The sequence below is a fragment of the Lytechinus variegatus genome, chromosome 13 (genome assembly GCF_018143015.1).
Source record: "Lytechinus variegatus isolate NC3 chromosome 13, Lvar_3.0, whole genome shotgun sequence".
In the NCBI taxonomy this organism is placed as follows: domain Eukaryota; kingdom Metazoa; phylum Echinodermata; class Echinoidea; order Temnopleuroida; family Toxopneustidae; genus Lytechinus; species Lytechinus variegatus.
The window spans coordinates 27,920,087-28,040,263 of record NC_054752.1 but is presented as its reverse complement, the minus strand read 5'-3'; the positions used below and the strand labels follow the sequence as shown (position 1 = coordinate 28,040,263).

The 120,177-nt window shown below is 36.3% G+C and overlaps 2 protein-coding genes across 3 annotated transcripts; both read left to right on the top strand.

Moving 5' to 3' along the window:
* Positions 1-34,642: 34,642 nt before the first annotated feature.
* LOC121426548 (protein FAM117B-like) lies at positions 34,643-53,334 on the top strand. 2 transcript variants are annotated; one of them, XM_041622894.1, is made up of 6 exons: positions 34,643-34,843; positions 40,874-41,131; positions 43,508-43,681; positions 47,101-47,314; positions 49,312-49,444; positions 50,713-53,334. In XM_041622894.1, exons 1-6 carry the CDS (start codon positions 34,658-34,660, stop codon positions 50,954-50,956), a joined length of 1,209 nt encoding a protein of 402 aa, XP_041478828.1. In that variant the 5' UTR covers positions 34,643-34,657; the 3' UTR covers positions 50,957-53,334. The 2 variants fall into 2 exon arrangements, with proteins under 2 accessions (XP_041478828.1, XP_041478827.1); XM_041622893.1 differs by having other exon boundaries at positions 43,505-43,681.
* Positions 53,335-63,754: 10,420 nt separating this feature from the next.
* Positions 63,755-112,609, top strand: LOC121426512 (rho-related GTP-binding protein RhoA-B-like). The gene is made up of 5 exons (XM_041622845.1): positions 63,755-64,123; positions 65,249-65,339; positions 95,402-95,511; positions 104,832-104,966; positions 110,700-112,609. The coding sequence occupies exons 1-5, from the start codon at positions 63,932-63,934 to the stop codon at positions 110,976-110,978; spliced, it is 807 nt and encodes a 268-aa protein (XP_041478779.1). The 5' UTR covers positions 63,755-63,931; the 3' UTR covers positions 110,979-112,609.
* The last annotated feature ends 7,568 nt before the right edge of the window (positions 112,610-120,177 follow it).

Below are 120,177 nucleotides of genomic sequence, written 5' to 3'. Positions count from 1 at the left end.
ATTCACACAGAAAGTAAACCTGCAATGGGTGTGTTCAAATTTGGTGTTGACCTTTTGGTGTTGGTGTTGGGTGTAGGACATGTTTTATTACATGAACACAGCACCAAACTGAAACCAAAGCTGGCCTAATAGTATGTCAATAGATAGGATATTGAGGAGCTGTTGATAATGTGATTTGGATGATGGTATTTCTTTGAAATACATAATGTTCTCATCTGCATAGTATGTCACCCCACAGAGATTATACATATATTTGCAACATATTTTTAATGAAGTGCTTGTGTAAATTTCTTGTGGTGTGAATGAGCTATTTTGCCACTCCACCGAACCCATTAGAAAGTAGCCTTTAAGCAAATGATGCCTGGCCTTATGTATTTTTGACGGGCAGCCAATTTATTACCTTGCATTTCATTTGTAATAGTGCATTAGGGCGTGTGGCCACAATCGTGTGCTGCGGCGGTAGTTCCCTTTTGTTTCCCTTTCATTTGGAGAATGATGTATTGTTCCACCAAAACCCTCACTTGACAAGTATAATGAAATAAAAGAAAAAAAATACAAACAACAAACACTTGGTTTCAATATTCATGAAAAAAACAGGGGCCTTGATATGGTTTGATATCTGATGTGGTAATCGATGCCGTAGGCCACATGACACAAACCTTAGCAATCGATCGTATAGGCCTTGTTGATTGTGCTCTATGATCGATGCAATCAGTGTGTTGTGCTATGGACCCCAATTCATATTTTTGCCATGACAGTTGTACTTCGAATTTGACAGAGCCTACATGTATAACATTTTGTTGCTCAGCGATCGTTCATGTACTGTAGGCCCTAAATCGCGTAATGCAAGCGAGACTGCCAGAGGCGTTCTATTTGTTTAATAGAGCTTTTCTCTTATGACAAAAATGCTAATCAGATTTGGTAAGCAAAATTATTCCTGGATGTATTACCTGTAGATCTAATAATAAAAAATCATTTTTATTTAGAGTGGAAACTGATATGATAATTTTTTTAATAAAGTTTAATGTGTATTTCTTAAACTTCCAGTGCAAAAAGGCATGTAAATTTTCACCAAGCTCATTGGAGAATTTATTTAATTTCTATTTATTGCATGTACGTATATACCTATAATATAAAACTAGGGAGACAGAGCACATCTTTTGTTTTAACTAGAGTCTACACCTGTATAATATCATCATCATGCAGTGACGGATCCAGGTAGGAGCACATCAGGCCCATTCCCTGTCCCCCCCCCCCACCATTTGAGATCCATAGAAAATACATGTATATCTTAGGGGAATATGTTGGACTTATATGCAATTTAGGACCTTTTGAGGAGGGGGGGGGTGTCAAATTTGATTGGGATGGGGGACCTTTCTATATTTTCTTTTAACTTGTCATGCTTTCCATTGCAATTGAAGTAGGAGTGAAGACATTTCTCGGGGGTGGTTTGGGGTGTTGTTCATTTTTTTTCTTTAAAAATGCCCCCACTCCTTGGAAAATCCTGGATATGCCCCTGTCATCATGTAATATGCATAATAATTGCCGTTAAATAATAACTTGTTTATCATGCTCAATCAGGAGAAAGGTCAAACTAAGCATCTATTTTAGTATTAAATTGACAGAGTGATTACTGTTTACCTGGGATGTAAAGTGGGTTATGTAATCAGATGATTCCGTGTCAGAATGGATTATTATCACAATTAGTGGGCAATAACAACCTCCTTGTCAGGTCATGATTGTAAACAAAATCATCAACATGAAAAAAAAAGCTGGTCATTCATTTTTTTGATGCTGTAAAAAGATTGGATGAAATACCTACATGTAACAACTTTAATATTGCTTTGGTCATCATCAAGGTTTGTACGAATCCCCCCCCCCAAAAAAAAAAATGCACAATGAAAACAAATGTTCAGCCTGTTTTAATCTTTGAGGTGCCATACTATTAATGCTGTTTGCAGATAACTTGCAATGTTTTTTTATGATATAACATGATCAGTTTTTATTTTATTACAGATTTACCTGTTAAATATTTATTTCTTCCCCCTTCCTCCCTCCCCCGGAAAAATGGAAATGTAGATGAAGACATCACATGTAGCATAGGAATTTAATGCGACAATTATTTAGGCAGTGGCTAGCCTATAGGCCTACTAAGAGCTTTATTGATTTTGTGTCGTCTTTTCTTTTTGGTTTCCTGATCTACTGTAAACAGAGTAAGAGAAGGGAAAGAGAGGGTACTAGAAAAAGAGATTTAAAAAAAGATAGAAAACAACAAATAACCTAAATGGAGGAAGTTGTGCAGTAACACTTGTTGCCTTGAGTTCTATGCAACCTTTATTTTTGCTGACCTATAAATTTGATACTTCACCACAATTTCTAAAGCCTTGGGCAGAGCCTATATGTAGACCTGTCGATTTTTTTTTGTGCAGAGTGGAAGGGGAGGAATATTCATTTTGACGAAGTTTGCTATTTTGCAGCCGCTGTGAATTTTTTTCACCGTCTCATTTGCCATTTTAAAACCATTTTTCTTGATACCCCTTTCATAAACCCAATTGCTATGAATTAGGCGGCTAATAGCAGCATAATTTGGTCGTAAAATTGGAGGAGGACAAGAGTTATCCGCATTACTCTGATGCTGCTATTTTCCGCATAATAGCGGCATCGGGATAAGATTTTGAGTTTATGAACGCATTTCAATATAATGCGGATAATTCCCATGGTGCGGTCACAAGGTCACCCTTTTCCAACACAACCGCATCGGAGGGGGCGTGTCCAGTTGTCATGGCGATTATCCGCCTTTTTCAGGCGGCTAATTGGAGGATAGGTTTATGAAAAGTTTATGAGTCTCCCGAGGATCTGCTGCAAACAGTACTAAAAAAATGTTTCATTATTCTACATCCAACAGGATATGTACATGTATGTTTTTGCTGCATTATTGCTTACATACCAAATACTAGCCCTAAAGAATTAGTCCCCAGAATCCTGCAATTACCTAAATTTTGGAAAAAAAAGTCCCTTGAATGGGGATTTCCAGGACTCACTTTTTAGTTTCCGATGCTCTTTTGAGCATTTTGGGGACTATATCGCCCCAGTCCCTTGTAATTTTTTCCCTGCTACCTGATGCAGTCCAATCATTTCCAGGGTGTCATGCAACAGATTTCAGGAGTTCCTCTTAACCCTAATGATGGCTGATACATAGAGATGGAGAGCTTGGGGAGTCGATAAGAGAGGGAGAAGAGATGGGAATGTGAGGTTGCACTTTTGAGATGCCCCCAGACGTGTCCAGTAAACCTAATAACAGTCCTTGGATAGTGCAACCTCCCCTCATCTCAGGATTCCGAATGGATCCTTATCCATCACCTCAAATCATCACCAAATGTCTTCTGCTTGACTGGTTGGGATGACTTCAAATGTCTATTAATTTTAGAATGGCCCTTCCACTAAAAGGAATTTTTCATACTTTTTTGAGTAAAGGAAGTCAATTATCAATTCCAATTTGTGTTTCCAAGACAAGATCGATTTTGATAGCTCACTGACATTGATGTGACTGTGGACATTTATGTACGTTAAATCAGGTTTGATAGTGAACTGGTAAATGTCACAGTCACACCAGTGATGTTGATGACATGCCTTTGGTTGGAATGGAGTCGGTTTCATTGGTGTGACTGCAGCATCAGTTGGCACCGGTCCAGGGAATTGAGTGTGAACAGGGTCCTTGGTTCTATTTCTCTATAGCTTATTTCATCAGTGGGAACCGGTCCAGGGAAGTGAGTGTGAACAGTTTTTTGGTTCTATTTTTTTGGAGCTTATCTCATCAGTGGGAACCGGTCCAGGAAAGTGAGTGTGAATAGGGTGTTCGGTTCTAGTTCTCTATAGCTTATCTCATCAGTGGGACCCAGTCCAGGAAAATGAGTGTGAATAGGGTGTTCGGTTCTAGTTCTCTATAGCTTATCTCATCAGTGGGACCCAGTCCAGGAAAATGAGTGTGAATAGGGTCTTCGGTTCTATTTCTCCAGAGCTTATCTCCTGTCAGTCCCAGATGAAACTAGTGGATTTTGTACCAGGTCATTCCTAGTGAAACCCTCCTAGAAATATGGCCGAGCTTCTCAACTTTCCTTTTGTGCAACTGCCTGATTTTGGGAGCTCTGCTTTTTTATTTTTTTTTACAGGTCTATACTGTCTGTCACAGAATCATTAGACAATATTTTTTGTACATTGGATTGGGGTTTATTTTGTGTTATGTGTAATATATTTTTTAATGTTAAAATTTACATGTACAGTATTAGTGAGCATAGAGAGTGATCCCCCACCACAATTTTTTTTTTTGGGGGGGGAGATACATCACCCTACATGTAACAATTGAAACTGTCCAGATGGTAATACTTGATCAAAAAAATTCTCCCTTTTGTTCAGAGGAAGGGGGGACTCTATCCTCAAATTCCCCCATGTGTTGCCAACATCAGTTTTCCTTTTTATCATGAATTTTGGTTTACACAGTAGGGTTAATATGTGTGTACATGTATGTCTATTTTGGACATTGTTCAGTCTAGAGATTGACCATGGGAGGCGTTTTTACAGAAACCATAAAATCAAATATGGATGTTGCATTGCGAAGACATGTGGTCTGAATTCAACTTGCTTAGTGACAGTTTCAATTGAATCTTTTTCAGGTTTTTGTTGATTTTGTGACATGGTTCAGACCGAGATCATTAGAAATCCATAATCGGGCATTTCATGGTATACAGATACACATAAATATGATGTAGGACTACTTGTGAAGTATGAAGTCAAGCAAACTGGGCCTCATTACATGAAGCTAAACAATTGATCATGGGGCCGTTTCCTACAATTGATTGCATTGATTATTGTGTATGATCAATTATAAAAAATCATCTCTACGATCGATCACACGGTCCCTGTGTGTATGTGACGGAGGTGTGAAAGGGGCATCATCATTCAGCAAGGGTGTGCCTGACTGACACCATACATCATTCCCCATTCTGAGAGGGTTAGAATAGAACCTTGAACTTCTTTCACTAACAAACATGTTGACTTGGCCGTCCATACCAAATACACATGCCCTGACATAACACCTTGGGGGCTTTCAGACAAGTGTTTTGAGGCACAGGCTGACAGAAATGTTGGTATTTTGTTTGTGTGAAGGCTCCCACGCTGTATCAGGGGGTGTTATTAGTCTGCTGGGCAAACCCTTCACTCGAAATAAGGGTCTGAATGTGCAGCCTACTCATGCCTTGTGTACAAGTACTGAAGGCTCTCTTGGAACTGCAAGCTTTGTATGTGCTAGTCTATGCGTGGAGGCACACTTGTTGATCAAAGTTCCAATGAGGGTCTGTGTCTGTAGACTAGGGTGTTATGGTGTAGTGGTTCAGAACTTCTGACTCCCTTTGAAACAGACGGGTCATGGGTTCATGTTTCACTGTTGGAAGAGATTAAGAAAGGAGCTGCAACCTTCTGGGTATATTGGGGGTAGTGTGCTATAGTGTTATTCACTTGGTCTTCAAGAAATTTGTCTTTAGATAGTCCAAGACCAGTGTGCCATTTTAAACTTGGTCCAATTGATGGTTTACATACATGTAAATTTGGTCTATTTTAATGCACAGTAGATTGATTTTCCAATATGTACTTTATTTACTTTGTCAAATTAGCATTTGGTTCATAAACACTATTTGCGTATACACGAAATGAGATCTAACTCTGCAAAATTATGGCAGTTTTCAGGGGCTACTTTTCACAGCTTGTTGCCTATTAAAGGACAAGTCCACCCCAACAAAAACTTGATTTGAATAAAAAAAAATCAACAAGCATAAAACTGAAAATTTTATCAAAATCGGATGTAAAATTATGGCATTTTAAATTTTCGGATGTAAAGTTATGGCATTTTAAATTTTCGCTTATTTTCAACAAAATAGTTATATGAACGAACCAGATACATCTAAATGAGAGAGTTGATGACATCACTCACTCACTATTTCTTTTGTATTTTATTATATGAAATATGAAATATTTTTATTTTCTCGTCATTGTCATGTGAAATGAAGTTTCATTCCTCCCTGAACACGTGGAATTCCATTATTGTAACATTTTGTGCTTCAGGCAAGGAGGTCCTAATAGTCAAATTCGTAAAAATTGAAATATTGTATAATTCAAACAATAAAAAACAAAAGAAAAAGTAAGTGACATCATCAACTCTCTCATTTGGATGTAACTGGCTCGTTCATATATTATTTTTTTTAAAATAAGTGAAATTTTGAAATGTCACAACTTTATTTTACATCCGATTTTGATGAAATTTTCAGCATTATGCTTGTCTTATTTTTCTCTATTGATTCAAATCAACATTTTCCTGAGGTGGACTTGACCTTTAAATTTGCAACATTAAAGCTTTAACATTGCAATGAACGGGAATATTCCATTGCTCCTTCTTTTGAGTTTCCATGGATTTTAAAAATAATTTTGTGGCATCACCCCCCCCCCTTCCCTGTGTATTCCCCCCTGGGTAATTGTGGGCGCGTCGTGGTCTGGTGGTTCTGACTCTCGCCTTTCAAACAGAGGGTCGTGGGTTCGAATCCTAGCCATGGCGTGTTTTCCTTCAGCAAGAATTTTATCCACACTGTGCTGCACTCGACCCAGGTGAGGTAAATGGGTACCCGGCAGGATTATTTCCTTGAATGCACCAAGCGCCTTTAGCAGCTGGAGCTAATGTACAGCGGGGGTGATATATAGTGTGCCACTGAATAGGCAACTAGATAGATCGGCGCCTCATAAATGCTATACAGTGCGTCCCAGAATAAACGAATTCGAGATTTAGTGATCATTTATCATAACTTAATCATAAAAAGAATAGACAAATGACCTACCAATTTAAAGCTTAGAATCTCCTCTTTCATCTGATATTACTTAGGTTATTTCTTATTCACGCATGAGTGAGCAAAAACAATTTGAAGAAAGGATACCAAAAACTCATTTGGCGGGGGTATCTGGGTTTCAAAAAGAAAACCACATTTCTGAAAAGTTCAATATCTGATCTTTAATTTGGTACCAAAATTACAGAAAATGGTCAAGAAATAAAAAAGTTCTGGTCATTTGAAATAAGACTTGTATTTCCATAATTTCATGAGATAAACGTGTTTATACCGGTTTCCCACAGAAGCTTTCGCATGGTGAACAAAAGATTTAATGCATGGCTGATCGTCAACAAAACAGAGTGTCGAGAGAGTTTGAAAGCCAGCCTGGAGAACCTCTTCATTTTATGAAATTATTGAAATTCAAGCCTTATTTCAAATGACCAGAACTTTGTTATTTCGTGACCATTTTCTGTAATTTAGGTATCAAATTAAAGAGGAGATATTGAACTTTTCAAAAATGTGGTTTTCTTTTTGAAACCCAGATACCCCCCGCCAAATGAGTTTTTGATATCCTTTCTTCAAATTGCATTTGCTCACTCATGCGTGAATGAGAAATAATCTAAGTAATATCAGATGAAAGAGGAGATTCTAAGCTTTAAATTGGTAGGTCATTTGTCTATTTTATTTATGATTAAGTAATGATAAATGATCGCTAAATCTCGGTTTCGTTTTTTCTGGGACGCACTGTATATTATTAATTGTGGAGACACTGGTTGTAGAACTATTATAAGCCAGTTCGTAGTTCCTTTCTGCGCATGATCAAAAGATTCTACGCATGATCAGAAGAAGGTCATTTGCACTAAAGTGACATGGTGCTTTAAAATCTAATGAGATAAGCACCAACTCTGATGTCTTGATTATTCATATATTCTTTTGAATTGTCGTTTTTATTTACATCCATAAAAAACAACAATGCTTCCACGAACGACTAGTATTTCACAGTTTGTCAAGTACATTGTGCAACATGCTAAGATATGCATTCAAAGTAGGAATGCAACAAATACCTTCATTAAGTGTTCATTGGTGTGCTATTCTGGTCACCTGGTCTATTCAATTCCTTCATCCTGCTATGTAAGGCAAGCTTACGTAATATCTTGCTTTGAAATCTGCCTATCATGATGAAAGAAATGAAAGGTCATTTGACCAAAATTGCCCATGAAGTAATTACGAACTGGTCTATTAGACCATGTGGGATTAGACCACATGGAAAGTTGGCAAAGTGGGTGTAGACCAAATGGCAATTTATCCTGTTGGCAAGCTTTTCTGCTCTGCCAAGACACCAGGAAAAAAACAATCAACATGGGTTCACCATTAAATAAATCACCATCCTGTTTTGATTTCTAAATCACTGTTATGCCTCTTTGAAAACTAGAAAAGCTTTCTCTTAATTATCATGAAATTACGTCCTGTTTTCATGACAAGTTGGGTATGCATGGCTAACTTCCTATTTTAATGATAGTTGAAAAATTGTATCGGTGTAATGGGATGTTTTTGTGCAAAAGTCTGTAAGCCCTATGATTATTGGAGTATTAAAAGGGTTTGGGTTCACTATAGATGTTTAAAGAAAAAAAGAAATGCTTGAAACTTATAATTATAAAACAGTATAAAAAGAAATAAGTGGAAAATCTGGAAATATGGTTTGTTGAAAAGATCCATGTGATCTCAGATACATGTATTCTCATGTTTTTCTGATGCCTTTTTGGAAAGTAATTCAAACAATGACATTGTCATATTACTCTGTCAATTCATATGAAGACAAATACAACAGCTTTCTCACTATTACTTGTATTACTTCATTTGTGGGGGGGGGGGTGTTGTGTTTTTAGTTTTATGTTTTTTGATACATGTGAGTGAGTTTCTAAAAATAACCCCCTCATGAATTCAATCTTTTATTTTACTCCTAATAGGCCCCTATACATTTTCAATATACTAAATTTATGGGAGCTACAAAATGTATTTTTTGTGAATCTTTTTTGTGTTTGATTTTGAGTAAATCCTGCATTATAGCTCCTGCATTTTTTTTTTTGCTCTCATCAGGACTTCTTTATGAATTTTTGAATAAAATACACAACTGCAATATTTCCATAATGCTTATGCCACTTTGTACATTTTAATGAGCACCTGTCAGCTACATGTAGCATCTTTCATCCGTGATTTTAGTACTCTTTTTTAGCCATAATTGCTGATTCATGTTGCTTTTTGTAATAATGCAGGTACAAATAAAACAGCAGGCATACATGTATCCTATATTATGTGTGTAATGTATGGGTGTGTCTGTTTATGGTTTTGTTACATGTGAACGGGTCATTATACCTTGCTATAGCGCCGAAATATCAAGGTATAATGACCCGTTCACATGTATATCTAGGTTGTCTCCATGACCCCCATTAGTGTGAATTTTGATGTTGAGATAAATTGGTTGTATTAACGGCCTGCAAGATAAACTACACACACACATGGATTTACTCTGTCAACTTGCCATTTTGACTGTGAGCTAGTCTTCTTCCAGCTTTATAATTGGTTGTATTTTAGGCCTGAAGATAAACTACACACACATGGATTTGCCCTGTCAACTTGCCATTTTGATGGTGAGCTGGCTTTCTTCCAGCCTTAAAGTTAATATAGAGGGCACCTTTTATAGTCTTTAGGCTGGAAGGTAAACTACACACATATGTGTGAATTTTTTTTTTTTGTACATGTAGCACTCTGTCAACTTGTAGTCTGTAGGACGTAGGCCGGGGGGGGGGGGGGGGCACCCGACCAAAAAAATGGTGGGGGTGTGCCGTGGGCGATACAAAAACAGGGGCCTTGGAGCGGGCTTATTGTAAAAAAGGAGGGTCCTCAGAACGGGCTTCGGAACTACAAATGTTTGTGAAAACGGGGGTCCTTGGAACAGATCACCAGCGTGTGAGCGTGTATGCATTCCTATGGAACGGTCATGCGTGCATGATGCAGCTAGCGCGGTCTCCGCCGGGGAGCTCCGCGATTCCTGCTCAAGTGAGGCATGGATGCATTATGGTCTGACGCCGTGAATGAATAATCTCGAGTGCGTCTGCACCTACAAATTAGCTTGATAGTTCGTAAAATAGCGTGCTATTTTGCAAATAATCCCAAGTTGACCTGGGATTTCAATCTCGAGATTAATCCAGCGAACTATCGCAATAATTGCGTCACCATTGCAAATGATCTCGAGATTGTTCAGATCGGGATTATTTGCTGGATCAGAAATAGCACGCTAATTTGAAAACACGGGATGGTGCAGACGGCCCTAATGACACTGATTTTTTTCATGTCAGCTTTTTAATACCATTTTAATGGTGAGCTAGTCTTCTGCCAGCCTCGACGCTGTAGAAAAGCTGGCGCTCTTCTTGATATTCTCATTCTTTTACAGGTGAGTTTGCTTGTAATTATATTTTTATCGTTTTCATGTTTCAAAAGCACTCCATAGTTATACACTATTTTGCCCATCAGAAATTTAAAAAATTAAGAAAAAAAGACTGTACATACAAGATACCATCTTCATCCATTGTGCCACATGTCCGAGAAACTTGGGGTAGGGCTCCTTGGAGAATGTATACTGTTATGAAATTAAATAATTTCCTATTGGATAAAATCTCTTCACTACAAAAAAAACTATGGATCATGATTTCAAATTTTGGGGGAGAATTTGTCCGATGCCATTGCATATATTTTTTTCTCCCGCTGCTCACTCAAGTTGTTTTCCTTTCATTGAGTCCATAATTAACCTATATTTTATAATATTATTAGGGTAATAGGGAATATAAAATCAGGATGAAGCCAAAAATTCTAGCTCTTTTACAATTTTTACTGCAATATGCCGGGAGGGGGGGGGGCAAATAATCCTGTGCTCTTTCTTTTTACTTTCTTGGTCATCTTTAATCAGTAATTTACCCATCTGTACTGTTTACGCTTAGGTGCCAATTTACAATTACAATTTTGTTATGAAATGGAAGTAAAGCTAATTAATTTTCTCGTTGGGATTATGTGTATTATAAAGGGTATTGCCCATAAGGTTTTTATGCTAGTCTGAAAACGCATTATGACTGAGTCTCTTTATCCATTGAAAGCAATATATTCATGTTGAGCGCTGCAAGTAGTTCCTTGCTAAACTTTGCAATGTATCCTTGGCCATTGAAAATTAATGAGATAGGCAACATCAATACTGATATTCGTTATAATAATAACATTATCATATTTGTTGCATTGAAGAGTGCAAAAGTTCAGATCATGTGTATGAGACAATGCAGCTCCATTGACGCTTCCAGTTTCACAAACATTTCTGATGGATTATACTGAATTTGTCAATAACATGCCTGGAAAGATCCAGGATTGGAAACCAGGGGGGGGATTCAGCAACTTAAAATGACAAAAGGAACGGTTATCACCACTTACCACAACATTTTCCCCCTTACAAATTTTGCCGACAATTGCAGCAGCAAAAAAAAAAGGTCCTCTGACCTCAAAAAGGGCTGGGGCATGCTCCTTCCTCCACCCCCCCCCCCACGAGATCCGATCCTTGCCTGGTATTACTTGTATACAGCCTATGAAATGTTTAAAGTGAATTTATTAAATGAAAATAATTTACATGGTGGAGGATTTTTATGCACTCTTATGTTTCTTGCTCACTGCCCCATGAAATTCTGTATTTATTATGTTCATGCATGTAAGAGAACAATTTGCCTTGTCAAATTTACATGATCCAAATTTTTCACACTGCTCACATAATCCTTCATTCATTTTTACTTCTTGATGCAATACAGTTATCCATATCTTAAAAATTGGTATATTCCTGGTGCTTACATATATTAAGAATCCCAAATACGTGTATGCTACATGAACATTGTACTGTAATTTTCATTGGAACATACAGTGTATATGGTAAATTTTAATACTGGCACTCTTGTTTTAGTTTGAAATGGATTAAAATTTGGGGGCTCTTATGGAGCCCCCCCCCCGCATGTGATTTTTTGCTTGCTTTCTGAACAGTTCAGTGTTATGTCACTTGTGTGAATGGGTCCAATGCCCAGCTTCATAGTCACAGCATGGTTAAGAGACATCATCAATCAAAAGCAGAATACTCGTACCCCTGGGCAAAAAAAAAATGCACATCTCTGGTGAAGATGGTTCGCTTTAATATTCCTGGATGCTGATATTCCATACCTCCACACTGGATGCCCAGGCAGGTCATTCCAATTATGATTTTTTTTTAACAGCCTTACATGTATTTCATCGCCTTTTTACCTCCTCAAATTGGCAACACATCTGTTGATACTGCATGCATATTTCTTTTGAAATGTCATCTATTAGAAATGAATACAAAATGATAGAAAATGCCTTAACACGTTGAAAAATATATGAAGTTGTTGGCATAAACACCGATTTTAGAGGGTTCTTTTCAGAACAGTTTTCTATTGTCTTTCCCAAAACTTCATAGGGTGGGAGGACTGGGAGACCTACCCTCTCAGCCTAAATTTTTTCTCTTGAATTTTATGTATTAAAAATAATTCAAATAAAAAGGCATACAGATTGATAGAGAAGGTCTTAATGTGCTAAAAATGTGTTCACTTGTATGCTAGTAGATCTAGTTTTACAATTTAGGGGCATTCGACTGTTTATAACCAATTGAAAGATACAGTATGAATTAGCGGCAAATGAAAAACAATAAATGCGCTTGTACTGGAGGAATGAGTCATCACTTTCAGTTTTGAAGTACATTTTGCAATAAAACTTGAAATTCAATTATTAATTCAATCATACTCAAGAAAGCAGATTAATCATCATCTCACTTAACTTTGTATGATGATCTTGTTTAAAGTGGTGTTTTGATGTTGATATGTTTACATGGTTGTGTTCAAGTGCCCATTTTCATCTTTGAATTACAGATGATTCCATTAAGGATGTTCTTTGAAACATTCAAGGGGTGTCCCGTTGATTGTTAAGATTGTTAAAAAATGCTGCACTAATGTGAAACATTGATATATTGGAAACATTGGATTTTTAACATTTGTGGTGATTCAAGTGATTCTAGCATCACTTGATTGCGCCCCATTTTTTTTCGGGGGGGGGGGGGTGGGAGGGGGGGTAAGGTTGTGAAGATTCTAAAATAAATCCTGCAACTGTTTCAGTATTATACATGAAACTAATTTGCAGGGTAAATATTTCTCACTGATACCGATACATGAGTTTTCGTACCCCCCCCCCCACATCCTCATTCCTGTCTTTGTGTTATATGCATAAATTTCTACTACATGTATTTCAATCTGCAGCCCTTCATTTTTACCCACTCCCCCCCCCCCCCCTCCCTCCCTCTCTCTCCTCTTGTTATCTGTGACAGTGATGGTGGCTTTTTGTCACGGAAGCAGCAGAACAAATTTCATCCTTGCAGCAACCCTTACCGCATCCTATCCGCATACTGATCAGCCGCCGTGTTCCCTATGGAGGGACCATGCACGAGTAATGCACAGGAAAAAATAGCTCCACGAAAACCGATGTTGTGCGAGGCTCCAGGCCACTCCAGTTTTATCATATCAGATTTTATTTTTCTCTGCTTGCGAGATGAATTTGAGAGACTAATGGGGAAGCGTCAACCGGGGGCTCGGTGCTTCATGGCTGTAATTATCTCAGGAGCCATGAGAAAAGAACAATAATTGATTTCTTAAACAGAAGAGGGCCCTTTCTTACCAGGAGTTGTGATTGATCTAGTCAGAGCTAGTGCATCGACGTACAGCATACATGGCATAAGGTCCTTTGAAAAATTCAAATTATTCTCTTTGATGTTTTTTTTTTTACTTTACCACATGTATATTGACCAATCAGCATACTTTGTTTGTTTTCACATAGGTAATGTACATGTACAGTACATGTACAGTGTACTTCTAGGTTCAAGATTTTTTTTTACATCTGAGATTGATTGTAACTTTTTTGTGATACAGGCCCATGCGAGGGGTACAAGGGGGGCTCAAAATGAAGTGTGCCTAGTTTGGAGCCTGGGAAATCATACACGCATTTCTGATTGTCATCATGTACGATATGATGCGTGTGTTGTGGATGACATTGACAATGCTTTTATATGCAGCTTTAATAGCATGGCTTCTCTCCTAATGACCATGAACACTAGCTGATGATACAAATATTCTCTGTTTGAATGTCAATAAAAGGTTTTTTATTCATATTTTTTATTTCTGCATCCGTTTTCTTTCTGTTTTTTCTTTCTATCTCATATTTTGTGAAGTTGCATGGCTGTGCGTACATTTGTAAACTTACAAAGTGCATAACTTAATGATGAAATAAGGCAGAGCTTATTTCTCTTTATCCCTCATCTAATTTTTTTTTTTGCCTTCTTTTGAATTTGAATCATCTTTCCTTCTCAATCCAGCTCTATTCTAATCAATTTTCTATCTTTCTCCTTAATATCTCGTCACCATTTTTCATCTTTATCTATTTCCTGTAAAAGCACAGGTTCTTTTTTTTTATTATTTAGAGTCAATCCCCAGTTCACTCCAAATTCCTGACCATCATGCATTTGGGGGAAAAGGCCTAATCCACTCAAAATGGGGAGTGAGATGAGTTTACCCAAATAGAATGACAGCTTGAAATGCCATGTTCATACATGTTGAGATACACGTTTATACTCCAAAAAAAAAATGAGGTTGTCAAGCTTAAAGATAAATTCCAGTTTTGGTAACGATCTCAAAATGACTTTTGACAGAATCTAATATAATGACCACCCAAGTGTCTGTTTGTATGAATAAAAAATATGTGCCTAAGGATTCTGGAAGAAATTGTTGAGAAATAAGCAAAATAAGCACGGATTTGGTCACTTCCGTCAGGTCTTTATTCCAGCAATATTAATACACTGTCCCACGTGTGCCTATCTGTGTTGGTGATCTCCACTGTGAACATTTTTCTGCGTAGATTTCAAGATTTCACAAAGTTCAGTTTATGTAACTGTACCAGATCTAAATCCTCGATGATATTCTGACAATTAATAAGCCTGGTTTTACAGACTTTCGCATGAAATCAGTGTTTACTGCAACTACTGGCATTTCTCTTTAAAGGGGGAATGGACTGATCAACACTCTGATCTCTCATTGACTTTGTGTTAAAGCTAAAATATACCGTTCAAATATACCTTTTTGAGATTCTGAACATATTCTGTGCATAGTTGGTTGAATAATTGGTGATTAGCCGTACGTGTACACACCCTTTACGTATATATTCACCCTGAATTCAGGGGGGGGGATTACATGGGCTTCAGGCAATTTCACCCCCCCCCCCCCCCGAAGGCTCAAAAGAGCCCTGAAAACTTAAAATGAGCCCTGGAAAATCCAATCTCAATGTTCAACCTTTATTATCCAATGTTGCAGAGGAAGTTGTGGAAAGTAGTCTGCACTGAATTACACATGTACAGTACTCAATTACGATGATTTCAAAGTATCAGTTCGACTTTTAGACCCACAAACGATGTTAATAATACAGGATGAACACTACTTTTCTGCTCTCTATGTTGTATCATCCTACTTGGGTGTGATACTGTACAGAAACCTGTCTGGCTTGATGTTTCTTGTTAGCCAGTCATGCATCTTTATACATGCATCCACGGAATCGGACCAGACTTCGATGGAAGTTTAATGAAATTTGATGGCTGGATTTAGACATTTTATTGGGTCCGTGTGTCTGTGTCATCCGTTCTCATCAATTCATCAAATTATACGCATAACTTTAACCCAGTCCGCTTTATGCCCCATTTGCATTTGCTCTACGATAACTTTAGGGTGCGGCGATGGTACAATTTTTGTACAGATGAATGATCATTGTACGATCTACAATTTTTTTTATTAAAGCAGAGTTATTCAATAATTTTAAATTCGTATCCCTTAATAAGCATGTTGTTGGAGCATTGTGCCTATTATATATTCTACTGACATTGTACGATGAGTGTAGGGGCTGGTACACTATCTGTGCCATTTTCATATGGCCTCTGTTTAGCTTTGTCTTCTACCCTTGTGCCCCACACATGAAATAATCTAAAAAATGATTATTAGAGCATTGCGGAGAAGATACTAATGCATTGCAAAGTGGCACGTGTGTGACCTGCTGTACATCAGAATTTTGCTTTCCCAAACAAGAAAATGTAGCCACTGGTATGTCCAGAATGTACGTACAAACATTGTGCGAAAGATAGTTTGTTTCTGATTCTTTAGAAATTACCAGTTAGTTCACATCAGCATCAGATATACCATTTACACAATACATGAACATGTGCTGTTTCTTTCAGACATAATATTCATAGCACTTGTGACGTTGACACCACACCAGATGTACATACAGTAAACACCATTCATACTGTTTACACCAGATATACTATTAACACCAGTTATGCTGTTTTATATAGACAAAAACTTTTTTAACCAGATACTGTTCACACTAGGTATACTATAGGCCCTACTAAAGCATGTACATCAGACAAACCTGTACGCTTTTGCACCATACATACCTGTGTATACGATTGCATTCAAATAATTTTGAGTGTTGAAGAGGTTATAATTTCATAATTTGTACTGGCACATGTCTGATTGTAAAGAGCTACCCATTAGTAGAGGAGATATCTTCCCAGCATGCAATCACTCAATGCGAGGATCTCTCCTTTCCTGCCCATCGGTCTTACGTAATGCCGGAGTCCGTACCCAACTTCAAAAGAACTGACCGCACTATTCCAAGGAGACCCTGTGAGATGATGACACCTCTCTCAATCCCATGGTATCCCGGGGCAGTGATACCTCTACGTGCAGACGTCTTCTGAACAGACACGACTGGATAATTATTGTCAAGTCCTGATCTCTTCAAGAAGTCACCTTGACATCCTCAAGGGATTAGCAAATGGGATGGAAGATCCTTGATCTTTTTTTTTATATATATAGATGAACTCTCTAATGTCCTTTATATCAAGGAGGTATTGAAATGTAGAGCAGGCCAGAAATTTTCTAAAATTCTGGTTCAAATTTATCCAATTCCTCTTGTTTCAGCATAGGTTGTTTTGTTAATACCCAAAAGTCCTCAATGATTTCAGCTGCTGCAGCTGCACTGTACATGGCCAACGGCCTTCAATTTAATGGTACCTCCAATATAGGCCTAGATGTTCCTTTTTCTAGTTTTCACGTTTATTGCCATTCTCGGTCCTTTGTAACAATTTTAAACTACAGTTTTATGCCATTGGGATAATTGAAACCTTACTGTTCTCCCCAGACGTTTTTTTTTATTTGCTTGGCTTTTAAGTATTTATTATTTCCTTCTAGATTTCCTTGATGTTTTTTATCCAAGCTATTGACTTCATGTGAAGGTACACGTACTGTGTGTTTTTAACAAGTTTTTTTGTTGTTGAGAATTCTATTGCCTTTTTTGCTTCAACAAGGCATTCACTCTGACTGGGTCACCATCCTTCTTGTCCCAGATAGACAATTGGATGCATTCCCCTTTCAAACAAAATCAACAGTGGACTGTCATCCAGGAAAGTACAGCTGGAGGTTACGCTCTAGCTTTCAAAGAGGAATGAGATGTATTTTGGATGAATCGTGATGGAGCAGTAGTACTGTAGACCATTACGAGTTGTAGTACTCGCTTGGACAGCGTTGACCTCATCATATAACTTCGGCAAGCTATCCAGGCCAAAGGTTCAAGAAGGTCAATTGAATTGGGTCAAGAGAACTTCCAGCACTTGCTATTTATGCTTTTGAATATTCATAGGTGAATGGTGCCTAGTCTGTGGGTGCAGGTCCTGATTTCAGGCTTTCGTTATAATTGATTTTGATTTACCTTGAGTGCAGAGCCGGAAAATTTCATTGGTCTATGACCAGGCCCAGTCTGTCACTCTGTTGATGAAGAAACTTTAAAAACGACAACCATTCACATTGCATGTGTCTCTGTGCAGTGGCATAGTGAGGTAGAAACTGCACTTCGACCAAGTGCTGAAAATCTTGAAATCACTCCATTTTCAACACCCCATGTAGACCTGGGCATTGTTATGATGCTTATTCTTTTCTTTATTTTACATCAGATTATTCTATCTGTACAAGTTTTGTTTTTGTTTTGTTTTGCATTTTCCACACTCCCCTTCAGTTGCCCCCCCCTGTCCGGCACTTACCACATTACGTTGGCCCTGCCCCCTACCCTACCCCTCCCCCCATGCCCAGGCTGCGACCATCTTCATTTCACCTCTCTGCACCAACCAATAAAGAATGATGAGGATGCGTGGATACTTGTTTTCATGCATGGAAGCCATCGAGCCTTGGAGATGATGATAAACATCCCATTGCTGCATTCTGTTCTCATTCCAGCTTTACGACCCTTTCACACCCGCCTAGTAATAAAAAATTATCTGGTATTTTCCAATCAGAAATTCAGAGGTGATGATTTGATTTCAATTCATGTGTCTCCATTGCAGGTCAGAGAATATTAGGCTGGTGTTCAAGAAATAAAACTTAATGGGGACCTGGGACGATTTTTCCCCTGAAATGCTCGAAAGAGCCCTGGATGGAAACTTAAAAAGATAGCCCTGGAAAATTCCCAATCATTGCAATGTTCAAGCATGTTAATAGCTCTATGGTTCAAGCTTATTCAATGTTGCAGATTTTGGTAGTAATTTGTGAAAAGTAGCCCTTTGAAATTAATAATAGATTTTGCGCCTGATAGTGTTCCATAAAGCAGATCATAAAGTTGAGCATGACTTAATAACGCATGACTGGAACATATTCTTAGCTGCTACATGTAAGTCAGGTACGGTACGTATTGATATATCATGTAACGAAAAAGGGTTACAAGTCATGTGTAAAGTTATGTTGCATTGCTTACAAACAGATTCATGGAATGTCCTGGTATTTGCTAATAAATAAAATCATAGTATATTCCTCCCTCAAAAATTAGGCCTTACCCCAAATCACAAAACATTTTGCAGGAATTTCTGCAAGTTTTTCACTAGTCTGCTATGCAGACTCTGCATGGCTCGTGAGGTGGGAACTCGCGCTGCTGCTGGTTTGCGAAGCCTAGCGCCTGAAAAGGCGAGCGCAGCGAGCCATTTCCACATCTGCAGCCCCAGTAGACCTAGTCTGCTATGCAGACTCCTTGAATCAGCTGTGATACACACACTGCAGAAGTTTTCACAGTATTTGATTTTGCTTTTGATACTTCTTGTGTCCTGCTCATATCTACATCTGATTCAGGCTGGTGTGAACAGAGGAAATGATTACTACTCCAGGTATTTTGAGGTTTGCATACATCATCTGCAAGTAGGTTTGTGATTGAGCAAGTGTGAAACCTGTGTACATGTAAATGGTAGTATGCATGTACTTATGATCCAGGCCAACATTTATTTTGGTAATTTTCACAACTTATTGTCTAAATCTGCAATATTGGATAAGCCTGAAGATTGAGATAAATGGGGATATTATCCAGGGCTCTCTTATTTAGTTTCCAGGGCTCTTTTACAGCATTTCAGGGGCTTAAATCTAATAAATCGCCCTCAAACCAACTGCAATTTTTTTTCATTGATTGAATGCAGCCTGAATTAACATTTTCGCGTTGTTCTATACCATGAAAGTATACCCCTTTTGGTCATTTGAACTCTTCTTCCATTGCAGTGACCAGAACGTCAATCCATGATCAGGCCAATATTTTCCTATGGTTATTATCCATGTAATCTACTACCCTGTCGAGGTCATCCAGGCATTCTAATTTCTGTCATTAGATCATCCTTCATCAGCCTGAATTTGAACAATCTTGAGATTCTAGATTGATTAGCTCTCTGCAAGATTAATTTTGAGGTTGAAGAAACAGGCCCATATTTTGAACGTGGGGTTTAAAGTCAAACTCTGGTTGAAAATGCAAAGCTATATTAATAGGCTGATTGTGACAAAATCGCTAACAGTACAGGATCAATTGACGTTTCAGCTCATAAATATGTCATATCATCTATAATAGACAAATGTCTGGGAATAATAACTGAATTATTGTTTTGTTTTTGGCTGCTGTACATGGTGAAAGAGCACGGTGAATATATATAAGCACACAATGTTAACAGAATTTTTGTATGTTTTGCTTAGAAGCTGTCACATGACAGATACCAAATTAAACAGACATCTGTGCTGATCAGGCAATCAAAAACCAAGGTATTAAAAGTTGACATGTCTTGCCTGGGGCCCGTTGCAGAAAGAGTTGCAATCGATCGCAACTCTAAAAATCATGCGTAACTTGATTTTCAACCAATCAACAGCGCGCATTTGGGACTTACGATTGATTTTTTTATTTGCGTTTAAACGCAACTCTTTCTGCAACGGAGGCCAGATGTCATAATGCCTGCCATGCAGTTCATTGAATAACATGATTTTTCACAAAAGCCTATAAAGTTGTCTGGTTCTCATTGTTGCTTGACCCACTACATAAGCTGCTAATAATGTCTTCATTATAATTTTCCAGACTTTTATATTCAAAACACTGTGTTGTGGGTTTGAATCCCAGTCATGGCACGATTTTCTTCAGCAAGAAATGATCCACATTTTGCCTCACTCAATCCAGGTTAGGTAAATGGGTACCAGGCAGGATGAATTCTTTTCTACACAAAGTGCCTTTAACAGCTGGAGCTACAAATGATCGATTAAATGCTGGGTTAATAATGCGCGCCATTCAACAATCAACTAGATAGTCTACACTTCATAAATGCTAGATATTATAATACAAATTATCTGTCAGAGTGAATTTGAGTTTGTTGTAAATTCATGATATACCAGATGAGAAATATTGTGCTGCCTTACATGTAGGCCTATATATTTTTGAAAGGTCTGGCTGGTGGAAACAGGACCTTTCAATACCTGCCCAGGGATGGATTCATTCAAAATTCCATTTTCTAAGTGAGTGCTTTGTGCTTGATATTCCATGGGATCTCTCATTTGCAACTGCTAATGAGGAAAGTAATTCTGCTTTTAAAGGGATTACAGGATTAAACTGATCATTGAACGGTGTTAAATTTGACTTCCAATTGTGATGTGAGGAGAAAGGCATTTTTGGTCTGTAGCAATAGGGTTTGCATGATTGAAAGGTGTACTTGTTTACAGACATCTGTAAATGTCAGTTTCGTAACAAGAAATTTGACTGGTATTAATGGCTCTTATACATTTGGTCTATGATTATCATAGCATGCATGGAGGTATTGGAGGATGATCATACCCTTTTAGTGTCGTACTATGATTGGATGATTTTAGCATGGATTTTCAATCCCCAAGGATCTACAATATTGTTTTGTTAGTTTATCCCTGAACATATCGTAGCGACATCATATGATCTTGATGCAGAAATGACACATTCTCCTCTCTGTTATCATATAATTGGGCGCGTCGTGGTCTAGTGGTTCTGACTCTCGTCTTTCAAACAGAGGGTCGTGGGTTCGAATGCCAAACCACGACGTGTTTTACTTCAGCAAGAAATTTATTCACACTGTGCTGCACTCGACCCAGGTGAGGTGAATGGGTACCGGCAGGATTACTTCCTCGGATGCACTGAGTGCCGGTGATGATAGCTTGAGGTATTAAATCCGGGGTAATATTAAATAGCAAGCGCTTTGTATCCTCAGGCAAAAATCGCTATATAAATAAAGCTTTTGTTATTATTATTATAATTATATGCAATCCTCTCTGTATTGCTTTGTATTTGCTCCATGATGCATACATGTAGCACATAAAAATGCATGATGGCAAATTAAAACATATTGCACAGTCCCTTGCCACCTACATATACATTACATATATTTTTCAGCTGGATAAGATTTTTTTATTTGTGAACTGACACTGGTTAAAAGTGTGGTTAACCCAGGATTAACTGAAACCATTGCTATTAGAACACCATGTCATACACTCACTGATTCCAAACTCTTCTTTATTGCAGTGATAGGTATGCCTACATTTTAATGGAAAACTTGTTTTTAATACTCCAGTTTATTGCATCAGGATGTTTGTAAACCATTTTTTATGAGTGTCCATATATAATGGTACTAGAGGATTAAACAATTCCCTCTGCTTAATCTGAACTTGGGAGAAAGCTAGGCCAAGGAGCTTCAAACACCTCCTTGGGTAGGCTTTAACATAGCAAACTGACCAGTGTCATTAATCAGCTATGTTCACATGGCATGGTCAGCATCACCAGACATGATGTTTTCAGTGGACTGGGAGTGCAAGACTTTCCCACTGTCACACCCTACCTTAAAGAAATAAATGATATAAAAAATTGAAAATCTATACCCTAAAAAAAGAAATCAAAACAAAATATTACGGTAATACATGTAGTGATAAATGAAATAAAAACAATGAAAAAATCACAAATTGGTACTATTAATTGTTTTTTAACAAGAGAAATGGTGTTGAGAAATTGAGGACATATCTGTAATATTTTAGCATCTGACAACTTGGTTGATCTCAAAAGTTTCCTTGGTTCTACTTTTTATTGGCCGAGAATCACAAGTATTTGACTGCTCCTGGTAACTTTAAGGATAATGGCATCTTGTTAGTGCTGAAACTTCTATTAAACCATGGACCTACCACACGGACCAATGATGAAACTGTCATGTGAACATCACTCTTGATTTATCTGACCCAATTCACAGCAACCCATCTGACAGATTTATAACTGCAATCAAGCCTCCATGCCTACTCCATTTCCAAACTCTTTGCACATACCCTACCCTTCAAGACGGCATGCTGCCGTTTCCACGGAAATCTGTATTCCTTTGTCAACAAAATACTTGTTCTAAACGGGATAGGGCAACCTCTCCTACCCATCTTCAATCTTTTAGGAAAGGGTCTCAAATTGGTGAACTCTCATGAATTAAAATAGTCTATCAATTTGATGAGTTTGATCAAACTGACTGTTGGAGAAGCCTAGCAGAGTGTATCTATATACATTCTCTTTTGGTTTTCAATAATTTGTTATGAGTAGCTGTTCTGTGGATTATAACAGTGAGTTATTTCTTGGCGTCAGCTGGCCTGAATGCGTGGTAGACCCCCCCACCCTCCTCCCAACACTTAAGAGGGCTTTTTACACTAGGTGGTTTCAAACCGCCTCGATCACAAGAATCCTGTTAAATTACGAGAACTTTTTTAGGCTAAAAAATACTCATCAATTATTCCTGCATTCACACCGCCCTGAAACATACCCTTTCGGGATAAGTTCCCGAAGTTACGACCATGCACAGTATGGTCTGATAAGAAGGCAAGGCGCGAGATTCAAAATCACTAGCCCAGCAGCCACCCACGCCGCCACGCCCAACGACACGCTGGGCTAAAAGTTCCCGTAAATTGTTTTCACATTGCCAAAATACCTGCGACCTTGGAAAAATCCCCGCGAAAGTTCTCGTAATTTCGCCAAGTACCTACTATTTAGCGAGTATTTTTTTCGGGGAAATTACGCGTAGTTTGCTTTCACATTACCAAAATACCTGGTATTTTACCCCGATCAGAGAATACCTGGAACTGACGAACTTCGAGGCGGTCTGAAACCATCTACTGGCCAGATTGGCTTGAGGGGCAGAGTGAGGCTCTGATACCCCTTTCATAAACCCAATTATGCGGCTAATAGCAGCATAATTTGGTCGTAAAATCAGAGGAGGACCAGAGTTATGCGCATTATTTTGATGCTGCTATTATCCGCATAATAGCAGCATCGGGACCAGATTTTGACTTTATGAACGCATTGCGAAAGTAATGCGGATAATTGCCATGGAGCGGTCACAAGGTCACCCTTTTCCAACGCAACCGCATCGGAGGGGGGGGTGTGCGGTTGCCATGACGATTATCCTCCGTTTTCAGGACGGGCGCTCGTAAAAATAGTGCAGATTGTTTTTGGAGTTTATGAACGCGATTTTTATTGAATTATCCACATTACTCTTAAGCGGCTAATTGGAGGATAGGTTTATGAAAGGGGTATGAGACCCACTGAAATTAATAGACTTAAGTCTAATTTTACCTTTTTTGTAAACTTGGTTTTTAATAGCATTCGTGCCAACTACATGTATCCCCTCTTTTTGAGGGTGAGGGACAATTTACCCATATTGACCATCTGTTCTTGCAAAAAAGTATATATTTTTTTTCACTATGTGCACAATGTAGCAATGTCTTTTTTTTTAAACTCTTTCTTGGGAAGTATCAGTAGCCTCATTTTTCTTCTTCTCAAAAAAACTTTTGAGTAATTTTCATTAAAGAGATTGATTAAATGAATTTTGTACACAGAAACAATGTTTATTTGCCCCCTCCCCAATGTTTTGACACTACATACACATGTACAAGCAGATATGGTTATAGGCCTATTATAATTACTTTTTGGGGTAAAGTTTGAATTTGAAATTGTCCATGTATAAGGTTTACTTTTAGAATTTGGGCTGTGTGGCGAATCTGTTTCCTTGTTCTGTGAATACAATTGTTATTACAAATTATACTGCTGAAACTACTATTAAATATTGCTGTTATGCTCAAAACTGTAGAGTGTTTTTCTTGGCTTGCAATTCTCATATTAAACTAGGAATTAGTTTCAATGAGATTTTATAGAGCTGGGCACTTGAATGATATCCGTTACCATGGCGATACCATTACCTTTGATTAGAATATTATGCGTGCTAGGCTTCTCCAATTTCCTTTGTTATCTACTGATTTTTCGTTGCTCCATACATTTTATTTGCTCTAATTGCAGGGTGAAGCTTGTTCGTTTGATGTTTCGTACCTGAGGGTTTTCAAATTCATTTATGTTCAAACTAGGTGGTTTCAGACCGCCTCGAAGTTCGTCAGTTCCAGGTATTCTCTGATCGGGAAATTTACCCTGATCAGAAAGTACCAGGTATTTTGGTAATGTGAAAGCAAACAATGCGTAATTTCCCCGATAGAAAATACCCGCTAAATAGTAGGTACTTAGCGAAATTACGAGAACTTTCGCGGGGATTTTTCCAAGGTCGCAGGTATTTTGGCAATGTGAAAGCAATTTACTGGAACTTTAGCCCAGTGTGTCGTTTGGCATGGGCGCCGTGGGTGGCTGCTGGGCTAGTGATTTAAAAACTTGCGCCTTGCCTGCTTATCAGACCATACTGCATATGCTCGTAACTTAGGAACTTATCCTGAAAGGTATGTTTCGGGGCGGTGTGAATGCAGGAATAATTAATGGGTATTTTTTAGCCTAAAAAAGTTCTCGTAATTTAACAGGGATTCTTATGATCGAGGCGGTTTGAAACCACCTATGGTGGTTGCATTTCAGGGAATTTTTACGTCAGTCGTGAAAATACATGTCTTTTAAAACACAGGTTCTGAAAACATTGCATTTTGATAGGCAATTCCAGGGAATAATTTTCCGGTATTACAATGCATGTTATACATGATGATGTAGGTAAATGCTGCACAAAATGACTTTTGTGTCACAGGATTTTACAACAAGATTGTACAAAACATTGTGAAATATTTTCGAACAGCCTAAACTGAATTTTAAGAAGTATAATGAATCCTTGCAATCCCTGCTCAAGAGTGAGTTCTGTATTTTATCACACTGTACATAATCTTGAAGCTTTTACTGTTGGAATTGCACCAAATTTCTGCTTTTTAACATCTTTGTGTTAATTTTTAGCTTTTGTACACACTACACAGTAAAAAAAAATAGCATGCTGTTTAAGCCTGTCACTCTACGACAAGTTGTTTAAACTTTTTTAACAACTTGTTAAAAAAGTTTTAACTATAATTGTTGTAGAAATGGGCTTAAATTACAGTGTACAGTATGTCTCACAACTCGTATGTATAAGTATTTGGTATTTCATTGATTTTGTTGCCAGACATAAAAAAAGAAAATTTAGTGCCATCTCAATTGTCGAAGACAGTCATCTTTATCACCAATGCTCTCCTATTCAGCTGAAAATGCTTTTGAGTTTGAAGCAGAGAATCTAGTTTAATGTGCATGCATGTACATGATGTTATATGAGTTTATGCTTGCCTCTAAACATGTAGATTCAGTCACTCTGTCCAAATCCAGCGCCTTGAGCACATAATCAATATGGATTTGGCGCTTTAGAAATACTCTATATTATACGTAGTGATGATAAATATATGAATATGTACCTTGGGGCTTTGAATCCATTGCAGAAATTGTAATTAAATGCAACTCCAAAGAGCAAACACAGCTTGATTTAACCAATCAGTGCCGACCACACAGATAACGTTGTTAGCCTAAATACAGTGCGCTAACAGTATACATATAGCGAATAGGCATGAGTGCGATGGTGCGAGATTTCGCATGAGGTGAAAGAAAGATGCTCTATTCAACGAGGCATTAGCCGAGTTGAATAGAGCGTTTCTTTCTTTCACCGAATGCGAAATCTCGCACCATTGCACGAATAAGAATATTCGCTATTTGTGTTGTACAACGCCTCGGAATCTAGCGAAAATATGAAAAAAGAAGAGTTTTTCCCTCCAGTAATCTATGAAAAAGGAGCAAAAATATTGAAAGCGAAAAGCAAAATCCCACAAGCCGGGCCCACAAGCGCACATGATCTTGGACAGCATTGCGCATTTAGCCAGCGGGTTGTACGCGCATTGTCATCTTATTCAATGAAATCGCATTGTGACGTCACCTCCTAAAGCCGTGCAATGGTACATTTTGGATGGTACGTCTTGTGTGCAACGGTACGAATGTGTGACATTCAGCCTCCCATTTGATCGCGTACAACAAGCTAAGAAGGCGTTGTACAATAAGCCCTGTCACATCTTTTAGATTGTGAAATCAAAATATTTATTTCAATGTGTATTAATATTGTTAAACGTTGGGCATCGCTGTGACATTACCGGTTGTAACAGTGCCTCTGTTAGCGCATTGTTAGGGCTACTGACCGCACAGAAACGTTGAACATCGTTTCTGTGCGGTCAGTACAGAAGTGCACATACATGTATGGGACTTGCATTTGATTTTGTTTTTCATTTAGACATTCTCTCTCCCACTGGTTGAATATTACCTAATTTACCTGCCTTGAATAAGAACATTCACTGCTTGATTGATATCATAGATGGTTACTCTCACGCAGTGAATATTAAATTTGATTGAATTTTCCTTCTTTGTTCCCTTAAGAAACGTTAAGTGCGTCCCTTTAAACGTTAGAGGAAGCGGCATCTGTATATTGATTCTCTTGGTGTGGACGTAGGTCTCACACGTCGATGTTGGCTTGCTTGATTCCGGCATGGGTAACTGGATATTTATTCTGAACCTGCAGATGGGATTAGATGAGCGATATTGTAAGTTATGCCCTGTTCGCACTGGAAAAGTAAAGAGAAAATGGTGTTGTATTTGAATGTGTTAACAAAAAAGGGGGTCTTTTGTGGGAGTTTTCATTTGTAAAGGTGACCATAAAGAAAGAAAGAGAAGTTTGAAAAACTGTCATTCATTCAAATCAATTTTTTTTGGGGGGGGGAATTCACATTGTTGCTATGATTTTAAGGCCTGGTCACACCACCCGAGCATTGTTGGAGCGGTCGTTGAGTGGTAGGGAAAGAGGGTCAAATTTCGCTCACAAAATTGGTGAAAAAAATCGAAAACAAAAAAATCAAAATCGAAAATGGTGAACGGTAGCAAGCGGTGATGATTTTTTCTCTCCCCTCCAACCGCTCCAACAACGCTCGGGCGGTGTGACCATGTCTTAAAGGACATTTAAGGCACTTATGGCTATTGAACTTTCAAATGACTTTTTTGTATTTGAGAAATTTTAGTTGGCTAAACATAGGTTCTTGTTCTTCTGTGTACATGTACAGTAATTTTGCTTGTCTGAACAGGGTGAGATGGATGGAGAGATGTCTTGATTTGTGTTATGTCCTAGGATTGACCAGTCAGTGTCGGGATCTTATATCATTTATTATGCAGAGGGGAAAGTCGATGCGAGAATATTGTATTATTAACATCAACTGGTAAAGGGAGGTTTAAATTTTATTCACAGATGGATCCATGAGGGCTCGCATGCCTCTGGGCAATAGTACTGAATTTTACTTTTGCGAGCCCTAGCCCATGGAAAAAACGTTTTCTTACTCTTCTTTTCTTTCATTTCTACTTTACCCATATTTAACTATCCTATTTCATATTGCATTTTTTTAATTACATTGTACAATATTTGCATGTTTTTAATGGCCGAATAAATAAAATTAAAAATAATAACATGCAGGTACAGGTATTCTGCATTTTCGTTTTTTGTGTGTGTGTGATTTATACATGTATGTAGGCCTAAGCTATATTAAAGGTAAAATTTTTCCGATTGCAGATCTTCAATTATTTTTTTGGGGGGGGTGGGGAGGGACTTCAAGTGTGATTTGTATTTGTCTTTCTGAATAAAGACATGAATGATGAATCTGTTAAATGGATTTTACCTATCATGATACTAATAAGAATCACACTTTTAAACTCATCTAATTGGACATTTCAAAGTTACAGTGTACATCATATATTCAAATTGTAGGGGAAGATGAAAAATTAATACATGTAGTATCAGTATTCAAAGATGTCGCAATCCTTTTCATGATACATGTAGGAAATATGAAGAATAGAAAGCTGGTTGACGGCAAATAATTGCCCATCCTTTAATAATCTTAAGATCGTGAGTACTAAAATAGCAGAGTGGTCAACTGACAAATTGTGTGTAGCCCCATACATTCATTTATTTGTGCAGTGCAAGTGACTCTCTGTAGAAATGCTTCCATATCGTTTATCACTTTGGCATTTTCAATCATTTACACAAAAAGTCAGCAAACACCATTTTGAAGTACAATCTTTCCTTATCACTGACCAAAGTTGAATGTTTCTTCCTTCGTTAAAATTAACAATGGAATATTTTATTAAAAGGCACATGAATGGTGAATACCAATATTATCTTTGGCCAACAAAATGTTGTCAGAATGCAACCGCAGAACTTATAAAAATGTTATTTGTACCCTCAAGTGAAAGAAGGATGACTGCTTTCCTCTGATGTCCTGTTGAATTAGGAGAGTTATGCGGCGCCACCTCACAGAGCATTAAGCTTCATAAATGATCATTTGCTTTTCTTGTGTATATTTGATGCAGTTTCAGCTAGCAGCAGTATTATTAGTCTGCATTTAATGCACCAAGAGATTTCCTATCTCTCAGATGTGGAATGAGAATTTTAAAAGCAAAAAATGGCAGGCTGTTTTTTTTTTTTTTTTTTTTTTGGGGGGGGGTCCCCCTCAACATCCTTCTACTAGTCATTTTATTTTTTTTAATAGAAGTCTGCCTACATGTAGTTAGAAATTGTATTCCTTGTTTATCTTTATCCTGTTTTATTTGCTGGTAAAATTGATTTTCTTCATCAAAGTAACATGTAGGCTTTGAATATCTATTTCTACTTGTAATTTATTTGTGCTCCACATTTTGTTTTGTTGTGTGACTTGCGTCTTGCATCTTCGGAGGGGGGGAGGCAGGTCTCCTATTTAATTTCCTATTCTTACATCTGTCTTCGTCCCTGTCGATCTTTCCCTTTTCTTTCTTTGTACATGTACAGTATCTTTCCCTTCTCTTTTCTGTGCACCCCCCTTCTCTCCCTCTCTCCTGATCCTCTTCTCAATCTCTCATTCCCATCCTCTCTTCATTCCACCCCCCTTCCTTGTCCACGAACCCCCCCCCCTCCCATCTTACCCTCTTCCTGCCCCTTACTATGGCTCTTTATACATTCCTCCTCTTTTTCTTCTTTCCTCTCTGAAGTATTTCCATCTTCGGTATCCTTTATCACACTTAAATAGATAGGCACAGCTGAGTATCTTGACATTGATGTAGCTATTCTCTCTATTTCTCAATCTATATCATTACCTGCCCAGTATTCCCCCTTTGTAGCATTTAAACCTTATTTCCCAATCAGTGATAAATGGGAACGTATATTATGTGAAAATGTCATTTCTCTCTAATTCCCTGTACACTGACCTAGATCACTGTGAACTTTTCATCAAAGGAGATTAGTTTGAATACTATTCATACAATACCATCCTACCTAAAGCTTTATAGCGATTAATCGCGGGGGTTATTTTGACGATTTTTTGCATTGATTGTTGTCTATTAAAAATCAGCCATACATGTACAATTAATCCCTAAGGTTTATATTATGGGGCTCAGTTTATACTTTGTGTATAAGGCCTATATTGAATGTTAATGACCATTTAAAAAAAATCTTTTTGGACCATCTACCTTTAACCCCCCCACACACACACACATACACAGTTCATTACACTGGAATGTACATGTAATTTCTAAGTTTAACAAACCATCGCTTATCAGATTAGATACAGACACTTGTCCTTCATCTTTTAAAGCCAATTATAACAATTTCTGTGATAGTCAATTATAGGATGACCAGGGTCCCCGTCTAACTAAGAGTGACAATTGATCCGATCAATCTCAAGTATATGGAAAACCATCAGTGTCATATTTTTTTCTTTAGAAAATTTGCTCAATATCCTTTGAAAACAGAGAGAAGCATACTGAATTGTCAAATCACTGAATGTATAAATATACATCATTTCCAGAAAACATTGAACAAACATGTATTTTAGATGTTGACATCACTGGCTTTCCATAGTTGCGATTGATCAGATCAATCGTAACTTTTTGTAAGTTGGGGACCTGGTATGTTTGAGTTATATTTTCTTGTACAGAGCACATTGTACACTATACACCCAGCATATAATAACACTTTTCCAAGGCGTCCATTCTTTTTTCCTCTTCAAACTTTTCTATGAATATCTTCTTTTAAAGATACATTTTTTTACATATATTGTAAAAACATGCATGATGACTTCTTCTGGGGTCACTACGGAGGAGAAGTTATTTAGTGGGTTAGAAGGGAATACAAGATGAATTCTTGACAAGGGGCCAGATTGGCAGAGCATGTAGCTTCTTCCATGGTCCCATATGATGATACGACACGTTGTTGCCAAAATGTCATTCGATATATTGCCCTTTTTAATATTCAAAGAGTGGTCGCATATTTTCATGGGATTGGCAGTTTAGAGTGGAATGATTAGCTAATTAAACTATTATTCAGCAATAGTTTATAGACTTGACAAGAAAAAATATTGTGGAAGTGAAAAATAGATCTAGAATTTTCATTGTTCTTGATGGTGAAATTGCGGGGGTTTTAGAAATAAAAATTGCTCCAAAAGGTCTCCAAAAAGGGAATTTAGTATACCTGAGAGGTTTACACCTAAGATTAATATACCTATCCTGGCTACATACAGTGCAAAATATCCAGAAAGGATCTTGATCATTAACATATTTACCAGATACACGTATGCAAATCTGCATTTGAATCATAAGTCTAAAAAGATTTTCAGCAAACCCAATGTATTGGCATGAATGTGAACACCGAACACCCAACCAATGTAAAGTATAGTAGAGAACACAGTATGTTGTCTCGATGTTCAGACTCAACAAAGTCGATATTAACATAATCTTTTTGACAAGGGTCTGTTTTTGGAGACTAATCTGTATACCCTGGCTCAGGGGGGCTGACCTGGGAATTTAGACATGCTCAAGAAAATGGTGGAGAAGGAAGAAAGGAGAAATTTGAGAAATTAAGTAGAGCAGAAGTAATAGGGAAGGCAGGCCTGAACATTGAATATTCCAATAGCTTTGAGATGGGGAGAGATGAATAGATTGCCATCTATTCTATGATACCATCGCTTTCTTTGTTAGCCTATGTTCAGACATTGTCTCTGTTTCTGTCCAAAATCATCTAGTCTTCTTAAGATGCTAGTCAAACAGTACTGAAGCAGTATTTGTGTAGAAATGTTACATCAATGTAGGCCTGCATGTTTAAAATCTTATATCATACTCATGTATAGTGTTTAATAACAATAGAGATAGAATTCTTTTGAGGGTCACATTTTCAAAATTTGAATAATCCTTTTCGTAGCTTGTCCGAAGAACAGGCTGTGGTAAAGCTTAAGAGTAGTTGTCGAGAATGAATTCATGAAAAGAAATTTCTTATAGATACTTGTTTAGATTCTGAATCAAGAAAGAAATCTTGAACTACGCCGCATCCAACATGGATTTGAGATGCCTAGCTATGAATTCATGAATTTTTTTTCCAACAGTGCAGATGATCTCACACGCGTAAAAATGACACTAAGCCAGTATGGCATTGCTCAGATTTTTTTTTTTTGGCCACCAGTGGTAATAACCTGATTCATGTACATTTATACAGAGTATTCTAAATTTTAAGAATATTGTCTGTTCATGCATTGGCATGGAATAGGTTATGTATTCATGAGCATATTAGATAAATGATTCAAAATTGTTAATCATGCATCTAATGAAGGATAGATGATATTTGGGAATGGGATTTTGAATAAGGCAAAGTCTTGGCTCCAGACAAATTTGTTTGTTTTTAGACAGTCGATAGCTTTAAATGAAGTTATCTAAATAAATTGCTCCAAATATTATTGTAATACTGCTATGGAAGGCACTGCAGGGAGCAATTCACAAATTGCATTTGATGAATTTGTGAATTCAATTACGCTTTAATTTGATCATTCATAAAAATAGAAGGAAAATAAGACCTTTTCCTTTTGTTTTTCTGGCCAGAGGAAAAAGGGTGATCTAGGTGAGACATTGTCCAAACTGACGTCAGTGAACTGCTTTTGAGCCTCGGCTATGGCCAGGCAGTGGAGGTTGGGTTTCCAGCGAAACAGCGGGATAAAATTGTGTCCCAAAGACGCAGGCAACCTCTGCGCTGACGTCAGTTACTGCATGGCTCTCGGGCCGGATGACTGGCCGCGATAGGGAATTGTATAATGGATGTTTTGCAGCAAAGTTCAACCACTAGCCTTGTGCTAGCTGCTCTAGATAAAAGATGAACCAACTTTCTCTTTTCTTATACCATCTTTTTTTAGATTAAAAAGGTGAACAACTTTTGTCATGTTTTTGCTTCCTTCTATATATATATATATACATTTATATACATACACTTACAATATATTTGTTGTAGGGGTTCACTAAAGAGGACTTTCTTTTATAATAATTGATTTTTTATTTTCGTATTGTGCGGCAATGTTCATAACTTCTAATGGTAGAGTAAACAGCCTGGAGAACAGGGTTTGAATAATGTTTTTGTATCAAAATAATTTACAGTTTTTCTTGTACATGTATACATGTACTGATACTCCAGTCAATGGCAAATTTCATGGAGTCTGTACTAATCAGGTCTCTTTAGGGCCGTCTGCACCATCCCGAGTTTTCAAATTAGCGTGCTATTTCTGATCCAGCAAATTATCCCGATCTGAACAATCTCGAGATTATTTACAGTGGAGACGCAATTATCGCGCTAGTTCGTAGGATTAATCTCGAGATTGCAATCCCAAGTCAACTTGGGATTATTTGCAAAATAGCGCGCTATTTCACGAATTATTGCGCTAATTCGTAGGTGCAGATGCACTCAGGATTATTTATTCACGGTGTCAGACCATAATGCATCGATGCCCCGCTCGAGCAGGAATTGCTCTTCTTGCGATGGTGGAGACGGGGTTTCTTGAATCTCGAGATTAATCGCGAAGACGGCCGATCGGGCTAAAATCTCGAGATTGAGCAAACTAGGGATGGTGCAGCACCGCCTTTATAGTCTCCATTTTGAATTTTTATTATTTATTTTAGAGGCGCATTTCAAGGGATTTGTTTTTTGCTGCTCATTTGATGACCCCTCCCATCTCATTTCTCTCTCTATCTCATCCTACTATATTACATGTATGTCAAAGCGTAAATAAAAAATGTACATGTAGACTTGTATTTCAGTATCACGCATTATTTCCGTTTATTTCCTTTACCTTCCTTCTCTCCCCCATTTTGCTCCCCTCTCCATCCCCCTCTCTCCCTTCCCCTCCCCTCCCCCTTCCCCTCTGCCTCCCCCCCTTCTTCCTCTTCTCCTCTCCCATCCCTATTAAACTCTTCTGTCTCTCCCTCACCTCCCTTTCACTATTCTGAACCATCTCTCTACCTCTCTCTCTAAATATAATAATTGTCACTTTATATTCCAAGTTCCCTTCCTTGTTTTTGTACATACAAAAGCCTCCGGGTGATGCCCCATTTCTTGAAAAGCATCTTTTTCCCCTTTAATGTCACAACATCTACTTTAACAAGCATATATGACACCCACCTTCTCAGGTGAAGTCATTCAAGAGAGCTTGATATCATCTTCTCAGAACTTAAATTCAAGTAAATATTTTAACTTTTTAGGTTATTTCTGAAAGAAATGACTCAATTTTAATCTTTCAGAAATAAAGATATTACCAAATGAAAAATACATTAATAATTATAAGAACACTACATGTATATTAGAAGTAATGCATAATCATTATGGACATCTTGATAATAGTACCTCCATTTCCCCCTAAAGAATTACAATGAATACCTTGAAGGTACATTGTACTTTACACTTCATCAGAATCAGAAATCTCCTTTCACAAGTTTTGTTTTTATGCGTGTAGTACAGAGATTTGTGAAACATAGGAGAGATAGTAATGGGCATTAATTTTGCTGAGCAGTGCACTATCGCCAATGATTAAAAGAGAGATTCAAGTTTTATGTACCTTGACTACCTATTTTACATGTCATTTCCATGGTTTCGTTGAAGGCAATACCCCCCCCCCCCCCATTCAGACAGATATGCATACATGTACATTTCTACCTACACCAGAATAAATATACATGTATGTGTAAAGGTCTTAGTGCCTTGCAATGGTGCTACAACAATAATATGTTTTATTGTGTTTTTTTTTCATTTCCAGACTGATGATGTTGAAAGGAAGGGCTCTCACAAAAGGTCTTCATCGTGGGGAAGTGCAGACAATTTGAAAGAGGTAAGTTAGTTTAACATCCACTTGGTCTAATGTGTAGCAGTCGGTCTAATTAATATCTGATCTAACAGTCAGTGGCGTATAGACCAGTTCGTAGTTACTTCATGGGCAATTTTGGTCAAATGACCTTTCATTTCTTTCATCATGATAGGCAGATTTCAAAGCAAGATATTACGTAAGCTTGCCTTACATAGCAGGATGAAGAAATTGAATAGACCAGGTGACTAGAATAGCACACCAATGAACACTTAATGAAGGTATTTGTTGCATTCCTACTTTGAATGCATATCTTTAATAGCATGTTGCACAATGTACTTGACAAACTGTGAAATACCAGTCGTTCGTGGAAGCATTGTTGTTTTTTGTCGATGTAAATGAAAACGACAATTCAAAAGAATATATGAATAATCAAGACATCAAAGTTGGTGCTTATCTCATTAGATTTTAAAGCACCATGTCACTTTAGTACAAATGACCTTCTTCTGATCATGCGTAGAATCTTTTGATCATGCGCAGAAAGGAACTACGAACTGGCTTATTCTGGGCAAGGACACATCACCACATTTCAGGGAGGGGGTGCTCCAAAGTCAAAATAAGAGCAATACTAGTTTAACAAAAGATAAATAATCCTTTAATAGACAAATGAAATATACAATCAACAACAACAATAACAAAAAACTATTAAAAGAAAAACAATTATAACTGACATTCAGCACATATCTTGTTATAACACAAACTTTGAAAGGTGTAATCTTGGCTGAAAATTGATCAAATCAGACAAGGAATAACAAAGTTATGGCATTTGAGGTTTTATGTCACATCCCCACTCATTCTTATGTATTTCATTATATATGAAATTATGTTTATTCAAATCTTGTCCTCCAAGAATAAAAAAAAAAGAATTGACATCAGAATTAATGCATTACATTGCTTCAACTTATTTTATTATAAAGGAGACATATCATGTGATAACATAAGAAAAAGGAAAGTGTGCATATGACATCATTAGCCCAATGGATCAATGAATATTCATGATGATGACCATTAACTGTTGTCACAAAATATTGCTAAAATTTCAAATTTAGTATTAAATTTCCTTTATGTTATCAGGTTTTGATGAAATTTTCAGCATTTTGCTTTATGAGTTTTACTATAACAGATATTTTTAGCACGGACCATCTCTTTAACTCTTGTCCCAGCTGTTATCTCAAGTTTCCTACATTGTACATGTAAGATCAACCATTACAGATATTTAAGACTAAAATTACATGTTTATCAAATTCCTATTGGCAATAGGAAATATGGAATTTAGAGCCCTTGCGTCCTCCCAGCTCAGTGCTCAATACATTGTCATTAATCTCATGTTAGCCCATCAGTCATCCAGACACATACATTTTGAGGGAAAAACTCTACTAGGTACTCATCAAATACTGCATCTGGGTAAAGTGCAGTACAATGTGTATAAATTGTTTTATTTTTATTTCTGCGTTCACAATACATTATCAAAAATATTTACATTGTTTGTAATATACAAAATAATTCATAATGTATACAATTTAATCATAATACATAATTAGAAAAAAATAGTGTGGGCATTCACATTTTAATAATAAAAAAGGAACGTTAGCAAAATTTAATGAACGAGGGAAATTACTCATTGGCTGGGATTTGATCCATGACCCTCTGATTGCAAGTCGAGAGTCAGAACCACTAGACCATGATGATTATGTGTTTATTTGATCATTCTCTTCAACTTTGAGGTTTGAAAAGAGGTACAAGGAGTCCCATATGAACTTAATTCTCATGGAAATTGTTTGTTGTGCACCTTAAAAGTGCAGTGAAGTAGGAAGTCAGCCTTCATGTCTCATGAAAATTATCCCTGTACAAGGAATTCTAAAAGAAAGTGCCAGTATTTGTAGATTGAATGTCATAATATCTTCCTAAGTGTAAGATAAGGTTACTCTATATAATATGGTACACTTCTATCCAGCTTCTAACAATTTGATTTGTGATCATGGTTAACTTAAAGGTAAAAGAAAGAAGTCATTTTTGGAATTCTATGCTTATTTTGATATAAATTTCTCAGCAATTACACATTTCCTTCCAAGGCCATTTAGCACATACATTAAAAAAATGAATTATTGTCATTTTTTCACAACCGTAATATGACCGCTCATAATTGCAAGTCTAATATAAAACATGGTCACTGTCGCCTTTCACTCATAAACAATTGATGAACATGTCGAGACATGAATATAGGCCTACGTCTTTCCAATGTATGATATGAAACCATATTAAAACAAATATGCGATGTTATTGAATCAGAGAAATTTCTTAATGGCTACACAGGGAGGACTATGTGGGAGGTGGAGACAATTCATATCATTTCTTTGTGTCTGTTTTCCATTGGTTGTGTGAATGTGTGGGTGTCTTTTATAGGGCAGATGTATTGTACATTCATGAGTTCATGTAACCTGGGTTAAATGCAAAATCCACCCAAAAAAAACCAATGAATAAATTTCTAAGCATAATAAGCCTATGTTTGAAAAAAAAATATTTGAATTGTATGAAAAATAACAAATCATGACAAGCATTATTAAAATTATGAATTATCATGACAGTCATAATAATGCGCAGAATACAATTTGAAATACATTTGCATATATGTAACAGAAATTGTAACCTTAAAAGGTATCAGATTAAACCCCAAATATATATGTGCACGTTGCAGAGTTTTCATTCACATTCTGACAACATGCATACTTAAAGGTATTGTTTAACTTTGTGAGCAGCCGATTTAAAAAATTCTCAAACCTGAAACATGTGTACAAGTGCATGTATTAGAACTAATAAACCCAGAAAACAGCCATTATTGAGAATGAAAAGCTTAAACTACAAGGCAAACCCCGATTTTGTAAATAGGCGTCTTATAGACGCCTAAATATTACACATACATGTAAGTGTATGGGATGAAATTAAGATGGTGTTTCCGGTCACTTTATATTTCAATTTTTGAAGCACTAAATAATCATTTTCGAACGTAATTATTTCTGGGCTTCATTTTTGTAACATATCACAGACACAGGTGACAAGTGTGACCTTCTAGCTCAGATTTTTAAAAGTCAAACCAATGTTAACCAATCACTTTAATCAAGCCAAGTCATTTCATTTGTATCATGAACATACTACATGTAGCAACCTGTTGGAACCTACAGTACATGTACATGTATGCGTTTCATTGAGCATGTGTTTTGTAAGCTGCACATGTGCGAGCCCTCTCGTACATAGCAAATTACACGGGGAGTATCATATTCGTGGAATGGTTACTAAATTCATCCAAATGATGGGCGGCGAGTAAGTCAACTATCTTCCTTACTGGAGTTGAGTTTCCTACAGGACCTGTTCAGATAGCAGAAAGTTATACTGCTTTAAAGACGAGTATTTTATAAAGGATAATCAATTATTTGTTGCCTTGTTCATTTTTCCTATTCGCATCAAGTTTTGGCATCGTTAATATTTGTCTTTCAATGTATAACATTTTTTTCCTGTTGAATTCTACAGTTTGTGTACACACAAATACATGTACATGTACATAGAGTTTCAATTCATATTATGTGTTACAAACTCTTTTCTTTTCCATTTGCATACACATGACAATGGCAATTTTTGAATTTCACATGCATTGCCAATTCAGGGATTTAGTAATTATCTTAATTAAAGAGATGGTCCAGGCTGAAAATATTTATACCTAAATACATAGAGTAGAATTCACTGAGCAAAATGCCGAAAATTTCATCAAAATCGGATAACAAATAAAGTTATTGAAGTTTAAAGATGAGCAATAAGTTGTCTTGAATATTCATTAGGTGGGCTGATGTCACATCTCCACTTTCCGTCTTATGTTATTACATGAAATCATTTTTTTTTTCATTATTTCATACTTGTGTGAATAATATGTCTCCTTTATAATGAAATAAGTTGCATCAATAAATATCTAATACACTAAAAAAGTTGTCAATCCAATTTTTCTAGTTCTTGGAGGAAAAAAATTGAATAAAACCTTATTTCATATAATAAAATACGAAAGAAGAAGTGGAGATGTGACATCATCATTCCTCCTAATGAATATTCATGATAACTGTTTTGCACAAAATATTGCTAAACTTTAGAATTCAATAACTTTGTTATTTGTTATCCGATTTTGATGAAATTTTCGGCATTTTGCTCAGTAAATTCTACTCTTATTTATGAAGCTATGCACCCCCAAAATACTCAAAAGAGCCAGGGAAATTTTAAAAAGTAGCCATGGAAAATGCCTATTTGTTGCAATGCTTATAAAGCTTTAATATCCAATGTTGCATATTCAGGTCTACAAAGTTGTGAAAAGTAGCACCCCAAATAGATTTTTTTTTTGGGGGGGGCCTGTTCGGGAGTTTAAGGTTGTTTTTTTAATCAGATTATGGAGCTTTGTATGACTACATGTACATGTGGACCAATTATTCTGCCCCTGTATTATAGGCCTACACCTTTCCTTCTTTACATTTTATGCACCTTCAGATGCATGCATATTACAATATGCTCCCTCCATTTCAAAGTATTAATTATCCCCAGGGAGCTTTCTGAAAAATGGGCCCTTTACATTATTACAGTTTTAGTTCAACAAATTATTTTAAAAAATTCTCTATGGTCAACTGATTTTACATTAAGTGTTGGTGGAGTTACATTATTACATTTTTAGTTCAACAGTGGTTTGTGGTCTCTTCATTTTTCCACCAAACCCATAGGCCTATACCTCAATTTTCATAGTCTGAATGAAGGATGGTTGGGGGGGGGGTCGAGGTAGTGGGAAAAAGAAAGTGCACATCACACGTTCCTTCTGTCAGAACATATCCCAAGAACTCTTTGAGTTTCATGCGCAGCTCGAAATCTAATCTTGGTAGCATGCACTGGAAGCTGCTCTGATAATTTGATTGCTTGTCGGATAGGCATGGGAGAGTTCTTTCAGGAGGAATGAAGTGGGTAATGGGAGGGTGAGGGTGTCTCCTAGTGATGTGTCGGCCATATGTTTGAATTTTCATGCGTTTTTGGCATATTTATCCCCTTCCTTTCCATCCTAAAGGCAAGTTTAATGCTCAACTTGAGTAGTTGTGCAACAGCAAGCCATAATTTCAAACTCTTAAAAAGCAAGGTTTATTGTTACGCAAGTATCCAGTGGCCTGTTGCAGAGAAGATTTATGATCAATTTAATCAACATCAAAATGGGCTGGGGAATGGTTTCAAAAGTGGGAGGGGGCTGACCATAAAACAAATCTCAATCAAATGGTCATTTTATGTTTATGTAAATGGTTTTGGAAAAAAGTGGGGGATGCAGTCCACCTGCATGGATTCTGTGGCCCCTGCAAAATCAAATGCTTCTTGATTTTCAATCAAAAGGAAGTCCAACCTTTCTTTTTTTCTACCTTTTCAAAATGCTCAAAATGACTGTCATTTTGGTTCAATGCAAAATGTAATTTAGAATGAATAGATACAGGGAAGGGTCCTTATACAGAAGATATTGATTTTTTTTCCTGACATCACCCATGCTATTAAAATATTATTAGCCATGACATGAAAATACTACCTCCCCCCCACCAAAAACCCCCTACTACTGTATGCTAAGATGCTAAACTTGCTAACACCATCGTAATTGACAACAGCACCCTCACCTCCCCCCCCCCCAAAAAAAAAAAAATCAATTATTCAATTAAGCATAGTTGTATTTGTTGCAAACCACGTATGAAAAAGAGCAATTGTCAATTCAAAATCAGGTAATCTTCTGAACAGAAAGTTAATACATGGGACATCATACATGGAAGGGAGGATTGTTATTGTTCATGTGTGGATGCACATGCACAGAAATACCTCAGTCACATTCGCTCTATGGTGACCATACGGCGAGTCGAGAATTTAGTAGCAATAATAGCATTTAGTAGCAATTTAATTCACAAACTAAGAGTAATAAATCTTTTTTTTTTCTTTTTATCATTTGTACAGAAATACAAGCAGCAGCTAAGAAAACAAGGTAATCGCCAGTCCTCTTCCAGCACACAGCGGGCGTCGCCGGTCCACGGGAACCATTCGACCGTCGCAAACCTTCCCTCACCCGTCAGTGCTCCAAGCTCTTCGTCGTCCTCGTCGACGATCTCCATATCCAATTCCTCGTCTACTGCCTCATCACAAACTTCCATCCCCACACCACCACCATCATCATCTAGCACGACGTCGGTTTCTTCATCGTCGACCACTTTTCAGGTAGAAACTTTAAAAGTGTTTTCATCAAAACAAAGTTCTTCTCTTGCCTCCTATGTCTTATCTAATGGATTGGCCCAATCAAAAAATATTGGGCTTATTTTTGTTCTAGCTTTTTATTTTTGCTCAAAAATTCATCCAAGAAATATTCAGATATTTTTGCTAGGGGTCTTCACCAGGCTGAAGCTACGTCTAATCCCAAAAGGAACATGCCACACCCAGATACCTCTTTCATATCACAAGTCAATTTTAGGTCCAAAAATCAATTGAAATTCATGCATTTCCATTACAAATTTGAAATTAATCGATGGCCTCCTTCTTGCATCAAGACAAGTATTAATTGATTTCCTTAAGTTAGAATTGATCCATCATTCATAATTTTGTATCTGAAATTTGCAATTGATGGCAAATATTTTCTTGCAGCACCCCATAAAATTCACCAGATTTTGTCCAGAATTCATAAGTTAGAATGCTAACGTGAATGCTGTTACAAATTTTACCCAGTTTGGATTACAAGCCGATCATATAGTATGGTGTGTGACAGGCTTGACATAGCTGATTGGCTTTATATTGGACCTTTGTAGCTTCATTCAGCTAGCTAAATATTTCTTTCCTTCCATTTAAAATCAAGTATAATTTCTTACCTAGTATAATGAATACACAGAGAAGAAAGGAATATTTGTAGAATTAAAAAAAATACAAGGAAACACACGTGTATAGGAGTAGACTGTACAATGGTTTGAAATGGGTACACCATCAAAAGCATCTTTCCCTTTTAGTAGCACTGCTTAGGTAATGTATTCCATCTACATCCCACTGGGGCTTTTTGTCACAGTGTAGTCACGTGACCAGCACATGATAATGATGCCAATTTGAAGATTAAGCACTGATTCAACAAAGCATAAAATGATTGTCTCATTTACATGCAATGGGGGCTTTCGGCATCATCATCCCCTTCAAGTAGCACTGCCTAATCACTGTATTCCATCTGCATCCAGTCAGTCTGATTTTCATTTTTTGCTCTGTCCAGTCACATGACCAGCACTTCACTCACATATAAGGAGCTGGTTTGAACACGTGAGCAGGAGAGTAGGAGACTGCTTCTTACTAAGGATTCGTTCCCTTCGCGGGGTTGCGATGTACTTGATCGTCCTTTCAGAATTTTGAGGGATTTTCTTGTGCAGTGTCAAGCTAATATTCTTCCATCGTGCATTCTCATGTATATTGTTACCAGATAATCAATCTCTATTTGCAAGCACTCTCTGGAGTTACGAACAAGCGACTGACTTAAAATAATTTTTCTTACAATTCTTCTTTTATGTAACCATAACATCAAGCTAAAGTGGAGGATTTTTCAGTGAAAATGACTGATCATTTTAAATATCAGTTTTCAGATTAAAGTAATGAGTTTTAAAGTAGGAGTGGCTTTTAAAAATAAAGTATGAAATGCAAGTATCAAGTAATTACATGTATTTGCTTTATTAGTTATCTTCATTTTCTTTTTCAAAAAATATATGTATAACGTATTGATGTATCAATTCATGTACATTCAATCATAAAAGAATTTGTCATTCAAAATGAATGGCATATCATTAAATGAAATGCAAGTACATGTACCAACATGATTGTGCCCAGTATGAAATGCATTTGTTGGCTAAAATTATTGCCTATTAAATCAAGTTTACATTGAAAACGACAGCAAGAAATAAGATTAAACTTCATAACTACTGTTAGCATGTCATTTAAATATTTTTTTCGCAGTTTTAAATTTTAACTTTAATTGCACTGCATGTACATGTAATTTGATTTGTTTGAAAAAAATTATATGGGTCATTAATAAATATGATTGGCTGAAATGTACATCATAAGACCAGTCATAAACAGACAAATTTGCTATTGAATGATACTAATGACTACTTCTATTCACCGGTGGTGGTTTTGATATGATGGTTTATCAAATAACAATGATTCACATTAATTATGATCTTATAAAGCATATCATTATTACAGATCATTTCATACATCATGTTATGTTATCTACAACATCAAGGTCCAAATGCATTCTAAGGTTACTTCATGGGTGTAATTCTTTCTAACGATCTCAATGATGTATTCCCCCTCCTGTTTAATGTTTCAAAGACCAGTTTATATCAACAAACCCTCTTTCTCTTTCTATTTTGTCTCTTTAGCAGTTCTTTTTTTGGGGGGGTCAAGCACACATTACTTTCCCGCTCCACAGCCATACCTGTCCCCAACCACTTGAGCAAATTCTTCATCAAAGATCATCATGACCCCCCCCCCCCCCCCCCCCGCCTGTTGATGTCTTCAAGACTTAAAATAAATCAACAAGCCCTCTCTGTATTGTGTCTCTTTTAGCAGGTCTCTGTATCGACGAGTCTGATTGGTCAAGCGCACACACTTCCCCGCTCCACAGCCATTCCTGTTCCCAACCACTTGAGGGCGCCGCCTGTTCCCAGGATAAGGGGTAGCGTTGAGGGTCTGAACCAGGAAGTGGAGAAGCTCGTCCTCATTGGAAATGAAGAGGAAGAGCGGGTAGGTAGATTGGTGTACAGCCAATGGCCCGTATTCTGAAGTCTAGACCATGGTCTAACTCTGTGCTAAGATTATGGGAAGCCAAAAGTGTCAAAATTTGTATTAACTTGTATGTTTCTCATGTTTACTGTGCTCTATCCTGATTCATCGATGGTGAAGACAATCATCTTTTTATACTTCCTAGACAATTATGAACGATTTTAGAGCCAAATGAGCCGAAATATGATTTCTCTTCTGTTAGTGATTTATGTAGCAATTGGCTACCCATATTAAACCACAACTTTAAACCGAGTTAAAGTTAAACCCGACTTCAGAATACGGGCCACTTTGTCTACTGCCATGTGGTCTCCTGCTCGTGTGGTCTCCTGCTCGTATGGTCTAATCCCACATGGTCTAATTAATATATTCTTGAAAGAGGTTTCAATTGTACTAAATAGGTTCATTATTGCGGATTGAAATAATCGCTAGAGGGTATTCATTTGTCTCGCAATCTACTATGGTCAACAAGGAAATTCGTGATCACTCTCGCAAAAAGTGTTCACTGGCTTTCTAGGAAATTCGTGATCACTCTCGCAAAAAGTGTTCACTAGCTTACAAGTTCACGAGCTTTCGAGTGCCGCTGCAACTCTTTATCAAGTGACAAGGATTGTCCGATATCGTACTCTATTTATACTAATCTCCAAGACCGTACGCACAAGCGCGAGAACAATAGGTGGGCACTGATCCGTTGTGTGATTGGTCAGGAGTTATGCAAATTATATGCAAATACGCCGTGGGATCAGAAGGTTTTCAAGACTTGTACAGTCTTGCCATACATAGATGGCCTTTCACAACAACTTAAACGCCGATAAGAAGGTCACGGTATCCGAACGGTTTTCCGCTCGGACACCACCTTACGCAAACAGCTTGTACGCCCCAAAGACCCTATCCCTGATCACAGACGTGATGGCGTAGTATACAACATTCCTTGCCAGGGATGTGACGGGTCTTACATCGGAGAGACAGCCCGACCGATAGTTGAACGCATTTCTGAACACAAGCGCGATGTTCGGTTACAGCGAACCGACACATCCGCGGTGGCAGAACATGCTTGGGAGAAGCAACACCACCCAGATTGGGAGGGTGTACATTGCATTGCCAAAGAAAGATCAGTGCCCACCTATTGTTATCGCGCTTGTGCGTACGGTCTTGGAGATTAGTATAAATAGAGTACGATATCGGACAATCCTTGTCACTTGATAAAGAGTTGCAGCGGCACTCGAAAGCTCGTGAACTTGTAAGCTAGTGAACACTTTTTGCGAGAGTGATCACGAATTTCCTAGAAAGCCAGTGAACACTTTTTGCGAGAGTGATCACGAATTTCCTTGTTGACCATAGTAGATTGCGAGACAAACGAATACCCTCTAGGTTTCAATTGTATCATCGTTCAAAACTATGGATTATGCAGATTTCTCCTATTATCACGCTTTCCTTTTAGCACCTTTTGCCAAAAGTGTGCATTTGATTTGGATTTTTTTTTAGTGTATGCAATGAAATAAGCATAATTTTAGTAAATTAAGAGGCTTTTATAGGAGGAAATTATAATTTGTTTAACGAATTTTCGGCATTACTCCTATTTGTTTTAAGATCATTATGCTCGATCTGTAATGAAAATCATAAGATCAGTATGCTCGATCTGTATGAAAATCATAATTCATAAGTCAGAAAAAAGCAGTAGATGGCAGGTTCGAATCCCACTGGTTCCAATTTTTTCTGACTTATGAATTATGATTTTCATACAGATCGAGCATACTGATCTTATGATTTTCATTACAGATCGAGCATAATGATCTTAAAACAAATAGGAGTAATGCCGAAAATTTGTTAAACAAAGCATAATTTTGTACAAAAAGTCTGCATAGGCCATGGATTTGTACCATGGTACAATTGAAACCTCTTTTGAGAACATTTACTACACCTACTTCATCTAATATCCACTAGATAGTACCCCAATAGTATATGTCTTTTAATCAACCGTTAACGACCAAATATTTCATTCGACATAGTACAAAATAAGTATAGGAACCAAGCATTAGTCTAAATGAAAATTAGATTATGTGAGCATGAGACCAAGTGTAGTATTGACACCGAATCGATAGTAGACCAAATAAGTTTAGCCCATGTGGTATTTGACTATCTGAGAAGGAGACCATTTACTTGTGGACTAAATGAAGATAAACCAGTGGTTTTACTAGTGACATGAAATATTTGCTTAATTATCATCATAAAAGTAATAAAGTTTTATTTTAGATACTCAGGTTAGCCATTTCAGTTATGAAACTGCTCTACCAGCAGGCTCTACATAAAACATGTTAACCTTCTACAAATATACATTCACTTTTGGCATATCAGACATGTTTACAATATGTATGTACATGTGTAATGGGGTAATTCCTGAAGATATTCATAAGGGGGAGGGGGTGGACACTCAAATTATATTTTGATGGGGGTGCGCCTCACAAAACTCTGAAATGGGGGACTGAGGAACTGACTACAAGGGTGAAATATGGGGTCTTGAGAACTAATTATATACCGGGAAAAACGGTATCTGCAACGGGTTCGCGACACTGTAGGTACGGTGCACGCTAGCGCTGTGCATACGCTAGCCATGCATGGAGCAGCTGCTAGTTAGCTAGAGGGAGTTGCGAAGCCATACGTGCATCTCTCGCATGCGATGCCCACGCTTGACAATTTGGGTAGGGCTGGGGAACTGAGATGTCTCATAAGAGGGGTCTTGCGAGCAGAGCTGGGCGGATTCTGAACTGAACTTTCGTCATATTGAGTATCTAGAGAACTGAAAATTAATAATGAAAAGGGGGTCATCAAAGCGGCACGTCCCCGTACCACCAATGTATGTGAGTGCCCCCCATCCCCGGGTCCAACCCCCATTGTTCTTGATTTTTAGTAATTTTTTACTTTTCACTTCATAAACTGCCCAAGCTGTGATAATTCAATAGCATTACAACTTGTCATATGAACTAGGAACAGAGATGTTGGGAGATACATTCATGTACATGTTTATTATAGATTCATGCAATGATAAGAACCAGCATGAATAGTTTCCATGCATAAAGTACCTTTGAGCAGTTCTTTGGTCTGTTTCAAAGTGGCACTTGTGTGTATTCATTCTAATGCCTGACAGAAAATAAATAAAGACGACTTCACCCCCGAAATGCTCAAAAGAGCTCTGGAAATTTAAAAATGAACCCTCAAATCTCCATTCTTTTCAAGGTTAAAGCTTATCCAGTGTTGCAGATTAAGGCAGTCAGTTGTGAAAATTAATTGTTATTTGCCTGATGCCCAATCAGAACGATGTTGATTATCATCATCACCACTTTATTATCAGGACTCTTCTCTTTCTACAATGTATTCTTCCACAGCCGACAGTTGATCCGCTACGAGAGGGTCACCGTGCCCCGATCCCCGGGGTAGCAAACATGCAGACCCAGACGCAGGTTGAGAACCAGGAGCTTTCCGAGGGTAGCGATCAAGGCAGCCGCAATCATTCTGTCTCGCCAACATTCGTCATGGACAACTCCAGACCTTCCAGTCGCTCTTCCTCCACGGGCAACGGAGATGTCAAAGTGGATAAAGGTAAAGATCTTTTTAAAACCTTATGAAGTCTACTAGGGGCTTGTATGACCAGGGCCCGGCAACATAAATCTGAGAGATTGATCGTAGACTGGTTGTTATGATTGATCATATACAATAATCAATGCAATCAATGATAGAAATCAATCGCTAAGCTTTATGTAAAGCCCGTCTCACACTATGCGATCTGGTGCAACGCGATTTTTCAAGAAATTGCATTTTGCATTAGATATGAAAGTTCCAAGTAGTTAATTTTTTAAGTTTGGCATATTGTTAGGAAAACTAAAATCATAGTTTTACTTTGCGGCAAGCCCTATGGTCGGAGTAAAGTCCCAATCGGCTTCAAGTCGCAGCCGATGATGACGTCATTATTTGGAATTGAATTTGTTTTTATTCATTCAGGGAGGCTCTATCTGGACTGAGTTTCGATTTCAGTTATCCTACCACTATTCTGAACTCTGATCCGTAATATTTCATTAGTTGGAATATCCATATCGAATGTTATCACAATTAATTTGAAATTGGGATCGCAACAAATCAGAAAGTGCGAGGCGGTCTTCAGAGAGGCAAAGGGGTTGTTTCATAAAGTTGTTTGAAAGTTGAGCACAACTTCATCCACAAATAACACATGTTCATGTGTGCTTAGATTCCCCTACAGTTAAATTTCTTGTCAGCAAAATTTTGAAAATGTGATCTTCGTTCAAAGTCTTCATGTTTAAAAGCAATCGAATGCCAAGATTATTATTTGTCAAAATTTTATTAGGGGTAAAGAAATTCTGATACCCCTTTCTTGAAATACCAAGGAGAATATGGATTCCTCATTTAGCGCAAGAAGGTACTTGTTTCTGTTCATTTGTAAAGTTGTGCATCACTTTACCTTCATGAAATACGACCCTGGCTGCACAAAACCACCAAAAATTTTCAGAAATAAATCTTAAATCATAATTGACTCTGAAAGATTCTGAGGTTTGAAATAATGCAGATCTCATAACCATATGATCATTTGAACTCACTGTGCAAGAGGATATATCTGCATGACCATAAAAGCCAACTTGTATGATAAATAATCAACTGTTTCCCTGTTTTGGTCATCTTCATATTTGAGTTCACTAATCTACTGGATGAAGGTGACAAGAGAGGATCAGACATCAATAGAATTATCCCAGGAAGAGTCTGTAAATTACCTCCTAAGCTGGCATAATAATTAAGCACATCCTGTTCATTGTTATAGACAAGTATCAATGCATCAGCTTACCCTGAAGAAAGAGGGGATGGGGTCAAAAGGGTCTGGGATCAGCCAACAAGGACACAAAATCTTAAAGAAACTATCAGTTCAGGCTTAACTGGTGCATTTATATGTTACTGTATATGAAAAGAAAAAATAATCTATTTTAGACTTTCAGAGAAAAAAAACCCACAAAAATTACAAATGAAACACACTTTTACAATTTGTTGGTGTTGTGGTCACATGTCTCACCCTTTAATGTTTTTTAAAGATGTCTGGCTTCTAATGAAAAAAAAAAAACCCTGATATATGTCAGAAATGCCATGCTTATTTTGATTAATTTATCACCAATGACACATTTTCTACCAAAATCAGTAGGAACATATTTTTGTTTTATTCCTATACAAACACTTCGGTGGCCATTTTATTGTTTTCTGCTTGAACTCATTTTTGTTATCATTGCCCCTACTGACAAATTCTTAACTACTGATTATGCATCCAGTGCACTCTACAGAGTGGATTTGATGTATTATGTATCATATCTATTACTATTATTATTTGCCATAGGTTATAAGGGCCAACTTAATGTAAAAGGAGTAAATAAACTAAGCAACTTTGAGGCTATGTGTAATTGTCCATAATACCCATGGCCAAGAGACAAGCACAAGGTGGCACGCTTACACTTTGCACTTGTAACATCAAATCATCATTATAACACTAGAACACCACACTGGCGATTATTATTATGATTATCTCTATAATTTGCTTTTAATAGGTGAAAGTTCACCCGAGTATCACTTTGGAACCACCAAGTTCTCCTCCTCACCGAGTCACAACAAATCTTGGCAGCTAACGAGAGACCCTCCTGATGGATGCGAAAAACCACAGAAAACAAAAGAAGAAATGAGGTAGGTCACAAGGTCATGGTCGTTGGTTTATAGCGCTATCCCATCAATCTTCAATGATTTTTACCAGGGGAGTGTTACATCAACATTTTCATCCGACAAGTTGTCAGATCTGACATCTTTCTCTGATGTTGATTGGCTGAGAGGCACTGTTAATATGGTAACTGTCGGATAAAATGGGACTTGTCGGATAAAATGTCTGACAAATCCTTTCATAAAACGCCTCCCAGGCTTGTGCTGGATGGCTTTTGACCTTCCCGATTCAGCACTTGTCGTCATGCTCATAGTTTAATTCCACTTTGTGTGAGAAATAGATGTTAATTTAGATAGGCATAGTGCAATATCAAAGCGAATTACTATTATTTGGATAATCATCAGTTGTTAACATTTTGATGGTCATTACTGAGTATTTCTTTTATAGATCTGAATGTCATTTTTTTTGTCTTGTTATGATAATAATAATAGGCATTTATATAGCACCATTTATCTAGAAATATTCTATTCCGAGGTACGTTGTTATTTGTTCCCCTGCTTGAGCTACCTTTCAGCTCTCATGCATTCTAACCCCATACAATAGTTCTGACTTTTATTAAGAAATTGAAGCTTGGGGGGAGGGGGAGGGTTGTAAGGCCTTGAAAAAGAAAGGTTGGAATTCGTAAATATCATTTTTTTAATCTCTGGTCTGAATCTATGCTTTAATAATTCAGTGCTTTTGTCGCAACGATTTAAATTCACATTTCTTACAAGAGATTACAGCATTAATGACTCGGTTGTTCTGAAAAATGATCCCATTGCTTATGTAAAGTCATTTGCATACACAGCGAAGTGATCACTGACACTCCATTACAGCCATTACAAAATTGACCCAGTCACCCAATGTCAAATTTTGTTGTACTATTCACTAGGTCTTCGAAGAAATTTCACATATTCATACTCTTAAAAGAATAGCTACATTTTCACACAATATTAATAAAATATTTGTTGAAAGTGTTAATCTATGTAGTTAAGAGAGATTGTCCATAGCATGTAGAGTTGAAGTGAAGTGACTGGTAATTGAAATTGTTTCTTATACCAGTATGTATTATACTATGGGGTAGGTTTATTATACAAGCAATTAGGCTTCTTCTCACCCTTCCACATGGAAAATATCCTTCTGTAAATGACTTTGTATTTTTTGATTGTGGAAATAAATTTGAATTGAATGAGTTGAATATGCTACAAATGGAAGAAATATTGATATATGTTCTTCTCTTCCGTGTTTTATTTTGTAGTGGAATCAAGATCCCTTATGATTATAGTCACCTCGCATACTGTCCAGACAGCAAGCTCCCGTTCAAGCTTGAACAGAGCGATAGCTCGGCCTTCTGCGCCGTTCCGAACTTCCCTCAGGGTAAAGTCACCAGGGTCTCCTCCAACAGCGCCCACACCCAGACAACAGGTCCGCAGACCCAGGTACAAGCCCAGACCCAGACAGCGGATATCGGTGGTCCTGAGACCAACGGCCATGCAGAGTAACATCGTTCAGTCCTGGCCCATTCTCTTGCTAGACCAGGTCCGGAGAGCCCTAATTCTTGATCAAGACCCATGGGGGTGATGTCCTTCAGTTATCTTGAGGACATCTTTTGCTTTCTGGTGTCCTTCAAGGAAATGTTCGTGTTTCAGATGTCCCGACTTTACACCATGTACTACTGCTGGCATTTTTGTTGCAGTCCTTTGCATGCAGAGTAACATCATTTTAGTTCCAGACAATCACCTTAACACCTGATAGACCTGGCCCACTCAACAACATCTTTTGAGTTCCAGATAATACTTCTGACAGTGTCACAATCCTTCACATGCAGGGTAGCAATATTTCACTTCCTGACAACAGATTTAAGACTAGGATCAGCTGACCCACTCCTAAGTTCCAGATGTACTGGTGTATTTTTGTAGCCAAACAGTGGAAATGCCATTACAATTCTTGTTCCATTTTTAAAATACTATTGAAAGGTGTGATGTTCCACCTAGGCTGTCAAAAATTTTCAGATTTATCCCTTTTTCATGCTGGGAAAAAAGAAAACTAAAAAGAAGGTTCAGAGAATAGTATCAGTTTGTTCTTAATCTTTAAATTGCAATATCACATTAATTTATGAAATGATACAATATCCTAGTTTCCTCTGATTTTGATGAAAATTCACCCTTTTGTTTCTTCAGTCCTTCCTTTCACATTCTTGCAAATGCTTCATGCATGCCTAATAATATTTACAAGTACTGGAATTTTTCTTCCTTATTACTCTTCTTCTTAGATATTTTCCTCTTTTCTACTTCTTTTTCACTACCCTCATATATGTTCGAAAAGATCACTTATCATACCCAATAAAATGGTCAAGATGAAATCAGTTTAATACATTATAAAGGTACTTCGTAGTAATAACATAATTTGCCCCTACCATCTGCATACACTTTGTTTTGTTTGGTGTCTTGTTCAGGTTCTATGAATAAATGCTTCAATTAACCCACACTTTTTTAATAATGGGAATAAATAATGACAGAATACTTCCTAAATGATGACTATTAAGGTTCCTTGGTGCATGAGGTATAAGCCTTTAGTTTGATTTTAAAAGAATTTACAAAATTTGAAATACAAGAAGATAATTGTAGCAGTCATAATGTTACAAAAATGAAATATATTGGATTACTCGCTATGTAGCTGGGGCAGTGGTAGAGTAAAACCTAAAACTTATTGAATTTATTTATTGAATTGATGCCAAATTTTTATCATAGCTTGAAATGATGATATAAAAGATAATATTGGGGGTATGACATGTATTTTTACATCATTCTATTTATTCATCTATTTATCTTGCTATTTATCTCTTCATTCTATCGGCTTTAACATTCACAAAAGAAATGTTTCCCCATCCACGGTCTATCTTTCTGTCTCTCTCCCTCTCTCACTCTCTCTTTTGCTCTCTATCTATCTACCTACCTATCTATATATCTATCTATCTATTCATATTTCATGATACTCCCCAAAAAGGAGTCAAACAGCAAGAGTATCTAATCTGTGTTTATAGAGCACTTTATCCTTGAAGAATACTTCAAAAATGATTTCTCAGTATCCTGCAAAAAGAAAACGCTATGTCTGTTTTTCCTTAAACTAACCAGCTTTGCCATTACTTTCATTTCTGAAAAAATGGTTTTGATTATAAAATAAAACAAGGAGCCATTTGTTAGGAGGTGAGGTTATATAGTCTTGGTTATGGTGAATTAGTTAGGCTTAGAACATGCTGTTGGATTTGATGTATATATCAAAGAATATAAGACTTTGTGTATAAAATACAAGAATGCCTGGATGTGTGAAACTGCGAAAGGTTTGTTTCAGTAATTGTTTGATGAAATGATGTGAAATCGATGCTTTATGTTCATATGTTTCTAATTTTCATATATTTTTTTGTGACTTTCAATGGACCAATCATTCAGTATCCAATCGTCTTTTTTGTGTGCAAAACTGCTTCTCTTCCCCCCCTATCGTAGACATGTATTCATCCTTGATTCATAGTGTAGATTGAAAGAAATAAAACGTAGTCAACCATTCTCAATCGCTTTTAGTGTCAAAATAAGGTTTTTAAATATCTTCTTGCCAGGTGAATTTGAACTGCGTTCGCACATTTATTTGTTTGGACGCAATCCTATCTTTGTATATATTGCAATGTATGATTATTATTTTTTTTAGAGGCTGCAATAGACGGTTGCACATTTTCCTTCTCCGCACACGCTTTGCTGATTTTTGTTGGCGCAAGGAGTGATTTTAAAAATGGAGGATGGAAAATTGAGCAAAGATTTTTGTATTATTAAATGAAATTGCCTTTGGTTAAGTTAAATGTAGTATGTTTTTATTTAACTTGAAATTGTGTACTTCAAAATCCTGATTAATTATTGTCAAATTTGTGTCCATGTTTCCTAAAAATATTCACCTTTGAATCTTTACTTTACTTTTCTGTGATATCGGGATTATTCCGATTTGATAATCCTTAAATTGATATTATTGGAACGATATTCATCATTATATTTATCTCAAAGTTTGCACTTCCTGCTCATGTATAATATCCAGTGCTGATCGTTCTTGATTGAAAGTAAAGAAAAATAAATTTGCCAGAGGAGGAACTAAGCTAGACCACTTATCACATATTAAAAATGTACTACCTAGAACCTTATGAAAGTGATTAATCTTGCGTCATAAGAAATGACCATCTCTCAACCAAAAAAACTCTCGTACCTATGTTACTACTATAATAATAATATAGGATATTTATATTGCGCACATATCCACCCTGTTAGGTGCTCAAGGCGCTACTATACCCGGCTAAGCTAGGCGTTCATAGCGCACACAGCTTTCTAAAGGAATTACTTCCTACCGGTACCCATTTACCTCACCTGGGTTGAGTGCAGCACATTGTGGATCAGTTTGTTGCCGAAGGAAATTGCGCCATGGCTGGGATTCGAACCCACGACCCTCTGTTTCAAAGTCCGAAGACTAATCCACTGGGCCACAACGCTCCACTATGCGTAGCAAGGATGCCTGTAAGTGATATTTTTGTCAGTTTACTATTCTGGTTTATAGGCAACTATTACTCATACAATTCTCACTCATCTAGTCAAATTTAACAATCCAAGATTTGTAAATCCAAAAGTTGGAAATTTATCATGTTTCTCACAAAACTGTGGTCTATTTGAAAAACATTATTACACACATTGATGTTTAAATATCCATGTATTTTATAACGATCAGCGGACAGCACTGATTACTCAATGATTTTTGAAGTACAGTCTGTCAGGATCTGGCACAGATTTGAGCATTGAACCTTTTATTTGGGGAGGGGGGTATTGTGTCCCCCCACCACCAGTTAGCATGGTATCATGTATCTCTGCCCGTGCCGGCAGATGCAGGAAACACTTAGATATTTCCTCTCGTAGCAATATTGATCAGCGATTATTCATTTCTGGCGATACACAAAGTTCATATACATGCGATTTGCCCATTTCACTAAAGGGCATATGAATGTCATCAATGTAATTATTAAATTCTGTCATGTTTGTGGTAGGTTGTTCACACAAGTGAACACTGGTAGTAAACATGCCAGAAATATTTTGAACATTAAATTATGTCAATGTCGTGAACTTATTTACTTTTGGAGACATTCTTTTGTCGTGAGTATATGGTGTAAACTGGAGAATTTAAGGGTATTTTTTCCTGCTAACGTATATATACCACTTGCTTTTGATATTTATCCTTTTGTGATTAAAAAAAATGATAAAGTTATATGTGGAAATATAGTTTGGTTAGAATGTCCTTCAGTGGGGTTGTATGTTTTTCGACATTGTACAAATGATTTGTTTTTGTGGACGTGAACATAAAGAAAAAGTGTAAATGCAAATAAGTTGCGACTTGAATTTGTACTTAAGTTTTACCTTAAAGGACTCGTCACTGTACTATGATAATATGTTAGGTTTTTTTTCAGGATAATGATATGCATTCTGTTTTCCGATGGTTTCTGTACGTTGTTTATTTTGGTGCCAATTTGCAGATTGGACCTTCTTATATGAAGTGCTGTACAATGGCTTCTCAGTTTTAGTCGTTGGAGCGCTGATCACCCAGATAGTGTTGTTCGTTGCTGGGAATATTTGTGAGATATGTCTCTTGTTCCTTAAAGATAAATCAATGTGAAGTAGCATGTTGGTGATGAATTTTACTCGATATTTAAACAAATAAGAAAGAATTGATTGAAAAATATAAACATGTAAGATATGTCATTTATTTTGTGATATGATAGCATGGACTATATATAGTTGTCATGCACTAAATTGTAGTGCCTTAGACTCTGTCACAGTTTTGGAAATTTGTAGATTGCACATAGCTCACTTTCAGGTTAACATTGTCACCTTTTAATTATTATTTTTTTACTACTTGCGTAGTATACACATGTAAACAGGCAAGTACGCTTTATTGATATGTCTCTTTGATATATGAAATTTGGTATTTGTTGATAATGTTTGTTTTTGAAAAATAATGAATATGATAAAATAATGTGTTTTCCCCTTTTACCTGCTCATTCAGGCTTGGAAAAGATTTTTTTGATGTAAATATGAATAGATTTGAGCTCTATGATTCCAGCAAGCAGGGCATTGGTTGTTTATTTTTCATGTACAGGTTGCGAGTTTGCGATTCATCCATTCATTCATTCACTTCAGCTGTACATAATTCAAATTGTATGTAACTAGGTGTACATATTGTAAACAAAAACCCATCTTTCTTTTGCGAAAGCTATTTTACGCTTTTTTTTTTTTTTAGATACAAAGGTTTTGTGCAGTGTTAGAGAAGGAAAGAATGCCGTGGTATATTAACATTGTTTATCTTTTGTATATCTTCCCCATCATATTCAACGTATACTATGAAAGAAATAATGATTCTTTTTATGCAAATTAGCAATGCACCTGAGTTGAGCTTTTTTTCTGTTATGTACCAAATAGCAAGAACATAATGGGTATTCTCTTTTTGACAAGATAATTGCATTTGTTTGATTTTTCTTCTTATCTCGTTAATGACCCATGTATATTTGTACAGGATACTAGTCAAGATTATTTCTGTAATGCGTGTCGATCAATATATCAGTATTTTTTTTTAGTGTGTAGTTTTGTGTTGACCATGATTGGATGTTGATTATGTTCGTTTTTGTAATAATTGCTGTCGTTTTTATGTTTGATGTTCATTGATGAGAAACACTCATTTTTCCCCCTCTTATTCTGTGATGGTGGCACCATACGGACAGCCACTCCATCTATTAACTGTATTTGTTTTCTTAACTTAGATCCTTGATATTACATATTTATTTTTCATTTTCAGAATGGGGGGGATGTAGATGAATACTTAACCCTCTGTTCGATTTAGTTGAAACTTTTGGCTAATTATAGTGCCTAAAACTGTAATATGTTGCAACACATTAATTTGAAGGAGTCTTGAGTTGCATGTAGTGTATATTGTTATCATACAGTATATGCATTTTTTTCCAATTAAGCGGAAAACAGGTATGAAAGCGTACATTTGAAGCCTGTTTTACATGTAAAATTTGTCAGATTGAATACCGTAATATTGATTATATTTGACATTTATCAGAACATTCAGATCTGTTGAAAGTATAATGAACATATTTTTTGTTATTAATTGATTCTTTAAGAAAATTTGATATGACAGAAAATCAGTTCTAGCTTTTTTAAAATTCTTATTATTTATCCTAATTTTAGGAGGCCCTTCGTGCACTTATAGAATATAGTTATTGTATATCAGGATGGTTTATGAGAATATTCTATCCTGAGCCTTTTCTCCCATTCTGTGCTAGAGAACTGGTTTTATACCAAATGGAAAACCCCAGCAAATACTTCTTTAGACATTTCAGTCTTAACTTTTACCCATTTGTATAAGATATTCACAATCTTTCACACAACGTGCGTTTTACTTTAAATGGATTTATCTTAGATTTACAAAATTTTCATAGGGGCATTAATGAGCTTCTCTATCTGTAATTTACTGTGTGACATAACAGTACATATCTGTAAATACATAGATTTGTTCTTTAAATCAACTATTTGAACTCTCAGATATGACTCGACGATATGTAAACACATACAATACAACTAAAGCTGGTCAAAAAAGACTAACCAATGTATATAAGACCACTGACATGTTGATTACACTGAATCACATACGACCATAAGTATGTTTTCACTTCACGACGTACTAAATAGTCAGTGATGCAGGTATTGTAAAGATCTATACCTGCTGCGCTCAAACAACTCTCCTGGCAGACACTTTTCGCAACTTTGATGCGCCATCGTACAAGTGTTGTGATTGATTGTTAGTTTCAAGCAACTGACATGCCATAAGCTCTACACTTCTAAGGGCGTAGATCTGGCCAAAGCCTATTGGTGATCCTATGATCATTCAGCCGGATGTTACCATGGCAATTTCATAAGATTTTTGTCGGCATTGTGTTTGCGAAAACGGCCTATTTATACACAAAAGAAAAGAAATCATTATGTATACCTGGTCATTGTGATTCATAATTCACTTCTTTACTGTAACATACATATTTGTGTTTGTTTGTTCTCGCATTTTCCTTCCCCATTTATATAAACATGGGCCCGTATTCTGATAGCAGGTTTAAAGTTGTTTAAGTATGGATAGCCAATTGTTACATAAATCACTAACAGTAGAGATATCATATTTCACCTCATTTGGCTCTTAAATCATTCATAATGGTCTAGGAAGTATAAATAGATTATTGTCTTCACCATCGATGAATCAGGAAAGAGCACAGTAATCATAAGAAACGTTCAACTTGATAGAAAAAAATTTGATACCTTTGGCTTCCCATACTTAAACCACAACTTTTAACCTGAGTTTAAGTTAAACCTGCTATCAGAATATTTGCCATGGTGTCATTTCCGTGCTTATTGATATAATGCCTAAATACAAGTTTGAATTCCATTATAATCAAGAGTTAGATCAAAATTCAGGGATATCCCTCTGTGTTTTCAAGGTTTGTTTTTATTCATGTTTGAGTGTGTAAACTTTGGCTAGAATTATCACCATGGAGTGAAGAAAGTGCATACATCGTTTTGGGGCAAGCCGTGATCTAACGACGGGAAATAATCTCTTTAAAGCTCTTACATGAAGATGTAATGTATAAAGTGCTATCTATCTCTATTTGTTTTAAATGATATTCAAAATCTTAGTAGGCTACAATTACTTCCACTCATAATTACAGTCAATAACATGTCCATATGTCATTCTGAAAGAACCACAAACAGTTTCTTGTGTAGTGTTTTAAAAAACGACAAACATTTTTTTAGGTATTGGAATGACAACAATAAATCTATATGTAAGCAATTTGACTCTTAATACATAGTAATACATGTATGTGACAACTTGAAGATGGTAAAAACTTTCTCAGTTTCTGGAATCTCTCTGGTAATATTTCTTTTAATATCAACCAAAATTGGGTTCGTCGTAGATTTCTGAATAATCCTGCATTATATGTATATAACTGCAGGCAACGTTTCATTGAATCTCGCTTCAATAGACAACATAGTTTTCACTGAATTTTCAGGAAATAGGTGGCAATTGTGTTTATTAAAAAAAACTTTTTTCATAGTAGCTGTCGACTAGAAATACACTTCTCATATAAACATCAGCTATTTAAAAAAAAAGTTTTAGAATAATGTTTGAGTCTTTATATCCTTCTCTTCTCTTGTTACCAAGAGTGGGCACTAGTATATGAAATGTACAAATTGTTTAACCCATTGAATACTGAACTGTTAGTCCCATACTCTTTGTATAGGGATCTCCATGGTCCTGTAGCCAATTGGTTAATTCCCCAGTACTGTGTTACTCAGATAGTAAGACTTTGTGATGAGAAAACAGGAAATTGAGAACAATAATAGCTGGGATTTTTTTTGTCATGGGGTGGGGATTGATGTATTTGAGGAGAAATGAAAATAATTTTTTTTGTTTTCAGTCTTGCATAGTTAACTTGATTGTTTCAATTTTAGTAGCACAATCCTTGGACAAAAGTAAAAGAACATTGATATAAATCAGTTTAGACTTGCGAATTGAGAATGATTAATGTTATTGGTTCTACGACATTAGCTCCGGCGAAAATTGCTCCGCTCTAAATTGCACATGCTAATGGAATGACCAACTTCAACCCTGGGTTTAACACTATACCACTAAACCTGACATGAAAGGTATTGTTTAACTTTGTGAGCAGCCGATTTAAAAAATTCTCAAACCAAGATGAAACATGTGTACAAGTGCGTGTATTAGAACTAATAAACCCTGAAAACAACCATTATTGAGAATGAAAAGCTAAAACTACAAGGCAAACCCCGATTTTGTAAATAGGCGTCTTATAGACGCCTAAATAGTACACATAAGTGTATGGGATGAAATTAAGATGGTGTTTCCGGTCACTTTATATTTCAATTTTTGAAGCACTTAATAATTATTTTCGAACGCAATTTTTTTACTGGGCTTCATTTTTGTAACTTATCACAGACACAGGTGACAAGTGTGACCTTCTAGCTCAGATTTTTTAAAGTCAAACCAATGTTAACCAATCACTTTAAGGAGCAAATGTCGTGCTACCATCATATATGATATTACTTTTAAAGAGAGATATTATAAACAGCATAATCTCTTAAGAATTGTCTGACAGTTTTATGTTCCTTGTGTATTTGACAGAGATGCTCTTTTCCTTTCCATTTTGTTTAATCTGTGTTAGGTTGCACCATGGAAACTATGTTATTATAAAGTTAATTCTAAATTATACTAAAGTAAATTGAATTTTACTTTGTGTAGATTTGGCACATGCCATTTGCTGAAGAAGTGTTCATTTTTTTTAAATAACCTTTAATCTAATGTCTTAGACTTTCATTTGAATAACATATGATATTTATATCACACTTTATGAATAATAAGAAGTATTATGAAGATATCCAGATATTTGATTTTTATTATGGTGAAAGAAAACACCCCCAAAAATAATAAATCTTGTAATGTTTATTTCTTGTGATTTCAAAACAGAATATTTTATAAGAATAAACAGTTCAAATTTGTATTTTATAAGAGTAAAATACTGGTAACTGATCTAGTTGAGTTAATCTTAGGTTGGAAAACAATGAACTTTCTGGTTATGACAATGACATATTTATGTTCATTGTGCAGGCAACTACCCTACACATGCTCAACAGTTAATTATCTTTATCCTTGGTGAATAAATGCAGTGTTTGAAAAAGTGATTCTGTTTACATAATGGTGTGCCTTTTGTGTCTGACTTTATGGTTGGTAGCTGAATTGGGGGATGTTTCAGAAAGAAATAAGTGTGACTTACAGTCGCACTTAATTTTCAGTTGTGTGTGGTATATATAATGCATCACTGCATTGGTCAAGTCGTGCGATCAGGATGTGCACTACTGCGTATCCATCAATCATATGTGTTAACTATCATGTGTGCATTGGCATTTAAGCATTACTTATTCATTTTGAAACACCCCCTCCCCCACCCCTCTTAGGGGGCCACTGTTATTACAAAGTTAGACACCATGCTTGTACATGAGAGGGCCCTGAACAAATAATCTCCCTCCGATCTCAGAGTACACTAAACAAGTCTACTTCTTTTCCTCAAAAATTTTATTTCATGATAAATAAAGGGATGAAGAGAAAACCCCTTTTTGTTGATTTTTGACATTTTCGGACTACCCTTCACCTTGTTTGTAATAAATAAAATGTGAATGAATAAATAAATAATTATCCTACTTACTCTTTTACATACTTAAACAATGGATAAGCAAGTGTACACACAGTTACCAAGAATGGATATAGCATATGTACGATAAAAGAGCACTGTTGATTAAATGCCTTGCTTGGGGTATAAGTGCCATGGCCGGGGATTGAACCTTAGACTTTCATGCCTCAAGTCGGTCACCTTACCACTCCACCACAGCACAGATCCTCCTTCAGGCATGTTGTCCCATCTTCTTTAGTGGGGAAGGGGGATTAGACCATATGTGATGAGACATGGAGATACACTGCGAAAACTCCAGTGTTGATTTAACACCAGCCCGGAATCTATATATGTCCACACCAAAGAAGTGTGAAACAACACCAGTTTGGTCTAACACCAGATAGGTGCATACAACACCAATTAGTATTTAAACAGCATGGGTTCGATTCCAAACTGGTGTTGTTTCAATACTTCTCTGGTGTGGACATATATAGATTCTGGGCTGGTGTTAAATCAACACCGGAGTTTTTGCAGTGTAGAGTGTGTAGACCAATCACCAATTAACTGATATGGGGATTGGTAACGTAGTGGCATTTGGGATATATTTTGTAGAATTTCAAAATTGGATTTATAAAACATATACATTGGCCTGCTATAGTGACCAATGGCTAGTTTGCCATCAGCTTGACTAGATCCTAATTCATCTATGTACACCCCACCTTGTCTCATGGCCACAACTACAAATTGATCATCTTTTGATGATAGAAGGGCATTGATTCCTGTCCCAACAATGTCCTTTTTGCTCTCACAGTGTGATTTATTGGATTGAATTGTTCCATGGGTTTGGGGGATGAGTGGGTTTGAAAAGGTGTTGGGTTGTTGGTGGAAGGAGCGAGTGCAAGACATTGAAAAGAAATCAATATTACTGAGGGCGGGAGGGTGAGTAGTGGAAAGGGTGGTCAGTTGTCGGTTGGGGTTTTGGAGGGGAGAAAATGGGGGGGGGTCTCAAAGCTATTGCTGTGTACAATTTTAAGCATAACCACTGTTTGTTGAAACCACCCTGAATGTGTATTTTTGATCAAATTTATACTCTTTGTCACACATTTACCCATTTCTTCGTTAAAGGTCAAGTCCACCCCAGTAAAATGTTGATTTGAATGAATAGAGAAAAATCAAACTAGCATGACGCTGAAATTTTCATCAAAATCGGACGTAAAATAAAGTTAGGATATTTTGCTTAATTTCACACAACAGTTATATGCACATCTTGGTCGGTATACAAATGGGGGGACTGATGACATCAGCCATTCACTATTTCTTTTGTATTCTATTATTCTTTTTTTCTCCCCCTTGCCATGTGAAATCAAGTTTTATTCCTCCCTGAACATGTGGAATTCACATTTGTTTAATATTATGTAGTTCAGTCAAGTTTTACATTATTGTCAATTCTGTAAAAAATGAAATATTGTATAATTTAAACAATAAAACCCAAAAGAAATAGTGAGTGATGGACATCATCGACTCTCATCTGCATATCACTGAGTTGTGCATGTAAGTTTTGAGAAAAATAAGCGAAATTTTAAAATGTCATAACTTTCTTATTTTACATCCGATTTTGATGAAATTTTTAGCGTTGATGCTAATTTGATTTTTCTCTATTTATTCAAATCAACATTTTTTTTGTGGTGGACTTGACCTTTAAGAATCCTACCCCACCATGTGCACTCCCTCTTGTCATGGAATCCTTTGTGTTAAAATCTATGAATTCAAACTTATGAAAGAAAAAAAAAGACTTTCAAATCTGACCACTCTGGAATTTCATCGAGATAAATATATACTTCAAACTCTGTTAACAACCCTTATTATCAAGGATTTTTAATTCATAAACTACACCTGATAATGTCTGAATCTGTGAAACCACTGGGTTTTTTTTTAAACGTGCAGAGCAATATAGTTGAGTACGAGGAATGACTACAAAAAGAGTTGGGGGAGCCTTATTTTCAGTAACAGATTAAATCTACTGAAATCATTCAATGTGATTGGCTGGTAGCAAAATCTTAGAGATTTTGATTTTTTTTTTAATTCATAACAAGTCTTTATGAAATTAGACAAGTAGCTTGGAATAGATGTGATATAGGATATAAGAGGTGTGTTTGGGAGGGGGATTAAATCTTTTTGATACTGAGTAATCTCATTTGGATCAGATTTTCGTATAGAAGTTAGCATGCTCTACTTTGGTTTGTCTTGAGACATGCTATATAAGCTTTATATTCTTGTCTGTGTATTGTTTTATATTTTATAGAAATGTGTTAAATTGTGATAATCTAGGCAGGCCAATGACCTGTATCCATCTTCCCCACTCCTTACTTTTTCTTGAAAATTTTATACTGCAATATGTTCATCCTTCTTATATGTTATATTCATTTTCCTTTAGTGTTCATATTGATTATATTTCAAAAACAATGTAAAACTACATTGTTTGACTCTATCTTTAAAAAATGACAAGAAAAATATTTCCTGACCTATCCTTTAAAGAGATGTGCACATCTAATCTGTAAATATAGATTTCCCAAATCTAGGCGTATGATCATTATTATTATTATTTAATAATGGAAAGAGTATGGAGTTAACACAGATCTGTAGTAGCTCCATGCTTAATAGACAGTCTCGCCTTCTTTGTGTGCGAATGCGTGACGAATGTGTATTCAATACAGAGCAGTGCAGAGCCATCTAGCGACAGGTGTCGAAACCATCGCTCCCATATAAGGCTAAAATAGGCGGAGTTTATTCACTCCACCGTAATATGTAAATCGTGGGAACCGCTAATCGCGTAAATGATTGGTCGAAAGATCCTTATAGTTGTTAGCATAACAAATGGTTCATCGTGTCTCTGCCGCACACACGTGTGTGTCTCTTTTCTTGGCTGCTGTAGCACTGTTGTTGCATGCACAAAGCAAACACACACAGTAAACACATGTCGCTGCGGTGCGTACAAAGACATGCCCGCTATCAGCTGCGAAGTGTCATCTTCGAATCTCGATCTGACTGCCTTGGAAAATTCAAGTAAAAGGCTTATTAAACAGATGAATTGTTCTGGAAACACATAATACGTCAAATTCTTCATAAGAGTTAATCAGATTTCAGTGATTAGGTGTATTGGTATATCAATATGTCATCTAGATCTCGATTTAGCTTTGATTTTGGTGACGGTTCGAGAAGGCCCCGTCAGAAGCTGACTCGCCAGCACTCCATGAGTGCCCTCACGGAGACTGTCCGGTGCAAAGCCGTCATGGTCGGCGAGCCGCAGTCGGGCAAAAGTGCTTTGATCAACACGTTTTTGGGAAAGGATCGCCTGATCGAGGTAGGTATTATGACAATTCTGTGGGATTCCAGGGTGATTTGTTATAAACTAAAATCTAATCAGATTATTCAGTGAATCTGCTTAAGATTTATTTTATTTTTATTCTGTAGATTCTATATATATTGTATTAAAATGTTTTATTGGGTCAACCAGACTGGTCGTGTCACATTCTATTTTTTGTAAAGTTTCTAGACATGTTATAGTTTTAGTTTTCGGGTCTTAGTATTATATGAAAGTCATCTGACATGAATTTGATGAGATACATGTACATGTACACTAACACCACCATGTACGTACCACCACCACATAAAAAGCTGAAAATAGGAATCGAAAATTAAGTGAACAAATGAATAAGATAAATAAGACAGAAAAGAGATAAGAAAATAAATAAGACATAACTAAATGAAATAATGAAAATTTTATTTTAATATTCACTAATGTGTTCCTTATGTAGGTTTGGTTAAACTTTCCATATTGTATTTTTTATTTGTTTGATTATGCTGAATAAAATAATGATAAGAATGATAGATTAGGCCTAAATTGAATTGAAAATGAAACAGTTTAAGGATAGTAAAACTTTTTTTTAGCCATAAGGCACACTGGTGTAAAGATGGGGGGGGGGGCTTAAATCCCCCCCCCCAAAAAAAAAAGAAGAAGAAAAGAAAATGATAATAATGACCAAGAAGAAAAGGGAGAAAAAAAGAAAATAAAATGGAAAAGAAAGGGAGAAATATGATTTGTCAGAATTACATCTATTACAAAATTAGATTATTGTACAAAAACATTATTTTTTGTAAATCTGGGGTTATCTGATATCTGCATATTTCTCTTTAATTTTGGTTCCAATACAAAGCTAAGTGATCGATTGTACAATTATTTTTTGTATGAAATACATAGCAATGTTTATAAATGCAATCAATCATAAAAAATTGTTCTATGATCAATCATTTAGATTGATGTTACATGGCCTAATGTGAGATTATTTTCTGAGATATCATTTTATTTATTACCTGCCAACAAATAAAGATTTTGATTGGAAAATGACATAGGCCTACATATTTATGATAATTCAAGCAAAATAATGAAATAAAAAATCATTTTTCCATATTCAATTTATTTTTTCAGATTTACAAGCCCACAACATTTGATCGATATACAACTGTCCTGGACTTTGATGATAAACACCACGTAGAACTCAATGTATGGGACACTGGAGGTAAGAATTTATCAAATGTCAATTATGATAATTCAGGGTATATTTGCAGGAATCTAGCAGGCTCTACAGTGACAAGGCATGGATCAGCACGTGAAAGATGTCTTCGCTTTTATAGGGGGGGGGGGGTTCAGTTTACTTTCGAAAGAAACAAACAGACTGATGTACATGCATAATATATTTTGTAGAAAACTAGAGGTGTGCAATATCTGCACAATTCTTTCTTTTTTTTTCTTTGCCTGATCTAGTACATAGGTCTGAGGACTTGAATAAGCTTCTGTCTCTTGTCACATGACGATGGTATATTTTTGGAATGTAATTTGATATGTAAACAAGAAAACTGATCAAGAGACTGATCATGCAAGAAAAAAAGAACCTAGATATTCAGCCAATGATTATTTGATTTTATGTGACAACAAAGAATCTCAATTTTCAAACTTCTGAGTACACCCCCCCCCTCTCCACACCATCACCAACACCATCTCCATTCCCACAGCAAGTTCAAACAATTGGCGACCGGGAAAAGCCTCTGCCGACATCCTTTGTGCTGCCCTGGTACCCCCAGAGCAAGGCTTTTAAAGGTTTCATGTCACTCATGATGGCAAGTATTGTGTCACAAATACTGTAGAGAAAAGCCTGGTGTTGGATTGTGATTAAAAAGTGCAGCAGGGAAATTTGAGAGCAAGAAAGATGACTCACAGAGCTTGAAAACACATTTTGCCTCTTCGGGCTACCAAGTCTTTCCGATATTGTACCTTCTGGAGTTTGCCAGTCAGTCCCAGGACCCCTGCGCATGGTATTGTCGTGCAAATTAATGCTATGAAATCGGATCTGCACTTATAATGCTCTCTCCAAATTTACCTTAATTTCTTTGGCAAATTCTCAACAAAATGGATCGATGACAATTTTCTTTCTGGTACTAGGATTATTTGATTTCTTTACCATTTTTTTTAATGGAGGATGACATGAAAGTAGATAGAATCATTACGTTTGACACAAATGAACACCTTTTTATCGCTTTTCTGTATTGATAAATAGGTAAATGATTTGATCAGGGACTGCCCCCCAGGGTGATGTGAGAGGAATGGGGGGGGGGGGGGAAGCGTGGCATTAAGGGGACATCTATTTTCTCAATTGAAAGTGTGGATACTGTAGTTTTAGTTACATTACTCAGAAGTCTGTATTAGCAAAATACTGAAAATTTCATCGAAATCAGATAACAAATAACGAATTTATTTAATTTAAAATTTTAACAATATTTTGTGAAAACAGTTATGTCCACATCATCATGAATTCTCATTCGATGGGCTGATGATGTCACATCCCCACTTTCCTTTTTCTTTATATTGTATGTTATTACAGGAAATCATAAATGTTCATTTTTTCATACATGTACATGTACATACTTTTCTGTATAAACGATATGTCTCCATTATGATGAAATAAGTTGTGGCAATAAATGACTAATGCACTTAATCGGTCGTAAATCCAATTGTTATAGTTCTTAGTAGAACAATTTTGTAAGCCTGATTTCATATAATAAAATACAAAAGAACAAGTGGGGATATGACATTATCAGCCCACCTAATGAATATTCATGCAGACATACCTAGAACTGTTTCACTGGAATAATGCAAATCTTTAAATCTAATAACTTTGTTATTTGTTATCTGATTTTGATCAAATTTTAAAGACCCAGACCGGACCCAAAAATGAAATTGACAAATTATATACCAATCGAAATCTTATAAGCTACTAAATACAGCATTGTGAGCTTTATTCATTTTCACCCTTCCCAGCTGAGTATTTTGCTTAAGAATATTCCAATTATCGGGCTTCGAACCCGGGCTTAGAAAATAGGCTTTATTGTGCTTTTCAAATGCCTCGAGACCGTGACGTCACGTTGTGTAAGAAGCGTCGCGATTCCATAGGTTTGTACACAGAAAAACTGGGTTATTTTTTTGCTTTCCAGATTACGCATTCCATTTTCTTCACTTCCATCACAGAGTGATATCACATATATTTTTTCCTACATGCTTAAATTATGAAATTTACAGTTTTGAACTAGTGTTTGCCATATTTTATTTCCTGCTTATATGGCGTAGATTTCAAATCTGTCTGCATTCAGATATGTATCACAACTTTTTCCTGACATAGCAATTTAGGCTCAATAAGAGCCAAACAAAGAAGTCACAAAATAGGTTGTAGGTTTTCATCAATTTCAACAGTGAATAATTGTGAGTGCCATTTTCATCTGAAAACGAAAAAAAAATTGGATTCATAATATAGAAATGGAAGAAAATACCCAATGCTTTTGTACACAAACCTATGGAATCGCAACCCTCCAGACACAACATGACGTCATCCTTTCCAGGCGACGCGGGGTGCTCAATCGAAGCGTACTTTGGAGGAGCAGTTTCTTTGATTTTTATCTAATATTTCTAGAAAATGGAAGGAGATATATAGAATATTTTTGGTATATTTGTATTGTATGAATCATTGCCTTTCTTTTAATATATGATTGTTTTTACACCGGTCAGGGTCTTAAGCATTTTGCTTTGTGAATTACTCTATTTATTCAGGTATGAATATATCAAGCCTGGACCATCCCTTTAAATACAACTCTTTTTTTTCTGCATCTCTTTTTTTTTCTGCATCTTTTTTCTGTTTTTTTTTTATATCTAGAATCATTCTATCCAGCAGTGCAGAAGTATTTATCTTGTGTTTGACCATTGTTTCAGATGGTATGGGTCTATTAAAACCCAATTCATGAATATATTACATTCATGCAAAATAGGATATTTTATGGAAATATATCCAGGCATGAAATACATTATAAACAATTCTTATTGGTACATCTAAAATGCAGATTCAGTAAAAATATCAAAGATGCCAATCAATGGAATAAGGTAAATCTAGAACCATCCATCCACAGTGTTCATATATGTACATAAACTCCAGTTTTATATTCAAATTTAACTGGGCCACTATTATCTCATTACCTGCCTTCTTTAATACCTGGTAACATATTTTCATGTAAAATACCCCCATCACTATGTAACTAGGCTGTATCTTTAATAGTACATCTAGATGCAAATGCATGAATGTGGGTTAGAATCATTAAATGGTTAGAGTGCGTGCATGATTTAGGTTAACGAATTCTGCAAAGCGGAGCCTAATACCTCGTTGCTTGACTATTGCTTTTTATATCACCATACTCCAATGACTAGCCAGTTTATAGATTATCTCAGGCACTACAAAAAAAAAACTTGTTGAGTGCATCACTGCTAAAATCCTTCATCATAATTACTGAAATCCTTTACACACAATGCTATTTCTAATGATGTATGCCAAATTAAAAAATGTTGTGGTCTCAAGTTTATAATTATAGCTCCCCATTTATTATTCTTGATTCAAATAACTTTTAAAATTAAGATTTAGACATTAAAGATGTTTTTATTTATATGTTTCAGGTACTTTGCTCTCTTTTTGCCAAAATGATATGACAAAGTATAAAAAGTAGCCCCCCAAAAAAAACAGAAAATAGGATATTTTTTGTTCCTTTCACTTAGTGCTGAAAAAACAGCTCTCCATATTTATTTTAGGTCTGTAGCCCCATTATAGTCTGCTATGCAGACTCTGAATGGCTCGTGAGGTGGGATCTGCTACTGGTTTGCGAAGCAAACCAGCCTGGAAGGGCGAGCGTAGCGAGCCATTTCAGAGTCTGCTTCTTCTTTGGAAATCTTGTTCCCACGGTCAAAATAAGTCCCACCCACCCAAAATTTCAGAGAGCTTTCATTGGATAACTTAATCTGTCTATCAACCAAATTTTAGGACCCCTGAAGAGTATAGATAATCCCCTACTTTAACCACAGAGCCATGAGCAGGGTTATTATATAATACCCTGGCTCAGGCCATCAGACAGTGTTTACATATGACATTCCACTGAGCAGCTGCATGTATGGCTCCATGGCCCAAACCAATTGTGTATGCATGGTAGTGGATAGATCTATGATAGCTCTATGGTATTATGGTATTATCAAACACTTTTCATCATATCAAACTCATTCAATTCAATTCAATCTTTATTTCACAAATAGGATAAAAATACAAGGAAACATCAAATAATGCGATTAGATAATAAAAATAAATTGCGTGGCTTCCCATGAAGGTAATATAACCTGTGAGGCTGGATCATCAGAACATAGTAAAAACACAATTAATACAAAACAAAATCTCATATCATTATAATAATTAGTGCAGAAAAAAGGAGAAAAAAAACAACACATTACAAAGAATACGAGTTGAGGGGTCTATACAGTACAAGTATGCATTGATATCAACTGATATCATTTCCTAGAAAATTTGTATACTGTTTTCTAAAGGGAGATAAAAATTGTGAATTAGTTATTATTTGGGGAATCTCATTCCATTGTTTGGGACCTACATAACCCAGCTTCGTGACTAGACCTGATAGACCATAAATGAAATTTATTGGAAGAACGGGCATTATATGAACTTGATTACTGTATTGAAAAGAAATCTGAAAACTACATGGGTAGCAACCTCTGCTTGTACTTATACATAAATATTTGGAATTCTTGCTTATTAATATCATAAGGACAGTTTCTTAAAGTTCAAGACCAACCCAGGAAAATGGGAAAATGCTGACTTGTACTGAAGAATCAAACTAGCATATAGTGCTGAAAATTTCATCAAAATCGAATGTAAAATAAGAAAGTTATGACATTTCAAAGTTTCGCTTATTTTTAACAAAATAGTTATATGAACGAGCCAGTTACATCCAAATGAGAGAGTCAATGATGTCACTCATTCGCTATTTCTTTTGTTTTTTATTGTTTGAATTATAGAATATTTCAATATTTACGAATTCGACGATTATATTGACCTCCTTGCCTGAAGCACAAAATGTTAAAATAATGGAATTCCACGTGTTCAGGGAGGAATGAAACTTCATTTCACATGACAATGACAAGAAAATAAATATATTTCGTATTTCATATGATAAAATACAAAATAAATAGTGAGTGGATGACGTCATAGTCTCCTCATTTGCATACCGACCGAGATGTGCATATAACTGTTTTGTAAAATGAAGCGAAACTTTAAAATGCCATATTACTTTCTTATCTTACATCCAATTTTGATGAAATTTTCAGTGTTATGGTTGTTGAAATTTTCTCATTTTGTTCAAATCAAGTTATTCTTGAGGTGGACTTGTCCTTTAAATAAATGCGCGGATGGTGCTAGGTAATGGAAATTGGTAATTATTCTAAGTTTCTTTTGAATTTTGAATATTAAGTCCAAATTCATATGAGGTTACATTGGTATTGCAATATTTTAAATAAGAGCAAATCATGGAATGGTATAAAGTTATCAGATTTTTATGAAGCAAACTATGCTTAAGTTTGTAAATTAAACCAGTATTCCTTAAAACATGTATCATAATGGTACTTAAACTCGAAATATTATCCAACTCAAAAACACCATTCTCATAGAGTTCAGAACTTGAATAATAGATCGGATTAAATCAGATTTTAAAAATTTTAATATGATTTTTTCTTACAGATTTTTTTTAAACAAAGCGCAAACACCCAAAATTTAACCCTTTACACTGACATCAATTTTAAGATCATACATTTCACCACTAAGAATATTCTTAACTATTTCATAATCAAATCCAGTCAAAATATAATTTACAGAAAATAAAGCCATGAATAGGCTGTGTCTAAAGTGAATGTAGAGAGCTTCTACTGATTGGTTCAAAGGAACTGTCTTTGTACAGCTAATGCTGCAAAGTTGGTGTTCATTTTAAAACTCTGAACATTTAATGAGAATCAGTTTATTTGGAAGAATTCCATGACTCAGAGATTCAAATTCTCCAAAGAGAAACATTTTTTAAATCTTATTTTCAAGCCAATGATTGAAGATCATTAATGTTAAAGAAAACCGCAATTATCTTTTTTTTTTGTTTCAACCCCAAGTTGTTCTTTGAGCCACAGTTGGAACAACTGTTTCAAAGCATTGGCTTGCAAAACTTTGACCGACTGCATTCAACCTTAAAGAAATGGACCGGGCTGAAAATATTCACATCTAAATATATAGAGTAAAATGATTTGATGACAAATAATGAAGTTATTGTATTTTTAAATTTATCAGTATTTTGTGAAAAACAGTTATATTTACATCGTCATGAATATTCATTTGATGTCACATCCCATCTTTCCCTTTTCTTATAACACGAAATCATAATTATTTCAATGTTTCATACATGTGTAAATAATGTGTCTCCATTATGATGAAACAAGTTGCGGCAATAAATAACTAATGTACTTAATTAGTTCTCAAATCAATTTTTTTAGTTCTTGGTTAATTCTTGTTTTAATAAACCTAATATCATATAATTATAATAAAAAGAACAAGTGGAGATATGCCACCATCAGCCCAACTAATGGATATTCATGAACATTGGCGGCAGAAGCTAAAAATTTTAGGAGGGGACAACAAAATTTTTTTGACAAAAGCAAAAAAAAAAAAGGTTCTCAACCCAAAAATTTTGGGGGGGACATAGGAAAATAAATTGACAAGCAAAAAAAAAAAAAAAAAAAAGGTCGTCAACAACAAATTTAGGGGGGGGGCCGTCCTCCCCTCATCAAATTTAGGGGGGGGTCACGTCCCCCCCGCTTCCGCCGCCTATGTTCATGAAGACATGCCTAGAAATGTTTCACCGGAAAGATGGAAAAGAAATCTTAAAAATTCAATAACTTTGTTATTTGTTATGCGATTTTGATCACATTTTCAGCATTTTGAATTTTACTCCGTTATCAGTGAGATATAAATTTCTCCAGCCTGGACAATTCCTTTAAGTTCTTCGTTGAGCCATAGTTGGAACTATTGGACTATTTCAAAGCATTTGCTTGCAAATTTTTGACAAACCTGCAAGTTGATTTAAATGATTTCTTTCATAAACTTGAATACCAGTATTTGGCAGTTGTTAGAAGTTTCGCAAAAATAAGAAACGGGTTTCCTTATACTACTGTTACTGTGTCGGCCTATTTATTTGAATAAGACATATAAAAGAATAAAATGATAAACTATGGGTGTCATGGGCGTAATGGGTCACCAGGGACATTGCAGAATTTTACTTTTATTGTACTCCATTAAAAACATTCACTTAAAAAAGTACAAACATAAATCCTTTTGACAAAGGGCACTAAAATGTATAGTTGCTATGATTTAGTCATGTTAGTGCCCTTTGCCAAGAACATATACATTTTAAAAATAAAAATGTACATTTTACTGAATCTTTTTCAGTGAACTGGCTGAATGAAGCACAATCTCACTCAGAATGTCTGAACAGGCTTTTTCTAGTAGGATCCAAGGTTATAACCCATCCTGGCAAAATTTATGTTGAGATTCAGCCTAATAAGTTCAGAGTTCCTGTACTTTTCTTTCTTGAAAACTGTCCTCTAAAACACTTCTGAAGTTTGACAAAAAGAAATAAGAACTTTGTTTTACTATCTACAAAGTCCACTCATACATATACAAGTCGAGTAGGTGTCCCATATAGGCTACATGTACATCTTTGGTTTTGCAAGATTGACTTGATTTTGATTTCAATTGTTATGAGTAGATATAAAGGGTTTATTCCTCTTCTCATGATATAAAGTTGGTAAAATCTTACTCTTTTGAATTTAAAAAGTAAAACTGCCACAAACAATAAAAATCCCAAATTTGTAGATGTTCGAATGGAAGTGATTTAAAGGACAAATCATGCACCCCAACAAAAAGCTGCTTTGAACATGTTGAATAGTAAGAGAAAATCAGACAAGCTTAACACTGCAAATTTCATCAAAATCCAATCTAAAAGAAGAAAGTAGTTTTAAAATTTTGCTTAATTAAAAAAAAACAGTTGTGGTTATATGCAAATCCTTGTCGGTATGCAAATGAGGGGACCGATGACATCACTCACTTACTATTTATTTTGTATTTTATTATGTTATGAACAAAAAAAAATCATCCCCCCTGAACATGTGGGATTACATTGTTTTAACATTTTGTAGTTCAAACAAGAGGGTCCTATTTTCTAAATTCGTAAAAATTTAAATGTTGTATAATTCAAAAAGTAAAAATACAAAAGAAATAGTGAGTGAGTGACACCATCGACTCTCTGATTTTCACATCACTGAATTGTCCATAATAACTAAGGGCCTTTTCATAAAGCTATTCACAAGTTCTTACGCGATAAATCATCGCCAATATATATACTATTTACCACAAGAAAGGATCACCAATCGTTCTTAAAGTCGCTCTTACGAACAGCTTTATTAAACACCCACCTGTTTGTGAAAAATTTGCGAAACTTAAGATGTTATATTACTATTCTATTTTACAGCTAATTTTGATATAGTTTCCAGCGTTATTCTTGTTTGATTTTTCTCTATTTTTATTCACTTAAACTTCTTTTTCTGGGGTGGATATATGACCTTTAAATCAATAATGATTTGAAAACAATAATCATCATAGTGATTTAAATCAGCCAGTCCTGCTGAATGAACTGAATATGAAAACAATTAGCTTTGTCAACACATGCAATGTCGATGCCAAAGATGTGAAAGTTGCATATAGTTATGCCCGGGAGCTACATGTACATGCCTTGATGCTTTATTTACTAGTGCAAACTGCTTACATGGATAATTATTTTGTTTCCAAATATTAATTTGTTGGATTTGAATTGTGGAAAGTAGGTCAGATCTTTGTTGTCTGTTAAATATGTGCTTACCAGTTATATTGGCTGTATTGTATGCTATTTATATCATTTCATAGGCGGATCCAGGGTGGGCCCGAAGTGTCCGCCCCCCCTTATATTGGCAGAACTAAAAGAAGGAAAAAGGCGGAAATAAAAAAGAAAAAGAAGGGAGAAGAGAGGAAGAAGAAAAAAAGAGAAGAAAGACAAGAGAATAAGATAAGGTCAGGGGAACTCCGGGAAAATAACAAAAATATGTAAAATTTTCGCTCCCGCTTCGCGCTGACATTGCCTGTTCGATGAGATACATATCTTATTTCAGTTCGGACATCGAGCTTTCATTATTTTGTTTTAAAAATTATTGTTTTTCATAAGTGCTTTGTAAAATGTCCGTTTTATGGTGTGAATATCAACATTTTCAGCTTTCGCATGATGTAATTTGTCAAGTACTGTACATATTGTGTTTGTGTATTACATTAAAGTTTCAAAATATCCCTTCTGAGGTGTCTGATTGTGAAAAAGTAGGCATATGAGCTAGCGCTCTGCGCTAGCATTTTTGATTGGTAGGTCCAGTATACCTGTATATTAATTCTATTACACACTACTTAAAATCCCCTTTTTATGGGATTTCATAAAACATGTAAAAACTTAGAGTCGGCTTGCGATTTGCGTTTGCATGAATTGTTAAAAATATCATCCGTGCATCCTATTCATAATACAATGTGCTTTAAAATGTCCAGTTTTCAGGCCGCAATATCAACAAGTTTCACGCTCTATATTAGATACGGAATAAAATAACACTTTTATGAATTCAAAATATCTAAATTGTCTGTTTTTCAGAATAGAATATCGATAAGTTTCTATGATTTTGATGTGATGAACAGTGTATATTTCAGGGGACGTGGAATGGTTTTCAAAGTGGGGGCTGATGACGAAAAAGAAATCACAATCATATATACATGTATGGTCATTTTTACGATTATCATGATTATGTACACGGCTTTGGAACTGGGTCCCCCCTTGCTTCCGCGGCCTCTGTATTTCATGTGCAATGGCGATGTCTGAATCTCATCTCAAGAAATATGTATACAATTTATCTTTATTTGATATTAGCCATAAAACAAAACATCAACACATTCACAATAGGCTTAATGAAGACAGAAAACATTTAAGTCGAAAGAATAGAATTACATGTATAAAGAAAATGTGAAGCTAAATGTTAATGGCAGGGCAAACAAGACTTAATTTATTAAGATGTGAGAAGGAAGGAAAAGAAGAGAAAGAGACAAGGGGACGGGGAAAGATATAAAAGAATACAGAAGAAAGAAAGAAAGAAAGAAAGGAAGGAAGGAAGGAAGGAAGGAAGGGGAAGAAATTAAGAGAGGAGAACAAGTCATCGCTTACATAGTTTCTTATCTTAGAAAACGGTTCTGCACATTAATCAATCGGTTCCATTATAATGTAGAAATGATAAAGATACATAATTTAAAAACAGGATACTTTAAGGAAGGGAAGAAGAATGAGAGAGCAAGTGAAAGAAAAACGAAAAATAAAAATAAGAAAGAAGGAAAGGAAAGAATGAAAGAGTAAAAGAGAGAGAGAAAGAGAAAAAAATGGAAAGAGAAATGAAGGAAAGAGTGAATGAATGAAAGAAAGAAAGAGAAAGTAAGGGGGTCACAGGAAAAGAAGAAGAGAAAAAAGAAAGAAAACAGAAGAGAAGAAGAGAAAAAAAAGAAAGAAAACAGAAGAGAAGAAAGAAAGAGGAAAAGAAAAAATCAAGAAGAATCAAAGGGAAAAAAAGGAAAACGAAAAAGAAGAAAGGAAAAGAAAGAAAGGGCAATGTTTATTTTTACGTTACTTATTAGGCCCAATTACATGACGGGGGTGATCTTCTACATATTCATATTCTGTATACACGTTCCTCTGTTATAGAAGATATTTCCAAGGAGATATCACCTCTAACTCCTTGATATTTCAAAGTATAACACATATGTATCTACCCATGTATATAGCCATGGACCTATATACCTGTGGAATGGCCTTATTTGTATACATTCCACAAGATAAGAAATGGTCATAACAGCTGGATCCTAATCCCTCTCTTGCCCCTACTTCCACAAATCTGCTGTCAATCATGGTATCTACTGGCAACGGAGGGTTTCAGCAAGCTCCGCCTCACATCCACGTTTCGTGGATGTGGCTCAAAGAAGTTGTAGACCCACTTCTGCAGCCTCAGTAGACCTAGTCTGCTATGCAGACTCGTTGAATCAGCTAAGGTACACACACTGCAGATGTGGGTCTACATTTGTAGACTAGCCCCATTAACCTTTCTCACATGCTGTTGATTTCATGATTTAAATAAAATTAAATTCAAATCAATATTTATCAATCAAGTTCCCCATTCCTTCCTTGAATGTCATTTATGCCCAGGGTTGATTTCATTAACCTTTCAATAATCAAATCAACATTTTTGGCTGAACAGTTTTTTTTCCTTCAATCATCTCCGCCTGTATGTTCATTCATGCACATACCTGTTTGATGAAGGGTACATGTATGTTGGGGGGGGGGGTACTGTTCATATAGATAATTCAGTTGAATATATATATAGTTTTGTGAATTTTGTTGGTTTGGTTGCAAGCTTTTCACTGCTTATTTTTAGGGATATGCTTCTGTGGAATCGAGTGACTGAGTGACATAGTATTTTCAAAAATTCTGAGCAGCGCTGAGTATTCAAAATATTTTTTTTAACACCCCTTACTGAATAGCATACCTTGGGATTGAGGCAAACGTTTTACAGACGAGCGGTTCCCCGGACATTTTAATGCGCATCGTTTCATTCCATAATGCTTTTTATCACTTTGAAAACACCTTTCATGTGTTATGTGAATCAACTTATTGCGCTTGAAAGGACTGGGGATACAAAGCGAAAGTGGACCATTGCACGGGTTGTACTTTGTAATATGACCTCGTTCACAACGGTGATTTAAAAACTCTTTAAGCCACTCAAACTTTTACCTGGATGTATATAAAGTGGATAACCTCAGAGTCTAATTGGATTTCACACTGTTTGGCCCCATGTACAACATTAGGTGGTTTCAGACCGCCTCGAAGTTCGCCAGTTCCAGGTATTCTCTGATCGGGAAATTTACCCCGATCAGAAAATACCAGGTATTTTGGTAATGTGAAAGCAAACTACGCGTAATTTCCCCGAAAGAAAATACCCGCTAAATAGTAGGTACTTGGCGAAATTACGAGAACTTTCGTGGGGATTTTTCCAAGGTCGCAGGTATTTTGGCGATGTGAAAGCAAATTACGGGAACTTTTAGCCCAGCGTGTCGTTGGGTGCGGGGGCGTGGGTGGCTGCTGGGCTAGTGATTTTGAATTTCGCGCCTTGCCTGCTTATCAGACCATAATGCGCATGCTCGTAACTTCGGGAACTTATCCCGAAGGATGTGTTTCGGGGCGGTGTGAATGCAGGAATAAATAACGGGTATTTTTCAGCCGAAAACAGTTCCCGTAATTTAACGGGGATTCTTGTGATCGAGGCGGTTTGAAACCGCCTAGTGTATTCCCATTATGAGAAGAAGGATGCAAGTTGTTCAACAACTACATGTATTGCTTAATGCTTAATTAAAGACCTATGAAATTGAATCAAATTGAATTGAATAAAAGTGATCATTACACAATAGTTGGAAACTACAGCACATAAAAGCATGGTTGTCACCAGAGGGGGTGTGGAGGATGCAAATACACCCCCCCCCCCCGCCTCCAGACTACAATTTTTTTATGGGGGGAGGGGTGGTAGGTCATTTCAGAAGCACCAGCAGCACTGCCTGACATCAGAATTTGTAATTTTCGTCTCTTTTGAGAGGCACAATTAAAATGTAGAAAGCCATTAAAACAGAAGTGTGCCCCCCCCTCATTGAAAGTGAAGACTCTTTATTTTGCTTGTCAAATTTTTCTCAGGAAAATGTGCCCCCCCCCCCTTCAAAATCCTAGATCCGCCCCTGTTGCGACATCACAGACTTTAAGTATGAACATGGACAAATATGGAGAGGCATCCTTCAGTGAGAGCAGAGCTGCATTGAGGTGGAAGAAAAAGCAAGAACATGTCCACATTTCCTTCATGGTTCACCATAAATGTCAGTTCTATTTATTCAGCGGATTGGGCAAAACAATCACAAGCTTTAGATTCCATTAGATGCATGTATATTCTCTGAACACCAATGATATACTTTATGATGCCTTGTGGGTTATAAAAGTGTTCTGAAAATGCTTTCTTGTATCTTACTCTAAAGCCCTTGACAAGCTCTAACTTGAGTCTTGAAGATACCTCTGGAGCAACATTTTTTTCTAGACTTGTCTCAAAACACTCTCACTTAATAGGTTTCAGTCAGGGTATGTATTGTTTGATATCCTTTGGAATGTTTAACCACTGTTCTTACCATAGCTTTGCAATTTTCAATGAGCAATTTGTTCATCACAGAATTTGAAGTATCTGTTTGCAAAAAGTAATAATGGAAAATACTTGAAACATGTTCGCTAAATAGACGATGAATGAATTTCCCTACAGCAAAGTTTTATCACACCCATAGAGTCCTACCGTAGTGGTACGTCATCAATTACTATGCATATCAGCAATTTTGATACCGTATTTTAGTAGAGCATGATGAAAAACCCCACAACCCAAATATGGTGGGAATCGGTCCATGGGGCCCCAAGATATGACCTCATGAATACATAATTAGCTCCATTGAAGTCAATGTATTATTGGCCTGCATGTAGTTCCTAACATCTCGAGCCAGGTAGTGGGGATTTTTCATCATGTTCTACCAAAATATGGTATCAAAAACACTGAAATGCCAAAAAAGTTTTTTTTGTGACATCATCACTTCGGTTCTCTTTTACCAACAGGTCATTCTGATGGTTCTTATAAATTTTCATGTGAACCTGCCACTATAATTATGTAGATTAATATTGAATTTTTGGAAGCATGAAGTTGGTTCAACTGAATCAAGGTTGAGCAACACCTGCCTAGTACTAATCTACATTTCTAAGCAGAAGTGATTCCCAAGACATAGTAGGCCAACATTTGAATTCTAGTACATGATAAAAATGAAAATCCATATTTTATTGTTCGAAATAGACATGAAAATTTGCTTTACCCAAGTGATCGTGGGCCCGGCAGCCGCTGTGCAGTGCCAGATTGACGCCAAACAGGGTAGCAGCAACTCCCATCTTTTAACGTCTTTTGGTCTGACGTGGCCGGGGTTTGAACCCCAGACCACCCGGTTGTGAGACAGACGCTCTACCAACTGAGCCAACACACCGGTTACATACATACAAACATTTTAATTTCTTTTTCTTCAAACTGGATTGGCTGATTGTAATAATGAACAAGGGCCTGTTTTTATAAAACTTATGTAATAACATTTACAATTACAGTTAAAAGCTACTGAAACCCTTCACTCTGATTGGCTGATAGTAAATTTGTTTTTAGAAATTGTGCATTTTATAACAAGTCGCAACAGAACCCAGGCAATGATGCAAAGTGATACTGAACAAGTGAGCATTGATTTTCTACCAGGATCAGTCTCGAGATATAGTTGAATACAAACACTTTTTTATGTAGATCAAGGAGTTGGGAGGAGAACTCCCTGTTAAGATTAATGTCTTGACCCATTAATGCAATGTAATTTCCATGACACAGTTTTCATCCAGCAGTCAGACCCAGAGCCCAGGGGAGCATGAATCCAACAAGTAATGTTTTATCCAACAGTTACCATAGTGACTGTGCCTCTCAGCCAATCGGATTCAAGGAAGTTGTCAGATCTGACAACTTGTCAGACAAAAATGTTGATGAAACTCTCCCCTGATTCCACACAGTAAAAACACCAACGACCTCAGAATACCATAATTGGAAGTGTTTGCTATTCCAAGAGTATGCTTTGGGAAAACTAGACTAGACTGACCTTCTGGCCTTGGGTTGACCATATGATGGCCTTAGATGACCCTGAGTCAGGTCACAGACAGCTGACATTCCAATGTGTGTTTATTTCGATGACCCTTAGGGAAATAATGGACTATTTTCACTTTATCTGCAGTGAATCTGACCACAATGCATACTGGCTATCAAGGACAGCCTCTTTCATGATATCCCAATAAATGGGAGATAAGCAGAAGAAGAAGTATCAGAAAAATGTGATGGGCGATTTGCAGTTGAGATAATACCCAAATAGGTTTATTATTATTGTGAAATCTCATATCTCTCCCAAATGATTTGTTTAAGATCTATTTACTTTGAAAAAAGTCAAAAGAAGCATGTAGAATTTCAAAACCGTCATGTTCAATTCATAGGCGGATCCAGGGGGGGCCCGAGGGGCCCGGGCCCCCCCTATTGGCGGAGCAAAAAAAAGAAAAAAAGGGGAAAAGAAAGGAAAAAAGAAAAAGGGAAAAGAGAGGAGAAAAGAAGGAAGGCAAGCATAAGAGGAGGAAGATGAGTGAATAAAATAAGATAAGGGGAAGACTTGGAAATTAATTTTTTTTTAATCTTTCATGTCGGGATATAAAATTTTCGCTCGCGCTTTGCGCTCGCATTGCCTTTTAGGTGATATCTTGCTCAATATGGACCTTAAAATATCAAATTCTGAAGTCAATATACAAAACATATTTCAGCTGGGAAATTGAACTTTCATTATTTTGTTTTATTTACAAATTGATTATTTAGAAGTGTAAAAAATTTCTGTTTTATGGTCTGAACATTAACAATTTCTGCTTGCGCTGCGCGCTCGCAAAATTTGATTTGTCAGGTACCTATTATTTTCCTGTATTCCATGAAGTTCTCAAAATATCCCTATTTAGGTCAGATTGTCAAAACGTATCAGCTAGCGCTGCACGCTCGCATTTTGATTAGTGAGTTATGTATATCTCAATATTAATTCTAAAACAAACTACTTAAAATCACCATTTGATGACAATTAATCATAAATTTCTGCTCGCGATTTGCGCTCGCATTGAAAAATTTTAAACTCATGCATCTTATGCATAAAGTGCTTTAAATGTCCAGTTTTCATGCCATATATTTGCGCTCTCATGCTTAGGAAGAGAAATAGGAAGATAGTCATAATTTCATTATGATGACATAATGTCCTTATAGACTATCCCGGTCCTATGTTTAAAACTCAAAGTAATTGAAAGTATCAGCTCTGTTTTAACTGTGATCCTTTTTCACCTCACAATTTTTCCACAAAGTGCTTGCAATACAGAGCTTAATGTGACCCCTTTCAGATCTGAATATCATATATTTTTAGCTCGCGCTTTGCTCTCGCTTTATTGATTTTAATGATAAAAAAAAGGTATTAAGAATACCCAAATTCTAGGTCGATATCTCAAACACACGTTTATTCAGATACGCAGCTTGTTCTCCATTTAAATAATTATCCAGTTTCAGTATAAAAAAATTGTCTGCTCGTGCTTTGTGCTCGCATTATTAATGTATGAAAATTTCCAATAGCTTAACCTTTTCATGATTTACAAAACATGAATAGAGTGTCCCGAACTTTTCCGCTCGCGCTCGCATCAATTATGTTCAGTTTTTGTCTTATCCTTTCCACGATTACAAAAAGTGCTTAAAATTTCCATTATTCAGGTAGAAATGTCAAAAATTTTCAGTTCGCGCTCGCAATATTTGAATGTTGAAATATGTAACGTCTTCATGGCTAAGTTCAAGCAGTCCATAACAAATACGTTTTCGATCAGCTCAAAACGTATATAAAAATTTTCCGCTCGCGCTCTGCGCTCCCATTATTAATGTAAGGAAGATCCCCACTTCCTCATCCTTTTCATGATTTACAAAACTTGAATAGAGTGTCTCGTTCAGTAGGTCTAAATCACGAAATTTTTTGCTCACGCTTCGCGCTCGCACCAATCGTTTAGTTATATACCTATTCTGTTAAGTTACAAAAAGTGCTTAGAATTTCCATTCCTTATAGGTAAAAATGTCAAAAAATTTCAGCTCGCGCTTCGCGCTCGCATTATTTGATTTTTTAAAATATGTAACGTCTTCCTGGCTAACTGCAAGCAAGTCCTTAACAGTACCTTTTTCCATCAGTTCATTTCTGCTCGCGCTTCACGTTCGTAATAATTATTCACTTGCATACACATCTTTTTTTCAGGATTGCCCAGAATGTTCAAAACTTTTAGAAAAAAGTACATAAGATTCCCCAAAAAAAATAGCTCGCGCTTCGCGCTCGCATTATATAAATAATGATTATGGTATTATATATTTATGTTTATTCATAAGAATAAAGCTAAGAAGTGACTAATAGGACTACCCCTTTAAAGAAACCAAAAATCCCGGCAAATATCATATTCGAGTGGCCGATCGGGGAAAATATGGCTGAAAAAAAATTCCGGGCCCCCCCTATTGGCGAAGGCTGGATCCGCCCCTGCAATTTACACATTGTAAGGCAGAAAATGAAACCCCTACATCGAATTCTAGGGTTTTAAATGAGAAAGTGTGGTAATAGAGAAAGATGATAAATCTATGATAAATTAAGTGCATAAGTTCACCCTTTGCTATTCTTAACACTTCTAATAGAGGTTTAAGGGGGTGGGAGTTTACTCTGATAATAAACTACTAGTACATGCAGGCTTTCATGTAGTTTTTATGATACCAGAAAATCAATGAACATATTATTGTTGAAGGTTGATTAAATTCTTTTAAAGAAGAACTTTACGATGTGAATGTTTAAAATTTTGATTTTGTGAGTGTGACATCACATACATGTACATGTACGAGCAGTTCCTCCATACATGTATGTCATGTGATATAAATCCCCCAAAACGTCATTTTCTAAAAGAATGTATTTGCAGTGGATATATGCAGTGGATACATCATCACAAACATTATATCCACTGCAGTAAGAGAAAACATGTTTTATACTGCACTAATAACAATTAGATGTATATATATTACGTGATATATTTTGCAATTCATCATTCTTATTTGGTGGATTTTCATTAAACATTCAAAGATATTTTTCTCTAATATTTCTGCTTTAGATAAAACCAAATCTTGTCAAGGTGTACCTCCCCTATAGGTTTTGTATAGCTTACCTTTAAATTTGTAAACATTCATTTCGCAATTGACAGTATATATTCTACTTGCTGTGAAACCAGGGAGTTGGGAGTAGACCTGTTCAAGGACATCATAGAAGTTGAATTTCATACAAACAGGAATCATATCTTTGAATCATGCTGTGAGTCAGGATCAGCTGTTAGGTCATGTGACCCCATGTCAGGTGCTTCTTATTATGATCATGAGGCCAAACATTGAAGGAATGCTTGAATACCTAGCAGATTGTTATCTCCTTGAAAAAGTGGAATTTTGCACAATTTCATTCATTTAAAGGGGAAGGTTGAAAGGATTTCTCATTTATACCTTGGTCACATTTGTTCTACGGCGGCCGTACGGCGAGTTGAAAACAGCCGTTTTAACATTTTTTGTCCAACTACATATAGTTGGTTTGAATCAAAATTAAGAAAACGGCTGTTTTCGACTCGCCCTACGGCCGCCGTAGAGCAAATGTGACCAAGGTATTCCTATACATGTGAATCAAGACCTCTCATTGGCATAAATGTAGGCATTTATCTACATTTGCCACTCTCTATCCAGGTGTCCTCCTTGAAAGTTGCCCTGTTATAAGTTAAGCTAGAACAAACTACAAATATGGAATGATTCCGTACAAAAACATTTGGTTACACCCAGATAAATGTTACATGTAGGCCTACATGTATGTGGCCATATTCCACTAGCGTGACTAGGGGGTACTTGTGCCGCTAATTTCAAGTGGATGATTCAGATTTGGATTTTCCTTATCCAATTATCACATTTTAATTCATGTAATCGGTGTGATGAAAAAAATACCCAATTGTTAACTTTGTTGTAATATTGGTACGTGCAGATCACAGTGGTGTTTATATAGTTTATAGGCTATATATACATCTCTGGATCAATTCCATTTAGGCTTTTTGGGTCATTGGTATGTACATGTAATTGCTAACCGGGTGCTTCAAGTATGCCTAACAATAGATATGCACTGACATAGCAATGCACCTGGGCAATTCCATGACCCATTGAAAGAGTTAAATTGTTCTTTTTTTGATCCCCCCTTTAAGCCTCAAGAAGTCACACTTCTGAAGTCAGATTTATCAACAGTATCCCATGAAGTATCATGAGATGCACTGATGCTTCCATCCACAAGTCTATACAAGATATATGTGACCTTCAGTATGTTTTATAAAAATAAAGATCGCATCTGTGATGCAAGTTGATTGATGAGCACCCTGTCCCTCCCCCATACATTTCGCTATGTGACCCCCTCCCAAATATATTTCCAAATGAGGCCTTCCTTGAGGGCAACTTTCCCAAGAGGATACCCCCCCCCCCTCCATAAAAACAAATTAGAACTTTACAGGCCTACATGTAGATATATAGTATCTCCTCTATGAACTTTAATATGAAATCTGTACTTTAAATTCAGAGCTGTTATTTACATGTAACAAATATTTTTTTTAATGTATGATTTTTTTTAAACCTAGTTTACTATAAATACTATGAAGTTATGGTTGTTCTTTGAAAGCATAAGAGAGTTTAAACAAATATCTTAAAAATTTAATAACAATTTTTAAACAATACGTGTAAATATAGGCCTAGATTAAGAATTGAATTTTGCTTTTTTCTTTAGATTCTAAACAATACCTAATCAGTTTATGTAGTAAAGAGCTGTATCTGTGAATAAGTTTCTATTTTATAAATGTGTCATATCCATCTCTCAGTGCCCATTCAATTTTAGAGCAGTAATTCTAGACTTGAGCAAATGACCGGGTTCCTACTCCCTGGAAAAGCAATTAGAAGGTCCATTACTCCATTGTGTGTAATACATAATAGATTAGTCTGATTCGTTTCATGAGTGAGTGGTGGTAATGATTCATGACTGTGTGTGGATGTTCATCTGAAGGAATTATAAAAGAAAAAGACAATCAGAATCAACTTAATTATTACATTGTAACACAATTTGAATTTAAAGGTTTGTACACCAAAATCTACATAATATGGAAATGAAAATTAACCATGAATGATGAAAAGATATTGAATGAAAGAAATGAATATTCATACTCATATTCCTGCTTTATTTTAGAAAGTCTTTTCAATAAACCAGGTTTGAATAATATCAGGTATTAGACATGTGCAAGGTTTAGACTTTCTTTATTGTGTTTATCACATGAACATCACTAGGAAGTCTGATTTTCCGGATGAGCTGGAAGTCATCGTTTCCATGGTAACAGCATCCAGTGAAAGTTTGGATTGTGATCTGCTTGATCAGAGCTCATCACATGCAGCATTGCAGTTCTAGGGGGGGGGGGGGAATGTAACCAACACAATTTTTTTTTGTGTATAGGCCTACATATAAATCAGGACCAGGAACATTGTAGTGCAAAGAGATATGTATCACTTTATCATGTACCTCCTTTGTTAAGTGCCTTTACAACGCTTTCCCGTTAAAATAGAGACTTCGGCAACCAGAATCTTCCAACAGTACAACTTTGGGCTGCCTCAAAGCTTCTCCCTTCCTTCAAAATTTGGGCCAGCAAAAACAACTCGCACAACAAATGACAATCTTGTTTTTATTCATATTTTTACCGTTTTCCCTTCCAACTCCTTTCTTTTTCCACCATTTCTTCATTGGTCATGCAACTTGCTGGAAGGGAGGGGGGGGGGGCAACACCCCCAAGACCCCAATCTTTATGTCAGTGATATATGATGTACCTGGATGGTTGTAATGTTATTTGACTTGACAATATTTACTGGCATGATTCTCTTCACAACATTGGAAAACAGGTTATGAAAAGTTCAGATGTAACCTCCTAATTGATACCTGTCTGGAATGTAATTGGTAGTGTCATACTTTACCTCTGCAGGCATGTAGACATCCTGGTATTGAGCTGGAGTGTGTCTGTTACATGATCATTGTGTGATGAAAACATGTTCAACATTTATTGTTGAATTCAGTCTTACACACCTTTCTCATTGCAATCCTAAAAACTAATACACTGGAAGCCGGCTCAGGAAAACAGAAGATCTAGCGTTATTCGCATTTGATCACCCCAAAGTGGTTTTCAAAACCACTTCACAGAAAGCAATCTTGTTGCTATGGGTACGCTCTCAGTTTCAGGTGAAATTTGAAATTGCAGCATAGGCATTCTACAAACAACATGTGCGAATATCGCTTCTGAAGAATGGTTGTGTCCAAAACAAATTTAACAAGGCAAAGCAATCTTGAAAACTACATCGCAAGGTTTTCCGAACCGGTTTGGAAGAATGCTTCTAAGACCTCTTCGACCGTTCTCATCACACACCAAATTAGTTTTCACTAAAGCTAGTTTCCAGTAAACTAGTTTTAGGACGGTAATGAGAATGGGGTCTTATTTTTTTAACCTCTACATATTCAACAAATATTTCTATTTCTCTTCCATCCATTTTGGACAAAATGATGGAGTGATGCTAGGTGGTTTCAGACCGCCTCGAAGATTGTCAGTTCCAGGTATTTTCTGATCGGGAATTTTTTTTACATATGTCACATTATCTCCTCCTGACCTTGACATATATGGCGTGGATTATATTTTCCCATGACATCTGTTTTACTCAGAAGGAGGCAAGATGCAATTTGAAAGATGAGGAAAATCTGAAAATTTGTGTACAAAACAAATGGAGAGTTGTCCACAAAATCAGCCATTTTGAAGCACGTTTGTCAATTTGAGGATGCCCACAGAAAGTACAAGAGTTTTCAAACTCCCATAACTTGCTTATTTCATAACCGATTTTGATGAAACTCTTTTTTAAATTGTTCCTCTCATTTTACTCTTTCCAATAAGATTACTTCTATTCTTAAGTTTTGGTTTTCTTTAATAATGACCATGTTCTTTGTATCCCTTTCCCCTGTCTCTGCCCCCCCCCCTCTCTCTCTCTCTCTATCTTCTTCTATACTTCTTCTTCTTCAATAATTTTAAAGGGGAATGAAACCTTTGGAACAAGTAGGCTTGTGTCGAAACAGAAAAATCAAAGAATAAGAACAAGAAAGTTTGAGAAAAATTTGACAAATAATGAGAAAGTTATGAGCATTTGAATATTGCAATCACTAATGCTATGGAGATCCTCCCATTGGCAATGCGACAAGGATGTGTGATGTCACATTGGAACAGTGACAACTCTTCCTTTGGTGCACTGTAAAATACCCTCAAAATGTCTCTTTTTGCTTTTTCTTATGGTGATACAAACTCTTTATCCATGGTGTATATTCTTTAAAAATCTGTAATACAAGCCCTCTTATAGAAAGAACACATGATCTACTGATAGATGTGATAAAAGAGGCAATTTAAAGGTCAAGTCCACCTCAGAAAAATGTTGATTTGAATCAATAAAGAAAAATCAGACAAGCACAATGCTGAAAATTTCATCAAAATCGGACGTAAAATAAGAAAGTTATGACATTTCAAAGTTTCGCTTATTTTCAACAAAATAGTTGAACGAGCCAGTTACATCCAAATGAGAGAGTCGATGATGTCACTCACTATTTCTTTTGTTTTTTTATTGTTTGAATTATACAATATTTCAATTTTTACGAATTTGACGATTAGGACCTCCTTGCCTGAAGCATAAAATGTCAAAATAATGGAATTCCACATGTTCAGGGAGGAATGAAACTTAATTTCACATGACAATGATGAGAAAATAACAATATTTCATATAATTAAATCAAAAGAAATAGTGAGTGAGTGATGTCATCAATTCTCTCATTTGGATGTAACTGGCTCGTTCATATAACTATTTTGTTGAAAATAAGCGAAACTTTAAAATGCCATAACTTTCTTATTTTACATCCGATTTTGATGAAATTTTCAGTGTTATGCTTGTTGAATTTTTCACTTTTTATTCAAATCAAGTTTTTGTTGGGTTGGACTTGTCCTTTAAGTGAAATATATACTAAAGTAATGGGGAGAGTTGTTCACAAGTGACATCACACATCTTTGTCGCATTGCCAATTTGAGGATCTCCATAGCATTAGTGATCGCAATATTCAAATGCTCATAACTTTCTCATTATTTGTCCGATTTTTCTCAAACTTTTGTTGATCTGTTTCTTTGATTTTTCTGTTTTTACACAAGCTATCCTGTTCCAAAGGTTTCATTTTCCTTTAAATTGTATTTCACTACATGAACTCTTGAACATGTAATACATGTAAGTATGATGAAATAACCACTTGCAAGTCACAAGATAGCAATATATGCTTCACTGTGGTTTTGCAATCAATCAAAAGTTGAGTTTAAAGGGAAAGTTCACCCTGAAGAAAACTTTGTTGTAAAAATAGCAGAAAAAATAATAAAAAATATTGGTGAAGGTTTGAGGAAAATCAGTTTAAGAGTAAGAAAGTTATTAGAGTTCAAAATTTTGGATTTGTGACGTCATAAACGAGCAGCTGCCCCATGTGTTATGTAATATAAAATGTATGAATTTCAAATTTTGTATGGTTCCTGATGACTTAATTTTGTTTTCTTTTCATGATCTGGTGTGAAATCATTTGTCTATTGATATACAAAAGTTACAGTGAAAACCATTTTCAATTTTCTGAGAAAATGACATTTCATTGATTTTTTACCATTCGCTATGTAGGAATGCTGCTCGCATATGACGTCACAAATCAAATAATTGAAATTCTAATAACTTTTTAATTATTTGATGAATTTTTCTCAAACCTTCGGCAATATTTTTTATTATTTTTTCTGCTATTTTTACAATAAACTTTTTGTCAGGGTGAACTTCCCCTTTAATGGGTTTTGGAAACTGTTCATAGATTTCAAACATAAAAAGGCCTTGCAAAATTGTAACATGTTTACTTTTGAATCTCTAAAACTGCATTCCTTTTAAAGATGTTACTATGACATTTTGTTATTCCCTATTAGCTCTCTTACATGAACAATGTATTCTCTTAATAATGACCACGTTCTTTGTATCCCTTTCCCCTGTCTCTGTCTCCTTCCCTCTCTCTCTTATCTTCTACTTCTTCTTTTCCGATATTTTTAAATTGTATAATAATAATTAAAGATTTGTATAGCGCACATATCTGTCGATGACACTCAAGGCGCACAATTAACTTAATTAAATTAAATTGTACATCCTTTTTCACTACATGAACTCTTGAACATGTAATACATGTAAGTATGATGAAATAACCACTTGCAAATCACAATATGGCAATTAATATACATGTATGCTCCATTGTGGTTTTGCTATTAATCAAAAGTTGAGTTGAGTGGGTTTTGGAAACCGTTCATAGATTTAAAACATAAATAGGCCTTGCAAAATTGTAACATGTTTACTTTTGAATCTCTAAAACTGCATTCGTTTTAAAGATGTTACGATGAATAGGCCTTGCAAAATTGTAACATGTTTACTTTTGAATCTCTAAAACTGCATTCCTTTTAAAGATGTTACGATGAATAGGCCTTGCAAAATTGTAACATGTTTACTTTTGAATCTCTAAAACTGCATTCCTTTTAAAGATGTTACGATGACATTTTGTTATTCCTCATTAGTTCTCTTACGTGGACAATGTATTCTCTTAATAATGACCACGTTCTTTGTATCCCTTTTCCCTGTCTCTGGCTCCCAACCCCCCCCCCCTCTCTCTTATCTTCTTCTACTTCTTCTTTTCCGATATTTTTAAATTGTACATCCTTTTTTTCACTTCATGAACTCTTGAACATGTAATACAATACGTAATTAAGATGAAATAACCACTTGCAAGTCACAATATAGCAATATACATGTATGCTCCATTGTGGTTTTGCTATCAATCAAAAGTTGAGTTTAATGGTTTGGAAACTGTTCATAGATTTAAAACATAAAAAGGCCTTGCAAAATTGTAACATGTTTACTTTTGAATCTCTAAAACTGCATTCCTTTTAAAGATGTTAAGATGACATTTTGTTGGATAAAACTTGTGTGTGTCTTTCAAATTTCTTATTCATTACATTGAATTTAAATGTGTGACTACATTCTGTTGGTTCTTTGAGGATCAAATAAATGTCTTTTCAAAGTGATAATTTATTAATCAAAGTAAAAATTACTCCCAATGTAATTGTTTTTGAGGATTGAAGAAGCAAATCAGTGTGAAGCATCTTTGAAATCTAGATGGATAGTATAAATATATGTCATTTCTGGTGAATAATTTGAATGTTTGTATTTTCCGTATGAGTTGATACACATACATAATAATGAAATAAGAAAATCCTGTGTCTTGGTTAGCATCTTGCCCCCAATGCGCAACAAAAAACCCCTCATTATACACTTCTCTGTGCAGGAAACTGCTCAGATACCAAGGGGGTGTTTCATAAAGCTGTTCGTAAGTTTAAGAACGTTCGTAACTTTAAGAACGACTGGTAATCCTTTCTTGTTGTAGATGGTATATACATTGGCGATGGCTTATCACGTAAGAAAGGATCACCAATCGTTCTTAAAGTCGCTCGTAACCTACGAACAGCTTTATGAAACGGCCCCCTGTTCCAATACACACCCGGCCATCTCTTCTGCTTAGAATGGATGGACACGGTTCATTAACAAGTTGTTTACCCCCGCTGCGTTATGTTGGGTCTTTCGTTAGGAAAACATCGCTCCCAGTCTGGGTGCCTCATTACGCTGATGAGGGAGTAAGATCGAGCATGCCTGTCATGGCAAGAGAAGCCTCTGTAGGTGGTTTCAAACCGCCTCGATCGTAAGAATTCCCGTTAAATTACAAGAACCTTTTTAGGCTATTATTCCTGCATTCACACTGCCCCGAAACATACCCTTTGGGATAAGTTTCTGAAGTTACGAGCATGCACAGTATGGTCTGATAAGCAGGCAAGGCGCGAGATTCAAAATCACTACCTCAGCAGCCACCCTCGGCGCCCGCGCCCAACTACGCGCTGGGCTAAAAGTTCCTGTAAGTTGCTTTCACATTGCCAAAATACCTGCGACCTTACAAAAATCCCTGCGAAAGTTCTCGTAATTTTGACAAGTACCTACTATTTTCTTTCGGGGAGATTATGTGTAATTTGCTTTCACATTGCCAAATTTACCCTGTACAGGAAATACCTGGAACTGAAGAAAATTGAGGCGGTCTGAAACCGCCTTGTGTTAAATGAAGAAGACAGGATGATGTAAGGATGGAGTGGTATTTTAAATATCACCTCTCAGGCGTTACTTTTCAGGATGGTGTGGTAGGAACACTACAAAAACAGTGGTGTTTGCTTGTGTTTTATTTCCGAAATCATTAAAACAAAAAAATAGCTTCATATATAACAACATAATAATATATGGTTGGATAGCCCATTTCATAGCTGTTTAGCATGTTTAAACAGCTGCTCTGTTCTTACATGGGGTCCAATATAATGATGATAATATATATAAACAATGGTATAGACATTTCATAAAACATAGACATTTCATAAAATAAAATGTCTAACTTAATCTAAATTTATTATTCGATGGTTTGACATAAAATCCAATAGAGAATTGTGAAAGTGTCCACCCATCTAACTGTTGATTATGTAAATACCCAATTTAGTCTTTTATTACACTGATTAATGTTTTTTTGGCAATAAATATTAAAGGGATTGCAGATTTCAAATATCTCATGAATTCATCATCAATGTTTGATTTAGTGGGTATTTTCTTTGGGGGGGGGGGACCACACTGCTGGCCTGGCATTTTTAATCAAGCATGGTGGTGCATGATGTTAGTTTGTCTCCCATTGGTGCTATTATAATAAAGTATTTGTTATTTCAACACTATTTGATGTTGCATTCAAAATCCACAGTGTAAATACACTCAACATTTCAAGGATTTGAAATGAATCCAGATTGGCTGTGGATAGCGACCAGCCATTGGATATGTTTTAAATCTGAAGGATTAACTTTTAAATGTGAAAAGATACAAATTCAAATATTCAACTTTATATTTAAATCCACTAGGTTTAAATCTAAATCTAATATTTGGCCCAAATTGCGAACTTGACATCGGAGTCATGAAATATAAAGCGAAAGCAGTATAGGCCTAAGCGAAATTTGTGACAGTAAGTCATGTGATTGACTATACTTAGGAGCCACCAGGCTGTCACTTTCTGTGTGATCAAAATGTTAGCCAGTGATGGATGAAAAGAGGTTTGATGACCACTCCTCCCCTTTTACATTAATTACATTCATGCTTAAATGCTTCTATCTGGGCTACAGTAGTGAAATAGCAAATTAACCTTGACATTATCTTTGAAATGGAAGTAAGTTAGAATTATTAAAGCAATCAGTGTAATTGGGTGGGAATTTGTTAATGGATAAGATGTGCTTTTTAAGCCCTGCCCTAGATGATACTGGTGATAGTATGAGGTATAAACAATATAATATGCCACATATACATGAAGGGTGTCATATTATGAACCAGTTTTCTGTAACAGTATATTATAAATTTTCGCTAAATAATGCATTGATGGAATGCAAAATTGAATTAAAGGAAAAAATAATGTTTAATGGATAAGATTTAATCTTTATGCCCCCCCTATAAAAAGCATGATGAAGATATTAAGGTATGAAATATATATACTAGATAGTGGCTGATCACATTGCAATGTAGGAACCAAAGTCGTAGGTATACAGTAAAGAAGGTATCATTTGAATTCAATTAGACAACTATATTTTGCATTATTTGTATCAGTCCTATAAGAAACAATAATTTGCCAGTTGCTGCTATATGGATAATGATCTCTAGCATTCATTTCTATTGTTATTTATCATATCTTATTAGGCCTATATGTATTTGGGGGGGGGGGGTTTTGGGGGGGTAAATTTTTAAAAATTTTGGCACTATAGTGCCACTATTGAGCAATTTATTCTAGTGAGAAATTATTAATAAAAATTGAATTGTTAAATTGAAACTTATTTTCTAGATTTATACATGGCATTACCCACCCTTCAACATGATTCTCCTGAATTTTTTGAAGCATTATTGATCTCTTGTGATGAGTCATAATCTTCTTTCCAGTTTCCCCATTTATTTCCCCGATCCCCTCTCTGTTTGTCTGTCTGTCTCCCTCTTTTACTTTCCTTTGTCGTACTATCCTATTGCTCTCTCTCTCCTAACATTCTCTCCCTTTGCCCTGTCCCATCCATTTGATCACTCAGTCTGCAATGTAAGCCGATGAGTGATTAGAAAATGTTCCACGATAATTAGACCAGGGAATAGTCTGTCTTTCTGAGTTCCTTGATTAGACCAAGTCTATCCCATTAATCTAATCATCATGCCTGTAAGCATGCATCTATCCAGCTGCGGATGTTACGTGATGGAAGGAGTCTAAGAGAATGCGGGTTTCTGGGGATCGTGCGGATAAACATTTCCCATTGTGTGTTAAGAAATTCATAAAAAATAAAGTTGAAATTAGAGGGTCCATTGTTTACTACCAGTGGATAGGATATATATCAGACATTCTATATCAGACCAGAAATGGTACCTCAATTAGCTCATTTTAAAAATAAATCAGCATTTATGAAGACATCTCGTTCCTGGGTCAAATTCATCACCTGAAATGGTAGAGTAGCCCTATAGTTCTTCCACCAGCCAAATGTAGTTTCAAGGTCATCAGTATTTTTTCCCCAATTTGAGCAAAGTATGTTCCATATGTGCCCTCCCTGTATATCAGTAGATGGATGGCCAACATGTTCATACACTTTTTTGTCAATTAGCAATATCAAAATTAAAAACATTGAAAGGGGAAGATCACCCTGAAGAAAACTTTGTTGTAAAAATAGCAGAAAAAATAGTAAAAAATATTGGTGAAGGTTTGAGGAAAATCCGTTAAAGAGTAAGAAAGTTATTAGAGTTCAAAGTTTTGGATTTGTGACGTCATAAACGAGCAACTGCCCCATGTGTTATGTAATATAAAATGCATGAATTTCAAATTTTGTATGGTTCCTGATGACTTAATTTTGTTTTCTATTCATGATTGGGTGTGAAGTGATTTGTCTATTGATATACAAAAGGTACAGTGAAAACCATTTTCAATTTTCTGAGAAAATGACATTTCATTGATTTTTTACCATTCGCTAAGTAGGAATGCTGCTCGCATATGACGTCACAAATCAAATAATTGAAATTCTAATAACTTTTTAATTATTTGATGAATTTTTCTCAAACCTTCGGCAATATTTTTTATTATTTTTTCTGCTATTTTTACAATAAACTTTTTGTCAGGGTGAACTTCCCCTTTAAGTGGGTTGGATCGAATGAATATCTTTTGCGTTCCTGTTGGTTGTAATCAGGCTTGTGGCACCTGTACTGGGACTGAAAATTTCAGGCTGCATTTTACCCTGGACATAAACTAGTTTTTAAGTTTTCTAGTTCAAACCATGGTTGCTTTATGTTAATAAATTCAGCATATTTCTATAAACATGAAGTGCTTAAAAAGTTTAATTTTTCCAAAAACAATTCTGCAGAATCATGGAGCAATTTTCAGATTAAATGCAACTTAATGTACGGAACAAAAATATCCAAATCATGATTCTGCAATGTGATATGTGGTTTTGATAGTGTAAAAAATCAAGATTGAATGTATCTCAATTCAAATATATATTTTATGTTCATAATTTTATTTTTTATTCTAGTTTTGGGATTCCAGTCTGAGAAATTTCACTAAACACACCCCTCGGCATATATTCTTCATTTTTCATGGAGAATGAATTACAAATTGCTGACTTCAGAATCATAAAAATATTTTGCTGTTCAAAGTCAAATCATTTACACAAGACTGGCAGTAATGAAGACTGGAGAGTTGATATCACATATTTCATTTACTATTGTAAAAATTTTATATAATATATTTATTACGACCCAATCAAAATTTTTTTTAATATATTATATTTCCTCCCAAATCAAATATTTGATGATTATGTAATAAAATGCAAAAGTGAAATGTTGGAATATGAAACTTTGAACTCATTTAATGCTGTCATTCCATCTGAAGAATTACATTCAAGATTTATTAAGAAGTGCTTCACATTGAAAATAAGAATGATGTTATTATGAAAGCTCCACATTTATCTCTTTTTCCAGAAATATTTACATTTTAAATGTGAATGATATTTCTGAAACAAGAGAAGAGAAAATATATTGACTTTTGGTTTGTATCTCTGCCCTTTTCATTTTATTTTATAGGAAAGCCAGAGTATGACTTTCTACGCCCACTTGCTTATCAGGACACTGATGTTGTTATTATATGCTTTGACATCTCGGAACCAACCACCCTAGATTGCATCTCACAGAGGGTAAGTTCTTGTGGTGGTGGTGGTGGTCTTGGTGAGGAAGAATGATGATGGTGAAGATTTATGCAGAGAATTGGTGATGGTGATGATGACGACGATGATGATGATGACAGCAACAAAGATGATGATGATGATGGTGATGATTATGGAGGCGGTGGTGGTGGTGATGATGATGGTGATGGTGAGCATGGGCTTAATGGTGATGATGGTAGTGATGATGATGCGAAGGATGATGGTGGAGCGTTGTGGCCCAGTGGATAGGTCTTCTGACTTTGAAACAGAGGGTCGTGGGTTTGAATCCCAGCCATGGCGTAATTTCCTTCAGCAAGAAATTTATCCACATCGTGCTGCAATCGACCCAGGTGAGGTGAATAGGTACCAGGCAGGATTAATTCCTTGAATGCATGAGCGTTGAAAGGCAGCTCGAGCTAAAGCCGGGGTAATAACAAAGTGCCTCGGAATAGAATATTTCTAGATAGATGGCGCTATATAAATGCCTATTATTATCATTATTATTATGGTGGTGGTGATGGATGGTGGTGGTGGTGATGATGATGATGATGATGATGCTGATGATGATGATGGTGGTGATGATGGTGGTAGTGGTGGTGGTGGTGATGATGATGATGGTGATGATGGTGATGTTGGTGGTGGTGATGATGATGATGATGATGATGATGGTGATGAATGACTTTTAAGGTTTCAAAACTGACCCTGCTAATCTGATGTTATCACATCACTTCATGATAAATTGCATTAGCTATGCAGTGAAATAGGAAAGAGCTTTGGATGAACATCACATTACATTGGATGAATAAATGTCTGCTAGTGCTGACTTGTCATGTTATCAATACATCAAAAAGCTCTGAAAATATATAAGATCTGTATCCTAGCCTTCACTTCATCTCTCTCAAATTGAGCTCTGATTGTCTTCTCAATAATTCATCTTTGTCTATTCACGACGATGATGCCCTGCCTACATAGACACCTCCAAATTGCTCATGTTTCAGAATTCAGTAAGATTCCATGCCGTTACCATGGATATCTGCTGTTATTTGTGCATTGGACAGTGCAGACAGGTAAATTGAATTGAACTGCGGGGTAGGTGTTTTTTGCCTCAGGGATCCTCCCCGTCCCTTAATATTTGCATTATCTGACTGGAGGCATGCATTGTCACTTTCAATTCCAAATCTTCTCGTCAAATTTCATGAGTAGAGATGAGCAGGGTGGGCTGCATTGGGAGTTGAATTTCATTGGATTATGAAGTGCTGTTTGTGAAGAAATGAGAGAAGAGAGAGGGGAATAAGAGAAAGAGAAAAAAAAGATAGAAGAGAGAGAGAGAGGGGGGTGATAGAAAAAAGATATATTTGGAGAGATTGTAATGTTTGTTCATGTTTATGTTTGAGAGTCATGAGGAAGCATCATGGTGCAGTGGTTCTGATTCTCTTTTTCAGAAGGACATGGGTTCAAATCCTTCTCTAAACATTAATTCCTTCCATAGCCGTATGCAGATTTTTTTTTGCTGAACTGGTAATTGAACTTTTGATGAACTTTTGGGCCTGTTAATCGTTTAGTACAGAAGACCTACATGTACATGTACAGTAGTTGCACTGTATAAATGTATATTTACCTGAAATTAAATGTTGCAAATAAATCTGCAGAATCATGCTTTTGAATGGATCTGTAATTTTAAACATTTCAGGTTTTCATTTTGAAACCTTTCATTTTTACGACTACTACATGTATAAACCAAAAATGCTCACAAGTACAGAACTTTGTTTAGATTTTAATGAACGTCGATGCAAATCAGTCTCTTGAATTGATAGTTGATTGTACTTTCAGTAGAATAGAGAGATACACTTGTATCGGGGAATATCCATTTCCCAACCTACGATATAGGCTATTACTTGAGATCAAATGCAAAACTAATTAGTGCAGTCATTAATGGACATTAATATCTTGTTCCAATTTCCTCGTCTAATTAATAACCATGAAAAGTGTCAATTCATCCAGACATTGCAACATTGTGTTTTTCCTCCTTTGTTTTGTTTAGTTTTGTATGATAGGTGAAGGGAATGTGAATATGAGTTTTTAAACCTCAACATGCAGTTTTCAAGACTTCTTAATTTGTGAAGTAGATTCAATCTAGATGGGTGGCAATCCTAGAATTGGTTCGGCACCCTCGAATTTCGAATTTGTCGCCTGTGAGAGAGGGTTGTCTCGTCCTCACTAGATCGCCGTTCCTGTACTGTAATTTCTCTTCGTTAAAACAAATTTCAATTCGGGTTGGGTTCCCTCTTTGAATAGATGTATGATCTCAATCCTTGATGTTGATTTTACATTTTTAAAAGCGGCTTGTATACTTTGAGAAAAAGAAAAATATTTATAAATCTAATATTTGGTTCATCAATGTCAGATCCATACCCCGTACATGGATTTCCTTTTAGTGGATGATTGAGCATGTTTTCAAATTGTTGCAGCATCAATACTACTGTTCATGATTGCAATGGACAGAATAGTCCTTGAGGTGAGGTACAGAGAAGGATGTTTACAAGGAGGTCTGGGGCCGATTGCACGAAAGGGTCTTTCCAAGGACCGTCTTTCGTGTCGCCCATCTTTTATGATACGCTATAAGCGGAGTGTTTCTGAAATATATGATAAAGAATAAGATTCGTTAGCTTGCTTTTAAATCAAATTTTTATACAATTTCATGATATATCACATCATTTTGCAAACAAATATTTTGTTTATTTTAACGGACGAATGAAATATGTTTGCAGATGATTTATTTGAAATGCGTTTCACATGGCGCATCATAAAAGATGGGCGACACCAAAGACGGTCCTTGTAAAGACCCTTTCGTGCAATCGGCCCCTGATATTTAAAAGAAGCAGAGAAAGGCAAAGTGGGATGCTCCGGGCTGATAATATTTATATCTAAATATATAGAGTAAAATTCACAGAGCAAAATGCTAAAAATTTGATCAAAATCGGATAACAAATAACAAAGTTATTGAATTTTAAAAATTTGAATTATTCCGGTGAAACAGTTTCTAGGCATGTCTTCATGAATATTCATTAGGTGGGCTGATGATGTCACATCCCCACTTCCCTTTCATGTTATTACATGAAATCATATTTGTTTCATTTTTTCATAAATATGTGAATGATTTGTCTCCATTATTATGAAATAAGTTGCAGCAAGAAATAACTAAAGCACTAAATCAGTTATCAATCATATTGTTTAAGTTCTTTGTAGAAAATTTTGAAAAAACCTAATTTCATATGATAAAATACAAAATCTTATTTTTTATTCATAAAGTGTACTTATGAAAGGGGGCATTCACCCTACAAGCTCTGCTTTTTAGTTGGTCTCCTTCTCTTTCGATTTCATAGTATTATTGTATTATAGAAATGATTTATATGTTATATTTTGTAAATGTGTATATTGAACTATCATTGTAAATTTTAAAAAAATAAAGAGAAAATAAATGAATTGAATTAAAAAAAATAACAAGTGGAGATATGTCATCATCAGCCCACCTAATGAATATTCATGAAGACATGCCTAGAATTGTTTCACCGGAATAAGGCAAATTTTTAAAATTCAATAACTTTGTTATCCAATTTTGATCAAATTTTCAGCAGTATGCTCTGTGAATTTAACTCTATTCGTTGAGATATAAATATCTTCATTCTGGAGCATCCCTTTAATGTCTTGAGGCAGGTATTGGTATAGAGGTAGTCTAGTTCTAGACGATTTCAGTTGAATTCTATTCTCCGTCGTATACACAATACCATCCCGTATGTGCGTACGACCAAGCCGAATGAGCCCGCCAATCCGAGAACCTGTACACACTCTGGTGTACAGATTCTCTGATTGCGCGCTAGGCGGCTTGTACGTAAGGGGTAGTACGATACTACAGAGAATAGAATTTAACTGAAAACGTCTATATTAGACTAGTATATAGTGGGTGTTTGGGAGGTGTTCATTAGAAAAATATGACATGCAGAGCAACTTCAAAAGCAGATGAGAAAAAGTAGTAGGCTGAAATTAAAAACAGTCTCAAAATATCCAGAAAGAGAGAGAAAAAATACAGTGCAGTGAAGGTGTTTGGATATTCCCAGCAGCCCAAACCAATCACCTTCTCCTTCCTCCTTTTTTAGCAACCCCTTATCTTCTCTCTCTCCATCTCTCTTTAATAGGGTGTGTTCAATGTTGGTTTCAAGATTTAAACGGCAACATGAATCATGATTGAAAACCCGATTACAAAACAATGATATAATCAATGAGAAACAAAGGGTTTGTTCAATGTCCTTCATTCCCGGTCAAGTAAACGTCTTTCAAATCATGATTCGGAGGAAAATTCAAACATAAAAAAGATGCGTTTGCAAATGCGATCAGCTCAGATTTTAGGATCTTCAGCATCGCGAATGCGACATTTAACACAACTGAGTTTTGTCTTTAAATTTGCTCTCGCAGTGGAAGCCTACACAAGAAGGTGCCAGATTTGATCTTTCCTGACTAAAACTGCACACTATTAAGCTGCACTAACAAAAGCGGGAAATTCAAAGATGATCGACAATTAATCAGCTTTATATTTTGCAACACTGAACAGTGCACTGCTGATCATGTTTGTGTTCTGTGTTCTGTAATTGAGTTTTCAATCATGATTCATGTTGCTGTTAAAAATTGGCATTGAACAGACCCTTAATTCTCTCTCTCTTCCACTCTCTCTTCAATATCACTTACATGTATCTTGCTCCCTATAACCAATAATCACTCTACCCTTGGCATTCATTTGACATAAAAAATGGTGCTCATTTCTCAGCGACAACTTTCTTCAGGTTCACCTGAACCTTTCTGAAGTATAAAGCAAGAGCAGAATAAATTATATGTTACATGAACATGCTCCCAATATCACAATAGTAGTTTCTCGTTGCCAATGGCTATGTATCACACGTTCACAACAGCTCTGAAATATTTTCTCACCAAATATTATTTTCAAAGTACCAGGAACAAGCCACAGTTCATCTACACTCTCACGTTTCCTTCAGTAAACAGTGGAAAATAAATTTGTACTTGAAGCAATGGTCCAATGTCAAGTACTGTTGAGAGTGAAAGTCGATACTGCCATGAGGATGTCCATTGGTACACAAAACTGTAGAATATTGTAGAAGATATTAGTTTAAATTGCCAATCCAATATGACAGTCATTTGATATAGCACCTCTTATCCTTTAAAGCTCAACCCCTGGAAAATATTAATTCAAATCAGTAGAGAAAAATCAAAGATGTGCACCGTTGAAAATCATCAAAATCAGATGTAAAATTAGAAAGTTATGACATTTTTAAGTTATGCTTTTTTGACATGCAAATCGGAGGGTCAATAATGCATCTTGCTGAGTTTATAACTGGTAATTCCACATGTTCAAAGAGGAATTAAACTTTTGTTTACAGGATAATGAGGAGAAAATTAGAATATTTACTACGATAAAATAGAAAAGAAATAGTGAGTGAGTGACATCATTAGTTCCCTCATTTGCATACCAAATTGGATGTGCATATAACCGTTTGGTTAAATTAAGCAACATATTGTAACTTTCGTATATTTTATATCCGATTTTGATGAAATTTTCAATATTATGCTTGTTAGAATTTTCTATATTTATTCAAATTGATTTTTTGTAGGGGTGGGCTTGTCCTTAAATGTTTCAATCATGCTTGGATGTATGTCACACAAGAAGGATGATAAATAATAACATAATTTTTTCACTAGCAATGCTGCGATATTTACATATAATGATATTAATTACTTGATTTAATTTTTTTATGTAAAGCACCATTTCCCCGGGGGGGCCACTTCCATTCACGAGTGGATACCATGCGCGACCATGGGGTCTCGAAAAGCACCCTAAACACGTAATTTCCATATTCTGAAAATGCACCCCTTAACAAGTATTGGCGTGTGAAACCCTACCCTTAACAAGTATTGGAAACAAAACGATACTCTTGGCAAATATTTCCTGAAATGAACCCCTAAACAAGTAAAGGAATGTTTTATTGTTACGGGTCCTTTGGTTGTCGGCTTTACCTTATTTGGTTTAGTACGACCCCACCTTCTACACCTCGCGCAAATAGGACTCTAAACACGTAGTGTTGGGGCAAAAAGGACATCCTTTATAAAACATTTTAATTTTGTTTTATCATCCCGCAAATTCGACCCTAAACACGTAATTTTACTAGCGAAATAGATACCCTTTTTTCATTATTTTTGTGTTTTTGACACCCTTTTCACGTTACGTACGTAACGTGCCCTATCGTGAAAAAGACATCCTTTTTACGTGTTTTTTTGGTCGCGCATGGTATCCACTCGCCAATGTAAGTGGCCCCCCCGGGACCTTTTCCCATGGAACATGAAATGTTAAAAAGTCAAGTCCACCTCAGAAAAGTGTTGATTTGAATCAATAGAGAAAAATCAGACAAGCGCAATGCTGAAAATTTCATCAAAATCGGATGTAAAATAAGAAAGTTATGACATTTCAAAGTTTCGCTTATTTTTAACAAAATAGTTATATGAACGAGCCAGTTACATCCAAATAAGAGAGTCGATGATGTCACTCACTCACTATTTCTTTTGTTTTTTATTGTTCTTTATTGTTCGAATTATACAATATTTCAATTTTTACGAATTTGACGATTAGGACCTCCTTGCCTGAAGCACAAAAAGTTAGGCCCCCATCTCACTAGGATGGCGATCATGGCGACCATGGCGACCATGGCGATCTGTCTAAATCCCGCAAAGCGTAGCAGAATCGTCCTCGAATTCTATTTTTAGCCTGCGAGGCGATTGCACTACAACTTCACTGCGACGGACCTGCGCTGAAGGCGATGGTAATACGCTGGTAGTACGACGCTGCCACTCTCTTGCCACGATTTGAGGCAGATGTGATGCGCTGCTTCTGCGATCAAAGCGACCGTACAACGAGGCCCATACGCTAATTAGGACCTCGGTACGGTGGTGCTACGAATGGAACGATTGTGTTACGTTCATGATGGGCTCTTGAAACGATTTTTAGCAATCGGTATATTGATCGCGGCACATGAGACATTTTTCAGTCTATTGCAAACCTCCGACCAAGATGGATGTCCAGAATTTGGTTGGACTTATACATCTTAGCATTATACAACAACTTCAATTAGAAGTTGAATACGAGGACCTGATACGAGGACAGTAGAAGGAGGAGGCCAAAAAGATACTGGGTCCGATCCTGGCTGTCACTTAAGTCATAATATACAATATACATTAAAATTTCACTCAAAAGATGTCGATGAGCCTAATAGTTAATATGAGGGATGCATCCAGAATTTCATAAAAGAGCATAAAAATGTTTTATATTTTGTTTATTTTTTTGCACAAAAGTTTGTCACTCGAAATTGTTAGGTAAATTCCTTTCAAATTTGCATTCAAAAAGTAGTCTACTGATGTGAGAGCACTCATAAGGGGGGGGGGGTGGCACAATGCCAGAATCCCATAAAGTGTGCTTTCCCAATCAATACATCAGTGATCGAATCATTAAAATTTTAATATTGTTTACTGTCACTGTAGTTAGAATTCATTCTATTTTTAAAACATATTCAATTTATATATTTTTGCGGAGGTAACCCATTTCGTCATCAAGACATGCGAGCGTCTTTTTTTTCTCTCTTTCAAGCTGGCTCAGCAGTTAGATTTTCATCCTCCTACTATACCTCCTCCTCCTCCTCCTCTTCCTCCTCCTCTACCACCACCATAACCTCTTGTTCGCTTCCTCTTGGACCGCCGGCATAACAGATTGGGCAGCTTCCCTTTTTGGTCCTTTTTCTGGGAAGTATATTTGAAAACGTCGTGGTGTCGCCTCGTAATCTGTTGAAAATGTGATAATCCGCTACCATTGGCACGTTGTTTCATAGCAGCGCAGACGGTCGATGCTCAATCGCTGGCCAGTCATCAGCGGCGCAGCAAAAGCGCAACGCGAATGCCTGCAGCGGGCTGAGAACGTGTGCCACATGCCAAAAAAGGGAAAGCGTCGTGGTGGAAACGGTGTGAAGCGTGTCGAGCGCAAGGCAGTCGCCTCGTAAACGGAAGCAGCGTAGCAGAATTGTCTTGGGAACGGGCCTGAAAAACACGGGCGATCGGTGCCGCTTTTAATGCGCTTCTACTATGCTTTGTGCGTTGGAGCTTCGTTACAGCTACGAATATGTCGTTTGTAATACGCTCTTGACTCGATTATGATGCGCTTTAGCACCTCCGCGATCTCGCTACGTAAGTTTTGAACATGTTCAAAATTTTGTGGCGACCAGGAAGATGGTGGCGATCCTTGCCGCTTCAGAAAAGATCAAGGTACGACGGAGAAGATTTAAAAGATCAAGCCACGTTCAAGCTACGATATACCACGCTTTGTCGATTTTTGACGATCGCAGTGGAATCGCCATCTAGTGAGATGGGGGTATTAAAATAATGGAATTCCACATGTTCAGGGAGGAATGAAACTTTATTTCACATGACAATGATGAGAAAATATAAATATTTCATATAATAAAATACAAAAGAAATAGTGAGTGAGTGATGTCATCAGTTCCTCATTTGCATACCGACCAAGATGTGCATATAACTGTTTTGTGAAATGAAGCGAAACTTTAAAATGTCATAACTTTCTTATTTTACATCCGATTTTGATGAAATTTTCAGTGTTATGCTTGTTGAATTTTTCTCTTTTTATTCACATCAAGTTTTTTTGGGTGGACTCGTCCTTTAAGACAAAAATAAGCAAGGAGACTGGAGGGAGTTTGTTACAAATGCAGGGAGCAAGAGATTGAAAAGAATTCAAGCAATGAGTATTTGTTGCTGAAACAGCAAATAAATTGATGAGAAGTATAGTTGAAAGAGATTTGTAGTAGGTATCTAAGCCTACACGTGTGTATTTTTCCTCAGATATATGGTGCCATGTATTCACAGTTCAGCTTAATAGCAGAAAGTTGTGAGAAATTGGTATCAGTTTCTATTGCCTAGAGTCTGCATCTTAAGAATGCATTTATGTAGCCTAGTATGGTTTGAACAGCTAGGGAATTCCCTGCAGTTTTCAAAAGGAAAGTTCATAATGGCTGATCTTGTAAACCTATTATTTTGTTGCATATTTCAGGATTGTGTAGCAAATATAGTTCAACAGAACAACAGAGACTGTACTGTAGCTTTTGGTCAAAAACATATAAAAAGCTGCAGAAATTGTTGTCCTAGCTGATTGCATAATTTAAAAATATTCTCTCATTGTTTTTAAATGGCAGTGGTTCCCAGAGATCCGTAAACACTGTCCGAAGTGTCCGGTGATTGTCGCTGGATGCAAGTCCGATCTACGCAACGACATCCACGTTATGACCAGGCTTACGGAGATGAAGATGATTCCAGTGTCACATGATAAGGTTTGTTTCAAGTGATTAAGAGAGGGTAAAGGCGGGGGAGTCAAATATATTGCTGTACACACGGGTGACAAAAAAAACATGTTGAAAGGGGTGTTTTTTCAGTTTTGGACGCGGGCCTGGGTGTGCACTCGTTAATGGTATCAAAAACACAAAATTTTCAAAGAAAAGGGGAAGTTTTGAAAGACTGGTCAATGGTCAATCGCAGGGTCAAATGTATGGTTTTTTCCAGAGCTTTTTTTTTTAAGACTAGCCAAACATGGTTAGGGTATGTTTTTTTCCCCCTAGGGTCATATTCTGGCGACAACTTGTTTAGGGGCCAAATGTGAAAATAAAGCCTGCGAAAAACATGTTTAGGGGTTATTTTGCACACAGAGAAAAACTTGTTTAGGGGGTGTTTGGAAATAATTTGGCCAAGCTTGTGTACAGCAATACATTTGACTGCCACCCCCCCCCCCCCCCCCCCCCCCCGAGTAAAGGAGGGGATTAGAGAGGGAATGATAGGGGAATGGGTGAGGGATAGAAAGAGGGTTGGATGGAAGTGTTTGGATTTTTAAGGATTTCTCTTCTTGTTTAAAAAGTTAGAAAATTTTATATTTTTAAGGGTTGTTTAATGATTAATGGCAGGAAATAATAAGTATAATATAGGGTATTTATATTGCGCACATATCCACCTTGTTAGGTGCTCAAGGCGCTCCTATATTACCCGGCTAAGCTAGGCCTTCATAGCGCACACAGCTTTTTAAGGAATTACTTCCTACCGGTACCCATTTACCTCACCTGGGTTGAGTGCATCACATTGTGGATCAGTTTCTTGCTGAAGGAAATTACGCCATGGCTGGGATTCGAACCAACGACCCTCTGTTTCAAAGTCCGAAGATTGATCCACTGGGCCACAACGCTATTCCATTGGCCACAAAGGCAAAAACAATTCAAATACTAAAAGAAAAATAAATTGTTGGCTTCACCCAGGACCAAAATCCAATTGAAACCAGTTGGATTTCCAACTGGTTTCAATTGGTTTCAATTGGTTTCAACTGGTTTCAATTGGTTTTAACTGGAATTTAACAATTTCCAGTTGAAACCAATTGAAACCAGTTGGGCAACTGGAAATCCTAACTGGAACCAGTTGGGCAACTGGAAATCCTAACTGGAACCAGTTGGGTAAATGGATATGACTTCCAACTGGAAATGATTTCTAACTGGAACCAGTTGGGTAACTGGAAATCCTAACTGGAACCAGTTGGGCAACTGGAAATCCTAACTGGAACCAGTTGGGTAACTGGAAATGACTTCCAACTGGAAATGATTTCTAACTGGAACCAGTTGGGTAACTGGAAATCCTAAATGGAACCAATTGGGTAACTGGAGATGACTTCTAACTGGAAAGATGGGTAACTGAATTCTAATTGGAACCAGTTGGGTAACTGGAAATAAAACTGGAACCAGTTGCATGGGTAACTGGAAATCCTAACTGGATCCAGTTGGGTAACTGGAAATGATTTCCAATTGGTTTCCAATTGGAAATTTTCCAGTTACCCAACTGGATCCAATTGAAACCAGTTAATTTGCATATTTTCTGCCAGTGTGCACAGATTAATGTTTTATGAGATTCATCATAATTTACAATGTATCTATTTAATTTTTTTCAATTTGAAGTTCCACACTTTTTTCAGATAAGTGTTTCCAATACTTAAGAGTGAAAACCATGTTCATAAATGTTATAGATTATAATTAAAACAGATTTAAAGATAATTAGTACACCACTAACTGTTACCAAATTACATCAAATGAAAATACATATATTTGAAGAACTCCAATATGAATATATGCATATGAAAGTCTGTATTTTATCAATGCCCTTTACATTGGTATTAATAGACAAATAACACTGCTTCTGTGTTGGCATGAGCAATAGTTAGTGCAAATGCTAATTAATTTGTAACTAATTAAGTTCATTCCAACTGGAAGTTCCAATTGGATCCAGTTGGAAACCAATTGGTTTCAACTGGTTCCAGTTGAAAACCAGTTGCCTCCAATTGGTTTCAACTGGAACCAATTGAAACCAGTTGCCTCCAATTGGATTTAACTGGTTTTAATAGGGAAATTGGAACAACTGGAACCAATTGAAAACCAATTGAAACCAATTGCCAACTGGTTCCAGTTGCCCAATTGGTTTTAACTGGAACCAGTTGGCAACTGGTTTTCAATTGGAACCAGTTGTTCCAATTTCCCTATTGAAACCAGTTGGCCAACTGGTTTCAATTGGTTTTGCTCTAATTGGTTTCAACTGGATTTTGGTCCTGGGCATGCACCACCTCCGTTTGATGAACTTGAGAAAAGGGGGCACTGTAGATTCCATGTCAAATGATTATTAGAAATACCTGTAACAAATCCACTACATTATAATGCATATATATATGCCCCCTTGCTATCTGCAGAAATTAATTCCATGATTATTCTTTTGTTGATACGTACAGGTAAGATGCAATGCTATGATATTCACATTGGTGAATGAAGATGAATTATACATGTATGAAATTGAAAATTGATGGTGTCATAGAAAATGTTCCATCCTTGCATGGCAATCATGATGGTATTGTTGTCTCTTTGACTCTGAATATTGACGTGATAATGGTATCGACTTTTGGACTGGGGAGTAGTGTATTAAAGTTAAGAGGATTGGGTAATGGCAAAATGAAAAAAAGGTATTACCTGTTATGAAGAAAACAAAAATTAAAGTTATTTGATTGGCTCCACTTTATCAAGTGGAAGCATTGAGGTGTAGCTGTTCTGACTCTCGCCTTGTTATCAGAGGGTCATGGGTTCGGATCCCACCATGGCCTAGCATCCTTTTGCAAGGCGCCAATCCACAAATTGCCAATCTCCACCCAGGTGTTAAATGGGTACCTGGTAGGATGCAAAAGCCTGTGTAGTATGCCTAGCAATTGAGTCTTGGAACTCTTGTTGGAATGCTCCCCAGGGAGTGGATAAGATGCATACATTGTTTGCAGGCATGCCAGGATCCGATGACCAGGGTAATAATATATCTGTAAAGCGCCTAGAGACGTTTCAATGTATTAAGCGCTATATAAAAGTGGATTATCAAATAGCCTCACCATCCCCCAATAGTAGTTATGTAATTATGATGATGATATTGATATTTATGATAATGATAATAATAATTAAATAAAACAGATAAGATATCATTTAGTAATTGAAATAGAAAAGGATTTGATGAATGAATAAATGAAATATTAGCATAGGATTAATGAATATAGAATTGATATTGAATTAATTAAGAAATGAATTTCTGCATTTATTGAACATCAGAAAACAATGAAATGAAAATGAGTGAATGAATGAAAGATATAAAAATATTGCTAAAAATACAAAACCATATTCTTTTAAGAGAAGCCAAAGAGGAGACATGATGGTTTTTTAAAATTGAAATTGAAATTAATCTTTCTTGTCTCCTCTAGAAGTTACAAGAGCAACAAGAAAATTTGCCTCACAAACAACACATTTCCTCTTCAATCTTACTTCACAGTGCTTCACTCATTGATGTATGCCATGATGAGTATGATGAATTATGGAAAGCCAAAGTACTCAAAATTGATTAATTTCTGATTCAGTATCTTGAGAGTACAGATACCCCCCCTCCCACCCTGCTAACTAGAATATATATATTCATGAATGCATCATTGTCTTAACAATGCAGTGTGCTCCCCAGGAGGGGGGACAGTAAAATTTATTACCTGTACACATGCACGACCAAATTATTTCCAAACACCCCCTAACAAGTTTTTCTCTGTGTGCAAAATAACCCCCTAAACATGTTTTCAAGTTACACATTTTGGCCTCTAAAATAGTTGTCGCCAGAATATGACCCCGGGGAAAAAGCTTTGGGGAAAAAACATACCCTAAATACAGTGTCTTTGACCCCGCAATTGACCATTCTTTCGAAACCACCCTTGTTTTGAAAATCATTGTTTTTGATACTCTTATCGAGTGCACGCACAGCCCGCGTCCAAAACTGTAAAAAAAAACTTTCAACCTGTTTTTTTAGGTCATGCATGTGTACTGCAATATATTTGACCGCCCCCTCCCCCCCGGGGGGGTGCTCCTCTGTTTCCAAAGAAACTTTTTGTACATTTCCCATATGACAAATTACGTCATTGATGGATTTCCAAATAGTTGAGATTGATCAAATCGATCACAACTCTTTTTAAGACAGGACCATGGAATAATGTGACGTATCGAACTGGTAATGGTTTTGAGTTGATGGTAGTTTATCACATGACAAGGGTCCATATCAATATTTCATTACACATAAAATTCTTGGATTTGCATAATTAACCAAACGTGTTACCTTCAAAACAGTCCAAAGGCAGTCCTCTATGCCTCTGCCATTTCAGAAATGTTCCAAAGATACCACATGCCTGTATTTCCTACTAATGCTATGGCTGATTTGTATTATTTAGTATGATACCACTTTCTGTGAGACAGACCTTTTGTATTTTTGGAAACATTCTGTAACAGAGCTGCCAAATTATACAGATTTTCTGTATTTAGTACTGAAAAACAGATGGTTTTATGCAAAATACTGATTTCTAAAGTTCCAGTTTTATGTGTACTCCTATAGTATTTCTTTGAAAATACTGATTTCCTCACCTGAACACTGATTTTTTAGCTTTTATGATACTGAAATGTTCTTGTACACACTGTTAAAAAAACCCCTGATTTTACAGAAAAAACAGAAGATTTTGCAGAAAGCAATAACAGAATCATTCTGAAATTCATAAAACAGGAATTTTTCTGCAATCTAACAGAATAGGTCTGTTTAAAAAGGGGAAAATGGTGTTTCCTTTTAAGGAAATTTGTAAGGTTACATACATGTACACCAAGTACCAATTCCCTGTAAGATTACGCAATCCGGTAAGATTACAGACCTGTGTTCTCGAGACTCTGCTGCAGGAACTTCTTTTATTTTAAGGATAAACTTTCTAACAGTGCAGGTTGGCAGAGAAGAGTTGAAATCAGAATTTCCCATCAGGGGCACATTCACAGGATACCGGGCAGTGACTGCCCAAACTCTCGTATCAATATTTTTTTCCTGTATCACATAAACACTTTGGCCCATATTTTGAACTCAGGTTAAATTAAACCCTGGTTTAAAGTTGTGGTTTAACTATGGATAGCCAATTCGGGCACGAATCACTAACAGTACAAATCCAATTTATTAACTAATTTGACACTGAAATCATTCTGAACTGTCTGGGAATGATAACTGAAGTATTTACTTCATTATTAAAGCAGAAGGAAACAAAATAGTAAGCAAAATAAATATACAATATAAACAGAATATTTGAATTTTTGGCTCTCCATACTTTTAGCACAGAGTTAGACCGTGGTCTTAGTTAAAACTGACTTCAGAATACGGACCTATGTTTTATTGTTCCTGTTTCATCTTTTGCTCTCTGTCTCCCTTCCACTCTTCCCCCTCTCTCCCTTTAATTTCTCTCTCTTGTTCCCTTCCCATATCCAATCTCATTATTAATATTGCTTCATCTCACTTTCCCCACCTCTCTATTATATTATTCTTTTTTTCTTTCTCTCCCTCTCTCACTTCTTCTCCTCTCTCTCTCTCTCTCTAATTGATCCCCATCCCCCCTTCCATTCATCTCTCTATCTCACTCTCTCTAAATATATATATTTTTCTTTTACTGTATACAGGGTAGCACGTTGGCATCCCAGATCGGAGCCGTTGCGTACGTAGAGAGCTCTGCGAGAACCAACTCATCAGGGGTACGAGAGGTCTTCGAGATGGCCGCCTTAGCGTCAATCGGCAAACTCAATCTACAAAAATCATATGTGGACTTACCGAATGAAAGCAAAAGACTTTCTATTACCGAATCTCTGAGGTTCAGGAAAAGGGCAGAGGTAATAACGCCGAAAGTGAGAGTGAAATCGATGGTGCTGGACAAAGATCGGAAGTCGTGCTTGGTCATGTGATCAGAAAAAAAGTTGCAGCTTCTCATGGATTGAATTCAGATTTGAATTCACAAGGAATCATTTTGAAGATTGTAAGTAAACTCTCATCCTGGAATGAAAGATTTAGATGCAAGCCTAGTCCAGGACCAGGAGAATGAGACCTAATTTTGAATGAAGTTGTGATGGAACAACTCTGTCTTGGCAGGACCAAGACTAACAGGAATACTTCAGAAGAGATCTGTGTGAATATTGTTAATGAATAGTAATATTCCAATTTAGGAGATTAAGGAATCCAGAGATTATTTTTTTAAATAAAGAAGTTCTGCAATTCATTTGAGGATCCTTAAGCCCTGTCACTAAAGTCTGCTCATAAAGATGTGTTGACATATCTACTCCATCAGGAATGGCTGGATCTAGTGTGGACAGTGGAAGCATCATGGTGTAGCGGTTCTGACTCTCGATTTGTAATCCAAAGGGTTATGTGATCGAACCCCACCGCAGCCTAGCGTCCTGTGGCAAGGCGTCAATCCACAATTTGCCACTCTCCCCCCAGGTGTTAAATGGGTACCTGGTAGGATGAAAAAGCCTATATAGTAATGCCTAGCAATCGAGTATTGAAATTCTTGTTAGAATGCTCCCCAGGTAGTGGGGAAAGTGCATACATTGTGTGTAGGCATGCCAAGATCAGATGACCGGAGTAATAATATATATGTATAGCGCATAGAAGTTGTTCCAATGTATTAAGTGCTATATTAAAGCGGAATATTATTAATTTTGTTGTTATTATCCAAATGAACGGCTGAAGATTGACAAGTGCTGATGTTTTTCAGATGGCCTGGTCCTAATGATCAGGCAAAGAAATAAAAATGTGTTTCATTACAATGTACATGTACGTTATCATGATTGCAAATTTGTGATCATTCCTCATAAACTTTGATCATGGTCATAAAGTTTCTTCTATAACATGTATACATTAAAAGTGTATGTGCTCCTATAACCAACACTATATACTCTTATAACTCCTATAACCATAACAAAATTGCCAAATCAAAACTGAAATCTGAATGGGATCATTCTTGCCATTTTCTTTGCCAATTTACAAATTTTTTTTTGCTATCTAGATGATGTTTGAGAATGCTATACAATTTAGCCAGTACTTTCCTTTTTTGTTAGAAAAGCAAATCATAACATGCTATCTAGCTGATGTTCGAAAATGCTATACAATTTAGCCAGTACTTTCCCTTTTTTGTTAGAAATGCAAATCATAACAGCTCTACCAGTTACAGCTCTCGATGAGGGAGAGATTCCATTAGAAAGCCCATTTGTAATGCCCTTTCACATATGGTCTGGGCCCCTGGGGTCATTGTAGGGTGGCTGTTAGGTGATCTTTTCCCTGATCTTGTCCTAATCAATTTTTGTATGATTTCGCAATCGATTTTGTTTAAAAGATCATTAAAAATGTAGCCAACCATAGAGGTGTCTTACATGTATATGATTGACGTAGGATCATTGCATTATCAGTGCAAGGGCACCATACAATTGGTGCAGAAGCATAAAGATGTCTGTACAGGGTGACCAGGGGCCTGTAACACAAAACTGAGCAATGATCGTAGAACACTTTTCTACGATCGATTGCATTGACTACAGTGTACAATCAATCGTGAAAATCAAGGGTACGATTAATTGCTAACATTTGTGTTACAGGACCCTGGGGCCGATTGCACGAAAGGGTCTTTGCAAGGACCGTCTTTCGTGTCGCCCATCTTTTATGATGCGCCATGTGAAACGCATTTTAAACCAATCATCTGCAAACATATTCTATTCGTCCGTTAAAATAAACAAAATATTTGTTTATAAAATGATGTAATATATCATGAAATTGTATAAAATTTGATTTAAGAACAAGCTAACGAATCTTATTTTTTATCATAAATTTCAGAAACACTCCGCTTATAGCGTATCATAAAAGATGGGCGACACGAAGGACGGTCCTTGGAAAGACCCTTTCGTGCAATCGGCCCCTGATGTCTGTCACAGATGGCAAGTGACAGTCCCACATTTCCGCAATTTGTTCCCCATCGCATGCAGTCCTGCCCGAGACACCGTTTTGTCCCATTCATGATTTTAAACACTTTTATGTGAGGAGAGTCAAACATTATATTTTTTCTCATATGCATAGCAGGTAAAGAAAAAAGAAAGAAATGTGATGTCGTGTTCTGAATATCGTGTCAAAATCTATCATGATGCAAAATAGTCGTAGAAAACAAACCCCGATTAGGAACCATGGAAAATGTCATCACCCTGGGCCAGTTATTTAAGTATCTAAACATGCGTTTCTTGACCTCGATGGCTCCAAAAAAATGAACCGCAATTACATACGCAGCGCGCCGATTGAAGCAAACTCGCTCGCCATCGCATGCAGTTATTTTTTATTTCTCTTTAGTAGTTTACTTATTTTGGGGCAGATTTTCTTCATTCGAAACTGAAAACAGAATAACATTGGATTTCAAAATACAATATGCCTGTGAAAACTTGATTAAATATCAAATAAAATAATTCATTTTCTAAAGGCCTACTACAGGCAGAGCTGCTCTTACAAAATATCACAGCTGTTGTAGTCAAACCCTCTGGCTTGCGCCTAGCTGCAGAGGAGAAACGTTACATAAGAGGGATTATATGGCGATTCAGGGTTGATAGCGCTTGGGAATGAAATATCTTGGTTTCTCCAACGAGGATTTTGTTAGGGGGTATAGGACTGTAGCAAAACCATAAAATTCAAGTTTTTTTTATTCAAGAAAGTCAAAAATTATTATTGCTGGCTTTTTTAGAAATTTTGCCTTGTACACCATGTTTAGCCCTCTATTATGCTTTTCACACTGCATTTCCTTAACCCCATACTATCCTTAACCCGTACTATCTTTAACCCCATACTTTCTTTTTTTCGATTTACACTGTCTTTCTTAACCCATACTATCTGCTCAGCCGGGGTTAATGCCTTAACCCTGGACTATCCCTCAGCTCATGAATATTGATGATTTTACCATACAGAGCGTGATTAACGTGCAATTCAACATCTGTGATTTGCTAATGCTTAGCCCCACTCTCCTTAGCTCTGTTTCGTTTTCACACTGCATCTCTTAGCACCGCGATTGTGGTGCTAGCACCACAATATGCCGGCTAACCCTGCTTTTTTGCAGGGTCAGATAGTACCGCACTATTTACCGTGCTAGCCCACTTTGCTAAAACGCAATGTGAAAACGAAGTGGGCGAAGCTTAACCCCGGGAAATTGGTGGGGCTAAGACCCCCCTCCCCCCCTTAGCCCCACCAATTTCCCAGGGTTACGGACAAAAAGTGCAGTGTGAAAAGCATATAAAAATGTTTGGCTCATTACCCCACCAATCTGACTTTGAAGTGTCCCATATTTAGACTATTCAATCCTGGTCACCCTGGGGCCTGTTTCATAAAACTTTTTACCTGAGAAAACTCTGGTAAAAACTGAAAACTAAGGTTAGTCTGATTTCTGCCATTGACTTTAACACAGGGTAAAATCTCCAGTACAAACAACCTGAGTTTTCTCAGGTAAAAAGTTTTATGCAACGGGCCCCTGGTCAGTATGTTCTTTCTATGGCTTTGTTTTTGGCCCTCTACTAATCCCAACACATGAATTGTATGATGGCTGTAAATAAACTAGTCACTAATAACCACTTTCCATGTCCCCTTAAAATTGCAGACTAATTCATCCGATAATGATTGTGGTAAATGGAAAATAGGAATTATTCTGTATTGATGAGTTAAAAGCCATGAGTGTGATATAATATAGATACTTCTTCTTTTTGTGCCATATGTAAAACATTAATCGTGTTATTTTCCATAAATGATAAAAATTGTAGCCCATTTGACATCCTTGCACATTGAAGAGAGAAACTAGCAATATTGCTATTTATAGAGTATTACATCCTGTCACTTAACAAGAATAGAGATTGTGCAATTTTACCACATCATACTTTGTCTGACACTAAGTATTATATTATTATAAGGTGACATTCATTGTGATATATTACTCAATTATATGTTTGTATATCTTGCCCACTTTATGATATGTATTGTAGAACACAGATCAAACCTTGAGCACAATTTTCATTGTTTATCTCAAACTCTTTTAGTCTCTTGTATTTTCATGCATTTGTAAATTATTTTTTGTCTGCCTTTTTTGTGTGCAAAACATGTGTGTCTGTTTCAATGTCCTTTTTTCTGTCTCACTGTGTTTTTGTGTCTTTTCTTCACGTTTCTGTTTCTCTCAGACTCTCTTAATCTCGGCCTCTCTTTCTTTTCTCTCCTCATCTTTCTCCCTCCCCCTTCCCGTCTATCTCTTTATCTCTCTCTCCCTCTCCTTCCATCCATTATCCCATCTACATGTATACCCCCAACTCCTCTCTCATTCCTTTTTCTCAACCCCCCCCCCCCCCCCCCCTCTCTACCTATTTCTTCCCTCTAACCTGCTCAGGGGAGCGTTTCATGAAAGGATTTTATCCGACAAGTCCTGTTTTATCCGACAATTACCATAGTAACATTGCTTCTCAGCCAATCAGAATCAAGGAAAGATGTCAGATCTCGTCATACAAAAATGTTGATGAAACGCCCCCCAGATGTGTTCAGTGCTATTTTTGTGTGCATGGATCATGGGAAGAAAAATGGAATGTTCTCTTCCCTATTTTGATTTTTCTATTCTTTTGCAACTTCCTAAAGTCCTGTTTCTTTTTATTACATATCATGTATTTAATGTATATATAGTGGAAGATAAGAATGCGCCATGTAATATAAATATCCTGTCATTCAGACCTAATCTTTATTTTTCTAGCAACATTCGTGAACTTGGGTTATTTGGAATAGCCAGAAATGTTTATATCAATCCACCGCAAACAGGATTATTGGTAGTGTTAAAGGGATTCAAGAGGCTTGCAGTATTAGGACTATCTCAGTGAGAGTCAAGCAGATTATATATGCTTTGAGGCTCATATGGTTTTATTTATTTAAAATTTAATGAATATACGGAAATTTACATTTTACATGGTATTTTGAATATTGAAATTCAACATAGATATTGAGATATCATCAGTGATTTTTACAAACCGTCTCAAACCTAATTTTTCAGTCAAATTTTCTAAATTTATTTTTTGTTGATGAAAGCAGTGATTCACTCTATTTCAGATCAAAGTTTGTGTTATTTAAAAAATAACAGCATATTTAAAGTTTTTACGAACTGGCTCAACCCCTTCCTTTGATTTATGAACTGGCTCATACCATTCTTTGTTTACTATGAACTCTGGAATGTCACGCACAGGTCAAAGTCCCGTCCTAGATGCTCCGTGTATGCGGCGCGTACATGGTTTTTACCTCTAAAAAAAATACACAAATATTTTAAAAGAATAGAATGTATGCTTTGAATTGGTATTAATCTGGTTTCCATTAAAGCGCAAAGTTATGAGCGTCTGAAAAGACCAGCTAAAGTTTGAGCCGCTTCGTAAAATCACTAACGATATGACCATTAAGTTAAGAACAGACACAGAGATATTTTTATATAGAAAAGCAAAAGCATATACATGCAATCGAACTATTGTTTTGTGTAAATTAGAATTGACATTTAAGCAACCAGGTAACTGATGACATATGATCTTTCCGAGGGACAGAATATGTTGAATTGATTTTCTGAAGCTAGAATCTAAAAAAATGGATCACATATAAAACTGCGACTGTAAAATCTGGTAACTGCTGGCTATAAATTATAGCATTCAAGCAATTTATTTTCACCTGATCTGATTATCTCTTATTTCAAGCGTACCCACTGACCGATTTGACCCAGGTCTACATGTACCTCAAGTGTATGCATTATACAAACTAAACAAAGACTTTCAATTCATGATCAAGATCTCCTTTGCATCATTTGAATTTTATATGTCCATGATTATTAGGGCTGTTATCGATGATTATGAAGCTGAATTATTTTTTCAACAGTTCAATATTTGCAAAATGTTTTATGGCCTATGGAAAACCACTTGAATATCTTGGATTTTAACTAAGTGTCTTTGAAAACTGGTTTTCAGGGTATTAAATCAAGTGTAATATTAACAAGGTATTGGGAAAGTGGCGTAATGAGCCAAAAGTTTTGGCGAATCGTGTAATTTTTTTTTCAATTGTGAGCGAAGCGAACCAGCAAAAATAGCAAATAGTATTTAGTGCGAATGATTCCACATCTGGATCATGAAAAAAAAATAGCGCCATGGGTTAATAAGGGCCAACACAATGTAAAAGAAGTAAATAAACTAAGCAACTTTGAGGTTAAGTGTAATTGTCTTTAATAACCATGGCCAAGAGACCAACACAAGGTGGTGCGCTTACACTTTGCGCTTGCAACATTGAATCATCATTATAATATTAAAACACACTGATGTAGCAATTTTTGCCAATTATTGCCATTACTAGTACAGAGTTTTGCCATTTCCTTCGCAATTTTTATTTATGTTAATGTTCAAGTAGAGGCTTTGCAAGTATTATGTTCAACTGTGTATGAAAATGAGTTTGTAAATCTATATATATATATAAGGAGCAAAAGTGACATTTTGTCGAAGTAAATTTGTCAGCTTCTCTTTGTTCTTTATGTTTTTGCTTTGATTTTTTTCTTGTTTTCTTCTGTTCTAGAGTTTTATTAATTCCCAAGTATTGATGATAATGTTGAAAACTGATCTGTAGTTGTATCATTGGTCTATATTAGGATTTAAGGCTTTTCATTGATCTCTATACCTCAGATAACTTTGGCTAGGATCTATGGAAAATGTGTAATTTAGTGAAATAAAATTGTGTTTAATCAAATTAAGAGCGGTAGTAGTATGATCATGGACCTATTATGGATGGACATCGAATGTGATTCTTTTCTTTGATTGAATGTGATCCGCTGCCTAATTATTATGTGACTATAAACAGGTGTGCGTTTTGTACACAGGTGACCACAAGGCAGATCTGATCATTTACAAAGGAACCGTTTTACCTGGGGGCCGTTTCATAAAGCTGTTCGTAAGATAAGAGCGACTTTAAGAACGACTGGTAAACCATTCTTACGCGCTAAAACCATCACAAATTCAATATACCACTTACCGCAAGAAGGGATCACCAGTCGTTCTAAAGTCGCTCTTAACTTACGAGCAGCTTTATGAAACACCCACCTGGTCTTTATCAAAATAATGAATAAATCTGAATCACTCATCACAAGTTATATAGAACTGAAATGAATTATGATATCAAATGGTTCAGTTACAAATAACTATCTTGTTTTGGTTCCCATGCTCAGTGTATAAAAAGTATTATGATATCACCCATTATTCTCTTATACCATGGTCACTGGCGGATCTGGGGGGGGGGGCACAGCTGGCCTGTGCCCCTCCCCCCCCCCCTTGACAAGCATTTTTTTTTTTGCTTGCTTGTTAAATTTTTTTTGGGGGGATAAAATATCATTAATTTTGGTTTTAAAAAAAATTGTTTTTTTTTTTGCTTGTCAAATCTTTCCTCGGAAAAATGTCCCCCCCCTTGGAAAATTCTGGATCTGCCCTGACCAGGGTTCTGTGTCATAGTAACGAATGCACAATCTCTAAAACAAATTTACTATCGGCCAATCATATTGAAGGTTTTCGGTAGCTTAGTACTGATATTGCAAAGTTTTATAATGACAAGTTTTATGAAACATGGCCCCCAGATTGTTTACTACTCTGTCATCTGAAAGTGGCAACTTTCAAACAGGGAATTGTTTCATTGGGTAAGTCAAAGATCACATTCATAAGACCATTAGTTATAATTTTGAACATTTCTATTTTACTTTGGAAATCAATACATGTAATGCATTTAGTGTATCATGATAATCAATCCCTATTATTGTCATCTATTGTGGAGCGTTGTGGCCCAGTGGATTAGTCTTCGGACTTTGAAACAGAGGGTCGTGGGTTCGAATCCCAGCCATGGCGTAATTTCCTTTAGCAAGAAACTGATCCACAATATGCTGCACTCAACCCCGGTGAGGTAAATGGGTACCAGTAGGAAGTATTCTTAAAAAGCTGTGTGCGCTATGAACGCCTAGCTTAGTCGGGTAATATAGGAGCACCTTGAGCACCTACATGTAACAAGGTGGATGCGTGCGCGATATAAATACCCTATATTATTATTATTTTTAAATTCAATGTATAAAGTTTGGATGATTGATCAAATCTAAAGTCGTATATTTTATAATAATTTTCCTTGTCCTTTTGTTTCAATTGCCACCATGAACGTTCGCTTCAGTATGTAACTCACACTCTTGCCAAAGCAGTTTAATGATATGTTCATTGTTACAAATAATATATGGATAGGATGGACAGTCTCAATGCAGATTGACCATATGGTTTGAGAGGAAGATCATTACATACTCAAAGATATGAGAGATGTATATATCATGTAAAAAATCATTTTGAGATAAAATAAAATGGTTCACGTATGAAGAAAATCAATCAAAAGTAATGTTCATTTTAAGACAATGCGTCTGAGTACAAGTGACTTAATGAATGCAAGCATAAGCGAGTTCATAGTTACTGAATTAAATAAATTTATTACCTAATCTGTCACATACCTTTACTTGAAATAGTGCATCACATATGAACAAAAATCACTTGGTCATGGGAGTTAGCATAATAGCAAAATGATAATTGAGATTGGCCCCAAATAGATATTGTCATCATATTTTTTGTCTCACCTGTATAGCAGAGCAAGACTATTGACACCGATTTTCCGATGCAGAGGCAGCGTCATTATCAAAACCTAGAATGAACTTAAACCATGGGGAATCAATATCGAAATTTTAACCTGAGGTTAAATTTTTGAAATGTCACAACTTTTGAGATATATGGACCAAGTTCATGAAACTTTTATATAAGGGTAATAAGGTATTACCAAACATTCTGCCCGATATTTAGGTCACATGACCAAGGTCAAAGGTCATTTAGGGTTGATGAACTTTGGGTATGTAAGGGGTAATTGTTCAATTTCCATCGTAACTTTAATAATTTTTTATGGAGCTAGTTCATAAAACATACACATAAGAATAATCATGTGTCACTGAACATCCTGTGTGAGTTTCAGGTCACATGACCAATGTCAAAGGTCATTAGGGCCAATGAACTTTGGCCACTTTGGGGGTATTTG

Coding starts and splice junctions, on each gene's coding strand:
- LOC121426548 (XM_041622893.1), top strand. CDS start 34,658: ATGTACATTTCTACCTACACCAGAATAAATATACATGTATGTGTAAAG. Junction 41,132..43,504: donor CATCGTCGACCACTTTTCAG/GTAGAAACTTTA, acceptor TGTCTCTTTTAG/CAGGTCTCTGTATCGACGAG. Junction 47,315..49,311: donor AGATGTCAAAGTGGATAAAG/GTAAAGATCTTT, acceptor TGCTTTTAATAG/GTGAAAGTTCACCCGAGTAT.
- LOC121426512 (XM_041622845.1), top strand. CDS start 63,932: ATGTCATCTAGATCTCGATTTAGCTTTGATTTTGGTGACGGTTCGAGA. Junction 64,124..65,248: donor GAAAGGATCGCCTGATCGAG/GTAGGTATTATG, acceptor TTATTTTTTCAG/ATTTACAAGCCCACAACATT. Junction 104,967..110,699: donor TTCCAGTGTCACATGATAAG/GTTTGTTTCAAG, acceptor TACTGTATACAG/GGTAGCACGTTGGCATCCCA.